Source organism: Nyctibius grandis, chromosome 4, assembly GCF_013368605.1.
Source record: "Nyctibius grandis isolate bNycGra1 chromosome 4, bNycGra1.pri, whole genome shotgun sequence".
In the NCBI taxonomy this organism is placed as follows: Eukaryota; Metazoa; Chordata; class Aves; order Nyctibiiformes; family Nyctibiidae; genus Nyctibius; species Nyctibius grandis.
Window position 1 is genome coordinate 97,152,274 of NC_090661.1, and position 127,098 is coordinate 97,279,371.

Genomic DNA, 127,098 nt, shown 5'->3' on the forward strand with positions numbered 1-127,098 from the left:
TGTAGCATTTTTTTTCCTCATTTGTAAAGAACATAGAGCATCGCTTCTGTCCTTTTCTTTTGGCAGGGGCACTTTCAAACCAGGCAACACGTACTTGAACTATATTGATACAGAAATCTCTGGGAACATTTCAAAAGTCGAGTTTCTCTGGGAAAAGCATCTAGGTCATGTACACAGAGGCTGCATGGGAGCTGAAGAAGTCACAATAATATCTGGGGAAGATGGGAATGTGTGAGTACACAATCTAATGGTCTTCCATTCTATGAGTCTGAGAAAAACAAACAAACAAACAAAAAACAGAAAAGGGGGAAAAAAACAAAACACCTTTGCATGGTATCATGCCGCTTAAAGCAAGTGGGTTTAAGTATTGAAAATAAGAGCCCAATACAAATTTCATGGCAGTACCTGGGTGTTTGGCTCTCTACAGTTACTCCCACCAGCTCAGCACTGCAGCTGGACTTCCCCAAACAACAGAGATATCAAATCTGAAATTCTGGGGGAGTGTAGCCCTGCACTTGTAAGAAAGGTACAAGTTTTTCTCCTAAACTGAAGCACATCAGAAACAGCTCTGCACGGTGCAACAGTAAGTTTTTCTCCTAAACTGGAGCACATCAGAAACAGGTCTGCACGGTGCAACAGTATACTTGCCTTGGCAGGGTACTGTAGGCTGACTTTAACCTCGTTCTATGGACCAGTATCTGCAGTACATCAGGTATGCTTCTGGAGCGCGCCTCTCGGTTTAGTTTTAATCAAAATGAATCCAGCTGATCTGTGCAGAGACCACTCTGTTGTGTAAAGCAAAGTGTGGTAAGTGGGGAAAAGGGAGTGAGAGATTCACTTCAAAAGCACACTCCTGCTCCAAATTAAAATGATAATGGAGTCTGAGCATAAAGCCAAATATGTCTCAGAATTTAATAATTATACACTAACTAGTAATTCTTTAAAAATCATTTTATAACACACACACTTCATGTTCTCAGCCTACTAGAACCCCTGCTTTGACCTAACATAAAATAAAAATTGGGTTTCTATTGATTATCTTTGTCTGCTTCTAAGAAAATGTCCCATTGTGCTGAAAAATCTTTCCTTCAACTCTTCCTCCCTCACCAGGTCTGTGTTCTGCGGCTGTGGAACCGTGCAGCCGAGCACGTGGCAAGCCCTGGCACTTTGCTGAGGCTCGGAGAGGAATGCTGTTGTTGTCCACCATGGCAACCCCCACCATGTGGAAGAGCACACTTCTTCAGTCAGCGGCAAACTATTAATAAGGCTCCTTCAACAGACAGGAAAAATTTGCCCAGCCCTCTACAAAAGCTCTGTTTCCAAATTAGCATTATCAGCTTTTATCCATACAGAGGATTTACACTGCTGTGGATTCCAGTTACAATGACAGCTAACAGGTATTTTACTAGGAGCACACTCATGCAGCGTGATTGTATTTCAGAGTCAAGGGGGAAAATAATAAAATAGTACAAAAAAGTTTCAGCCAATTCTCCTTTGAAATAGATTTAATTACCTTAGGAGGAGCATCCAAAAAGAAACAACCAAAAAAAAATAAAAGAAAAACAAAAGAAGATCAAAGAAAAAAGAAATAAGAAAGAAAAAAGATAAAAGAAGGAGGGGGGGAGGAATAAAAATGAGCATAGACAACCACTTCTTTAATAGTGCCTGCTTGTTAGGAAAAGGACACACTCATTTTTTCAGGAGCATCTGATTCTATGTCAGGAGTCCGACGAATAATTTTAAATATAAAAATACTCAGAGTTTGAATGGCATTGCCTGATGTGTTATTCCTTCCTGAAGATCATATTTAAAGAACATTTTAGCAGCACATCCAAAAGACTGCTTAGGAGCTGGGACTGTGTACTGAGTTTTACAGTATACTTTGAAAAATTCTGCCATCAAAGTTCACCATGTGTCAAGCTGGACAGTTTAATGCACAGCAAAATATTTGATTGCTTTTTTCCTGGGGAAGAACTCATTGACATGCTCTCTTCAGCTCTGCTGAACACTGGTGAGCTGAGACTCTTTCTCTGCACTGGAAACAGGCATCTTCTTTATCAAAACTATGTTGCACTATTGAGGATGTTCAATTTTATGTCAGCCCTCAAAGTAACTACTTTCTCTTTACCAGTGAAGCTGAATTTTCCATCTCTACCTTGCCTTTCTGAAGCCACTGAAGTCAGGCCTGAGCTGAATTATTTGCATTGCTATATAGCATTGCCCCCCCCCAAATTTGGTATCATTTTTATTATACTGGTGAACAAAAACAGACTACTAAGAGTTATCAGCATCAGCCAAAATAAGCTAAGAATGTTTCTGTTTCAGTACAAGCTACCCACAAAAATCCTTTTAGTTTTTAGTTGCCCACTGTTGTCTAAGACATACAGCTAATTTTTAAATCTAACGTGAAGTTTATTATTTGGGCATAGAAATCCTGTGTGCAAATCATGTTGGGCAACTCTCTTCTGTCCCATCCTAACTGGCTATTCCGGAATACTTCCAGTGAGGTTCACCAGAAGGTGTTAATGAGATGCATTACACAAGGCTAAATGTGAGTGACGAACAGGTGTGTTTCAAATTATGCAGCAATAACTTTGAGATGTCAGAATCGTCACATATGAAGTTTACCAGAGAAGCTTGTGTAGGAAGTTTGCAGCAAGGATGACAAATCAGCTGTCTGCCTTCTCAGGCTCACTGCTTCAGTCCCCTTACCTTCTCTACCCCTGTGGAGTTGGATCCAGAAACCATCCCGAGCAGGGAATTCGTCCTCCTCTACCCCTTAGGGAAACTCCTTATGTAAGTAGGGACTCCCCTCTTCTGCGCTCCCCTGGAGAAGTACAAAACAACCCCCCAGGTACTTCTACACAGTTGGGAAATATCTGTAGCTAGTAATTACACGATCTTTAACATCCTTCATAAATCAGGCATGGCTCTCTGCCCAAGTTGCACAAATAAAGGAGACCCAGGGAGAGAAAAAGGAAGACTTATTTCCCCTTTCTTACAGTCAGGAACTGAAGCGAAAGAAATGTCAATATTTTTCTTGGGGTCACAAAAAAGTGTGTGGTGGGGCCAGGCACTGGACTGGGTCATAGGATGTAATGCCACGAGACAGGGGCGTGAGCAGTGCGATGTAGGCCATGGCTTCCAGCAAGAAGGAAGCAATGTCCTATTGAACTCCAGATTTCTATGAAGCCCTTCCCCTCCCGCCTCCACACTTGGCTAGCTGTGCCACTTTGCAATTCTAAAAATTAATTTGATGTTCTTATGAATAATAAATCATGTTCTTACTTTCAAAAATACAAGCTGTCATTTTGTTTAATTTTAAGCTGTTGTTTTCAACAGCATTCTGACAAAATATAACAACAGCTCATATGAGCTGATGACTTCTGCTACAAATGTGGTCCAGCTGATTAGACCACTTAAAAATATGTATTTTCTCACCTGATCAGTTCAGCCAAAAATAAAATATTGCATTAATTTCTTGCCCTTGTTGTTGTCATATTTTGCATTTTTGTCATATACTGTTTCTTTACTTAATTTTCATTCTTTGGTAAACATCAACACTGCACGTCTTTGCTAATACATCTACAGACAGAGCAAGAGAGATTTATTTTTACAAGCTAACCATAAAAAAAACCATTGACAGCAGCTCTGTGTTGCCAGTAGCAAAGTCTTCCTCCTGTTTCTTTCTGTATTTGAAAATTAAAATTGTTACTTGTATGAAACCTTTGGATACTATCACTTTGTATTAACGGAGCCAGCCCAAAAAATGCAAGAGTTTGATACTACACAAGACAATCTGCCTTTGACAGAGACTGGAACAGGTAATTCTTTCATAACTTCACAACAAGGTAAGTCAGCTTTTTAGAACAATTTAAATTGCATCTTAAAAATGTCAAGTGAGATGCACCATTTGATATGTTTGGCTGTGATGTTGAAGGGTAGCGCTTTTTTTAATCAAATGTGCTTCATTTTTCTAGGGTTTTTAAGGACATATTAAGATTTGCATTCACTCTTTTACGTTATTTAAATGTTCTGTGATACTATGGGTGCTTCAGAATTACAATACAAATTTCATTTAATACTCCTTAAGCATTTGTTCACTGCAAAAATTATGCCAAAGGTGAATTACTAACAAAGCCATTATAAAGCATTCAGCCTCAGTCCCTTTTCTCTCTCATGACACTCTTTTGGCAATGGGGTAAGGTAAAACAAACACACATACAAACCAACCTCTTAAGTCTTTTACAGAAGAAGTGAACAGCCATAATAAGTAACCCAAAATACTAACTCTCTGCTCCACTTACATTGTCTGTATTTACTTTATGTGTAACGTCAGAAAATTAATTTTAGGAGAAACAATATGTTTGTCGTAAAGTGATATATGTTAATGAGAAAACAAAGACCATTTTTATCAGTCCTCCATTAACAGGAATAAAATACTCTATTGCCTAGCACAGCAGACTGTCTTCTTTCCAAAAAAGCACAGTCTATCAAAAAGTCCTTCATAAATATTTGTGAGCCCAGAAGCAAAAGCATAAGAATAATAAAAATGAAATAGAGACCTCAATGTTCTGTTTAGGCAGTCATCTCTCTTCCCCCTTTTGATCCTAACTATTTTTTTCTGTGACTATTCAGATTTTTTTCATGCTATTCTAATATCCTAGAATATATTGATAAAATCCTGAATAAACCACAAATTTGCAGGAAACAAACCTACTGCATCTGTTCATTCAAGAAATCCTTTTGGTCTTTCAGCCTCGTTAGAGATGAAGCTTGATAAGGCTCTTGTACAGAAAGCCTTCCCAGTGCCTTCATTCTGCCTTTAAGATTATCTCCTTTCTGATTATATCATTTTATAGCCCAGTCACTTGCCAGCATCTTTCCTTATAGAAACTCCATGGGAAACTCCATAATTTTCTCCAGGGAAAAATACATCAGGGTTTTATTTTTCCTTCTCTAGATAATCCGTAGGATCTCTATTTTACGTGTTCCCACATGATTTTTAATAAGTTTTTGTTTCTCTCTTCAGGCTTCTGTTGTCCCAACAAAAGCTAATTCTTTTCTACGTAGTTGCATTTAGATAAGTTTTTCTGACTTCTCCCTTTACATTCAGTCTAGGTTAGTCTTTATCTCTGGCATACCAGAAGTGAGCGAATGATTACAGCAGCTCAGTGCCTGAAAATATGCATCCTGAAGGTACTTCTGGTAGATCTGAGATCTGGTTTTAATTTTTTCAGCCCACAGTTGTGTCATACCAGTTACCAACCCACCTGTAAGATCACATTGCCTGGGAGCACGTCTACTTTGGAAGAATAACTCAAATAAATGTTGGAGTTGCCACTGGGAGGGTAAACAATTGCTCACTGACCTATCAGCAAATCTATCTACACAGGCTCTCTACAAAACCTGTGGTTCTCTTATTCTTCTTTTGTAGTAATACGGTATCAGGGACTTTGTAATTTAAAATAATCTTCAAGCTGCTTTAAGTTATTCTGTTTCCCATAATTAGGAAGCAGAAGTTGATAGCATGTCCAAATTTATTTTTATGGCATATTTCCAAGAAAAAACAGAGCCAAGAACCTGTTCTTTATCTTTAACTATCAAAGGATCTAAACAATTCCGGAAAGAACATGCATCATCACCAACCTTCACACAAACAGAGCACGCCTACATTGCTGTGCTGCAGAAAAACATACCTCTCCTCCCAGCTACCACAAGATTGGATGGGGCAAGTGTCTTGCAACACTGGACGCGTAAGCAATACATGAAAATACAGGCTGGTGTTGGTGTCAGTCCCCTTTTCATCCTGTAATTTTTCCTTTTTTTTGACACGAGGAAAGCTTGGGATCTAAATTGGGAGATGTCCAGAGCCCTAGATAGCTTTGTTCTGAGCCACTGATCAGTACCCAAGCTGTTCAGAACCATTCTTTTATCAAGCTAAACACTCAAAAAGATTTGCATTTGCCTCTCAATCTCCAAGGCAAAATCTACAGTTATTCCCTTTTATTTCAGCTGCTTCTTTCAAGTAAGTTTAATACTCTAGCATTAATAGGAGATCAAGCATACAGAATAATGGACTTAACCCTATTCACTTTAAATCTGCACATTACTTGTAAGGAAAGACTGGTTGTCCCTACTGACTCCTCTCTGTCTTTGGTTACTTTCATCATCTGCTCTAAAATTCTGCCCTAGTGTTATTTCCTTAAAATGATACTATACTCCCCAAGTCTCCAGCTCACAAAACCAGCAGTTAACTTTATATTTGTTTGGTTTGACTGATTTAATTAGCATAAGCATGTATTATAGAAGGTCATAAAAATTTCTCATTTCTAAAATAAACCTTTTATTGCTGTTGTGCAATACTGGAAAGGATACACTAAGGCAAATTGGTTTTGCCTTCATTCAATATAAGATTTGTTCACTTGACCAGAATGAACACATTGGAGTTAGACAATGGAAATATCAAGAAAGTCTTTTATTCATGGCTCTGCCACTCAGAGGCTAAAGGTAAGATTCTCCAGGAAGGTGAGTGGTCTTTGTCTATATGTATTAGCAGTTCTCTAGGGGATGGAATACACAAAGCTACTTCCAGATGGCCTCCATCCAAGCTAAGAAATTCATTAACCATCTTCAATCTAAAACTGAAATGAGAGAGAAAAATGTTGCTTTTACAATTTTATTCACTTATCTTTCTATGAAAGCCTTGGTAATTTATATATTGCTGCACTTGAAACGCAGTTGCTGAGATTCCTTTGGAGAACGTGATTCTCAGTGAGTGTTTTGATCTTCTTTTTCCTACTTATGTGAAGGCCACTACTATCAGAACCCATTTATGTCCTTGATAATTCTCAAGCTGACATTTATAAAACTACCTGGATGTGTTCACTTGCATATTGTCAGAGACAACTGCAAAAGCCAGCCTTTTCTTACCGTCCCCGTAAAAACCTACTGTTCTTCTTAAGACATAAAAACAGACCCAGATAAATTGACCATTCCTAAAAGAAGCTAGACCTCAAAACCCTACAACTTGGGCTAGAAATTCTTTTTAGTATTAATTCTGACTTGTCATACTGGCCTACATTAATTTAATCTGCACCACTGTGTATTCCCTCCAAAATACACCTACAGTGAAACTCTCTATTGAAAATGCATATGGTCCTCCTGTATTGACCAGGTTGCCACTTACCAACATACAGAGCAGATCAAAAAATGAACTAAAGAAGTCAGTAAACTTACATTCTTGCCAAATGCAGTTTTCAGCTATTTGTGTACATTTGTCCCTGGAGATATTCTTGCAAGAGTGTACATCTGTTTCAATTTGTAACTGGGGGGGTGGGGGCCTCGGTGGCGTTGTTTTAACACTCACACACAAAGAACTAACCCCACGGAAACTACAGAAAAATATTTGAGCATATCCAGCAATCCTGGTCTCCTAAAAAAAACGTTTCAAAGGGGTCTGATTTTCACACAAAGATGTTCAGCTATTTGTGAAGACATTTCATCATTAAAATGAAGGCACCAGTTTCACTGGATGCTTTCCATTTAACTTACACACCAATGTTTTGACAAGTTGGGCACATGACATTCCTTATCTCTTCTCCATGGCTCCCCAACCTCATTCCTCCCCAGACTTATCTAATGAGCTACATCATCTGAGGAGATACAGGTCCCATAACTGCTGCCAAATTTCCATCTTCCAGTCAATGAACACAAACTAGACTGTAGATAATTTCTTCTTAGCTAGATCTGTTCTGTCTTAACTGAAATTACATGTGTGTCTTGAGTGTAAACAGTAATTAAATATGAGGTCCAGTCACTGACTACTGCTTTCTCCAGATTCCTCTGAGACTTCTTTCTAATGATTATCATCACATATGGCACTGGCTTGCACCCCTTTACCAACAAGAACCAGACCCACATCCAAACATTCATGTAGGTGCCATATGCTACAAGGAATGACAGACACTATTGACTTGGTTTTTACAATGGCTAGTAGGCTGTGTTATGTACAGCTCAGCATATGGAAAAACATATTTTTGGTGTTATTTCTGAAATAGTATCTTCTCTCAGGCAATGTACATATCTCAAGACCACAAACTGGCTTCTTCTATGAACCGTAGATTCAACCCAAGTTACTTCCTGACCTTAGGCACTTGAGTCACTCCTTGTGTAAGGATGACAGTCTTTCTTCTACAGTTGCCTGAACAGGTGATTATGGCAGCACCCATCCTGTAGACAACAGTGTAGTGACTTGACGTCTTGCCCAGGAACTGAAAGACCTGGGTTGTGACATAGTTGTGACCCACAACCTTCAGAGCACAGAAGAGAACCTGGGACTCACATGATGGACAAGTCACAAAGCCATTACAGAGAAAAAGATGAATGACGTGATTATCATCATCCTATCCTTCTCCTCTTAACACAATTTTGAATTAAAGCAGCTGTGGTTTCTCTGCTCTAAGTGGATCACAATATTGTCAGTAGATGCCAGTTATATTCAGAGCATGCCAACCGATGAGAGAGCTTGGTACAGAGTTACTTAATCTGTGAATCCCACATGGCCTAGGAGGACACAGAGTAGTCAAAATGGTAGTGGGTAGACAGAGCTTGAGTAACTTCACTAGAAAAAGCTAATAAATGCCTAGGCACCTGTATTCTCCCTAAGTTGTAACACAATTTTTTCTTACTCCCCTTTTTTAAAAGGAGCCAGCCCACTCTCCGTAAAAAATATAAACAGACTTGATTATATGAAAATGTACAAAGGTTTGATTCACAGGGCATGTACGTCAGACAGATAACAAACAGATAGCTGGTGACTGCCAGCAGGTGACACAGAGCAGAGAAATTAAGGTCCTGTTCTGAACTTCCTCACAGAGGAGGCTCAGCCCACCACCTGTAACAGGAGCTTACGATAACTGGCTAACTCAGGTAGGTATTTCATGTTGACTGTTATGAATGTTACATACAATAACCCCTCTGAGGGCTAAAACGGCCTTCTCTTGCTTTTCTTCAAACCCATAACAAAACTTTAAAAGGTGAAAACGTTGATGAATTAGATATGATAAGAGACAAGAAAAGGCAACATCTATTATATCCAGTAATACGGGTATCATTCTTACACAGGTTTTCACTCACCCACATGAAGCCTATAATTAGACACCATGTGGGCAGGTCCACACCCACTGTCGTGGGACTGATTCCAAGTGAAAAGAGCCAGTAGCAACCAGGATTTGACAGGCAGCTGGCTGAACGGAGCTTGCAAAGAAGCAACCCTTTCTGCATTCAGAGTGGTAAGTGGCTGAAAACTTGGTAGGGTTTTGGGGCAAGTGTCCTTACTAACTGCTGGCTGAGGCTGGAGGACTGTAAAGACTCCTGCTTAAAAAAAGACAGGCTGAATGGTATGGTCTGAGACAACAGGCAAAAAGCAAATGGGAACACTCAGAGTGATCCTGAGGAGACCCTGGCAGCAGCTACAAGGCTTGAAACTTTTCAAGTCCAGGAAATCCCAGTAGGAGATGAGAATTTCTGGGCTGTGATAATGTAATGCAGCTAGGAAAACAGGGTGGATTCAGTGGGGGTAAGGTAATTTAAGACTGAATACACATCCCTATGTTTTTAAAGGAAGAACAAACTGATGGTATTTGCACATGGAATCCGGACTTTTTTTTTTTTAAAGGGAAGATGCACGAGAACAAAAATAACAGCTGAAATGAAAAAAAAAAAAAGGATAAATTAGGCCACATAATTAAGCATTATTAGGAGCACTGCAAATTTAAAGAGAGAATGGAAGCGGGGAATAATTACAGAGCTGTTGTGTGGACAGATGTGGCGAACGAGACAGTTTGGTAGACTACCGTATACAGAGAAACTTGAACTAGTCATCAGCAAGGGTTATTCTGCACTTCAGAAATGGCAAAAGGCAAATAGTGTTGGTCTTTCAGTTGACTAAATTTAACAGCAGCCTAATCATGAAGGGGACAGTGAAGGTCCTCCTGGAAGTACAGATAAGTAGCCCGATGGTGGCTACAAGTCAGCTGAAGGCTTCCTAGTTGGCACAGCTTTGTCACAGCCACTTCCCAAAAGTGAATCATGTTTGTTGGGCTTTTTTATGACGCTTGTAGTCAGATTAAATTATCATAATTGTCTCTGTAAACTTAAATGTATAAATACCAGTGCAGGGTCAAGGTGAGGTCCCTATTATTTAGGAAATCAGAGAAGATACTGCACAAAGACCTTCAGTGGGAAGCCAAGGATTTGATATTTAATAGGTTTTCTTTACTATTATCCTGAAATTTCTTTAGATTGTTCATCATTTCTAAGCAACCGACCTAAACACCTTAAAAACCCATATCTTACTGCATCCTCCAATGATGAACAAATACGTGTACAACTTTGCATACTTACTCACCTTGTATTGGAAGGCTTCCCACATTAAACGCCTCAAGAAAAGAATTTGCATTAGTATTCCGAGTCATTATTTTGGGTTAATGCCCTAGTCCACTGTCTCAGATTCAGTTTTAAGAGGTTAGCAGATACTCAGAAAACTGTTACCCAGACAAAATATGTGAGCCCTGCCTTGCCTTGGTTATTACTTCGTACTGGGTGGTTTGGAGAAGGAAATCTACAAAAGGAAATACAGGATGTATGGTTGGAGGGGTAAGGCAGGAAAACATGGAAGAAAATCATAAATGGTGAAAAATAAAAAGACTTGAAAGAAGGTAAAGAACTTAAACTTCAGTAGAGAAGGGGGAAAAGCAGACCTGAACATTGGAAAGATCATATAAGGCTGAAGGGACAGAAGATGCCATGCTTAGCTCTGTCGACAGATGAAAACGAGCTCGCATTGCAGACTGTTACTGCAGAATGAGCTGTTCCTGCTCTCCTGCTGCTTGTTTTGAACGTAACAATATTAACAAAGGCTGTTCCCCACATCAGCACAGGCTGCTAAGGTGACCCTTTAACTTCCCATTTGGCCTCTTTGAAACACAGGATGAAGAAGTGGAAGGCACCGTCCGGGTCATCGACCCTTGTCCACGCCACTTCTCACCGTCACTTTAAAATGTGATAAAACTCCATCTTAAAACTAGCTGTGTTTTTTGCCCTGGGATTCCAGCTGTATGGCTATTTCAGGATAACACACTAGACAACTTTTTTCATTGCTAGTTCTTGTTCTACCACTACTGTTTTGTTTAAGTACCACTACTTCTCTTCTGGTCTGAGGTTGTATCTTCAGGGAACAATCATTTACATTTCATGCTCCTAGGCTAAAAAGTCCTCTCTTCATTGCTTTCTCTGCATTCGCTCTTCTCCATCCTCATGATTATCCAAGAACCATCTTTTCCGTTTTCTCAATATCCCTCTTGAACTGTGCATGCAGCACCAATAAAACCTCTCTACTACCTAAATAATACAATATATATACTGAAAATATTATTCTCCCATCTTTATATTTGGAAACAGAGACTAACAAGTTCCTTGGCACTTCAAAAGTCACTAGTAATACATTAGCAAGAGTTCAAAGGCCCTTTCAGTTATTGCTTCCTCAGATATTCACCTCCATTCTGTATGATATGCAGTGTGACAGCACTTACTTTCCCAAACAATAAAAAATAATTCAACATTCACAACCTTTACTTTTTGTTTACTAATCCCTTAGTTTAGATGTCAGTGTTTTTTCAGTATGAGCTCATGCCCAGCAATACCAGTGTTGAAAGTTGGCATGCAGTGTAATGCCAGGAACCGATTCCTCTAAAACCCTAATCAATGATGATCTGTCATGAGCAGTGAGTAAATGTAGGGTCAAAAAACACAGCTAAAAAAACACAATCACAGCTTGATCATGATGTGATGTGATGGTGCACAGTAGTAAGAACTGTATTTGTAAATCCAGGAGTTGCCTTCTAGTTCTGTGCCATCATAGTCTGAGATGCAATAATTACTCATTTTTAATCTACTTAATCCATGCATTTAATTTTTAATCTACTTAACTGTTGTAATAATACATGTATATCATTTTAATTTCTTAATCAAAATATCAAGTAGCAGAGCAGATCTTATTAAAATCCAAGTATCATGAGACTCACAATGTTGACCTTATAAGAGTGTCACATTAGTATGTCATGTAACTGAATTCAATTACACAACTAATCTTTTAACAGTTTTTCACAATTTTTTCTTTCATGACTGAGTATCCAGTGGAGAGTTTCATTATTCTGCCTCAGGCTGATATCAGACTGAAACTCCACAGGTCTGCAATTCCTCAGGAGATTCAATCCTATTTTTTTTTTTACCTTTTAGCATATCAGTTTTCTTCAAACTACATCTCTGGAATTTTCTTACTAATCAATAACAAAAAAACTGTCAATAGTTTTTTTTGATAGCTTTTTATTTTTTTAAGGATCTCAGCTATGAGCTACCGAAGTCCAATGATTTTAAAATATGTAGTTCCAGCAGCTATTCTACAGCAGATCTAGAATTATTGTCTGAACAGAGTATACGACTTCTAGCTAAATATTCCCCTTTTTCATCTTCTTGTGTTCTTCCAGTTTCTTTCAATTTACCAAGTTGGCCTGTAGGTTTTTAATCTCTTTTCTATTACCTTTTTTTCAGCATAAAGCTACCCAATCTTCATTACAGAAAACAGTGGCTGTTTTGTATCCTGTTATTGCTCACCAGGGAAAGAGATAAGAAGGGTGATAAAAGAATGGTGAGTAAAATTCTTAGCAATTATATAGAATAACATTTCTTGTTTTAAATTTAAAAAAAAAAAAATCTAATTACTGCAGTGGGATTATTAGGTTAAAAATGCTGATAATTAAAAACCCTGAGATTTGGGCTTGCTTCTCATGGATAGACCGTGTGTGCTTGTTTAAGTGCATGTCCTGAGGAAGGTGTGTGGGTACATGTGTGGGACTTAAAAATACACTGTTGACAGTCATTATGCAGACTTTCTCATAACTCACAAACCATTCACTAGTGCCCATGAATCACAGGTTGAGCAACAGTGTCCAGAAGGTGACTTGACAGCCTATTGTGAAGGACAACTACTGCTCCAGTGGAGGTTTTATATATTAGTATGTCAGTCTATGAATATTTGCGTGGGTTTTTTTTCCAAGCTGAACAGCAATTTGGAAATATTTTTTGCTGGTTTTGCTTCAGAAGCGCACGTCCTCTGTTCATTGAGCTCAGTGTTCAACAGCCAGCAATACTGACTGGGCTGAGATCACGTTCACAAACAAGTCATTCCAGTTCCTCTTGTTCAACACTAAGCCTCTTAAATGCCCAGTGAAAGAATTCTCCCCCATCAAATCGTATGCTGACTCAATTCTTTCTAAAAAGACATAATTTCTTAACCTCTTTGCAATCTTTTCATCATTAGGTTAAGATAGTTTTTTAGTGGGTAGGTTTTCTATACTGCTCTGTCTCCTACCCAAACTACACCTCAATAACAGAATGAAACAACATTCCACAAAAAAAAAAAATAAAAAATCTGCCTCTTCCATTGCTTACCTAGCTACATGTTCATTTCTATTTTCTACCTTCAAAGGAAGAACCTCTGAAAGGAAACTACTAATCACTTTTATTTGGCAACAACCTCCCACATTTTCTAAACTCATTAGCCGCCTTTCAGATTTTGGGTCTGAAAAGAAATTATACTATCCTTCCTGCTGTATTGCTCCCGACACGGACTATACCTCTCCTGAGTATGAGAGTTCTCATTAAATATCAACAAATCCCACCGAACTCTCCAATACATTTGATGAGCCACATCTGCTGTGATTTTCCTGCACTGTCACCAGGTTCTCATCACGATGATGGGTACTTCTTGACAGATATTCCAGCTGAACAGAGGTGCTCCTTTTGGCTAACAGTTAGGACCTCTCTGTTCTTGTCTATCACCAGCTGCTTAGAATAACTCCTGATCCTTTTCCCTTTTAATCTTACCGACTGCCAGACTTCCTCTTCACTTTCCACTCTCCCTGAGCAGCTAGTTTTCTTCCCTATTGAGTTCTTCAGTGGGTATATTAGAACTGGAAACAGAATTGTATTTCCAAGGAAATTCCATTATTCCTCTCAGCTCTGCACTTTGCAACTCCAGCTCACTGCTTAGATATTCAGCCTTGCCCCTTTGCCGTACCACATAAACAACAAGCTATTACCACACAGGGACTTCAGAGCTGATTAGAGAGTGCTCAGAGACACATTCTCTGCTCTCTGACCTATCCCACTTGGCTTGGTTAGGAAACCACATCATCACAGCCAAGTAATCCAACTTTCACCAAAAGAAGCACATAGGTGGATCACGTATACTTCTCCTGTTTGACATTTGACACGAGCTTCAAGGACAAACTCTGTGAAATTCCCAATCATTTCTTTTTAGTTTCTGAGGGCATTTGGTAGTGTCAATGACCTTTGGAGCACTGGTTTTCTAGGTTCCTGACATTGACCAATCTCTAAAAAATATCCCTCAGAGACAGTTTCCCACATAGCAAGATTATAGCTACTAAATTTACTGTTTTCTCTCAATTCTAATGAGCTATCTCAGTGGCCAGGGGTGACAGCTCAAAATTTTTGCTTTACAAGAAGAGCAGTACGTGGAAAAGGGGAGGCGGGTGCCATAGGAAACACCCAGAAGAAGAGGAAATTGAGAACAGTGAATGAGACAAACGAGAGGGGAGGAGAATAGTGAAATACATGGAACTCTTGCCATGGGAAAGCCAAGTGAGAAAAGTGTACAGGAAAGTAATCTGAATAAAGTCAAGGATATGAAGGTGCAGAAAGGCAAAGAGCCCTGGGTAAAAGAAGCACAAGCAGCCTGAAGATGCTGCCAAGCATGCAGACTTTACCAAGTTACAGGTGTTCTACCACACCTCCCACCTATCTCCTCATGGCTGGCAAAACTCAGGACCTCATGATCCGATTCACTCCATCAGCAACCTGCACGCAGCATTGGCTGTGCAAGAAATGCAATGAACAGCAAAACTGAGTGGAGGGGAGGGATCACCTCCCTCGTCCCACAAGCAACCCTCCTCCTAATGCAGCCCAGCATGCTAACGGCTGCCTTTGCTGCAAGGGCATGTTGCTGGCTTATGGTCAATTGGTGTCTCTTTGTATTACACTCTTTTTAAAAGGACAAATTACTCTAAATAAAATGCTTAACCTGTATATTCAATTTGCTTTAGGTGGTTGGAATGTGGATTATGGCATTTTATCTTCTTGGCACAGTAGCAGGTGAGACACTCCATAAAAACTACCACTAGAAGGTGAATTCATATGAAATCATATATAGGAGATGATGACTGTTTTTTTCCTTTACACTGAAGTTGTTGTATGATTTCTGTGTCATTGCATGACAATGTCTACTACTGTGCATAGATCTAATGCTAAAAGGCTCTGCTCTGTTTAAATTTTATTATTGAGAATAGAAGATACAACTCTGTGCTGAAAATTCACAGAGAAATTCAGTCATGTGCCCTACTTCTATCAAGACAGTGCACAAGCCCTCTTTACATGACTGCTCTATACAGAGAACTGCTCAGCAACAGGGTGCTTAGCACAACAGACAGTGCTAAAACATAAAAGTTGAGTGTAAGTGAGCAAGAGACCCGTTTGATCTAGAAAAAGCTACTATATTGAAATAAATGATCATTTCATTCACAGTACAAGGTTACTGTGTAGATATCCTTCATTCCTACGAGCAGAGACACAATGCTTTGGAGTAAGAAGGATGCAGGAGCAATTCTAACAAGCACTTCTTAAAAGACCTTTTTAAAAGAAATTGAATTAATCCTTTACAAGCCTAGAAAATGGTGTCAAAACAGTGTCTGGGTCTTTATTCGGTTTATCCACAAGTTATTTAGCTCCCCTTGTATTACCTGCTTCAGGCAATACCCATAAATAAAATAAGAATGAATCTCAGTTTCAAAATTAATCATAAAATGAAATCCTTAGTTTTAAGCTCTTCAGACTGCTGTAGTCTCAAATCCATCACCAAGTATCAGAGAGTCAAAAACATAAACAAGTTGTTTCTTCTATTCTAGGTAAAGAAGTTTGCTACCCCAGGCTTGGCTGTTTTACAGATGACCCACCCTGGTCTGGGGTACCAGGGAGACTTCTGACAGGTTTGCCCGACTCTCCAGAACATGTGAACACCAGCTTCTCTCTCTACACCAGAGAAACAGGAAATAACTCACAGGTGACATTTATTTTTAACATCAATAACTGATTAAACCTATAAATGTTTGTTAACTTGTTAAAAAGTCGATGTCACTCATCACAGGCAAACAAGTCAGCATAAGAAGGTAGTTTGAAGGTACTGTAATGAATGAACATTGAAGCTATTTGGGGTAAAACATGAAAAAAAAAATGTTGTGAAGAAACTCTAAGACACAACAGCTTACCTGGCATTTTCCCACACAAGGATATGGGTTAAGGCAGACTACCTTTGGCATGCATGTAGGTCTCTGAGGAAAGCTGAAGACTCATTCAAATAAGCAGCCTTCTGAGTATTCAGATAGGAGAGCAAATACTGCTGTTGGACAAGGAAGCTGAGCTAGGAAGATATCGTGACTTTTAAAAAGAAAAGTCTGAAGAAGACTGGTTTTATGCAATTTCCAAACTCACTTTCCACCTTGAAATCTGAGTGATTTTACGTTCTTACCTGCCCCTCTGCACTCTGAAAATAAGACAGAACTACTCAAGTTGCTTGTGACCTGAAACACTGAGCAGAGCAATGTGGAAGAACCTGTAAGATCAGGGGCTGAGACCACATCACTTCAGCAAATGCTTATGAAGCTGCTAAATCCCTTTCAGGCTCCCAGACCTAGCCTCTCCTGACCTGTACAGGAGTGTTTAGGATTCCTCTGGCATGAGCTATGATGCCATCGCTGCTGTTGCAGACATCATTGCTTACAGCAATCCTGGTTGCTGCGCTGAGAATCCAACTCAGGCTCCCTAAGGATGAGAAGTTACACCTGTGATAATCTTTTACAATCTGCAGAGCAGGGACACGTGAGCACACACGAAAAGAGTCAGCAGCAGGTTATTTGGCACTTTTGTTGTTGATAAAATATGTCAAAATACACCTTGAACTACTTCCCAACCACTAAACTTAAATGTATCTATGATCTAGGGCACAGCCCTTCCACACCCAAACTCCCTGAGCTCACATTGCAGACCCTGTATTTGTCTGAAAACAATACAGATGGTCAGAGACCGTTCTGAGAGTAAAAGAAAAATATATAATTAAGCAGCTTGCAGCATTGTGTGAAGATCAGCTTCACCCCTATCGAACGCAGTCCTTGCATGAAATTCTTTCAGCCTTTCTGGAGCAGCTGATGACAAAAAAAGGCATAGAAACATCACCTATCCAGGAAGAAAAAAAAAAAAAAAGCAGCTGTTGCTTAGATGCAGAGCAGCACATTGAAGCCACAGGTCAGGTCAATAAGAGGGCAAGGTGAACCAGGAGATGTGGAGCTGGTGGGCTGCTCTCTGGAGGAGCTCGTTCAACTCAGGCCAACAGGCATCGCGTGATACTGTGGCCCTTTTAGGCGGCTTTATATTCTACCTAAGGAGGTTCTTTCTGCCTTAAGCAAAATAGATAGGAGCAGCAGAAAACACATGGACACAACATCTTTGGAAACCATAGTGGAACTGAGAAAGGCAAGATACAGGGGTCCCTGGGTTCCAACAATCACAGATGCTGTCTGTTCAAGGTAGTCCCTTGAGTCCTACAGAGGGGATGACCTAGCTGACTTTTTTTTAAAAGTTCAAAAGTATGAATAGATAAAATATATATATTTTTTTTATTTTTTTTTTTTTTTACTCACAGGTGATCTCAGCGATAAACTCCTCAACCATCCAAAACTCACATTTTTCCTCACATAGGAAAACCTCCTTCATCACTCATGGATTTGGCAGCACTGCAAAAAAAGGCTGGGTGGTAGAAATGTGCTTGGTATGACAGAGTATCCTGTGGTTTCCATCAGCAGTTGTAACTACAATCTGTCAGTATCCTTCAGGCACTAGTGTTCACCTTTCATTTTGCAATTCATTAGGTAGTAGCAGATACCAGCCAAGAAGTAAATTTCACAAAAGCCAAAATGTTCCCACTCTGGAAGATGCAGCATAGTCGAAGCTTCTTGGTCATCTCTAACATTGCACCTTTCTAGAGAATTTTCGTCCCCAAACCCTACAGATCAGATCAAAGCAACAAACTGAACACAGATGTCCCCAGTCTCTACACCAGTGTCAGAATATCAGATTAGACACGTCAATTCGCTGTTTCTCCCATTAGGGGCAATTGAACTGTCCTTCAGCCAAAAGGCCTTTCTCAGTTGTAAAGCTCAAGCTGCAGTCTACAAATACTATTCTGGTTCACCACTATTCAGTTCTTAAAAAAAAAAAAATACAACAACCAAAAAACCCCCTTTCTGTTTGATTAGAGTGTAATGAAAAAAGATTTCAAAGATGAAATGTGGAAGCTACCACAAAACTGAGCTGGTGCACCCGGCCAGTGGAGCATACTGTGTTGGTGACAGCCTTGGCTCTGACAGATAAGCAAAACCTACTCTAGTTTCTGCTTCTTCCATGCTGGCAAGGAAAAGAACAAGCTAGAAAAAGACCCCCACTGAATACTAAGTCACAGATCTGCAGCATTATTTTTGTTCATAGATTTATGCCAACTTTTAACCTAGAATATTAAATTTCTAATTTTTTCAGTCAAAAAGAAAAAGCAATTCTATCTGCCTCTCCACCATGCAAACTTATGGAGAGGAGGGAGTCCAGGATTCAATGCAATCACTTCAAGCTTCTGGTTTCCTTGTCATTCACCTTCCACTGTTCATCACGGATTAATTTTTGTTTCCACTCTTTGTTCTTTCTCAAACTTTAAGTGAACCTTAGTCACAAAAAGCTACAACTGTAGACTTTAATACATGATTCTTCCAGGGGAAAAATCACTGATCTCTGCAAGACTGTGACCAATACTGATGATCAACACATTGGCTTTCTTTGTTAAAACAGAAACTTTCCACTCTACTGCAAACCTTTCCAGCCTGACATGACTTTATAAGTTTTAAATGCACTTGGTAAATAAGTCTGTTTCCTATGCTATTCAGTTTAACTACCAACATCCCTCAAAGAAAGTCATATACTGTACATAGGAACTACTGTGCTGTTGTGTGGCTTTTCCAAATTATTTCAAATGGCTTATGAATTAAAATATTTTTATTAAGGTTTTTCATAATTTATACTTCTTGGATGAATGGCTTCTTATATTCTGCTTTGTAAAGAGATGTGTGTTTCAGTGCAATACGGGCTACAGTGAAGAGCCCTGCTTAGTAAAGAATGAGAAATTCCATGATTATATTACCTTTTAATGTTTATTCTGATTTAAGTTGAACCTCTGTTCATTATTTTGTTTCCTTAAATTCTTTTCTTTATGTGTTCCCACATCAGCTGTTATTGGAAGTGGAAAATATCAACTGCATTGCTGTCGATTGGACAGAAGGTGCAAAAGGCACCTACGTCAGGGCAGTGAACAACGTCCGCGTGATTGGGGCTGAGATTGCTTATTTCATAAAAACTTTACAGGTAAGAGACACAGCTTTACCACCTACAGTCCTTAAGCGGATGTAGTGGGGTTATGATGCTGCCGCTTTGATTTTGAACCTTGTCCAGTATGGTCAGCCAGTGCTTCGAGAAGAGCTGTGCAATGCGCAGTTGAGATCCAGCTAATTATACTAATTACCAACTCTGTAAGGACTTCTCACGGCCACAGAAGACGCAATTTAATTTATGTGGCTGAAAAGAGGTGCCAATTAATTAAAGACCAGTAGGTGGCAACATTTCCATAGGATGATACAGGCAAGAAGGCATGAGATGGAAATGAGGCAAGGCCTGTGAGTTCAGTGCTTGCAAGAGTTTTGCCAGCATTATATACATGTGCTAGAAGTAAGTTATCTCAGCTTAGCACCACCCAAATGAACAGGAGCTGGTTCACTCGATAATGCCTTATTTGCTGTCTCCAGGCACAATAAACTGTCCTGTTGCCTTCTAGTTGTGAGCTTCGTGTTCCTGTAGGCAAGCGTTCACGTTTACACATACAGCAAAGAGCTGCTCAGTTGCAAAGTTTAAGAGTATGATCATTTCCCACTGACTGCAGAAAGACTTGTGAGAACTTAGAACTGCTGAAAAATCAGAACCCTGCCTGGCTACGGACTTGATCCTGGTCAGTAGGTGTTCATCTTAAAGTGCTGCAAGAGAGTACAGAGCCCACAAGGCAAAGTGCCAACTTTGCGAGCACCTGAGTATCAAAGACCACTTCCCCAGAATCTGCTGGGGTACAATCTACTGCTTCTACCTAGGAAACTTGTATCTAGCCTCATGCATTATTTCTGTACTTTCTTCTTTGTGTACAAATCCCAGGTCACTTGAAGACGGGTTCAGTTTCTCATTTAATATCTCTGTTACTGCATTTGCAGTCTAGGCGTCTCTATCTTCCATTACAAAAATGCATAAATGATCCTTAGACTTTCTTTTCTTTTCCCCAATTTACAAACTTCTGGAGTCTGACTTTAGGAAAAGTTAAGCTGCATCGTAAACAGAAGTACTGCAGTAGGATGTATTCAGAGGAATCTGCCATCTAACAATAAAGGTAGACAGGCCAATACTACAGGTCTGCTTTTATTTTGGTACACACATTACAAAACAAGACTTAGTGTAAAAACCTCAAGCAATTAGCAACCAATCCTTGTTGGTTTTGGTTGTTACAAAAAATAGCAAACCCCTGGATGAAATGTGTCCCCTGTGTGCAGCCTACACACTGAATAATCTCCATTTCCACCTTCAATGGATGTGTAATATCTCAGCAGTGCAGGTCTTGTACAGGTGACACTCAGCAAAGAGGAGAATGAATGTCACCCCACTTAAGCTTATCAGTGAAAATATTATTGAGTGATATGATCACATATTCTAAGCAGACACACAGTGAACAGAGATGTGATAAAAAGGGGCTCCATAATAGAGTAAATAAAGAAAAATAAGATCATTTGGATGGAAGATGAAATTAGGCATTGATCTAAATAAGAAAGCAGGTTCATATTTTGTCACCAAGAATAACTGAATATGGTAACTGTAAGCCAACACTACAACAGTGCATCCATGATCATGAGGTATTTAAAATTCTAGACCGGATCATTTTTATCAAGTCTTAGTGTAAATTAAACAATAATTAACTCAAGGAACTCACACCGTTTGCTACGCAGGAAGTTGGTCTAGATGTTCTCAAAGGCCCATAATGTAAAACACCCTCCTTGCTTGCTCTTTAAAGCCTGTGTTCTTGTCTCCCACCACCACCTTAATGATCAGAAAATCTTCAGATATTCTCCTCACGAAATCCATTTAATTGGCCACAGTCTGGGAGCACATACTGCAGGAGAGGCAGGAAGAAGGATGAGAGGCATCAGACGGATAACAGGTAGGCTCTTCACTGAGGTACAGAGCTAACATAGCGCATTTCTAAAGGAAAGAAACTTGCAACACACTAGTCTGTGGACTGGAATTAAATTATTGGCAGCACCAGATACACCTTGCATAAAAGCATGTGAACTTTATGCTTCTGAGAAATGAGGGTAATTATTACATCCTCCTTCTCTACTTAGGTTAAAAACTCTTCAGTGGAAGGACAAACACAGTTAATAAGTTTGTAACATTACTGTTATTCACTGGCTTACATCAAGCCCTACACAAAGACAAAGCAACATACTAAGAATCCTTAGTTTTTCCTATTTGTAAAGCTTTACAGGCCAGTAATAAGCTCACAGGTAATCAAATACCTCCTTCATTGTAATACGATGCTATTATATAGTCTATTGGCAAATATTTTACTTCTGTTGGAATAAGTTTGCAGAAAGGTTCACAAAACCATATTATTGAACAGTTTTTTTCAGTTTAGCTTAGAATTCACATTATTATTATTCAACATGCCTCATGCAATACTGAATATCTGATGTTGTAAGTTGGCAAAAGACATGTTAACACATGCAACACTTCTCTCCCTCCCTCAACCAATGAATGTGGGGGTTTTTTAGGCTTAGACCCTGCTGGGCCCTATTTTGAAGGCACTCCTCCTGAGGTGAGACTGGATCCTTCAGATGCAAACTTTGTCGATATTATTCACACTAATGCTGCTCGCTTTCCTGCCTTAGGTAAGTGTTCATGTGCAAGTAAGTGTCTGCAGGTATGGGCATGTCACCGAGACACTGACGTCATTACACGTGTATCTCAGGGTTTGGGATGTATAACACCACCGGTCACCTGGACTTCTACCCAAATGGAGGAACTGCGATGCCTGGATGCACTGATTTAACTCCAGAGATGAAACAAAGCGATTTTGAAGATGTCATTGCAGGTAGCCATACATTCCCAACATGCATAGTACTTTATTTTTGTTCAATCCCGAAACGTGAACTGTGAAAATAACTGTGGGTTTGGGAGAAAACAGCAAAACAAAATTGCTTTTTTCCTATTTACTAATAAGTAAGAAAAGGAAATAAAAAACAATAAGGCTGGATCAGAACAGTTCTCTCCAGGGAACACTGTAGGGAAAGAAGGCATAATAAAGGCTTAAGCTTTGCTTCCGTAATTTGAAATCAGACCTGCAGAACACAAAAAGGCAGGGAACAGGGAGTCTGCAAGTCTAATAACCCCAGCAGGAGTTTTTCCAGGCTGAGACAGGCCGGTGTCATGACCAAACCATCAGCATGACACCACCACCTTTGGTTTCTTGCAGATGCTGCAAAGAGCATCCGACACCTATAAGGCATGGATTAGGCAAAAGCACTCAGTGTTTCCAGGGACTGTACACACCTCACGTCTCTGCCTGAGACTTCTCTCTCTCTGCAGGCTTTGGAGAGGTTGGCAGAAGGCTGATGGATTCTCTTTGCTCTATTATGCCTTTTAAAACTGTAATTGACGTGTGTGTGTATCTCTCTCTCTCTTTCTTCTTAAAAGGAACTATTATGCCATAGCAGACCACTGCATCTCACTTGAAATCTTGGGGTAACTGGCACACAGTTCTCTGAATAAAACACAGACAAAACTGTAACTTATACTGTAACTAGAAATGTGTGATAATTTTTCATCTGAATTTACAAGCTCACGCTGCTGTTCTATTCCATGCCTCAGCTATTTGCATGGGGAAGCAAGTGCAACTCTCATACAGGAGAACGGGAGGTTATTTCATGGATGCTCATAAACGTTGTTCCAACAGACGCTACAGCCATTGGTGGGTGCCATCACTCACGCAGCCATGAGTTTTATTTTGAAAGTATCCTCTATCCCACCGGATACCTCGGATATCCCTGTGAATCGTACGAATCCTTTAAGTCAGTAAGTATATCAGCCCGGGAATAGGTGAGCTGTAAAGAAAATAATCCAGGTCTCTGCACTCACAATAGGTCCCGCTACATGCGCGGAGCACTTGGGTGCTGGTGGCTGTGCTCTCATGGTGCAGTTTGGTAGGAGGAAGCGTGCAGTGAGGCACGGCACTCAGTGGCTCCACCAACTATTGTGGTCTGGAAAAAGAATCCTGAACCACAGATGATATCACCAAATATGAAAAAAAATTAAACCCTGTACAATTCTCACCCTAAACCTTTATGCAAGGAGCATATACGTTAGATGTATCTACCCTACTAATTCCTGGCTGGAAGAAGAGACATTTGAAGCCTCCAAAATCATTGACTCTTCTCTAATTTACACTGGGCACTGATTAGAGCACCTAAATAAATGCACTTATGAATGATGCTCCTTTTTTTCCCCACATGTGGCGTTTCAATGTGAATGCAGGCAAGTTCCCTTCAACTGGGAGGGTAAAATTGGCTTATATTTTGTCCTAGACTCTATCTGAAACATATTAGAACTAGGGAGTTTCAGACCACCATCCACACAGGTATTCAACCTGCTCACTCCACACCTGCTTTGTATGCATGGGTGCAGAAGCCATTACCTGAAACAAGTTTATCAGGTTTTGGTGGTAAGATATGACAACGAACAGCACTGCCACAGCTTTGTAAGATCAGAACAACATCTCGAGCCTCAACTTTGTCAGAGCTAGGATGAAAAAAAAATACTCCTCATTAACTGATGCTCTTATTTTCCCTAGGGAGACTGCTTCCCATGTTCCAAGGAGAAATGTCCAATGATGGGGCACTATGCTGACAGATTTCCAGATAAAATGAAGAGGGTAAACCAAAAGTATTTTTTAAATACAGCAGCAGACCCACCTTTCACTAGTAAGTGCAGGAGGTTTGTTACAGTTGATCATATGTTTGAAAAGTGATTGCCCTGACGCGATTTACAGTGCATTTACAGTCATGCACTTCTGTTGCTTCTATAAACAGGTGCTAACATCTTTGACAAAAAATGCTCTATTAATTATCAATATCTATTAGTTATTGATTAGTTATCAAAATTCAAGCTCACAAATGAATTCCAGTTAGGAAAAAAAGAACTTTCCAGTATACTAGCTTTTTTAGATCTCTCATGTATCAATGACAATCTAGTTTTATTTTGCTTTTCTTTATACAGCTTGGAGACAAAAAGTATTTATCAAACTGTCTGGTGTAAAGAAAACGAGAGGAGACATAAACCTAGTTTTCCATGACATGAAGGGGAACACAAAAGAATACGAAATTGCCAGGTAAGATAAATTAATATTTCCCTATAGCATTTAATGCTAACATTAATCTACACATTTCCACATATTTAAGCAGTGCAAACACATACTCTGTGTTGCAGATATTCTACTTAACATCAGATATGAAAAAAATTATCACATAGATAAGGCCATTTAGGCCAGATGGATGGTTGCAAAAAGGAAACAGAAAACTCCTTTTCATGAGTTCTGTGGTTCTCAGAGTTGCTCTTAAAAAAATAAACGTACACCTCTGGAACGCACGTAATTCATACAGTGCTCACCCATCCCATACACACTTTAGCACAACAGCTCCCATGCTAGCGTGGCAACACACGTCAGCACTCACTCCACATTCTGACAAGACCCTCTGCTCTGCCAGTAATTTGCTGTGTGACCTCATACAAGGCAATCCTATGCCTGAACTTCCCAAATTTGCAAAGTGGATACCTCTGTTCTCCCTAGGATATGTTAAAAGCCATCACTACTATGTAAATGGCACTTGTATATAGTCTGGTCAGTGAGTTTCATTCACAGCTCATATCATCTCCCACTGACTACCAAAACAGCAGCTCCCACTGCCTTCTGTACCTGCTCTGAAACAAGTGCTTCCACGCATTTTCCCACCATCCTCTGTGCACATGCAGACCAAAGCCTCACAGAACTTCCCAGATCATCTATAAAATCCTCCCTGTAAACCTCGCCTAGAGCTCTCCCTGCAGTGATACCCACAAAACTCAGCACACTTGGGCACTGGAGGCAGACCCAGCCCCACCCTTGTCATCTCCCGGTGGTCTCCTGCCACATACACATTTAAAGTTTTCAGTATTGTTTTTCATCCTCTCCCTGTTCAGGGCATAATACCCCTGTGTCCTGGTCCGGTGTTCTGTGCAAAGAACAGCAAAAGAGCAAATTTCTGTTGTAACGAAGGAAAAAACAAATCTTGTGGAGAATGTGATTTAGTTCGGTAATCTCTAAACTGTTAAACTTAGCATTGCTGTCTTCATTCTATTTGCAGTGGAGCCCTCTCTCAAGATCAAGTTCATACAAAATACCTTGATGTTGAAATTAACCCAAAAGAAACTAAAAAAATTGAATTTCTCTGGAATAAAACCGTATTTACTCTGCTCTGGGCAAGACTGGGAGCAGAAATAGTCTATATAATTCATGGAGAAGATGGACACAGGTAAGTATATCCCTTTTACAGGTCAGAAGGAATGGGAAAGGAGTGCAAAAACTCTGGGAGACAGGACTGAAAAATGGTCTTAATAAATTGGACACATGGTTTGCAATCAACAATGTGAAGTTCAGTAACGACAAGGACAAGATATTACACTTTGGACAGAAAAATCAAATGTTCGAGTACAAACAAGAGAATAACTGTCTGGAAAGGAATACAGCAGACTACAGAATAATTTAGAATGTATACTGTTTTGCCACAGCAAAACAATTACAAACCAAGATAAAGCAAGTCTCATTCCCAGGTGCATTCCCAGGAGTATTGCATAGAAGATCCAGGGAGTAATTATTCCAGTTTGAATAACTGGGGTAAGACTGTAACCAGAAGCTGGGTCATTTTCAAGTTTGGAGAGTATACTTTAGGAACAATGCACACAGACTGAAGTCTGGAAAAATACCAAAACAGATTTAGAAAACTTGATCTGTGTACAGCAGCTGAAGGAAATGTGTGTCTCAATAAAGAAAAGCCTGGAGAGGAGCATAAAAACATATGCATAAACTGTCTGAGAAGGGTAACAGTCAACCATGCCACATACCCACTGGGTTTAGGTCAAGGTTTAATTGATGTATTTTACAACAGAAGAAATACTGGTTAGATATTAGGGAAAAAAACTTCCTTATAGTTTGGCATTGGCATGGATTATTTAGAGAAGCTGATGCAATCCCTTTCAGTGTGAACTCCTAAAAAAAGCGGCAAAGCTTTGATTGGGGCAATCTAGTTAAACACCTAGCCTAAGTAAAGGAAGCCTAACAAGACCCCTTTCTGATTTTTTTATCTAGAGCTTTATATTTGTGAATTTAGAAATTAATTTTATTGATGTATTAAAACTCAAATTTTACAGCTGGTCCCCAAAAGAAGGAAATTCACCTCATTACTGTTAATATGCAGATGCTCATATTCTGTGCAGCAGGCTTTTAGGAAGGCCTAAGTGGGATTATGGATTGAACTAACACCCTCAAGGTGACAGCTGACAGCCTTTCATTTTTCTTTTGGGGGAAAATAGATAAGTAAATCTTGATTCAAGTATTTTTTTCTTCCCAGGTCAACTTTTTGTGGCCGTGGAACTGTGACATATGGAGTTCCCCAGTTACTTACACCTTGTTAGAGGTCACCAAGAACAGCTGTTCTGTACACAGCAGCTGAGCAAACCGTCAGTCCTGTGCAGGGGAATGTTGGTACACAAGGCTATTAAAGCAAAACTTAAACTGCCTGTTGCTTCCTTTATTTTTTCAGTTCTTTGCAAACACATTTGTCAATGTTTTTCACATTTGAACCCAGTTTATTGTGCTTATAACTATGGAAGCAATTGGAAATCATATATGCTAAAATCAATTTATAATACTGCACAGTCTTACTCTACTAGTGCCTCAAAAAAAGCAGGTAAGAACTGTTTCCCACATCGATTATTTGCCAGATTTTCTATCGATCAGACACTGTCAAGACAGCACATTACCTCAGTACATTTCTGGGGCTGGGAATGGCCCCAAACACCTCCTTTCCACAGCCTCTGCTATTGCACAAACCTTTCCAACCCCACACAAGAACACTGGCCTCAGAAGATGCTGCGGGATGAGGCAGGAACAGATCAAGACCAGGATATTTCTTCAGCAGATTAGAACAGCCCTTTGGACACTGCACCTTCAGGGAAGCAACAGGCAAAGCCAAACCTCAGGTGTTCCCCACTTCCGAAGAAACTAAACAGGTAAATCACAGCACCTGGCTACTGTTTAATTTCAAACACATACCTTTGCTGTGGCCACTGACAACCCCAGAGAGAAACTCTAACTCTGAGTAACTCCAGGCTTTGCAAAACCTGGGACTGACTATTTCACATTAAAATGAACACTACTGCTCTGCAAAGCATGGCATGAGTGAGCCACCTGAAGCTTTAAGAGACCAAGGCAGCAGATATTTTTCTAAGTATAAAATCCAAACTCTGAGTTAATGAATAGGAAGAAAGAGTTAATCTTTTATTCACTCCCATTTCCCCATGTTTGATAAATGATGTACAAGCAGTTGAGCAGATAAACTTTTAAGAAACAGGAACAGAAATACAATATTAAGAACGTATTTATAATGAGTATAAATACCTGAATGAAATATTTATTTTAAAAAAGAACAACAGTCAGTATTGTATCCTTGACTCAACACTAACCAAGCCTGTATGAAATTAGAAGCATAATTAAACACAAGTCTGAGGTTCAACCAAGAGAGATCTGCAGTCCCAAGTACTGCAAGTACCCTGGGGACTGGACAGGTGGCATGGGACGCGTGAGCAATGCTGGGAAGCCCTGCGCTGTGTCCCGGGAGAGAGCCACGGCGTCCTGCAGCACGGGAAATCCAGTCTGCTCCTCTGCCTGCTTTCTATTCCACACTACAGCTTCCTCAGGACTGCAGAAACATAGCGAGGCTCTTATTTGTTACTTGCTATCTTGAAAGCCATCTTATTCCAACAGCCCCTGACTGCGAGGCTGCAAGGACCAGAATGGCTCCTCCAGGCATAGGAAGCATCTGCATCATACTGAAGGACACCCATCCCAGCTCTACCCCTTCTTCCCAAAGGGGAAGCAAGCAGCTGAAACCCATCTGACCACAGCCTAAGGAACTGTTAGTTATTCAGTTTGCCCAGTTATTACTGTGTTGAATAAGAGCAGCAGACTAAAGACAATAAAATCCTAATTCAAATCTTTCCACCAGCTCTTAAATTAAATGGGACAAACTGTTCCCCCCTCATTCTAAACAAGTGTTAAAACTTATCAGTGTACTAGGGCATGTACCGATTCTCCTGTATCACTGATACGAACATATTTACAAACTAAAATGCTACTTCAATTAAGGATGGGAGCATTGAGCTCTAAATTAGTATAAAAGGTGATATTTAGAAAAAACTTTCAAATTTCCCTACTATTTAAAGAAATAAACCCTACTGGCATGGATGATAGCAGTGTGATACCAATGCACACAGCTGGTATCCATTTGGTCATTCCCAGAGGTGGAGATTAGGGAATATTAGCTCTGCAAAGATATGCGGCCACAACCAAAAAGCATAGCCAGCCTGACAAAGCTTTCTAAGCGAAGAGTTATCTGAGCTCTCATTTCTTCTTGAGTTCACTTACAGCCTTCTCCTAGAGGCGAACAGGATCAAGGGGTTCCCAGACCTCATCCTGTTCGTTTGCATGGGGTTTTTCACCTTTTAGTTGATGTCTCTAGTAGAACAACCTACTAAGTTCTGTAACATTGCTACACCAAGTGGCCACGTCACCATTTCTGGGGGAATTTTGTATGTTATTGATGTATATTTCCAGCATGTTTGCTCTCAGTTCATCACTTAGAGGAGAAGGGCTTTCTCAAAACTTGGGTTACATGGGTAGTATAGACAGGATCCAAAGAGGTAGACAACTGTCCTTCTGCATCTACTTATTTCAACAAGGAAATGAAAGGGACACCAGGAGAAGGTCAGACTCCTTCACTATGAAAAGGCCTACCAGGCCCACTAAGAAGTTTTCCTGAAGGGATAAGGCCTCACCAAACTGAGCTGATGTCAGGAAATGGGCACAAAGGACCCAGCAGCACAGGAGCATTCCACATCCAAAGTCACTTAATGCAGGGCAAGGGAGGGGACTTAAAGACAATGTTGTTCCCTACTAACTCCCCCAGTAGAACCCCTACCTCCCAGCTACACCACACTAAAAACAAAAGCCTTCCCAGCCTCTAAATGCACTGCCACACAGACCCACATAATTCTCTTTAATGTCCCACTCCTGATGTACTGCTGCCTGGGTATTACCCTGCCTCTGGAGCTCCAATCCTATTCTGGGCTCCATCACACCAATTCAAGAAATCTATGTCCATGGATTTTGGAGTTTTCAGAGAAAGTAACCATTGAAGTTATTTTCCATCTTAGCTATAAACTATAATCCAAAATAAATGTTCCTATCTTTCTGGGACCATTCCCAAGGATAAAGCAGACTATAAAAGTACATGCAAAATTTGCACATTATCGCATGGAGCTTCAAGGCTGCATCGTAAGTAGTTCAGGTTTTCGGGTTTTTCTTTTACCTCGTCAGGTATATCCCTTCCCAAGACAGAGCAGCATAAAGGGGAACGGCAGCTCACATAGACACCCTTATGCTAGTTGTAAAGTAGCTACTATACATCTGATTAGAAGAGTAGCCTCAATAGGACAAAAATCACTCTGGACTTAAGCTATGCTTTCGTAGATTTAGGAGCCCCACAATCTCTAGTGGAGTGAGCAAACATAAAACTGACTCATACACATCTCAGATATGCAGCAGTCATAGATATATGTTGCTGAGAAGACAGACACACCACCCTTTTCACCTTGAGAAAATTCACCACCAGAAAGCTAAGTGCACTTCCCGAGTTAGCAAATCCTAGCTGCTTCTTTTTCTACTGTTCTAGATGCTTGGAATTTGGATACTTGCACTATTTCTGCTCAACGCAGCAGAAGGTAAGTATATGGGGTTAGTGTTTATATAGGCTTTCTCTGCTGCTCTATTTTCTGAGATACTGTTCTATGCTATGGTGCCTTAAAACTTACTGATTGAGGTTACATGGTTCACTTTCCTATACAAGAATGGTGAGATGAGCGCGTGTGCATGTTCTTTCCTCTTCTCTGTTCTTGAAATCCCACCTTAGGGGCTTGCAAGAAATGCTGGTGCTTTCTGTCTCAGAGGAAAACTATCGCTCTACCAAACCTAGGAAATTATTTGTTGTACTCTTCCTTAGTGATGGAAATGGGGAATAATTAAGGTGGGGACAGTCAAATGGCAGTATAGCTTTATATTCAGCAGAAGCCACTGGCTGTATTGTATAAGATTTCTTGTGTGCAGTGTAGTCAGCTGTTGAGCACAATCTCAAGTTATCGCTGTATTATTTGCAATATCTTGGCTTGGTATTAGGAGAAACTCATCAGCTGTCTTTGCCTTAAGCAAAACATAACTGGGGAAAAATACCCAAGTTTGGTACAGGATACCTGCGGAGGAACTCCACCGCATACTTTGTTGATGAGCAATAGGGTATCTTCTTTCCTTGGGGTAAACTGTAGCCTTTGAAGGCCTGAGAGAGGGCAACTGTTGGTCTTTGCTTTCTGTAAACTGTAGGATTTTCAACAGATCAAGACATCTCCAGAGAAGAGATGCTATGAGTTAGCTCATAACTAGCCTGCTCCACTTTTTACTCATTCACATATTATTGATCTGATCTGTGTGCTACAGGCAAAGAAGTTTGCTATGAAAGGCTTGGATGTTTCTCAGATGATATACCATGGTCTGGGACTACGGAAAGACCAATCCATAAGTTACCCTGGGATCCAAAAAAGATAGACATTCACTTCCTCCTGTATACAAGACAAAATCCTAATAACTTTCAAGTAAGAACTATTGTGGTTTAAACATTACTAAATTACATGCAAAAACAGTAAGTAATCACAGACTCCAGCTGTGGTCCTGGAAAGTGTTAGAAATGGCCAAACCTCCACTTTATTCAAGAGACAACCTCTTCCAGCTCCTTGGCAGGGTCTCTGGGGCAGAATTCTCATCCTCCTCCAGCCTTCACAAAGCAGCAATCCCCCATGTTTTCTGTATGGCCACCGAGACATACTGGGAAACTGTATTTTTAAAGCTATTGGGTAATTTTTTTCCACAGATAAGAGGAAAACACATTAAAAGTAAAGTCTTGGCTGCTCTAAGATATGTGTCAAAGCTTGCTTTGAATGGAGATACAGACTTTAACCCACAGTCATGTGAACACTTGCAGATGAGTTTAACATTGCCTAACTTTTAAATGCCTGGACAGATGAGCATAGTTCAGGTCTTTACAATTTTGATGAACTCTTTACAGAAAGCAGATTTAAATGTTTATTAATTTAATATCTACAACAGGAGATCTCTGCAGTTGATGCCTCAACAATTGCGTACTCAAATTTTAATGCGAGTAGGATGACCAGATTTATCGTACACGGATTTGTAGATAATGGAGAAGAAAACTGGCTGTCAGACATGTGCAAGGTATGTACCACAGGAAAGTCCTGTCCCTGTGAAGTTCCTTAGTTTGCATTTATTAACACATTCCTATAAATTGTCTGTTTTCTCTAATCAATTTCTCTCATGGTACTTGTAGTGATAAGAAGTGGAAAAAAGGCCATTTTTAAATTGTTAGCAACTTAAATATGTAGCTCTGCACTTTGAGGAAAAGCATGAGGTAAAATGCATCAAATTCTTCTCTTTAGTGAATTGAGTGACAACAGGATTTGGCTCAATTAGCGTCTTTTTCTTGGTAAAAACAACACAAATGCTGGAGCAAGATACTGTGTAGGAATGAGGGCACTTCCAGAAATAACTGCAGACTCGTAACTATTGCATCGTATTTCTCCAGACAAGAGACAGGTTTCTAGATGTGGAAAGTCCATCACAAAGGTATGGGCTGCCACGTGGGCATTGGAGGCTGGGGACATGGGCTGACCATTAAGAGAAGCAATAAAGCTGTAGAAATGTACAGCCAGAAGGGACCTCAAGGGGATCATTTTGAACAAAGCTTTCAATCTAGGACTTGCTACGAACAGTGAATGAAATAAAGCACTCTGCTTTATTGTTTTTTGTACTAATTCCCCAAGTTATTTCTTAACCCTGTCCCCATACAAAGTTGTGATTCCAGCTTGTGGTCTATCTCAAATCCTAGAAACATGCTTTCTATTGCAGCTACAACTAACGAAAGCTACTAGTCGTACAGCATGTAGAGCAAAATAGCAGTTGCTCACATATTACACTTTTGGGATAAGGTTTTTCAACCAACTATTTGCACAACTACAATTTTGTTTAAATTCTATATTCCTATTTTACTTATGAGAACACTACAAAAAACAATGTGAAAGTCCACTAAAATCAAGATATTTCACATTTATTGCATCCCCATTACCTGCTTCTCTTTAATACTATGTCAAAAAAAAAAAGAAATTAGAATTGACAGTTTCTTGTTGAAAAAAAAAAATCTATGTTGATTATCACTTTATGAGCGTCTAGGAATGATTGTTGGATTTGTTAGTTAATAATTTGTTCAACATATCAGAAGCAGATTGATGTTTTTATAATTCTCAGTCTCCCATTTTCCACTCTTAGAATAGAGATTTTTTTCTAGAACCTCACAATCAACAGGACAGCTCACATTTTGCTTCAGCTAGTCCCTTACATCATTTTGATCAATTTTCACAAGATGCAGAGATATGAGATAAATCTTTAAATTCTTTCTCTATTACTGTGGCCAATGTTTTTTCACAATACTCCAATTTACTTAAAAAAAAAAATTGGTCTCAGTGAATCTTTTCAGTAAAGAGCAGAGCAAATGGGTTTGTGCACACATCAGCCCTCCTATGTGTATCTGTTATTTACTTTCCTTCCCATTAAGTAATAATCCTATCTGCCCATTTATTTTGACCACTCCTAAACACAGTCACAGATGTGTCTATTGCCTTTTCTGTCCTTTGCCAGTTGTAACTTGCTTTGGATGCTTTATGATGTCTGAATATAAGGCAAAGAATAAATATAACAAAGCTGCTAAAGCAAAATACACTTAGCCAAACAACCCCACTCAGAGGAGGAAAACAAAGCTTCAGATTCTGTGGCAGACAATAAAGTATCTGCCTGTATATACATATTCCCAAATAAAACCATAAATAGGAAATGAATATTCAGTGACACCAGAAATTTATGCACCCTCTCATAAAAACAGACACTCTCTTTCTTACAAATCTGTATCAGAAAAACACTCTTGATTTTTATCATCCAAAATGTCAGTTCTAATTGAATTTGAATTAAAGAAGTACTTTGAAATCACTTAAGTGCATCAGTATATGAGTAGAGCTCTTATTTAGCGTTGCACACAAAGTTTGACTGAAATTAAAAATTAGAAGTATCAGTATTTGTACTGGTTTTCTTTCTGCAAAACATACAGCTATGGGTATTTGCAACGATGGTGTGGCCATTCCTACAGCACACCACCCTATTTCAGTACCGTGTGAGCACTCACACACCTGTGTGCGGGCATGACCACAAATATACGCTAAGATTTTGCTTCTTAAAATGTTCTCATACAAATTCATGGAACATTTATGAGTTAGGCTGTAATGAGCAACATGAATCAATTCCAGATTGTACTTACTGTGGGAGTCTTTGGTTTTTACTTTTGTTTTACAAAACAGAGGATGCTTACTGTGGAAGATGTGAACTGCATCTGCATAAACTGGAAAAGAGGCGCAAGGTGTCAGTACACCCAGGCATCCAACAACGTCCGTGTTGTAGGTGCTGAAATAGCTTATTTTATAGATGTTCTTAAGGTAAGAATCTTGTGGTTATAAAGCTACAGTTATAATGCTGATTTGAAAGAAATATGATTCAAGAACTTTCATGAATGTGAATGTAACCAGCAGAAAACATTTTCTTCTATTGAGTGATTATTTTAGAAGTTATGCTGATAGCAGACTTTTTTTTAAAGTTAGAGAACTATGTCACAACAGCAGGGTTAGCCATCTTACGAATATAAAGTCCTAAGAGACATCCCCATAGTACAGCCAAAGAGTTATTCCATAGATGTTAACAGATGTAAAGTGTTGTGTAGTTTTAAACATGCAGAGGTAACGGACACAGCAAACTGCCTTTTCACAGAGACAAAACCTACCAAACTGCTCTTAAGAATGCCAGAAAAGCAGCTGGCAGCCAGCAGCTGCTGAAGGACCACTGCTCTGGGTGAGCAACAACACATGGGGACAAATAGAACCCCCCCCACCTGCCTGGGGGGAAAGCTGTTGTGTACAGTGCCTGAATCTATGGAAGGTGCCACATGCCTCCTTTCTTAGCCAGCTTCATCTGGGGAGTGATGCTTGGTTTGAAGCCTTCTTTTAATTGAAGTGCCTTCAACACATATTTCCCGTAAGACAACTGTACATTACTTAAATGGATATGGCCCCGAACATAAGAAGGACATGGAGCTGTTGGAACGAGTCCAGAGGAGGCCACAAAGATGGTCAGAGGGCTGGAGCACCTCTCCTATGGAGACAGGCTGAGAGAGTTGGGGCTGTTCAGCCTGGAGAAGAGAAGGCTCTGGGGAGACCTTATAGTACCTGAAGGGGGCCTACAGGAAAGCTGGAGAGGACTTTTTGCAACGGCAGGTAGTGACAGGATGAGGGGGAATGGTTTTAAACTGAAAGAGGGGAGATTTAGATTAGATATTAATAAGAAATTCTTGACTGCGAGGGTAGTGAGACACTGGAACAGGTTGCCCAGAGAAGCTGTGGATGCCCCCTCCCTGGCAGTGTTTAAGGCCAGGTTGGATGGGGCTCTAAGCCACCTGGTCTGGCAGAAGGTGTCCCTGCCCATGGCAGGGGAGTTGGAACTAGATGATCTTTAAGGACCCTTCCAACACAAATCATTCTGTGATTCTACGATACACTGGGGCTAGGAGTGATCTGACCCATGTCTCACTCTCTACATCTGCATTGCAGCCACTGAATTACTGTCCAAAAAGGCTGAAGTCATCCCTCCTTTTGTGTCTTCCTCCAGCTGCATGTGGTGCCTGACCTGCTGAGTGTAACTAAGAGTTCCTGCTTGGCTGAATCTTGCAAGCCAGAGAAGCATCCTGTGAATCTCAATGGGTCTAGGAAGTAAAAAGCATGCAGAGCCTCTCAGGACTCCATTGACAGAGCTGCCTAGAGTTTTAACAACCTCCAAATGAGGCAGCAGCTGAATAAGGAGTTTTGAAAAAAGTATGATTTGGACATAAGAACCTAAACTGGCAAAGAAATGCTGAAACCGCATAGGAGTTTCTGAGTCCGTAGTCAAATTAAAAGTAGTTTTTCAGCCCCCTTTTACTCTTCCCCGTTGCTGATGAAAACAGATGTAGTAATTTTTTACATTGCTGTTTTCTCAGGAACAATTTGAATACTCTCTAGCTGATGTTCACATAATTGGCCACAGCCTTGGAGCACACGCGGCAGGCGAGGCTGGCAGGAGGCAGCCCGGGATTGGAAGAATAACCGGTAAGTCAGTGACTTGAGTCACAGCTCATACTAAAGACACTATTGCTTAACAAAATGCTGCTGTTCATTTTCTTTTACAATTGTATCTGACTGTGGGCTGTAGTTTAGTCAAGGGTAACTCGGGCAATATGGAACTTAGCTTCTTCTCACAGTACATGGAGGAGGTGGTAAGTGTAGGAAAACAGCCAGTGTGATGAGTATTTTACTTGCATATGCTTACACAGCAAGGGAAAGGCTCCATACAGCTAACAGAGCCAGAAGGACCCCTGGGATACACCAGTTGACTTGCTGATACACATTAATGGTTGTGGCAATCTCTACAGATCTTGCTTTCTGGTGCTTCAGCCTAGCAGTGTCACTGCCCAGACCCGTGCTAGTTTGGAGCAGGATGGGAGCGATGCTGTAACATAACGATATTCCACTGTCGCTGCTAAAAATAAACTCACAATAACTGACGCACAACCAGAACCAGTGTTAGCTGCCATGATTGTTTTTCATAGTGATTTACCCAATGCTAACATCATAAAACAGGCCAGGAGAGTAATCCCTACCTTCCTTGTCCTAGCAGCTTTTCTCCTGCCATTTTCATCTTTCATTAATCTGACCTGTTAATTAATTAATCTGCAGCACATCTGATGCACATCATCTACTGCTTGCAGGTCCCTCCAAAGCATGCTAGAAGCAGCACAACAATAAGCAGTTAGCTATCTTGTACTGAAGTTTTGCTAACAAATATAATTTTCCAGAAAAGCATGGATTAAACCAGACATTTCAGAAGCAGTAGGCTAACCTTCGTGATATATCACCCATTGTCACCTTGCTTGCTATGTCAATATAAACTTTTCACCTAGTGGAGTACATTAACAGCAGTTAAATTATCTGCTTTTTATTTCCAGCAAACTTTCTAAAGTTTAATTTCTTCACTTAACTGTTGATACACTAAATCTCTGTATTTCCTTGACAGCAAAAATTGAATCACATAGGATTATGTCGTCTGTCCAGATTCAAGTAGACTTACTAAGAAACTGCACTCATACTTAAAGAAACAGATTTCAAATGAATCCCCGTTTTCTTTGAGGGTGATCACAGGCATTATGTTTATACAATCTGTCTTAGTTTGAGCAACATGAGCTCACTCTTACTTTCCAGATAATGTCGGAGCTGACTGATCAGACAGCCCCAACCCCCTGACATTTTTCGCTATATTCTTAATAGTCTGTCCTTTTTAAGTGCTCCCACATTTGTGGGTTTAGGCATTTTTAAGGAACACGATGTTGTTCTCTTAATTTTCGGTCAGCTGTACTGATTCAGTTTTCACCTCCCTGGCACTGAATTGCTTTGCTGTCTTTCCCTGTTGTGAGTTACACACACTATGCTCTGAGAAAGCCTCTCGCTACTGCTGAGCTGGGTTTTCCTGTTCAGTTCTTTCAGAGCAGGCATTTTTGGTTCTGGTTTGGTTTATATCTGTCCACACGTTGCCCTGAATATACAGACTCTGCTGGTCCCATAAATAGTGTCTGTGTCTCACAAGATACAATGGATCAAGCCTCTGTGACTATTGGCCAGAAGCGTTTTCATCTTCCCTTTGATCCAACAGGAAGTTTTCATTTTTTAGCATCCAAGTTTTCATTTTTTGGCTTCTAAACTGCTCTCTACCCACACTAGGTAAGAGCAGGTGACTCTTGCAGGAACCATATCCCAACACTGCAAGACTTAAAATGATCAAAATGCATATGGCTGAGAGGCAAAGCAAAGCTCTGTGGAGGCGCAGGCTGTCTCAGCCCTCTGCCTGCAGCAGGAGCATCAGTGCAGTATAGCCACTGCATAACCCTTCGCCATATCCCTGCACTGTTCTTCAAGAAATAGCCCTCATCTTTTTTAAATTGTTTAACTGACTCTTAAAAAAAAACACCCAAAAGGCAATTAAATAGGCATTTTTATTACAATACGTATTCATTTCTAAAAAAAAGATATTCCAGAGACCTCACAAAGCAGAGATTCCCTTTCAAGTACTTTAAAACATCCATGACTCTCCCAGAAAACAAAACTGAAAAGAAGTATTGTCAGCTAAACTTGTGATCAAACCCCTCCTTTCTCAAAATACAGCTAATTCACCCTGCAGTCTGCATTATTTAGCTATTTTTTTAACATGTTCAGCGCTTCCAGAGTCTAAAGCTATGGGCTTAATCTCCTTAGTCATCATGCAGGCAGTGCCAAGGGCAGTGTGCATTAAGCAGAGTGACCTTTCCTACACAAAAGACAATTTTTGATATTATTAACAGAGCTCTTTTCAATTGTTACTTTCCCTGAGGGATTTCAGGCTTGGTGAACCTTGGACTAATAGCCTACAAAATTCAGTCTAAAAACAAAACCAAATCTGGTGCCCTGGGACAACAAGAGATGCAAGTATAAAACAGCAAAAAATGTGCAATTTGCAAGACATTACAAGTTCCTGAAATTGCTGCAGCAATTTGGGAAGCAAATAAATTCCATTTTCTGCTAGGAGCAAAAGTAAAGATTGTCACTTGAGAACTAGATGTTTTTCTGAAATCTGACTGGAGCCAGAAGTAGGCAGGTTGGTTTCAACACCTCCAAGCATATGGGGTGCTATCAGCATCAATTCCTGTTTCAGTACTCCAAAACAAGGTACTCTAAAAACATACATGTGTATCAGTTATATGGAATACAGACACAGCAACCTCAATTTCAGCAACATTATGAAAGGGAAGTTCAATTAAAAAAAAAATAAAACCACAAAGTAATATCCAAGTGTTGGGATTTGATATTGATGCAAACCAGTAAACTTCAACAGGCTTCACAGAGGTAACCTTTTCTCCTGCCTGGCAGAACAGCCATTCAGTAAGGGAGAGCACACATCATCATTTTATTACTGCCTATACTACTTCGATATAAGGTTCCACAGGCAACTATATATGTGGCATTCATTATATACAATCATAGTGTTATGTAAAATGATACATCTATATCTCTTTATCTATACATAACACCAGTCTCTTTCTTTCAGGACTGGACCCTGCTCAACCTTATTTTCAAGGCACTCCAATTGAAGTCAGACTGGATAAATCTGATGCAGAGTTTGTTGATATTATCCACACAGATTCAGCTCCTACAATCCCCTACTTAGGTGAGTGTTCAGCTCTACTGTATTAATACCAAATTATTTATGCCCTGCAGCACATGAGTCTCCTAATCATTCGTCAAGACTCAGTTGTGCTGGGTGACGCACAGACAGAGAACAGATACACCATACTGGTCACTCATGTCCTAGAACACCAAGCACAGACAACCTTCAAGCCAGCAGCTACAGGTATGAGAAAATATTAGTTTAAAACATCCTTACCTCTTCTTTAAATGCTTCAGGTTTCGGCATGAGCCCAGCTATAGGACATCTTGACTTTTATCCAAATGGAGGAAAGCAAATGCCAGGGTGTGAGAAGAACGCTGTTTCACAGATCGTAGATCTCGATGGCATCTGGGAAGGTAAGGATGTTGATTACATTACAAATTCAGAGGAAGGTCACTCTCAAATTGTAACCACTTAACTTCTCTTAATTCAGGTGTTTTGTTTTAGCTTTTGGTGTGTCCACCAGCAGGGCAGCTGCAGAGCTCAGTGAAACTGTTAAAATGCTCAAACACACCATTTTCCAGAGGTTATTCGAAAAATAAACAAGACAAAGGGTTTGCCTCTGGAAAATATGCCTTCTCTAAAGCATCTAACAGCAGAAACAAAAGTTACTTAAACTGTGCCAAAAATTTTGAAGGGTCTGTAACAACACATTTCACTTTGTTTCTGTTTAGTTGCCCAGCAGCAGTACTGGGTGGAGTGGGGCAATGATGCTCACAGCTGCTTCTGGTAGGGGATCTTCAGCTGCAATTCTTCTGAGACAGAGCAATTAATTTAATATGTTTTTTTTTAAAAAATTACCTATTACAAATCTGGGTTGCATTAAAGCAATGTCATTGTGTCTATTTTTAGCCAGCTAAAAAAAGATTGGCACGTAGCTGCTCAAATACACTGTTCTTTGTTGTTTTACATGGTTCTAATAAAAGCTCTAAGTATTAGAAAATTTCTGTGTCTTTATAAAGTTAAATTGCACATAACATTAAAAAAAAACAAACCAAGCTTTCTGCTGTAGAGATTTTTCAGCATAATATCCAAGCTCTTTCTTACATTACTGCAAACACCTTAAACTCTGTGAATCCATGAACTTATTTGTGATAACTGGCCTTCTTCTCCAGGCTTTATTCAGTGCATCTGGAGGCATTACTTTTTCTTTCTTTTCTTTTTTTTAATAGAGTAAACTTGCTATCAATAATGGGGAATTAGAGCACAAAGAAATAACTGTGTTGTATATGATCTTCTTTTTAACCTAAAGTCAGAACAATAAAGGCAACACAAAGGAAAATAACATATTCATTATTTTAATTTTAAGAGTCTCCCTTTCTTAAGCACCCCCCAAATAATAATAATGATTTTGTTTTGAAGTCCTCAGCTGGAGCAAATCAGCATTGCCCTAGGAAGTTCACTGTTAAATACTTTTCGTTTGGTTTTCTTTTGTTATGGTAATGCAACTGTTGCCTACAAAAGACCCGCTTCATGCAGTTCTTATTTCTATTGTGAAACTCGGTCAGATTACTTGAGTAAGTGTTTGTGAGGGGAGAGGAGGGCAGGGGTTGAGCTGAGCTGCACAGTTGGTCTCCACAAAGCATTTAAAGTTTGCATTTTATGCTTGTTGAGTCAATGATGTTCCTTAGAGCATCAATTCATGGCAAAAGCAAGCTTCAATCCTTACGTTTGATACTCCAAGAATTGCGATGAGGCTTTTGAGGAGGACTGATACAGCCCAACGACATGGCAAGGGCTGCGCCAGTATCTTTCCTCGCATGGTAACAGAAAGGATGAACTAACCTGGGAGCTTCTTTTCACAGGAACTCGGGACTTTGTGGCTTGCAATCATTTGCGGAGTTACAAGTATTACTCTGACAGTATTATCTACCCTGATGGATTTCTAGGCTATTCTTGTGCTTCATACGATGTTTTTGAAACAGTAAGTATTTCTCAGAGCCTTAGGATGGACCATATCAAAAATAGTGGCTCTTATCTGTACATCAGAAATTCAATTTATTTATGCTAGCTTGCACCCAACAAGTGCATCTGGAAGAGAATTGAGTGTCAGACATCCTAAAGTATTATAGCTTATGCAGTTGACATGAGTCAAAGTAGGAAAAGGCAACAACAAAACAGGGACAACCCTGGTTCTGTGCTGATGTGACAGCCCTGAGGTACTACTGGGGCTACTGTGGCTTCCCCAGGCCTGCTCTGCTGCACCAAACTGGGGAAGAGGTAAAGAGGAGACTCTGCCCCTATAACCACCAACCGTATTTATCAAACAGCAATGAGTGGAATCCCATGCTGTTGCAGGGGAGCTTTCAAACATAGCTTAAATATCTTCTTTTCAAAACAACAGGTAAAATAATGCGTGATGGCCTGTTGGGGTCAGTCCATGGTCAAAGTACTTCAGTGACTTAAGATGGTCTCCGGGACAAAGCACAATGGTTTATGGACTAGGTCAGGAAGCCCTTCCCTGTTCCAGACTGGGAGATAGGGAACTACACCGTAAGAGTAGCAGGGAGGCAACAGGCTCCTCATATCCTACAGGCAGCACAGACAGAGGTATAAACTTACCTAGTGCTTAGATTGACCATTATACATTCTGAGCAGGTGATAGAGATCACACTTCTCAGATCACTGTGGGAGAAGGTGACTACCTGCTTCTGTCACTGTAGTAGAAAGCTGCTTTCATGACAAAAATGAGCTTTGTTTTCAAGACAAAGCCTGTCTTGACCCAACCTGAAGGTGGGAGGAGACACCATTCTTTCTTATCAGCTGCTGGGAAGGACACTTCCTCCTCCCTGCTCCAGTTCAAGACCACTCAAGGATGTGGCTGGATTGAGCTAAATGACACAAGAAAAAACAGAAAGCCCTGAAAAATCAGAGCCTTTGAGAAAGTTGGCTAGCTTATATGATGTTTTTCAAGTCACAGAAAGGGTTACTTGAAATTTGATGTTGCTGTCATGAAGGGCCAGTTAGGTGGGTATGATAAAAATAAGTTTTATGACTAATTTTTTTTTTTTTTCCTTGGCTGGCTGGATAATTTTATTAATAGATATATTTGTTTTCGCCAGGGAAGCTGTTTCCCGTGCCCGCAAGGGGGATGCCCAAATATGGGTCACTTTGCAGATAAATTCAAAGGGAAAACTAAATATGATTTCCAGAAATTCTACCTGAATACTGGAGAGGAGAAGGATTTTCCTCGTGAGTTTTGATTGCTTCCATTGCTACCTACTCCTTGTAAACAAATCTTTTTATGTTCCTGTTTTACAATTAGTTTTAATAGATGAACAGACCTTATAGCAGTGCAATGGCTTTTCAGTCCTTCATGCCTTTTCCTCTTTTGCTCCAATACTAGTGCACAGTTTTGGGCCCTCCAGTACAAGAAAGATGTTGACAAACTATAGAGTCTAGTGGAGGTTTTAGTGGGCTGCACTACAAGGTGCAAGGAGAAAGGAGGGTAGGCAATGCACAGAAGTTGCAACAAGGGAATTTCTTTTTAAATAGTACGAAAATTGCTGTTACAATGACAGCGCTTAAATGCAGGAAAAGGTGCCCAGAGAAGCTGGGCAATCTCCATCTTTGGAGATGTTCAAAACTCTGTTTGAGAAAGGCCAAGACCAAGCCGATCACAGCTGGCTCTGCTTTGAGAAGTGCATGGACCAAATGACCTCCTTTACAGCCTAGGTTATCCTAAATGTCAGCTCTCACCAGGTGGTTCTTCCTTTGCCTTTGTAAATAAGAATCAGAGGGAGCAGAGCTGCTTTTGCAAATTGTATGCTAAAAGAAAGTTCCCACCCACAAAAATGATTTTCCTTTGAGCTTCAGAATTTTTTTACACTCCTTTTACACTGCTTATATTCTGATATGTATCAGTATTGATTCCTAATACCTCCTTCTTTCCAGCTTCACTGTATATGAAAAACTTTGTGGTTCAAATGCTGAGATCTATACTGTGTTTACCATGTTATGGACTATCTATCTTTCCCCCCCCTCCCCCTCCCAGAAAGTATCACAAATGTCTAACCGTTTCCGAGGTTGATCTCATTAGGACACAATGACAGATCTGACTCACTGGTGTTTTTGTATTTGTTTTGCATGACTATAACCCAGGGAAGAGCAGGGAGCACCAGGGGTCAGGTGTGAGAGAGCATTGTGTTAAACCCTTTCAGTCCAGACAGTCTGTAAAGTAGCCTTGAGCTGAAAGGCAGTGATAATTTTCTTTTGCTTTCAAATACACTGTACAGATCAATAAACCAATGCTTGATATTTTGGAGACTGTTTCTCCCTGGGTACAATCTAATTTACTGTATTTCTTCTATGTAGTTTGGAGGTACAAAGTAACTGTGACACTCTCTGGAAAGAGTAAAGTTAGAGGATATGTAAATATTGCCCTGTACGGAAGTGGTGGGAACACAAGGCAGCATCAGATCATCAAGTAAGTTCAAAATTCAATAGAAAAGAAACTTCAGTTCTAGAATGTTTAATTAATATTTTCAATTAATGTTTCTGTTTAAATTGGTCCTATTTTACAGACCACATTCTACCCCCAGATACAGGTCCCCGATGTAAATGCAGTGACAATTCACTCACTCTGGATTTGAAGGCAGAAGTTTAGAATGCAGGATTTTAAAATGTTAGAATTTGGTGTCACTTGTTTGCTGTATCACCAAGGTCTTGCTGGACCATTACTAGCAGAGTTCTGATTTCTTTGTCTGTCACAGGCTTGTAAAATGTTGCTGCTGAAACTACCTCATGATTTACTACTGCGTTTTGTGGCTCATACCTTCACCTGCTTATGCTGAAGCTGCTTGCTTGCCTCATGTGGTTTTGTTGACTTGCATTTTTCTTGTTTCAACTAAAATATCTGAAATGATGAAAAACAGGGAGAAGGCATTTTGATGTGGGTTTTATTTTTTGCTTTTGGTTTTTGTTTATTGACAACTATGTCACTTGGACTTTTGAAAGAAGGACTTCACATCTTCCCACTTGGCAGCAGGTATTTGCTATGAATTGATCCCTGATTGCAGGCATCCATGCATTCACCTGAGATCAGCCTGCCAGTACTGAACGCACTCCAGCACACTCTGGCTGATATTTGCAAGCTCTACCTTCTCCACAGGGTTTGTCCTGTAACTGGGTCTTCAATGTGAGGTGTGACTGCAGCACGTCAGGCCTACCTGCCTTTGCTGCTTCTGACAAACACTGTTTTGGGATGTATTACGTTGGAAAATCGGCAATAATGTTGTTACTGTACTATAAGCTAAATATTGTCTCTCTGCTAGCTTTCTACTCACTTGCTACCACAGCCAATCAGTTGACAGGACTGCTAATTAATATCAAATGCCAGCATGCCTCAAATCCACAAAATGTTATTTTTCACAGGGGAGCCCTCCGACCAGACAACACTTACACAAGTTTCATTGATGCAGAAGTTAACATTGGAGCAGTTACAAAGGTTAAATTTCTTTGGAACAACAACTTGATAAATCCAACTCTTCCTAAACTAGGAGCTGCGACTATCACAGTACAATCTGGAGAAAATGGAAAAGAGTAAGTATATCCATTGTGAAAACCTTGAAAGTTACTTGGGAAGATAGGTGACAAAATTATATGTGGGGTGAAAGCATTTTTACAAGAAAAGCTATTTAAAGCATTCAAAGACTTTCAAGAAAACCTTTTATTTCCTTCCTTTCAAGACAATGTTCATCCGTAGTTCAGTTCACTACTACTTTGACCCTTTGCCTTAAATAGCTTCAAAGAAAAAATAATTCCAGGCTTCAGAAGAGCAAACTTCTTGTATAACCCTTTGGGTGAGAAAAATTAGCGCTGGCTTGGCTTATCAGCATAATTCCTGCCAAGTTCCTACTCACCGTCCACAAGAACTGGGTATCTGTGTCTGAGCTTACTTTAGGACATCTGATTCATTGTCAGCTTGAACCAGTGGAAGTTTTTCATTGATATTGATGGTCCCTGAGATCATGACTGACAAGAGAGAACAGTGATAATAAGCCCTTCCAATGAGCAAGGCTAATACTTGGAAGCTGCGCTTAAAAGGCTAAATCTAAAGTTGAGGGAAACAGGCTAAACCTGACTTCTGTAGACTTCATGGAAAATGGCTTGGATGCTCAGATTGTAGAAACATGATTTACTGATCCAGTTTTACTCATTTTCTTGGACTTTTTAACCTCCTCATTTGCTTGATCAATTTTGTTATTTCATCCACCCCACGATCAGGTATCTAGAAAAGGAGGTACAGGACATGTTGTGGACCCATAAATTCACAGTTAAAATGCCATCACTTAAAGGACAACACTGGAGATGGAAAGAGTTTCAAGCAAAATGATTACAGCCCAGCAGCATTACCTTTAAGCAGAGCTCCTAAGTCCAGTTGTAGTTCCTATTCACCAAAGCACATTGTTGATGACGCGTATTTCTGTAGATACGCACTCACTCTTCTATCGACTCATGCCCTTTGCACAAGTAGTTGTGGCCATCTACATAGTGATGGTAGTACTAAATCTGGAAAAAAAAGAAACTGTAAAACAAAAGGCAGGCAGGCAGTGACCCAGAATGAATACAGTCCATCAATACTTTCTCTAGCAGTAATATTTCAAACTTAGGAGCTCAAAGTATGTTGTGTTCACTTGTGTCAAATGACAAATCAGATTGACTTATATTAAAAAAAAAATAACTTGTATAATCTCAACAAATGTTGATAACTCAAGGTGCTTGTATTTTTTTTTCTTCAGATTCCGTTTCTGTGGTTCCGAGACGGTGAGGGAGGATGTTCTGCAAACTCTTACTGCTTGCTAACAGCACATACAGATGCCCAAAACCTTGCTACCAATAAAAGCTAGTCATGCATGAACCACTGGAGTCTGCAGTCACTGCTGTTATAACACTGGTGATGTGTGTTGGGGTTTTTTTTACTGGGCTGGGGAGGTGTTAAGTTTGTGGATACCTCTCCATAGACAGAAATTTTAGGAGTGAATAAGCTAATTGAAAAATTCCCCTTATTTCAGCCTGTTTCAAAATAATTTCAGAGAAGAGGAGGAAAGGGGGCAGGTAACAGAATCTGGATAGTGGCTCCTGGGCAGTACCAAGAGAAAGCAGACCTGCTTGTGAGGAGGAGAGGATGAAGGAAGATGATGTTCTTAACTAAACTGAAGGCTAAACCCAGAATTAGTGTGAGATAAAGATGAAAGAGAGATAGGAGGGGGAGTGGCTACAAAATGAGGACAGAAGTTTAATTTTAATTACCTGCGAGAGATGGAACAGTGAACGTGATGGAGAACTGCTAATGTGTTTTGGTGTGTTAATGCTGAACTAAGCTTGTACCATACAATCTGGACAGAATTAATCTGAGAAAGCTGCATAGCAAATTTCAAATGTTAGTGAAGTCTCACTGAAATGATCATAATCAGAACAATCATCCAAGTGTCCTGAAAACCCATATGCTGGCCCTCAGCCTTGAACAAAACTGCCAGATGATGTGGTCGAAACAGGTAAAGCAATGAGGGACTCGCTTCTTTCCCTGCTTTTTGATAAACACATTCAGTTGAAGTGTGGGTAGTTCACAAATTCATTTCTGTCCCTACATAATCCAGTCTCAGCTCCCTCAGCCTGCTGCTGGAGAAGCAGGCTGCTTCTCCTCTGCTGCCAGAGGAGCCCACTCCTCACTGGAAAACCCACAGAACTACTGGGGCCGGGAGATCTACCATTCCTTGGGACCTTTTCTCTTCTGCAGTTTCTCTTGAGGTTCCCCAGACCAGGGCACTCTGCTCTTTCTGCCTCTGTGTGACCCTTCCTCCTCCAGAATGTCTTGTCCTGAAGGACATCGACTCCCTAGCAAAGCTTCAGATTCCCCTTGCAGTGGTGAGGTTGAAACCAATTTATTCTGTGTTGGAGCACTACTCTTCTAATACAGAAGAAAAAGCAGTTTAATTAATTCAGTGCATTTTGCTAGGTCTCACAGGGTGACAGGAGGGAGACGGGGCTGTAAAGAGTAGAAAAAGAACCACCAGCACCTGTGGGAAAGCTCAGAGCTGGAATAAGCTCCTTATGTGAAAACTAAACTGTTTCTTGGTTTAACTCAACTGAAGAGAATATCCCCCAGCATTTTCAGTTTTAGTCAGAGATGTGCAGGCTTGCTTTTATGTTTAAAAACCTTCTAAAGTGCCCTTGTGCTTCTTGTCTGGATTAAAAGGCACTACCCAATTGTGCTGCCCCAGGAGCACTGTATGAACCAAATTCTGATCTGGAGAATCATCACTGTTTTCTGAGTCCCTGAAACCTTGCCCTAGGGAAGGTAATAGGGAATAAATACGTGAACTAGTAAAGGGGACACCTCTTTCTATGCTATAATAGATGTGTGGAGTATTGAAATGCTAAGCCAATTTCTTGTCCACCTTCTCTCAAGAGGGAAAACCAGATGTTTTTCATGCTGATGATATTGCTTGTGTCTTCCCCTCACTACTTTGCTGCTCTCCCTGTGCAGCTCCTCATGGCAGCAGCAAGTACAGCAAGCACACAGTGAAGTTTGTTTTCTTCCCAGCCTATGCTGCCCATGAAGGGTATAAGCTAACGCTTATTTTGGCTCCAGTTTTTCCCATCTGTGTTCAGCTTTATAGCAGTAGAATAAGAAAGTAAGGCTTAATAAGTTCAAGGATATTAATTGTTTGACCTGCATCAGGTGGTGGCAAGTCCAGTTTTGGGTTGCTCCTGCAAAGCCTTTCTCGGCTCTCCACAGGTGCACGGCCACAGCTGTGCAGGAGGCAGAGGATGCAGCCACAGGCCTCGACACGCTTTCACACTTCATTCGTGTCATCCAGTCCAAGGAGGAACACACATCTCCTCTCCGGGGAGATAAATAGTGACGGGTTTACTCAGAGGACACACAGCCACAGACATGGGAGCTGGCAGCTGACATTGAGTTTCCATGTACCCGCATCCCTTTGACATCACCTGCTTCCTTCTGCCTTGACTATTTGTCTCTCCTAGAATTCGGCTTCCCGATCTCAGTACCTCCTGCTGAGGAAACCTCAACAGGGTTATTAACTTCCTAACACTGCAGGAGAGTTTCTCCTTTGTCTTTTGTTCCTTTACCTTAGTATAAGCAGATTCTTGCCTACACAATTGTTTTGACAGTCATGATATTCTCTACATTATCCTTTGCCATAGTCACTTCAGCAGCCCATGTAATTTTAACAAACACCTAACAGAATCAAGACGTTAAAGTTGACAATAGCATAATAAAAAATCTTCATTTAATAATGAACTGGAGCTGCCGTCATCTTGTTTTAGCACACTAAAATCTCTCCCCCCTTCCCGAACACTTTACAAAGCTATTACATAAAATGCAATGTTAAATGAACAACAAATTACTTTCCCTTTAGCTAGCTTTTAATGCTAATGGTGCTATTTATTCCTGACCTTTTGAAATATTAGATTTTTTAAATGACAACATAAAAAGAATTCTTGTTTGAAAACGCAAGCGACTTTAAACCACATGTTATTACTTGTAAGTATAGCATGCACATGCATCATTCATTTCAGTGTCCCATTTACGGCTAATTGGTATATATTTCAGTTGACATATATTGTTCTCCTGCAAACGTGTCAAATTCCTTAACGATGTCGGTGACAAAAGCATAGTGCTTGAGATATATAAATTATGCTCTTTACCATATAATCATTCTTATCTATTGGGAATGCTATTTGTGACAAATCATGTTCAAAAATACACGCTAAATTGATTATTTTTTTAAACTTTAATATCACACCATTCATGGCAAGTCTTTGATTGAACCTTCAAATGTAGAAATGTTTTGATTTTTATCTGCATCATTTTGCAGCTTTTGAAAAGCTCACTTTATTTATTAAAGGAAGAGTAGCACAGCGCCGATCTTAAAATGTGTCTTTTGTTATCAGCGTAAGAAAACAAATGGGCTGTAATTGTGGATATGGAATGAGTGATTTGGTGAACAACGCTTTGTGCTGTAGTTTAGGTTTTATAATTCCTGCCAGAAATTACTATTATTTTGTTGGTGGGCAGCATTGCAATCAGAATTTTAAATATGGGAGCAACTTGGGCCACGTATTTTCATTACATTTTAGATTTCCATTTATTTCTCTCCTATATTACAAATCATCTGAGAACAATAAAAAAAAAATGAAGATTTCATGTGACTCTAATTATGATGGAGATATAGCAGCGCTCATTGTTGTCTTTAGACAATGCTGTCTATAGTCATTACTTTGCTCCACAAATCAGTAGGATAATGAGGTTCTATCTTTCAAGAAATATTTGAGCATATCTTAATTTGGCATTGATGAATTCTCCTTCCCGAACCTCTGGAGGTTTTTTTTAATCTATTTTGTCATATTACAGCTTTCATCACCTACCCACAGCTGACAATGTTTATATACGCATATTTATTTCCATACCTTTCTGTGATGTGTCCTCAGAGGTTGCAAATAGGAATGTTATGATGTTATGCCTGAAGGCCATTTTGTTCTTAATTTGAATGTAAATCACAAGCTATTTTGCCACACCCTCATACTTCAGAAATATATAGTCTGTACGGTTGTATTTAATTGTGAAAAAACAAGGCTAAAGTTGTTAAAATCTTGTTTAAAATACTTTTAAAAATTGGAAAGAGTTTCTTTGGCAAAAGAGATATTGAAGAAAATACTGTCTTTTGCAAAAAAAAAATATAAGCTCAGATACCCATTTTTCCTCTGCAAACCCTCTCAAATTTGGAGACAATGAAAGGGTAAAATGTATCAGCATTTTTAATCGGTCAAAACAGAAGGCTTCAGTGGGGGCAGAGGAAGAAAGAAGGTCGATGTGATGCTCCCACAGCCCTAAATGACAAAATACTAATAGCGGCCTACATGCCTCTCACTTCTAAATTGTGCCTGTATACAAACCCAAACAAGAAGCAAAGTACTCTTTAAACTAGTCTAAATGTTGTGTTCAATTACACAGTAACAACGGAGTGGCTACTACACTTGCTAGCGTATTGAACACATATATTATGTGAGACCCGAAGACAAAAGTTGCATTCAAGTCCCTCCGTGCTACGGCCCATGTAATTATTGTGGCGGTACATATCCTATGAAAAATCTTACCTTTAATTGCATTAAGTGGATAATTGCTTCACATCAAACTAATTAGGGAGGTGAAGGGGAAAAAAAAAGGGGGATCTAAAACTCCAAAGCAAGGCACTTTTTTGCATAATAATTTGCATTATTATAATTTTGCATACAATTTAGATAAACATAAGTCTCACTTGATCTCATTAAAAATAACAACAATGAACAATACTGGCTCAGTTTGGGGTGTGCAGTTCCAGAGTTTGGATTCCCCTGGGAGTGCTGATTGGAAAGTAAGTACTCCCATGAAAGCAGCACCATTTCTCACTCAGAAGAGGTTCCTCATGGAAGAGGAATACAGTCATCACCTTAATTACGTGGGATGCAAAACACACAGTGAGCATGTGTATGTCTTGCCAGAGATGATGGAAGAGCAGAAGCCATCCCCTCCTCTGAACACTGAGCACTGTGTTTGCTGACCACAGCCTGAGTCGGGCTACAGAACACTTCCAAAGGAGCTGCTTAAAAATAAACCCAAGCTCTTGTTTTAGACTGACAACCCTTTCCTTACTGTCCTTAATTCCTTACTCAAATACCAACCATCTCTCATTTGATGAGGGAATAAAAATCAACAGGAGAGAAGCGTGAAAGAGGTTCTCCACCACTTTCAGCTCTCACCAAGGCTGCTGTCAGTCCCTTAGGAGGGTCTGTGGCGTGACCTCACCTCTCTCTCCAACCTTTCTCATCTCCCCTTTGCTTGCAGTTTGGAAACTGGTGCCATCTGACGGTTTTACACCGCTGCTGAGGCACAGTAAATTCAGCGGGGAGTCAAAGAGGAGGATGTGTTTGCTCCCCTTCAAACTCAGTCTGCAACCATCCATCTCCAAACCCGTGTCTCCCAGAGAATGCGGGGAGGGAGAGTTTGGGAAAGGAGGCTTCTCCACTTCATTAAAGAGAGACTTAAGCCTTTGCTTTAATTCAAAAAGGAGCCAAAATGTCTTCGCTAGGTCATGAAAATCAGTTCCTCCCACTGAACCTGAATTACAAACCCTCTCCCAGCAGCTGTGACAGAAAGGACATTGAAAGGCAGTTCATAGCAGCGATGTGCCATTCCTTGCTGGGTCTGAAGGGACAGCAACACAGCAGCAGAAAAGGGCACATTTTTGTTGCAAAGGAAGATTGTAGGGGATTAGCGACTTCTTTTTAACTGAGGAAAATGTTAGAAGTGAAGAGAAAAGTGACTGCACTAAAGAATAATTCTCCTTTTGACCCACAGAGAAAGAGATGCCTAATGAAAATATACGATCACGGACAGTGTGAAGATAACTGTCTGATCAGATAATGGAATTGTTTTCAGTGATAAGAATGAATCCATTACTAATGCAAATAACGATAATAATTATAATTTGCAATACAGTAAAAATCACCTAGTCTACCTCCTCCTCTGACAGGAGACTGTATAATAAATTATAGGCTGAGAAAAAAAAAATTCAAAGGGATAAAGGTTAAAAGATTAAAAAAAATTCTGAAACTTAAATGCTTAACAGGGAAGTCAAGACCTGAAAGCAGAAATTGGTGCTATTAAATAAAGCAATTGTGAGAATGAGATATTATGGAATTGATTAACAAACCAGAAACCAAACGTTACCTCGTACCACCACCTCTTGTCACAGATTTCAATAATTTTGAAAGAACAAAAAATTAAGAGTTGGCGTATAACGAGAAAATTAATTATTTAAATGTAGGTGAATATGCTAATAGTACTCTGGGAAGATGAATATAATTTAACATGCAAAAAGCCCCCAGAAGGGTTCAATAAATTTGGGGAGTTTCACCAGCTGTTTTTGTTCTGCTTTGGTGTCTGAAAGAGGTCCAGCTACTCTGTCACTCCCCACCAGGCAATCTGCAGACCATGCATACCTATAGGGCAGATCTTTTGGGGTTCTCTGGGCACACAGAGACTCTCATACCAATCCCATCCACTTCCTTGTTCATGTGAGGGCTTTTGGGGATGGAAACTGTGAAAAATGCTTCATTTCACCTTTGTGGAGGAGTAGAATAGGGCAGATGAAACAAATAAATCTCGTATTACAAACTTTGTACTACAGTGACCTGTTCTACTGTTTACAGCAATTCTGCTTTCTCCATTGGTTAAGCAGAGCAGAAAGTAGTGCTGCACAGGGCTTACCATACATTGTTGGTTTCATAACAGTCATATAGGTTTAGGTGATGAAGCATTGGGAATCTACCAAGAGATCATGTGATGCTTCCACACCCATCACCCATTGATTCTGAGTAAAACAGCAATTAAGTGACCAAGTTTAAAGCACTGAAGGAGAATGCTGTAATGTTTGTGGAAAAAAACAGCTCAACACAGGAACCCTTGCAGATGTCATGCACGACCAGCATCTCTTCTGCTGGATTCAGTTCTTCTCACAGTTAACTTCAGCTCCACTCATTTTGAGGAGTCAATAGTCATCTAGATAAAGTGTGTGTATGTCAGGGTGGGGAATGAGCTGAGAAAATAGATCCATTATGACTGTCACTAGATGAAAAGTAAAAGCTCTGTGAACAATACATAACACTGCAGTGCTTTAACTGCAACCTTGGTACGTGTTAGCAAATATGCAGTGACGGCACGTGTACGGCACGCAGTGTGCTTGTGTGGGGGAAGCATCAGGCCAGCATCGAGGTTGCTCTTTGTACTACAAAGGAACAGGATACGTTCAGTCTGTTGTCTGCTCTTATCAGCTGATGGCAGACGGAAGTTCCTACTAGAGGTGCAGAACTTATTCCTCAGAGGGAAGGAAATACTCCATGTTGTCCTTAGGAAAGGGAGAGTCACCTTTCTAACTCCTTAAGATTATTATGGTTTAGCAAACTCTGGCGTTCACAGCCGTCAGTCTCACCACTCCTTTTTACTTTGAAACCTTCCCTGATCTTCAGTTACTGCTAGAGCACACCAATGCCTCTGTCCTCCTACGTCCAAACCCATTACACACCTCTTCAGATGACTCCTTTGGTTTCCTTACACTTAATCCAGTATCATCCTCCTTTTACTTGCTGGCTCTGCTGCAGCACACGATATTACCAGAGTAAGCTTGTATTGTATTTTTCATTCCCCTATGTTTATGTAAGCTCACCTGTGGACACTGATAGAAGGATCACAGCGGTTGCAATCAAGTTCTTAAAACAATTTTTGCCATCACATGGTAGCCAGTATTATGTCCTAGTTCAATGATTTCTGCTCTGGGCACAAAGCCAGTGCTCCAGGGATGGTAGCATCCAGTAAACTTTTCCCTATTATTACAGTTCCTGAAAAATGAGAAAATAGATACTACTTCAAAGTTATAGCCAGCACCTACACAACTGATGCTAAACAAAGAAGATACAGAATTTCTTAGTTTGTAGAAAAATGTTTGAAGTTAACTAACTTAATATACTGCACTTAGTCCCTTTCTATCAGAGAGGAATGTGCTCAGCTGCTTTTGATATACCCCTTAGTGATGCTGAGATAATCTTACTTTTTTTTTAATCCAGCTAGCTCCTCAAAATCTGTTTACTTTGGAATGTGTATTTCTCTGGCTACAAAGGATTTGAGAGCTTGGCTAACAGCCAGACTCAAAGCTCCCCTGAAGTCACTATGAACCTTTCTATTGAATTTAATGAGATCCAAAACAGCCCCTAAACAGTGGAAAGGCTCCCTCGTGTAAGTGTTCGTGTCATTTCCACTGCACTGTCAAAATTCGCACATAGGAAATTGCCTCCTGGCTGCCAAACAACGGTTTCAACAGGACACAGGTGATGTCTTGTTTCAGACTGCCAGTTTGTAAGCTCTGTGCAGTTAAAATAGCTGTTGTGTTCAGACACTGGTGCTGGCTGCTGGGAAGGAGTGCATGAAGCAATCTAGGAAGAAAAGTAATAGTGACAAAATTAAGAGCTGTAATTAAGAAATGTTTTATAGCAGTGAAAGGTTATCAAGGTGAAACGGGTTTCTGGGCCATACTTTGTAAGACCAAAATACAATGAAAAATGCCAATATAAGACAACCTTTGGTTAAGAAGAAGGGAGGAAAAGGAGCCTGGATTGCAGTTCAGCTTGAGTTGATGCATTTAAGAGTCAAGGCCTGTTTGAATCTGGACATTATGTTCCGAAGAGAAGATATTCAATGGTCGGAACTTATTTCAGTCGAGGAGTCTGAGAAAATGTTTGGAAAGAATGAACTTCAAATAGGGAAACCAGGGTCTCAGCTTCTGTAGGAGTCCAAAGCACTGGCAGGAAAGCTATAGAAGAATTACAATGTAATATAAATTAAAACATGAGGGACAACATCTGTTCATCAGTAGCAAGTAATTAAGGTTGCAGTGAAATTTGTTGTAAAGGTATGAGTTAAATTGCTATGACGTAATAAAAATGGCACCATTTACTACTAATACTATCTTTACTATTAGAACAGCGATTTCACTTTCTGGACAATTAGACATGAATGTTTAGTGCAGTAAAATTCAGAAGAGATGAAAAGCATATTCGCTGGGAATTTAGACTTTAAGGTTTCCTTTGAATGATTAGTTTGTTTCCCCTAACTCAAAATTTAGATCCATGAAACTCTACAAGAAAAATCTCAAATATAGGCTCTCCTTTTCAAGGTGACTTATACATTAGAAAAACTACTGGTGCTGTCATAGATGTTTTAGAGCCTCTGTATTTAGCTTTTCCAAGATGTGAGGAATATGCTTCCTGCATTGCCTGCGTACCTCAACCCAGCAGTGCAGCAAAATTTGTGCCAGATTTCTGAGCATGCAACTAATGAAGTCAATGAAGCCATTTGTGCGTTTAAACAAGGTATATCCATAAGAACACTCACATATTAAGTCACAGGTATGAGAACAGAATTGCCATGAACTCATAATCACAAATACATCACAAATATATATACTTCCTCAGAGGCTGTGACGCATTTTCAAGATGGCACAAGACAGTTTTGGCTGCAAGAAACTGCTCTTTGAATCTGTGGAACTGCACAGTTCCTTTGTTTGAATATCCACTTTCAGATCTCTAATTTGAAGGAACAAAACCACAAAATTCTGCTCCCCCAATACTTTGTTGTCACGCTACAGCAGTCCCACCACAAAAATGTTTCTGTGTGCTAGAATACAGTAGGGGATGAATGAGAACTAATAAAACACAATTTATTCCTAAAAAAGTAAGTACAAGCTTTCCAACATCAGTACCTAATGAGATAATTGGCAAATAACAGGCCTGAATCCCAGTTACACAAAGCATCTGCAGTTCTCACCGATTTATCCAAGCTGCATCGCTTGAAAATCAGGCAGCTCTTGCACTGAGTAAGGGGACTCTGAATCCACTGTCCTTAAGACAGATGTCTGGGTGGCGTTTAATGGAGTTGCTTAGAAAACTGAAAGGGGAGAATCTCTTTTGGGGACACTGCTGTCATGGACATTGTTTTATAAGTAATTTTATTCCATGGCTATTAACATGAAAACACTGTCTGCAAATTTCAGTAATGATTTATACAAATTCCTTCCTATCAAGATGTGGCTGTAATTTGAAATATAAACACACTCATATGAGAAAAACTTAAGATTTAGAAAAGTCCAGCAAAAGAGCCAAATTCTGCCAGTGAAGGCACATACATGAAACTTCCCTGGAAACCAGAGCAATGTGCTAACACACTGAAAGCAAAATTTGGTTCTTAATGTGTCCCTGAAGACTGTAATTATATTTCCCATTGTACTAGTAACATTAATTGAATGTTTAGCTGAAATCAAGTTCATTACAAGTTAAATACAGTACCTAGCCTATTAGGATGGTGTTTATAATTATAGTCATAAAGCACTTGTAAAACATCTTCATTGCAGCAAATAGGTGGAAGTTGGGGTGTAGTGGCTGCTGTGCACCTCAGTTCATTCTCTGCATCTTTGTGGCTGAGCAGCATTGTAGATTAAGGTCACACACACCACCAAATCGCCTCCATGGCTAGTGCCAACACTGCTGAACTTTAGAGGGACATGACCTGCAACAGTCAGCAGAGAAATATAATATTGCACAAACTGCTATACAAGTTTTTTTCAGTGCAGCAAGACCTTACTAAACATTCCTAGCTCTAAAAACAGATAGTAAAGACATACACTCTCATGCAAATATACCGGGTTATTGGCCAGCGTCTTGGCCTGATAATACAATTTTAACAATAAAACAGCCTTTGACAAGGCTTAAGAGGCTCCAGTCCTCTTTGATATATCGATTGTTATATTTGATTTCCTGGCTCTCTCAGAGGATCATTACAGAAAATACCTAATCTGCTTTTGGTATCGTCCAAAGTCTTTCAGTCTTAACTCCAACAGATGCCCTACTCAGAGCTACACCAACTTTGGTGGAAGCTGAGTAATCCCCAGCAGTGGACTTCTACCTCAGGCACATATGGAGTCCCCCTAGAAAGCGCACAAGTGAACCAAAAATGCAGGAGCCTTTTGTCGAAGAGTTGGGTGTGCTGCACAGGGGCCTGCAACCCCCTGGCCAAGACTCTAGGTGTCCACACATCTAAAAGGTTGAAGATATCTGATAAGCAGCACATACAGTTGATGGAACTTTTGCTCTGTTATGCATATGAAGGAGAATCCAAAACCAAGTATAACCACTTGGCCTTCTTCACTTTCAACATAAATCAGGTTTCTTTTTATAGCCATTTTCATAAAAATAGTAACACCCAAAAAGAAATATTCATTTTACTGTATTTTATTTGACATGGTTGAAGACACACAAACACTCAAGATACAATCCAGACAAGTTGTGAACAGCTCCAAACATCAGTGAAATCTGAATTTATCTTGCACAGAGGTGAACAAGACCACAATGGTTGGTTTTATAATATAATTTAAGACTATTTCAAGCAGGTGAGTACTGTGACGTTATGCCCAACAACTTTTATACTATTCATCCGCTTAAGCCAATTCATATCATAAATATGCTGCTCATCTTGGCAATTAAATCTCTGCAATACATAATTAGCCTTCTCATAATAATGCATTAAAACTCCTGTATATAGATATTGGTATATTCATACCAAAGTAACTGTCCTAACCATCACGGCACATTTATCATATTCTAGCACAATTCATCATTCTATCACAATTAGCTGCTAACTTTCAGCCTAAAGTAACTTGGACTCAAACTTGCAAGTTGCTGCTTAGAGCAAAACTTCTGCCAAGGCCATCTGCTTTCCCTAAGGACAGCAGGCCTTGTCTTTTCAATGTTAAGTTGCACAATGTCATCTGAAACCCCTACCAAAAAATGCTCTGCAGGGAATCTCCTGCAAAAGTAATCAGAACTACTATTCTAATAATGACTCATTTCCTAATAATTCATATTAATTTTACAGCCTAACATCCTTTATCAAAATGGGCATCCACATGCCACTTACAACGTAAAGTTGTTTAACTGGGTTATAGACTACAGACCACAGCATAATACTCTACTCACAATTCTAATTCCTTAGAGGGACAAGCTAATTTTCCGTTCTTAGATTTGAAGAGGGCAACGAGGACAGCTGGGAGTTTGTTCAGTAGTTCAGTGCTCTGCAAAGATAAGCTTAATAGTGCTCTCATCAGACTGAATGAGGAAGTGCAAAAATATGCAAACATATTTTACAGTTACAGTAGGGTCATTTCAGCAACAAACCCCTGCCTGGATCCAGATGGAATCTTACAAAAGGTGAATAAGAAAGGGCAGAGAATCGCTACTGTGCAGGGAGCTATGCTTCAAAAGAGCTGCAGAAACTACCCTTAGCATTCCCTGCAGACAGGCTGAAAACAGCACAAAAATCATGGGCCACTTGATCTTGCAGTTCGTCTCCTCTTCGGGGGGCAGAGGAGGAGGTTGTAGCCATTTATTAGACCAAATTCTGTGTTAACTTAAGGCCACCGGAAACAAATCTGTGCAGAATTGGACCAATTCAGTTTAACACAGGATGTAAAGACACCGACAGCTACTTTTCTTTGAAAATTTTGTCTTTTGGTAAGTGGCAGTGGTAGACGGAGACTGGGTCTTACCCGCAGCTACAATAAATCAGTGTTGCCTGCCTTTGGAAGGTAGTTTTGTGTTTGTTGTTTTTTTTTTAAACTAGAGAAGATCCTTAATAAAACCCCAAAACCTAGTGAAGAAGCTGTATTTCCAGATCATACAATCTAATTTTTAACTTGGTTTTACAGGAGGATTCATCCATTATTATGATGAACTGTGGGAGATGGGAATGGTCACCATCTGAAACAAAGAAATGAAAATCCCAGCAACATACTGGTGCATCTGCGTAATATGCTTAACTGGTATGACTTGCGTTGCAGGAAGAATGTTGTATTCTCTGACACACCAACATTTCTTTCCTATTATTATAAGATCAGCCTTTTACATTTCATATCTTACCATCTTTAAAAGCCTATAATTACAGAAGCTGATTGAGAAACTATGTTATTTAAAATTAACGGCTGAATTAAACCAACAGAGGCAAAGAGCATTTTTATACAAGAAAATAGCACTGTAGAAAGAAAGAGTCTGTACAATATTTAAATATTGTATATACATAAAATTATATTGTTCATAACTCATCTTAAAGGTTCTCTTGTTTGTAAACCATGGAAAGCAACACACAAAAAATCCCAGTATTTAGCTTTTAAAGCGTTTAGCAGGCAGCAGGAAACAGAATGCTAGCAAGCACACTTTGTAATTATAGAAAGTATCCAGCCGGATACTGTGACTAGCATTCTCCATAGTCCTTTTTTTTTTTAAAGCTGAATGCAGAACAGATTTCACATTCAACTAGGGAATTCTGCAGGAGAGGCAGAAACTCAATGGCAAAATGCAGTAGACCAGTTCTGCAGCTCTTTACTGTGGCAAAACTCCAGGCTAAACACAGAGAGCTTAAGTGCAGGATTGGATCGTAAATTAGTGAAATAATTGATAAAGCTTTCATTTCCCAAAAGTGTCAGTAATGGATTTAACTCATGCTCAACTTATCAGAAATGAAGGTTTAGTTTAACAATTAATATTGTGAAGTTTCAATGTAATGAATTCCAGCAGGTAATCAGGCAGCTCTATTTAAATGCTCTGAAAATGGCAGCATTTTAGGATGATTCTAGAGGTTAGTATCAGTCTGCCAATTTGCAGTAGGATTTGGATTTGAATCCGAAGCTATCAGTTCATGGCAGATACAGATTGTAGGTTTTAGAAGTCATCTACCTGTAGCATTTTGCAAAATAAAAACTCTTCCAGTTGCAGAAGAAGTTTTCCAGGTGAACATGCTTAAGAAAATATTTCTAGAAAGTTATTACTTAGAAAACAAGATGCTACCATGACCATCATTTTATTTCACCTGCATTAGAGTTGTGTGGTCATAGCCATGTAAGGAATGCTTTATTTAATGCTATATGTAGTTTCATTCTCTTGGCTTCTGCCTTCCACTTTACTGGCCATTCAACTCAACCCAGAAACATATTTTACTCAATTAAAATGTCTGCTACTCAAAATATATTATGGTACTTTTGATCTGGACATTTTCTCTCTTTTAAGTTATTTAAATCTTCCTGGACAGCCATCATCTAAATGTACTTCCAAATCTTAACACAGGGATTAACAAGAAAAGAAATATAATCACTTGGAGAAGTGCTTGACAAACCAGATGGGTCAGAGGGACCTCGGCAGGCTGGAGAAATGTGCAGACAGGTACCTCATAAAGTTCAGTGAAGGGAAGTACAAAGTCCTGAACCTGGGGAGGAACAGCCCCATGCACCAGCTTGGCAGAAAAAGACCTTGGGGTCTTGGTAGACACAAAGTTGAGCATGAGCCAGCAATGTGCCCTTGCAACAAAGAATGCCAATGGCCTCCTGGGGCGCATTAGGAAGAGCATTGCCATTAGGTCAAGGAAAGTGATTATTCCCCTTTATTCAGCCCTGGTGAGACTACATCTGGAGTGCCAGGTCCAGTGCTGTGCTTCTCCGTACAAGAGAGACATGGACATACTGGACTGAGTCCAGCAAAGGGTCATGAAGATGATTAAGGGATTGGAGTATCTGTCGTGTGAGGAGAGGCTGAGAGAGCTGAGACTGTTTAGACTTGAGAAGGCTCAGGGGATGGTAGGAATGTGTATAAATGCCTGATAGAAGACAGTAAAGAAGATGAAGCTAGACTTCTCAGAGGTATCCAGTGAAGGAACAAGAGGCAATGGGCACAAATTGAAACTCAGGAAATTCCTTTCAAACCTAAGAACAAACTCTTTTGCTGTGAGGGCTGTCAAATACTGGAACAGGTTGCCCTGAGTAGTTTAGGCATCTCCATCTTTGGAGATATTCAAAACTGGACAAAGTGTCCTGCTCTAGCTGACATTGCTTAGAGCTGAGAGGTTGGGCCAGATAGTCAATGGATGTCCCCTCCAATCTCAACTATTCTGTGATTCTATGATTTCAGATGGAGACTAATAAAAACAAGTTCAGAAGACCCAAAAGGGAACCAGTTTTGTTCTTAATAATTTTCCAAAGTATAATGAGGGTAATGCTAGCCATTTAACCCAACAGCTAGTTCTGAAAGCTTTGACAATAAAGGCCTTGTTTTCAAACTGGAGCAATCATATTAGGCTCTTGAAAAATATATATATTTAGGAAATATATATTTCCTAAATCTAATTTTAAGGATTTTCTTTTCAGTGGGATCTCAGAATTTAAGAAACTCAGTTCCCATTTCTTTAAGTCATTGATTTTCAGCATGTAAAATTTTGAAAGCACAGGGCAAAATCAAAAGAACACTGTAGACTACTAATTCGTTCCCATTGCCAGAGGATGGTGCTGTTTAAACAGATACCCCACACAGACATGCCCCCTATAACAATGGGTTAGAGAGTTTTTCTTGGGAGGAAGAGGAAGAAGAACAACAAAGCACAGAGATTATGATTTTATAACTTTTTAACTAATCTTCAGGACCCAACAATAATCAGTATTTACTTAATAAAAGAAGATCTTTAAGCATGCTCGAGTTACTTGGGAACTTTTACTACCTCTGGGACTTTTGCTCCCAAAACTTAAGGGTCTTTCAAAATCCAGTCTTTGGTCATTAAAGGGCACAAATATGACATACCCCACCTTACTAGCTGTTCTCATATAGCCTGCTGAAATTCAAGTTGATTACGTGATACATGAAAGTCAAAAAATGGAATAGTGGAAGGTCAGTCTCACAAACAGGCCATGGTGGGGAAAATGGGCTGTTAGTAGTTTAAGAAATCAATACCGACTTTGACACTTTTAGAGGTGGCAACATCAATGGCCATGGCTTTGATTTCAGTGTCCCCAAACTGCATAAGTGTTTTGATCTCCCGCCGGTTTGGCACTGAAGCATCAGTTCCCGTGAGATCCAAGCGAAGGGTGCCACACTTTTTCACTCCAGATTCAGTGATGAAGCTGACATTATCTTGTTCTGAGCTATAGATATTGATCACTATTACTAACTGAGAAGGTTTGGCAGGTGTGTAACTGCGTGTCACAGTTTCTCCAAGGGCTACAGATTGGTCAGCTGAGATAAATTTGTCAAAGACATCAGTGCACCAGCGTGTGCCATCTTTGACTAGAAGCTTCTCTGGTGGATGCTTCCCTTCCACAAACCGATTGAGCACACCCACACCGTAGGTGAGAGGTGAACGCCGTACTTTGATGACAGCAGGGTCTAGACCAAAGAGAACAGCTCCTTTGAGGATAGTGAGCCCCACATCCTGAGGAATGATGACTCGACATCTTGAACCAAAAGCGCTCTGGACAGCTTGTTGGAGTAAGGGGGATTCAGCGAAGCCACCCACCAGGAACAGAAACTTGACATTGGTCACTTCTGGCTTATCAAACACATCACCTAAACAGAAACAGAGCCCATTCAATAGGGAAAAATTCACCATGACAAGGCAATGCAGGTGAAACTCCTAATGTCTGAGTGCACTGAATGTCCCATGCACATGCACAAGATCTGAAACTGTCACATCTATGCCCACACTGCCACTCTCAGCATGCACTAGTTCCACTTCTGTAGTCTCTTCCATACTCTATTTCACTGTGAATGGAAACTTACCTCAAAGCATACAATATTTCTGAACTGGCACTGAAAACAGAATCTTTATTTAGCTTCTACCAGTAAAGGGAGATATAGATTTCTTGAAAAGAAATCCTGCGAGTCACATTATGAGTAGTAGGGACACAGACATCATCTTGCCATTTCAAGTATCAGTGAGATATTCCCAAACCTAACCAATCCACATACCCTTCATTGCATTCCATATAAGTCACCCCATTTTAAATTCACTTATTATCTCTGACCCTAACATCTTAACCATAATAACTACCATCTGCAAAATAATATCTTCTTACATTTTACAGATATTCCTTCTTAGCTTAAGGCCACATCCCCTACTTTCAAGAAAATCAAACAGTTCAGTTGTAGGCTCACCCTTAGCTCAAATAACTGAGGCGGCATGACTGAGTTATCTGATACAACTATTGTAATTCTAGGTCTCTCCCTCCCTGCTCACATATAAGCTGTTCTGTACTAGTTTTCTTACTAAGTTGTGACCTCTGAAATTTACCTAGTAATTCCTCACATACAGTGAGCAAAGCTGGATATTCCATTCCAAGTAAGATTTGATTAGTGCTTTGTAATGTGTAGAACAGCAATATTTGCTCAGTACATATATTATACTCTACTTGATACAAATCCAATCTTCCATCAGGAAGACTTTAAATAATAAATTTCCCAATAAGCCTATGTCACTTTCCATTACTGGATAAATAAATTCAGTGCTGCTTAAGCCATGCCTGGAAGTACTTTTACCATGATGCATCATTTATTATTTGTGTTTTAGAGATGTCAGTGATTTGGATGCTCATGAACAAATGTGACCTTCCACTGAGGAAAAACGAACTAGAGGTTTTAATAGCAGGAATAATCAGACTCTAGCTACATCTCTGACATTATTTAGTTGTTGCCTGAAACAGGGGGGGGGAAAAAAAAAAAAGGCAGGATCTGGATTAGTCAGTGCATTTCAGCCTTCTGAATGCTTGCAGCCCTGGAAGTACAGAATAATTGAAGCTTAGGCAGTAACAGGACTGAATCACACTCAATAACTAGTACTAGAACTAGACAGGAATACATGTTAAGGTGATGTCCCTTACTTTTATTATTTTCCTAACTACTTTGTAGAGAACAACAGTTTCAGAACTAAATTCTTTGCCCACATTTGGTGTGCACTAAGGGGGTTGTTTGACTTCAATTCCAGTTACTGGTTTGAAACAGGTAAGCAAAACTTCAGTTTCAGCTCAGCCAGAAAGTGGAATTACATGCAGATACGTACTAAGGTGCTGAATGATCTGGTCAATTGTAGGTTTGAAAAGAGCATTCATTGCATCTGGGCTCATCCTCAGCATTCCCTGGGAGGACCACTTCACAAAGTCCACACTGGAAAAGAACAGTTAGAAAGGACATTAAAACATTACAGCTGAGCTGTAAGAAACAGCCAAGCACTCATAAGACACACTAAATAAATAGACACAATAAATAAAAGACACAATAGATAAATTAATGAGTTTACAGATTCTGCATGACTTTTGTTCGGAAGAAAGTGCCTCACCTCACCCTAGGCTCATACCAACTGCAGCAATGTAAAATTTCAAGGGAGAATTGTTATTTTTGCTTGTCTAATTGTTGTTTTCTTTGCCTGATTGCCTTCTGCAGCATTACCAATGCTCAGCTGCTTCCTGAAACAGCTGGCAGTCAATCCAGTGCTCACTCATCTGAAACACCACTGATTCATCCCCAGAAGGGCAACACTTAGATTATAGTAGCAGCAGGCCAAAGCCACTGGAAACACACAAGGAAAACAAGCAAGTATGGGAAGCCTCAGGAGGCAGAAGGGAGCACAGCATTTTTAATGAGGCATAACATTTGCTAAGTGAATACAGGCATTATGTTATTCCATCACTGATGCACATCCATATAGCTCAGTAATCTCCTTTTCATTCATGCACATTATATGTCACCTTTCTACTCTTTCTATCCCATTATCCAATTAATTTCATCTTATTTGAAGGGAAAATTTAGCATTCCCTCTAAGATTCACCATTAAGACTATTTATAAATAGGAGATGGTCTGGTGAGGGGGAATATTTCCAGAAATTTTTAATGATTTCAGAACATCAGTCTCGTTTAGGAAGTGACTCTGAGCTGGATTCCAAGTCATTTAGGCTTAAAGTACATTTACCAATAACTTTAGGAAAAGATGCAGGAGTTTCAGCCTGCATGGTACGTTCAGCATTCACTGGATTAAAAAACAGAAAGAAGCCAAGGTACAGGTACTAAATATCACATCTTCTGCTCTCAGGTCCCAAGCATTCTGCCCCAGATTCACAGGCTCTCTTGTTCATTCTCTTTGATGCCATTAATCTCCAGGTCTCCTGTAGTACAGAACTTCAAAAGATGCACAATGCCCACTTCTACTTTCTCCTCACTACTTCCTTTTGGGTAGCAGCCCGTGATCTTGTCATTTACGGTGCTTTCTTGATACTTACAATCAGTAACTAAAATCTCCGCAGGGAATTATGTCTCCCCATCTACTGAACAAATGATCTAACTGTAAAATACTAGGAGTAAAGAAAGCCTGCCATCACTTCCGAAGAAGAATGCTTTCCTCTTGCAGAGCTCTATGCAGCAGTATATGTTTTCACCAGTGATCTTGTATTGTTCATAACTTTCCTCAATACATGAATATACTTACACATCTCACTCAAGATCTTGGATTTGTTCCAGGGCCCAGACCCCTAAAAATTAAGGTTCTAGGTAACTAACTTCTAGACATCACATTCTGTATTTGATCAGATCTTCCTAATTAACACATAAGAGACTCAAAATATATAGTCAAATTCAGGAAAGCGAGGCAGTGGTGGCCTAACAAAAGTCATAGAAAGCAACACCAGGACAGTGCAAGTTTTGTATAGAAAAGCTTTTGCAAGAGATTGAACAGAACTTTTCATTCTGGAAACCGCACTTCAGCAATTCCATTTTCTCATGTTTATATTACATTTTTAGATTATTATCTTTCAGTCTACATGTAATTAGGGTATTTTAATTATTTGTCTTTGCTACCAGTAGTTAATTCTGCATCCATTTGGGTTCAATCGTCTACTCACTTGCTTTTCCTCAAGGCATGTTCTACACTGTGACCTCGAAACTTCTTGTAATAGTCAATGAAGGAGAAAGGCAGAGTGATGTTTAGTGGGTTGGTCCTGTCTGGAGCTGCTGCCCGTTTACGGGACTCAAATGCTATCATCAGATCTACCCAGGCAGCAGGACGTTTGATTTTAAATTGCTCAATAAAATCTTCTCCAAATATTTTACACAGGAGCTTTTCAAATTCAAAGTCCACACCTAGAGAACCATATGGCCCACCTGTATTACAAACAAAACACAGCTTTAATGTTCTGAACTGCTTATTAGATTACAAGTTGAGCAAATACACATCAGATCAACACTACCAGGACTGTGATCGGAGAAGATCTACAGAAAGAGGTATCTTTCCAAAATGTAACAGCTGGTCTAATACAGAACATAATCTTACCTTTGCCTCACTTTTACTCCTATACCCTCATAGCCACTGTAACACTACCACTATAAAACAGAAACATTTTTGTTAGAAGCAAAGGAAACTGCCTCCTTATCCACACATGAGAAGGTGTGGGTTGGACTCTTATTTATGAGTAAACAGACTTGATGTACACTGTTCCATTTGCTCTTACTAGGTCATTTTCCGGGGTAGTCTTACAGCCACCAAGACTGAGGAGGCTCAGCGATGAACCATACAGATGAAGATTAACTTGATATAGAGACAGAGCAACAAATAGGCTGACTCATGTGCTTAACAGCTTAGTCACAGTACAAAGTCAAAGGGGATCTGGAGTTCAGGATGGGAATACTATTCAAGGAATTGCACATTTTATCTTTGTTGGGGACCAATCATTGTGCATTTTTCCCAAGGGATGGTAGACCCTCCTTGTTACACTGCCTGTGAAATTACTGGAATATATAAGGTTCCCCTTAAACCTAGGGAAACTTCTGTTCTGACAACAGTAACTTTACACGGATCTTGTTGTGACACTCAGCTACTCATATCTCCACAGTACATCCCTGAATACCTGGACAGAGCAGCATACACAGATGACCTCTCAAAGAACAGGAAGATGGCAACTCTACTAGAAGAAGTCAGATCAGGACCATGGCAGGAGGTCATGGCCTGAATGGGAATGAATAACACAGGGGACGGCGGTTTCTTACTCTCCCAATGTGAGGTTTACCATCCAAAACCATCAGAAGCATTAAGTGATTTACCCATGTCTGCTGCCCAGAAGTTAGGTTATACTAATTTTGAATGCAGGTCTTATTTCAGGAAGAACTGTTGGTGAAATGTAGTGAATAATAAAGGCATACATGTCCTTCACTGACAAGTCAAAATATTACATAAATAAAGCAAGCAGTGGAAGTAACATTACCTGTTGCCTTGTATAGCTCCTTAAGATGTCCTTCAGGGAGTCTGATCTGATGGACAGTTATATCCACTGTGCCTCCTCCACTGTCAACAACGATGTAACGGTCACCTAATTTGCCAAAGGAACAGGCAAACGGTATTTACATAAGCGTTATCACAACAGCACATCGCAGTGAAAGCTTCTCAGGGGCATTATCACTGTGAGATATAATGACTTACAGAAAGTCATTAACGTCTACGCTGAAGACTTGATCTTTATTAGTAATTATAATGCAATGATTGATAACTAATATGAAATTCAGGTGTCAAAAGCTATTGATTTAGCACAGATGAAAAGTAGGTTAGTGGAATTGCTCATGCTGCTGGTGTATATTCTAGTGGGCTATCAAATTAATACTATGGCATATTTACAAGGCCTACTCTGAGGAAAATATTCTGGTTGCATTTTAAAACCCAGATTCCTTTCTATCATCTCCTTAATAAATCATATTTTGCTAGAGCATACAGAGTTGCAGCTCAGCCTTAGTAGCTAAGAGCAGCACATGAACTTGTATTTTTTCTTTTCCTATTTATAGGAAAAGAATATAGGAATCCTGTTTATAGGATTATTTATAACCACTGTAGGAACAATGCAGTGCACAGCCCTTTTGTGAGAAACACGTTTGCCTGCAAAATAAAACCAGTGAGAGCAAAGTTTATTCAAGAAAGGACACTACCTTCCTCCAGTTCAGACCAGATCTCTCCTATGACGTTTTCCACCAAAAAGGTACGACTCTGTCGATTACGACGGACGTGTTCCTTAGCTAATCATTGACAGAGAAAAAATTACTGAGCATAAGAAAGCATGAAGAAGTTGATATCATAAGCTGCAGAAAACAAGTGCAAGCAGGCTGACAGATCTGTATGTATCACTTCTTAACAAAACAAACGAACAAAAATTACTGCATTAGAATCGGGAACAATATAATGTTGTTCCTAGAAAGAAGGAGAAATGTTTTTCAGCCACGCTGATCTTCCTTGATACTAACTGGATGAAAACCGATGACCTCATAGGAAAGCTATAAGCAGGTCTGATTTATTTCTTTTTATATTCTGCTTTTCAAAGCTCCGCCTGGAAGCAGGCAGGCTCCCAGCCAGCTGTGCTGGGCGCAGCCCGTGCCGCCAGGCGGCAGCCCCAGCCAGCTGCCAGACCGACCTGTGCCGCCCGGGGACAGGGGGACAAGCCCCACGTTTCCAAAAGCCGCTGCTGATTTTGGGTGCTCAGGCAAAGACGCCTCCCAAGCCTTTCAGAACATCGGTCTGTCGCAAAACAAGCAGCCAAAAGCACTGCTTCTCAGGTTTATAACTTCTTAAGGCCACAGTGATCACCAAGTCTGACCCTCATAATGTTTTAAATATACACCAATTAAAAATTAAGCATAATGTAGCAATACTATTATAACAATAAGTTAACTTACAATATTTAATTGCTACTTAGACATTTAAAAGATGCAGAACAGTCTGTGAAGAGAAAGCAGAGAAGTGAGAGGCTTTGCTACTATGCTTCTTAATCAACCCCTACAACTGAATGACCAAAAAATGATTCCCTGTGTAACCTTTATTCACCTTCAAAGGCACTTCTATGAAACACTACAAAAGAAGAAAGGCACCCTGTCATGCATGAAAACATCATTTTTTCTGAAAACATCAGCATGCAGATCACTGACAGCCTTTTCCTTCTTGTTTCTATAGTGCCTATCATCTGAAAAAGACCAGCAGCTCCGCTTGCCCCGACACCCTCCCCATAAAGACCCTACGATGCAGCATCAGCCTCACTGTGCTGATTTAGGAGCACACAGTGAGAGCTTAAACGATGAAGCATTCAATGACAGAACAAGCACTAGGTCCAAGCAAGGACCTGACACAGAGCCCACAGAAGTCAACAGGAGCCCTTTCATTCACTCCTGTGGGCTAGAAGTGAACACAGGAACTAGTGTTTAACCATGACTGAGGTAAGGTTATCCTGGCAACTATGTAGAGTAAAATTTTTGTTTTGACTTCACAGCAATAACATGGTCCTCGGAGTGCTGCTTCTCTCTGTTTATATTTGAAAGGTTTTTCTCCTTAATCTGTTCTCAGCTTGTCTTGGGTGCCTGCCATGCCTTTATGAAATTTTAATTCTAACCCCAAATTAATTCACTCCAAACTTGTTTTCCTTAATTTCGACATGAAATCTTTCTCATCCCCAATAGCTTTCACCATACAAAGTAAAGGAGGAGAATGGTACTCCCACGTCCAAGTAGAAGCCTGTTAGCAGAAATCCATGATCTGCCAGATTCTGCCCAGCTGCAAAACCTTAACCAGAGAAACTCTTTTCTTTGATTAGTTTCCCAGAGGCAAATCCCTGTGTAGCCTGAAAGTGAGTTCATGTAAAATCGCATGGAACTGGAATGGTTCAGGACACAAATAAGGGGGACAAAAGACAAAGGGTCCCTGAAGGGACTGTGTCCTGTGCTCTGTGTAGGCCTCCATAACACTGAACACATCTGACAAGTGCTGGCTAGAAGAGGCATGGCTTAGAGAATGATGTAGTGACTCTGCCTAACTAAAAAAAAATACCCTCCAGTAAGTACAAGAATAGCTTTACTAGCTTAATCTTCCACTTGCCTGTAAATGTGATAAAATACAAATTCTTCTGAAAAATTCCTCCTGGGATAGATTAGCACACTACCACCAATATCAGTGCAACTGTTACAATTCACACAGATGGGAAATCTGTCCATTATGCAGCAATGACATCTTACTGCTGCTTCATTTTCCTTTTTTTGTCCCTCTCCTATTTTCCTCCAGTCTCAGGTAGGATACTAAGCTCAAAAATCTTTGGTGATGAAGGATCTTTTGGAAAGTGACTCACGCTGTGGTTCAATCTCTGTCCCTCATTGTACATCAGTCTTCAAACACTGATATTAGCAACAGATCCCAGGTCAATAAAACAGAAGTGCCGTACCTAGTTGCCCTTCTACAAGTAGATAAATTCATTGCTATATTCCAATACCATGTGTTCCCCCGAGTGTTGAAAGTAATTAATGATATTTCATAAAGATAACACCAAAAAGGATTTGCTAAAACTCTGGAACACCTCAGATGAAAAGTCTCATTGCAGATTCAGTTACTTAACACCGCTTCAATAATGCAGCTAATCGAACACATAATTGTTTCCAACAAATTAAATGTAAAAAATGATCCAACATGAAGTATTGAGTTTAATTAAGGCAGAAAAATACCCTTGTGAAAATACTAAAAAGACCCCCACAGCATCCCAATAAAGGCAAGGCAATGAAGCTACCTGTATGCTAAAATTCAAGTGCGTGCAAACATGTCTGCTGGATCAAAGCCTTCACTAGTCTCATTACAGTAAACAGCAAAACAGTTTATAAAAGCAAACCAATGCTAGCCTGAAACATTTCGAGAGAGCAAAGACAACAAGAAATGGTAAGAAAACAGCCCCCATAGACAAAGCAAACTTAGGCATAAGAATCTAAAGAAGCGAGTTAATAGAAGAAGTACCCTGTGTAAATCCAGTTCCAATAGTGTCACTTGGGCTATAACCATTGACAGGCGCCCTACTACTCAGGTCTATCATCTGGTGCAGGCGGAGCTTTCGGCAGTAGATAGAGGCAGCCTCGGGTTCCAGGGCAATGATCAACTGCTCGGGATTTTCAGGAGACGCCATTCCTGCCTGTGAGAGAGAATCGATCAGAGAAGTGGAGTGGGAAATACCGCAATGTACCAGACCCTTTTCAGCAAGTGAACAAGCCCTTCCCCAGCTTGCAGTTTCAGTTAGGTCAGCCCTCCACGTTCAACGCACAAAGGAGCTGCTGCCGTTTGCTAAAGGTCTTGATCTGGGAATCATCCTGCCCACGATGTATAGCACAACTTCACAGGCTGTAACAGGGAAGTATGCATGCACTTACCATGCTAAGTGCCTAATGGAGCAGCTATGTGCATGACAGGTGGAGAAAGGAAGAAAGTCGCTTTGAAACCTGTAATGAATCGCCTAAAACCTGAACTCCTAACTAACCCGTGAATCTGCCTGCTAAAAGGGGTTTCATGCTCCTTTAAGGAGTGAAGGAATACCTTTGGCCTTTCCTCCCCACAACAATATTTTAAGTATGGCTTTCTTTATATCCCAGATATATATAGTCCTTGCCAAAATGGGCTCCCCACACTGTCTAGCTTACTAGGAATATACAATACACTTTGCCAGTAATGCATCTTCTGACTTAAAACCAACATTTTCTGTTTCAAAATCCATTGCTTTCAAGGACATTCACTTTTATAACATCTTTAAAGTGCTCAGTATATTCAAAGACTCAAAATACAATAGGGCAGCTTCCCTAAAACGTAATGAGAACAAGTCTAAAAATAATCCCACATTATAAAAATCAACTTTTGCCATTCTTTCTATTTTCTTTCTGGATTTTCAGCCTCCAGACACACAGATTTTCAAGAAGCCACAAGTTCTCATGTAACCACATCACTCTCAGAGCTGGGCTTAGAGAAAAATATCAAAGAGCAGTTGACAGAACTGTGTTTTCATTCCTTTTCTCCTGTACTTCTCCCTACTGTACAATTTTCTGTTAAAATAGATAAAAATATCTTTCAACTCTTTCTGCCCTATTTTTGGTTTACCCGCTGTTGTTTTTCAGTTAAGTGCCTAAGTACTAAAGCATGCTAACAAATAAATAAACATATGAACATTTCACTTCAACTCATACACACGCACTGTGGTGGCTCCAAAGCATCCCTGAAAGAAGGCGGACTCACATGGAAAGACTGCGGACCTGGACTGGAATTTGGCTTCCTTCATACAGCCACACTGTGGGCTGTGGGAATTGCTGGCTAGTTTACACCTGCAGCTAGAAACTCAAAGTAAAGGTTGTTCAAAAAGCAATACCAGGGTAAGACTTGGAGATATAAAATTGTCCTTCACATTTACTGACTCATTTTACCTTCTCCTTCTTAATAAATAAGATAAATAGATTTTTATAGAAAGCATCTTCCTCATTGTTGAAAACATAAAAGGAAAAACAACAACAAATTAATTCCAAAATAAGAAAATAAGGGTTAAACTAATCATGGTTGCTCGTGGTTGGTCATTATTTTAAAAGCACACCTCATTATTGGGATTACGATCACTTTACATCCTTTATTGCTGCTGAGCAAAACTTTGTGCTTTGGTTACATTCACTGGACTCAACAGCATGATCTGCAATTAGTGGAACTGTCTGGGAAGGAGAATGCTGTGCAAATACCACCGAATATCAAACCTTGCCAGCTATGTGGCAACACATGTTGAAAAAGTATTATATTGAAAAGAATGCTTGCAACCAAACTTTCAAAATTTGGAAAATGCAGATTTACAGCAGCCAGAGTAACTCTAAAAGATACAAAAAGACTATCAAAAAAGCACAGGTCCAAGTCCTGCCATCATACCACTTGCACGTAAGCATGTCAGCAGGTACAGGTTTAGATAAAGCTCTGGAGTGGTACCGGGGATCAGATGAAGTTCTTGCATTGTGCCTTATGTAAACCTAATCTTTCCTCCCACCAGTCTGGATGTACTAGGCACAAGCAGGGCTGGTTTCATACCAGCTTGCTTCAACATCACGTATCTCCAGTTGAGCTCTTCTACACATAAAGCTTTAATTTGTTGCTTTGGAAAGGGCAACATTCAAGATACGAATCGATACTTGGTCCCTGACAGATATTCATCTTATCTGCTAAAGAATTCAAAAAATGTGTCGTCTCTGCACACAAACCATCTCAGCCCTTTACTGTCTTTGGCTTTGGAAAGTTTTGCTAAAAGCCTAATCTGAATCTTTCTTGCTGCAATTTTAAGGCCAGCACTTCTTGCCCTATCCAATAAGGGCACGGAGAACAAATAGCTCCCTACTACCCTACTACAGTTTTCACATATATTAAATCCATTATCATGTCCTGTGAGAGCTCTGAATCTGAGCAGCAAGTGCATTTTTTTAATATCCAAATTTAGCATGCTCTGTCTGCTCCATGTACTGGGCAGATGTTACTAGTACAGACAAAGCAATTCTTAGTCTCACGTCTAACCTACGCACTAAAAGAAAAAATTATATTTTAGGGAAAAAAGTGTGTTGCTAAGGATATTAAAATCCAAAGGCTACCTCATACAAAGTATTGGCAGAGGTGACCAGAACTGAGTTGCACACACAGGGAATGCACTAGTATTTCCTAACTTGAAGGGGTAGGGGGAAGATTGTATTAATTGCAGAGTCATCTGTTCTGGGGGGGATTTTGATACAGATTTCCAAGGCTTGTTCAGCTAAAAGAAAACAGTAAACCATTAACAACAACACTTGCTTCCTCCCCTCCTCCAGCAGTACCATGAACTTCTCACATTGCAGCCTGCATGTCAGGAGAGGAAGGCAGTGACCTGCAGCAGATGGACTCAGATCCATGTTCTCAGACCCTCCAAGTACAGCAGATGCTATTCTTGCTATTTTTTCTCTCTAGATATTATTTTAACATACTCAAAATATCTCCTGAGGAAAACATTCAACAGAAATGGCAGTTTTTAACAGTTCAAAGCACAGCTGATCCTAACAGAATTTCATGAAGAAAATGTTGAGGTTTTTTGTTAAAAAACTTTCCTTACAGTGTTTGAAGGGCCAGTTACAATGAAGAATGTGTTATTTCACACCATAAAAAGACCATGCAAATAATCTTGTACATTGAAAGGTACTAGGTATCCAACATATATATATATATTTATATGTACATATACATATATATGTAGATATATATGCATGGACCAATATTGACTCTATTTCATACCTTGTGTACATAGTATTTCTACTTTGATTACCAGAGACAGCACATTACTGCACATAAGACAGCACAGAGAGAGTGGGGGAAGAGGAGATGAGAAAGAAACATGAACACATACACACTGCTAGGGAGAAATGGAGCAATGAGGTTGCTTTAATACAAGCTCTGAGAAGATGAAGACTTAGGAGACAGTACCTCTGCCCCATCACAACAGCCAAGGAGAAAGGGATAGATGGGAGAAAAATATTGAGCGTGCAGAGAAAGAGGAGTGAAAACAGGAGGTGGTCAACACAAAGAAATGGTTATGCATTCACTAAAAATATTAACTGTAGAAGTTTGGGAATTTGCTATATTTTACATTTGTTCCTTTCTGTCTCCCTCTCTCCATGCCCTCACCCACTGCTGCCCAAGTACTACTGTAACTAAGAACAGAGATTCACAAGTTAACAGGCTTGAACGGGACAGATCTAAACAATGTCTCGGTATTCAACTTTATACAGATCATTCTGGCAGTGGGACAGATGCATCATGTTGCTTTTGCCTACGGCAGCTTATAGCACACATCATAACAGAGCCATGTCTTGACTCTAGTCTGCTAAGATTTTCTTTCTCCCATCATACTCACTAGCAGTACAAACCCAGTCATCACTTTTGAAACATGAAGGAAGCAGACAGCAGTTTTCCCAAAAAAGTAAACATGGAAAACCCATCATGAAATTACAAGAATCCTTTGAGCACCAGAAAGCTCTTAAAAATTAATTTATTTGCAGAACATTGCTGTATTTATATACCTGGAAGAAGCCAAGAACACTATGAGAAGAACTACTTTAAAAGACTGCCCCAAAACTCACTTTGCTCATATGCCTGAGGACTAGGATTTCATGCTTTGACAAGAGAACTCCCAGATTTTCACTCACTACAGTAAAACAGGTCTGTGAGCTGGTGCCAGTGCATTGCTGTTCATTCGCCAAGACGCATCACTGACAGCAAACCTCAAAGTGCTTCAAAGCCTCATGTACTGGAGCACAAATAACTACCATACAGATGCAGGTGAATTCTTAACCTGGCACACCAGCTCTGCTTTTATAGCCAGAGATGTGTCACCAAAGAGCCACAGCTGACCACAAATACATTCTTGATTCCCTGAACAGCACCAGCTGTCAAGTGTTAGACTAATTCATCATTAGCAAATATTGAGGTCTGGACTGAAGCTCAGTATAGCAGTCTGCCACTTGCAGACCAGATGAGCATAATGATCCGTTCTTCTGGGTGGCAGGAAGAACCTTTTAAACCTGTTTTACCACTAAAGCCGCATTTGTAAGCACCAGAGACAAAATTTAAAAGTTGGATTCCATGAAATAGCGCTGTAAAGATAATGTGGTTCATTAGGAAATGAAGCTCTGCAGGACAACATCATTCAGCCAAAAAGAACAGCAGCTGTGAATTAACATCAACATTTTTCTATTTTTCAAGATATTTATTATAATTAGTAACAATAGGAAAGCCATGATTACAAGTTAAGCACCGCACAGCCCGCATGAAGGAAGTATTGTGTGATTGAATCAAGGCAACACAAAACAGCAGTTGGAAATTAAGTGCTTTGTGAAATTTACACTGTTTAAACTAATCAGTTCATTGTGTTAACGGATTCATGACAACACCATCCACTTAGTGCCTTGGTAAGTGAGCTCTTCTCTAATCCTCCTCCTTTTTCACTAGCTAGCACTTTCTCCAGTTCTGTGGCATCAAACTGGGATCTTGCAAATAAACAACTGAGATCTAATTACAGAGGCAGAGCATGCCAGGAAAGAAGATGAGCAACACAGGAAAAGGCTCTCAGCATTATCACAAAGAGGCACATAAGGGGTAGCTGGGCTGGCAGGGAGCGGGGCTAGTGGATATCGCAAAGCTGCATAAAAAGCACTGCCACATGCAGTTTTGCCAGATCTTTAGCCTCGAGACTTAAGAAGCCTTCACAAAAAATGTTTGAAAATCACTACGCCGTCATGTACTCCAATGCTTTGCTGTTAGTCTTCAGAGTGATGAACAGTACCACAGTACAATAAGTATCGTGAACAAATACAACGGAGCGAGGTCAGACAGCCCGTTTAGCTCAGTCCACTTATCAGTTCAAAGACAGATTCTTAAAATTGCTCAACAGCCACAAAACGAACCAGATTTTCAAAGGCACCCAGATTCCTCTTAGAGACCGCAGTGAAGAGAATGGGTTTGCCAAAGGCAGGAGGAAGAACTGCTGGGTGCTCCCCTCCTTTGGAAAATTCATCTTCAGGATTTAAGAGCCTAGATGAAAACTGAGAATTAACTTCTTTCTTTCTCTTTTTTTTCTAAATCTAGTCAACGCAGTGCTTGAGTGGTAGTTGATCCTGCAAACATCTGACATCTACAACATGGAAGAGACACTTTCTGCTTTACAGAACCAAGAGCTTTTAGCTTTCTTTTAAACAACATTTCCTATACATACTTGTGTACACATAATAGACACACATAAGTGCATACATTCTCACACTACTGTTGCCTGTTGAGCTAAAATTAGGTTTGTGGCACAGGCTGTCCTTTGTCCTATTCTGATCAGGTGCCACTGATAATATTTTGCATTTCACAAGTGAGAACAGAGTGGATAATTATCACAGCTGCAGAATTCCCTCAGTGTCAGCTTCCTCATCTGAACAGTTAAGTGACACGACAAAAATACTCATCACTGAGAAATCTGCTTAAGAGAGCATAAATGAAATCTCAGGCTATGGTAAAATACTAATAACTTCATTTTGCAGACAAGGGAAACCTACATTATGAAAGATGACAAGTGGAAAAGCCATTGGTTTTAATGGAAGGGGCACAAAACTGGAAGTTAAGAGACCCCTGTAATAGTTCTCATTTATTCACTTTGCACTAGCATAAGTGATTAAGTAACAGGAAAAACACAGAAGGATGAACCCCAATGTCAAAATCATCCTTTAAATTGTCCTTAGGATTTTGGGATTATCCTGAGACCTCTCTTTGAGACCCCAGGTATCTTCCCTTCTGTCATGATGAAGTAGATACTGCTACTATGTATTTATACAATTTTTCCTTGCTTTTAAAATACCAGAGCGTAGGCTCTGCAGGGCTTTTTGAATTCCCAGGGCTTGCCTATACCAGAAGCTCATACAAAGTAACTAACCCACAGAAAATTCACAGCCTTCCCACAGCCTTCATGTAGGCTGAAGGTAGTGCTGCTCGCATTTCAAAGGTAGAATTCACAAGCTATGAACTACTGTAATGAGGTTTAGGTGAAATTCTTCATCCTGCAGGAAGTTAGGATAGATGATAACAAGGTACCTCGCACCTACATAGCTGGTTTGGTGAACTTCACCAGACAAGATATAAATTAATTCTTGTTAATAGTGACACTACTCCCCAACACTTAAGAGTTTGTGCATGAACCTTTGTGTTGAAGGGGTAAGAGGTTTAGATTAGCATTTTATTTAGAATTAGACTTAGTTTTATGGTGGAACAAACTCTTGGATACCAACTTCAAAAAGCTGAGACGAAAATACATAATCATTGTGTAAACTATTATTATTATTAATTCCAAATAAACCACTAGAATCACTTACAGCCCTCTGCTACAGCACTTACACTGAGAAATAACAAGGAAGTAAGTATTCATGACTGCTAATTTCCATGAGTAATGGCTACAGAATGAGAGGGTTCAAGGAGGGCTGCTAGAGAACACGTCCTGTAAGGAGAGACTGAGGGAGCTGTGTTTGTTTAGTCTGGTAAAGAGGTGGCCAAGGAGCAATCTAATAGCTGCCGGCAGCTATCTGGAGGGCAGTTACAAATACAGCAGAACACAACTTTTCTCAGACTTGCCAGGAGATACAACAAGGGGCAACAGCCACATACTGCAGCTTGTAGAGTTCAGATTAGATATTAGAAAAACCCTGTTTCACTAGGAAGGTGAGGCAGCACTGGAACGGCTGCCCAACGAGTCATCTGTGTCCTTGGAGATTTTTAAAACTTGGCTAAACAAAGCCACTACTGACCTGGTGTTGGCAATAACCCTGCTTCAAATGGGAGGTCAGACTAGATGATCTCCAACAAACTCTTCCAATGTATGTTTCCATGATTCTAAAATGGTGCAGGTATTATACACTGAGAAAGACCAGAACTGCTGGTAGGAATCTTTCCCAAATGCCAAAAACGTAAACACTTTCTCATTCCTTGTCTTTGTGAATGCTGTGTCAAATCCTGTCTGTATCAGCAAGAGGGAGCCTATCACGTCTGACAGTTCAACAGCAGTACCAGACCAGCTGTAACAAGCCTGCAGTTACTCAGGGCCTCACAGGTTTCCATATGGAGTTCAGTCATCTTTGCAGTTAGAACTTCTATTTAAGTGTCTTGGGATCAAAAGGAAACATTTGTCACAGTACGCTTCTTTTTTAACCTGAAAGCCACACTTTTAAAATCTGAAAATATAAAGAACACAACAGTCCTAAGCAGACCTTTAGCCTTACACATCAGCCATCAGTCACATTAAAAAGTGATTCAATATAGGGAAAGCAATTAGCTTAATGCATCAAGGATGCACAAGTTGAGTTTACAACACTAATACAATCGGCACCAAAAAAAAAAATCTGCCTCAGTCCAGTGTCTTGTCACAGAAGGAAATTCAATTCCTAATTAATCCATTTTCCTGTATTTGGTTGTAGAGAAAAAATGGTCTTGTGCTTCGAAGCATGAAAATACAAACAGCAGACCTGGACTTGAAGCTCAATTGTTTTGCTTTCAGCTCTGATACAAGCTTCCCATGTAACATTTTGCAAGTCACTTAGACCAAACTTTGTGAAACAATCCACTAAAGCAAAAGCATCAATTTCTGAGTATCCAACTCAATACCAAGGTTTACAGCAGAGGTATTGCTAAGTTTGTTGGAATGGAGGGTGCTTGGACTGAATAATCAAGCTGGCTATCCTTCACACACATACCTGATCATGCTACTTAGCAAGCTGTTTTGGACCAAAGCAGAATCCATTTGGTATTTCATTTCTGTTTACTAACCTATCAGTAAAGCTACTACGACGATAAGAAATAAAGTACAGCCTGTAACATCGCTCCCTACTAATGGCCGTTTAGAAACTATGGCATTATCCCATTCTGAAAAGCAAGAAGATAAATGTGGCACCTGGAACTGTAATGAAGCGTGACTTTTACTTCCAGCACACTCTGAATAATGAATTTTGTGGAGTTGCATTGGCTACAGTCAGAACTGCTGCATTTGTGTGGTCACTGATTAGATAAAGCAATTTGTTATAGATGGCTAGGCTGTCTTATTGAGATGAATGTCTTTGCTAAGGATAGTCAGACTGCCTCAATTTATTTTTCCTGGGGTTGCTGTTACCCGGCTAAGAGTACGCATTGCTCTACCTGTGCATTTCTATACTTTATATTTTACACATTATTTTTATAATCTCTTATTTGTATTTTCAACCTGAACTTGGAATTCTTTGGGACTGTAAGCACTACTTGATTCTACTATTAAACCCTGTACTCATCAGGTCTTCTGGATTTTGTGTTATAATTTCCCTTTTTAATTTATAAAACAATAAAATTTACTTAACATAGGATATAATACAAACCTTTGAAACTCCTAAAATGCATAATGGAATCCAGAGAAGGAAGAGAAGCAGATAATCTCAAGGGTTCTTGAGCTCTATGAAGTATTACTTGGGAAAACATGAAGCTCTCCTGGGCAGTAGGAGCAATGGGAGGACAAAGAACAGGAAATATTGTCGAATCCCCATATGTGACACTAAGAGAATTGCAGAATACTGGAAGAATACAGTATTCATTATATAAATATCAGAAGGATTAAGATTATACTTCTAGTACAAATGCTAAGGTAAATACAGCTTCTTGCTGAAAACAATGCTGACAAAAAGGGCTCCTCTCTGTCAAGCCTTCCAAAATGTCACCCTTCTCTCGCAGTCAGAGGAAGTCCTTTAGCCGGTTTCTCTTAGTTCAAAAACCTGAGGAAATTTATAATTTAAAACTCCTGTGACAGCTCTGACAGGGGAACATCACCCTACCCCGAAACTAGCAGACATGTTCTACTACTCAAAGCAAAAGGCCCTTGGGACAATCTTGAACTATTTTAAAACTGTCAGACTGCCCATGCAGAAGATAAGCAAATCACCCAGAAATGGGTACGAACTGTTTATTCTAAAGTTATGCTTTCATTGAAAAAATATATCTTTAATATTTGAAGGACTGTTGGTCATTTGTTTACTTCTCAAAGGAAAACACTATTCATGCTGAACTTCCCACAGAGGTGATTTCAGGGTTTTACAGGGTGGACCTGAGGCCTAATGCAGAAGGAAAGAATCAGTGTTCTGTCTTGGCAAAGGTGAGAGATGGAAATCAAAGAGATAAAGTGTAGGAAATAGTGTGTATTGCACCTGTGGGAGGGTCTGGGAAGAGGGTCACGAGGCACTGCCATGTACCACTGCCTGTTCTTGAGTCAAAGACCTCAAGTCTTTGACTGCCCTCTTCATGCACATACTTCAGATCTGCACCAGCCACAGGAGCTGTGTTGGCTCACTGAGAGTTCACATCTGTTTTCAACAGACTGTGCAGAGATGGGCAAGGGCTGCCACAACTCCCAGCTGTACAAGACAGCACCCAAAACTCCACGCACACTGCTCTCTGAATGCGCCCTGATGCAGTCACAGAGACTATATCCCTGTCATAAGCCTCCTGCTTTCTCTCTTCTTCCCTGTACTGGAACCTGAATCACCAGGGGGTGCATTCATTCCACTTTTAGTGGAAACAAGAAGTATTTCAGCTGCCTTTTGCCAACTAGTGGGAAGAGCGGTGTTGCCATTTTGCACTGTATGGCAGTCTGCCCTGCATCTCTCCCAACGGAAAAGATTCTGCTGTCCTTATTAAGACAGAAAATGAGGGCTTACATACCCTCAGTAGGGGTGTCTGTTCTCTACTGCCTTTAGAGGATGCCCACTGGAACTGAATTTCTAGAAGTGGCTGCTTTTCAGACAGAACCAGAGATATAGAAGTACTACTTTCTCTTTGGGGCATGACGAGAGGATTATTCCTGTTGCTATCTTAAATCCAAAAGAGTCCTCTTCCAATTATACTTCATTCTTCTATGGGAAAGCTCTGTAGTTTGCAGAGAAGTGACACTCACAGGTTGTAACAGCGAGATGGATGAATCCAAGAGCAGATGCCTGAGCAGAGTGGTTTGGAAATTATTTTTTTAGCATGTGCTGGTGAGCAGGCCTTGAGGAGGAAAGTGGAACATAAGGAAGGAAATACCTGAATTACGACCACTGGCTGCCAATTATGAAGCAGTATTAAAACCAATTCTGTTTACAATGCATGGAGAAGATTCTGCAGTCTACCTGTGCCTATTCCTCAAAGGGCTTTTGTGAACCGCTGATAAGAAAGAAAGATAATTTCTTCCTACTCACAGGCAAGGCACAAGCTTTCTGGGTCATCATGAGAAAGAAAAGGATTTCTTGTATTTGTGAGACAGAAAAGGCTACCCACAATTGCAGCAGACCTTACTTAGGACATCACATCTAGTCTATCACATTTTTGTCTCAGAAGTAATCCCAGATATATAGACACAGATTTCTAAGGAGAATAATCTTGAATCCCTTACAAGGTAAGGAAGAACCACAAGACTCCGAAATCAACAACTTTTTTCTCTGCACAACAGGCTATGCAAAATCTCCAAATGGCTTGTTTTGTTGTGCCCCTGCCCTTTCATTCATCAAAAATTTTCACAGGTATTGGGACCACAAATAAATCCAAATTAGCATTACTAAAGCTGGCTCACATATTGCTGAATGATGACATGCTAAGGGAGAGGTTATGTTTGTTGACAGGTTGATGGTAAATGGCTGCACAGTGGCATTGAGTCCGTATTTTCACCAAAGTGATGTTGCTGCAGCTCACTCCCAAGAGGCTGTTGCCACAGATCACATTTGTGCAGTACATGAAAGCTTAGCTCCAAGTGGCATTACCAAGAATTTTTTGCTGCATTATATTATATCCCCCAAGGTGCAGGAGGACATTAGTTGCAAGTTCTACGACTAGCGTGCATTAGACAAATGAAGCCATTAAATTCTCACAAGCTTTTCAATTTTTCATGTTATATTATTCTAGAAATGCTTTTTGCACTATCGGCATGCACCAGCTACCACAACAGCAAAGCCTGACTCTCCTCCTATTTAAGTACCCTCCTAGTGTCTCAGGCTCTCCCCTTCCCTTTGTTTCAAAACATCCTCATTGTAGGTCCTTATGGCTCAGGCTGACTATTAAAGAGACACAAGTGGCCCTGACTGAGAGCAGTTTCACTGGGAAAACTATATGCTTGCTATTTTCTATTATGTATCTTATTTGTACCTTGGGCTTTCTGGTTTTGCCTTAATAGTTTTCACTATAGTTCCACTTTCAGCTTGGATTTCTTTTCTCTGTCTTTGTAACTGAATACTGGCACCTAAGATGTCTTTTAGACCAATCTGTTATCCTCCTGCATTGTCCTTTCTATGAACTTATTACAAACAATCCTACTCACTAGTTTTAGACCTTGTCCACACTGATTTATATTTTTTTGTGGACTTCTGTCACTCCCTCCACTCCTCCTGACTGTAATTTAGACAGTTTTCTTCTTAGTTTTCTTCGTTCGTCTGGAAAAACCCCATCTAGTATAGTCTTTCCACCAGGCAGAGGGAAAATTCTAATTTTTGGCTACTTCTGTCAGTTCCAGTGTCCTTTCAGGCGATTCCTAAGATTCTGAGAAACATGTTCCACAGCTTTATAAGACAGGCAGAGATCCATCTACCTACTCTTACCTAGAATGCTATGAAAACCTCTTATTTTACTTGCTTAGCAAAATAAAAAGAAAACCTCCAAATACTCCAACTTGTGCCACAGAAGTCGACGAACAGAAATGTACAGAACCGGATTAGCAGATGGCTTTGTCAACGGCCTCTGCTTTCGTGTCAACCTGGCTGGGTAATTAAAATGTGTGAACCGAGATCAATTAGTACACATTTCCCACTGTGCTGAGTTCCCACTCTGTAATTTTCACTCCTCAATTAGTTATCCTTTCCTAATTAAACATAGCTACAAGATGCAGAATCACCCCTAACATATCACTTAATAAACATTTTAATCCTTATGATTAAAAAGATCTTAATATCACAAAAGTGAAAGCATGGACTCAAGAGAACCCCAGAAGCTACAAATAATCAGGATGGTTGATGCATTAACACACTCCTACCTCATCTGCCTCCACTAACAAGTACTGTTTCAAAGAAATCACCAGCTTCCCAGTGCTGCTTATGCCTGAACGTCATTGCCTTTTTATGTAGTTTATAGCAGCAGTCCGTTACACTGTGCTTGGACAAATAAATTTCAGTTGTGTGTGTTTTACATACCAAAGAAAATACTTACAAAGGAATAAGTGTATCTCAGCTTCAGCGATATCAATCTGGTTAAGTCTCTCTAGTCATCTTTTTAAAAATCAAACATACTTCACATCACATTTTTATTAGCCAGGAATTTTATGTGCCATCACATTACTCTCTCACCAAATTTATTTACTTTTCTCTGAAGGTTTCTCCAGAGCAGGCTAGTACTGATCAATGTAATGTAACGTAACCCCAGAACACAATGTGTTAAATAATAATTCTCATCATGTGTGTTCCATGACGAAACCGATGTGAAAACATTAATAAATATTCAGCATAAAAGCTGGTTAAAGAAAGCTTCTGGAATTCCAGGCTCGCATGCTTAATCCTATAACCTAGACTGCCTCTCTGTTTATTTATGTGAGTTTACCATTCAAATGATTCTATTTGCTATTTCTAATTGAAAGATAAATCTACTTCAGAGCTCTAGAACTCCATTTCAAAATCAACAGTTCATATTAAAAGAAAAGAACCTTCAATATCTCTAAGCAGACCAGCTGACTGATGTTTGTAAGCCTACAGAATATTTCAGGCAAGCTCACGAAAATGCACTATCCTTCCCTTTCCTTTGCTCTGCTCTGAGTGCATTTAGTATGCCATGTTTTACTTTCTTATTTTACAGCTTCTGCATTCACATACTCCTCTCACACTCCAAACTCTTCCTTAAAACCTTATTCCTATCGGCATGTTCAAGAATTCCAGCCTGCAGATTCTGCTCTGCACTTACTATGCCCAAAGAATGTGTATTGAAAGATGAGCTGGAAGAATGCCTTTACTAAAACGAAACACTCTGCCAAGAATATTGGATCCTGTGTTCTTCTCATAAACAATCTCCAGTGTCTGAATTTCATTTGGATAAGGGATTAAAAGTGCTGCTCATAGTAATGTATTAAGTCAGCAAAGTGCCGTTAAGACTGAAGCCACTATTCACGCCTACCTAGATTCAATGGATTTCTACACAGACAGTCTTGAACAGTTTTAGTTTCACCTTTCCATTAGTGGACACACGCTTTACTATTTTTTTTTTTTGTCATCAATAATACAAGACTAACAAAACGCTGAATTTTCTTGTGTGGTACAAACTCAGATGACACAGACGTGGGATTCTGGTTTTGCGTCCGTGTTCATACGCCATTCTGAGGAGGCTGTAAGTGCCTGGCCGTGTTCACGAGCAGGAAGTCACCTGCCTCCACACCTAAGCCATCTTTTCATGTTGGGATCTAAAGCTCAGGCCCAGTGCAGGTTGCATTTGGCTGCTTCTGCAAGGACAAGAATAAGTGCATGTCCCACCCACATAAGCGGGATGGTGTCCTCCCACATGCTATCCAACTGCACCACTCTGCCAAGGTCTCCAAAATAAGAAAACATATCAGCAATTTGAATTTATTACTCATGGTAAGAGTTCTTCATGAGAATGGGATTCCTTCTAAGACCCATAAATACAGCACTTCTGACAGAACTACACCAAAGCAAAGAATTTGAAATGGAACAACTAGGACACAGAAAAAAGTTAACATTATTTGTGATATTTTATACTTCACTAGGGAGGGAAATGAGAAATCTGACGGATGCATCCTAAGAGTCACTATTCAGGATGTAATGAACACAGATGCAATACACACTAATCCCAGCAGACACGCTTTGGGAAAGGAAACTTAAGTCAATGTGAGTCCTACAGAGATAACACTTTACTCTTGCCACAGAGCTCTCTCCAAATGTGACCAGACCTTAACAAGGGTCACACAGCTTTAGAACTATCTCTGGACACATAGGAATTAAGCATGAGGGACAGGAAGAAGCATCTGTGAACTGTTATTCAGGAAGAAAGCAACTTTGATTCAGGGAAGTGAAGCTGTAAAGACATGCAACTCTCTACAGCCTATGAGACTTAGTCCCTCAGGAGGCCAATGAGACAAATGAGGATAAACAAATACTTGCTTCAAAGAGGTAACAACTCAAGTACAAAAAGAGTTAAGGATACAAAAAACACAATAGATGAATACACATGGGGCAGGCAGGGTAACAGCAAGAAGCAATGAGGAGCAGTTTTCACATATCAGTAGGTTAATCACAGTCAAGTTTTTGTAGGCATGAAAAAAACCTGCATTTTAGAGAGGGTTTCAGAGGAGGAAAATGAGTTAACATTACAGATGTTCACATCCAGGACATGCAGCTTACGTCTGAGATAACACAGATGAAGGAGTCAAATGTAGGTTGGTTCCCTGTCAGATGCGAGGTTACAAAACCCTTTAGTAGTAATATTCTGAAGAGATACAAACCAGGCCAGATTATAGCTGCCAAAACCAAAGAAATGATGTTGCAGTAACTGAGATGCAAAATCCATGACAGCTTTGATGAAAGCTCAGCAGTATGTACGCACAGGAAAAGCTGTCATGCAGACAGAATTAGCAGCATTTTGATAGGCTGGACAGAAAGAGAGAGGAAGAACTGGGAGCTGAAGGGAACACCCAGATTACTCATTCAAATGAGAAAGCAGCACAGCAGCTGGAAGGGAGTGTCGTGGGAGCCCTTGGGCAGATGAAGAGTTCCAGGTTAGCAATGTTTTGTTTAAGGCAAGACAGAGATGAGGGGATGTCAGTGTTGCGCTGAGGTTGTAGGCTGTACAAAAGCTGATGGATGTTGAGCGCAGAAGTAGATCTACAACACTTCTTACTTGACTTTATTAATTCCATGCAATATTAAGCTTTGCGTAGACAACTATTTAACCATTCCAGAAAGGCTGGGCTTTACGTTGTGATCCAGTGACTGAAGCCGTTAGTATTTTTGTTCTCTTAGAGCTACATCACTTGCCACAGATTACCCAAGCAGATTTCCACAGCTCATTAATATTTCCCACTAGTTAACACTCAGCTCAGACTAGTGGTTGTACCTCAGTGTGTTTCCAGTAACAAAGGTTCTACCGCTACCTTTTCACACTTTATTCCATCCCCTGATTGCTCTTATGACAAGCTCTCATTTTCATGATGCTTGCATGTTCCAATAGCTAGCAACTTCTGATCAGTCTGTACATACTGGTTTGAGGGACAAGTTGGATCCAGCAATAGGAATCTGAAAGACTGAATGGCAACACAAAACTCCCAGTTTTCTGCACTTCTTTCTTCATCCCCATTACTTTAAAAAAACAACCACGTGTCAAGTAAACATCAATTATTTCCCTAAACTCTTATGTTTTCCTGCAACTGATCACACACCCCAAGTTAAAAGCCTTGTCAGTCCTTGCTATTTATCAAGCTTGCTGATAAAAGTACACAATCACAGACACAACCACGGACACAGACACTAATTAACAACATTCCATTGCGCCACAGACGAGAAATGCCAAGAGATATACCTTACCCTGCCCTGCTCCTTACACAGCTCCCGGTTCACGAGCACACATGCACACAGACAGCAGGCAGACAACAATATACAAAGAGAATGAATGAGTCTCTAGTGTTTCAGATTTACCTACAACCGTGTCCTTCCATCAGAACTTTAAGTGTGTTTTGCTTCTGGCACTAGCATTAGCAATCCCACAACAAAGACTGTTAAGAAAAATGTTGCTCAACATTAGAGATAGTTAGAAACAGAGTTAGAAATATCTGGGTGCTTCCCAGGAGCACTCTCCAAGTTACTCATGACTACTAGAGATATTTTACAAACTGTGTATCGCATAGCTGCTGCCAATGGGTTACACAAGTCTCTGACCAAAAATAAATAGAACAAAATGGAAAATGAATATCCTGATGAAGAGTGTGTACATCTCGTGTATCAAAGACGCAAACTGAATTTGAAATAAAGGACATGCATACGGAGAGTGAACATATTTGGGGGGGCTGGGGAGAAAGGGTTAAATGCAGATAAACCTCTTACTGGTGAAAATAACGTTTGAATTTGATTTTATGACCAGACTCTCTGGTTCACAGTCCTTTCATTCCTACTGTGGGAAAATGGGAACTGGAAAAAAGTCCCACTGAGGAGGCTCTTTGCTTTCCCTCCTCTTCCTTTTTTTTTTTTTTTTTTTTCTTATTTTAAAAGTCTGTGATGACCTAAAGAAAACAACAAAACAAAACTGTGTCCACTACTTTAAAATCAGCTTTCCCTTGGGTCTTAAAACTGCATCTGTTCCATGTGCACTGAATTCAGGAGGAATACAGTGTACAAGATGACTAAAACATCAGAGTCTGCAGTGAGGGACAGCAATATATAAAAGGAAATAGAAAGAAAAAGGCATTTAACAGGTGAAGACGTATGACTTAAAGCTACTCCTTGGTAGAGTTAACTTCTCTTTCAATGTTTCTAGTCTGACTCTCTTCTAGACCATTTTTATACAGTTTATACTAGAGCTAATTGCCCCAATGCAGTTTACCATTTAGCCTATCAACTAGGGCTTTAAAGGAGCATTTCTACGTTCAGCCTGTAATCTTACCTTGTAGGCAGCTTGTCTCATAAACTGCTTTGCAGGCTGCTTCCAAATAGCAGGCACTGTAATGACCCATCTTACTTCAGTGTTTTCAAAATCCGAGCCTCCTTGGTCACTGAGCTCCTAAATAAAAGGAAAATAGAGGTGTATGCAAAATGATGGGTTCCAACTTTATAAAAAAAACATTTTCTGCTAGCTCCAATAACAGTAACTTTCTCTTTTCAGTTTTTTTTCTGTTACATCTATGCTACAAATCAGAATTATTGCCAACCTGTCAAGAATGCTTTAATGTGCCAAAAGCCGGGACTAGGGTTGATGCCTTCTCAAGGAGGCCTATAGAAAAGTTTACTGCTTAAAATGAAGTAGAGAAGTTAGTTCTTCCAAAAGCACCTCATGCACTGCTGAATATTACAGAACGTTTATGTGCATTCTTAGTCACAGCGTGGGATTTGCTGTTAGCTTGAAGAATTCACACTTGCATCTTGATTAATATGTAGAAAAATATTTGAGGTATCACTGGTCAGCATTATGTTTTACAATCTGTATTTTTCAATGACTTCTTTATACATCACTTACCATTAAATCAAATTTTTACAACTCAGTTAACAAGGGGAAGTTACAGTTAAACCCTTTAAAAAAGTGACTGATTGCTCCTTGAAAATTTTGCTTCAAGCAAACATTCAAGACTAGTTTAGTTCTTTTATTGTTGTAGTTTTTTCCCCTTAAAAAGAGGAAAGTCTGTACTGCATTTGCAAACTAGGTGATATACTGACATGTTTTGGGAAAGATTCCAAGTAAAATGTCACTACCATATGTCCTATCTAAATTTCCATCCAAACAGGGAAAGGTTCAGAAAGGTGAACAACGGGCCTTTAGAATATAAAAAAATGTTTCTGCATGTGCTGTGCCAAGGTGTTGTGTTTGTTTAGCAATGCTGCAGTTCAAAAATCCATGCTAGAAAAGTAGTACCTTTATACTGCTCAGCGCACTAGGAATGGACAGATTATAGTCCAAAGTAACAGTTCATTTACACTACTTGTCTAATTAGTTTCAGCATGAACGTACAAATCACAGGGATTTATTTATTAACATCACGAAAGGATGTAGCCCTGAACAGGCAGCACAGCAAATACATGGGACTGTATCCTGCAGCATTCATATTCACTAAGGATTTCCCCAGACTATACACAGGTCCAAGTCTGTGACTCCACAATCAACCCCAAAATCTAGTTAAACACAGTCTTTGACAAGATGAGGATTTTGAGTTCCAATGATAGCATTATTTCTCTGTAGCCATAACGAATAGACTGAAATCTCACAGAGAACAAATTAAATCCATTCAAAAAAGTAGGTTAGTTTTTTAAACACAAGGCTATTTTAAACAATGCTTGCTTGAATGAAGATTCTGATCTGACTCAGCAACTACTACGTTTACGTTGACATTACAGTGGTGCACTTGAAGCCAATGTGTACTTAACTCACATTTAACTGTTTACATGAGATTTTATATCTCAAAAACTGTTTACTGGGGACATGTATTTCACAGGAGAATACAGAAAAGAAACTTGTGACCCAAGAAGAATATTACAAGAAGTGAGTATTGTAACATTTCAAATGGGAAACGGAAAATAAAACGCATTTTCTGTACTAACACAGATGGAGGCAGTCCATCAGAACACAGTATGAATTTACAAATTAAACCCCAACAGATGTCTGTCTTACTTTTTGGTTCTCCCTAATGCTTGTTAGATTTTCTGCACAAACATGCATTCAGGATCAGGCCAACCAAGCAACATCTCACAGCACAACAACATGAAATTCACCCCTGCAAAGGGTCAGCACAGGGCCAAAATACCATAGCCTAATCACGGCTCTTTGGCACACGTGCTACGGTTTAACTGTGTAAAACAGAATAAAGGACTGTTGTGCAAAGGTAGCTAAATTGGTTTGGATAATGGAGGCTATAGATCTGTGCTAGTGCAGAATTCCACATAGGCAAATATACTGAACTTCTCAGTGCAAACAAGTGGCCTGTTCAGATCATTGCACTGGTGTAATTACGCTATTTCCACTAGGTTAGCTGGCTTGTACACCTCAGCAGCTCATTTTTGTACAGACTTAGAGAGAGATTCAAGCCACCAAATTGTAAATGAGCTTTTAATAATCTTTCTATTGCAAAATAAATCCAGCTCATCTGACTTCCCTTTGCTTAATCAGTGAAGACATAGTCAGGCTGGGGCAGGAGACACCAGTAGGTGAGCATCCTATTGTGTTTCACAGTGCCAGCTCTTTAACGTGAGAGAGAACCTTGCAGGAACACAGAACAATCCATCGTCCCAGCAGCAGGGGACGAGGACAGGACCCAGTCTCAAATTTAATTCCTGAGCTTCAGCTCCTGCACTTCTAAATTTTCTTTTCAAATCAACATTTTTTCATGAAAAAAGCAGTAGAAAATATTTACATCAGTAAGAAGATATTCAGAACTCTGCATCACAGTGATACACTTACTATTATTGAATCAAGCTTACCCTGTGCAAGGGGAAATCACTTCAGGCTATTGTGAGCTCTCTAGAGTCCACAGCCTGCCTAGAGTTTCTACAGCTGCCTTGCTTTGTTTACATCAAATACCACTGAGGTCAAAGCTTGGCAAGGTTAGAAGTGTTAAGCTCACATTTATACCCGTTATAAATACAGAAAATCTAGATAAGGAAGCATTACCCTACCTTTAATGCCTGTTCCTTAAAGAATTGCAGAGCATAAGCAAATATCTCAAGTGCTTTGACTTTTTTGCCATTTGCAGCTGTCAGGTCTGTCTCCATGGTAAGATTCTACATGAAAGAAAATAACTGGAAGTTATTAAAAGGAATAGGTAAACATGAAATGAATTCCCACTGCTTGAGAAAAGGGAATTCTTCATTATCCACCTGGTCAGGAAAAAGTGACACAATGGTTCTGAAGAGGATCTAACTCATCACTTGAATTTCCTGGAGCATGACATTTGCTGCTTATTTTAGACTGTTTTTAAACATCTACCATGTCTACAGATAACTGCAGGTAGAGAGAGAAATATGGAATAAATATTAAATAATTACAATAATTGTATCAGTAATTAATTGCAACAAAGCTGCATATGTAAGATATTTAATCCAAGGTAAGAGCCAAAAGCATAGATTTTTGGCTTGCCACCAACACACAAAACCAGAAAACATCTCAATACAGAAAGTACTGGTCATGTCTCAAAACTTCAGAATGGCTTAAAGGCAAAAATATAATCAGTAGGAATAATGTCAAATGAACAGCATGATTTGCACTTGCCGTTCTGATAATAAACTCTGTGTAAATTTGCTCCTCTGCACTAGAGTTCAGTGTGGCTCTTATATTCCATTTCTGCTTTCTGAATAAATTTATAGAACAAACCAACCTCATGCAGACTCCCTAGATAGCTATGGATTTCACCCAGGAAAATTAGGACATGAAGATCTAAGTAAAGCAGCTACTGAACTTCTAAGATCTAGAAAGAAGGCTGGCACAATACACTTGCCAAATGCAGTGAGAAGCAAAATGAATCATAACGTTAACTACACAGTTTAATTTGTTTATCCTCTAAACTTAGAAATAGAGCTGCTTCACATCTAGTTGGCAATCTTTAGGCAAAAATCTAGTACACAGGAAGATAATTTGAGTAGCAAATGCACAATTATCCAAGAGAATTGGTTATTACTTACACCAGTGGTATGTAGCTTCATCTTAAACTTTTCAAAATACAACCAGTGCTTTGATTCAGTGGGATCCAAGTCATGGTAGAAATCTCTTGCTGCGTACCCAAAGCTATGAAACTTTCTCTCTGGTGTTAAGAGGATAGTAGTTGGTGTCTTCTGATTGGATACACCGGGATCTCCACCTTCCCATCGTCTATCCAACAAGTGAAACAGCTTCAGTAAGTGATACTCATGTTCAGAGCAGCAGAAAAAATAGTATATCATGAGAAAACAACCTGGTGACAGATTGCACACACTGTTTTCCCCTCCAAAGATACTAATTTCAATCCTTACAATACCAAAAATAAGTGGTGTTATTGACATCCAAGAAAAGAGGACTGTAATTTTAATTTCAGACAATTCAATAAATTTTGCAGTTAGTTGTATAACTTTTAAGGACATAATCATACTCTGTCTTTGATAACAATACACGTTTCCTGAAGTAAGCCACACATAATTAACAAGGAAACAGTACCACACTTATATTTTCAAACTAAACATACATATGTAATAAATATCGTATGGAAAAAAAAAAAATCAAATAATTATCCAAGAACACGATGAATGAAAACCCAAATCCTCAAAATGGACTACATAATTGTCAATTGGACTCCATGAATGCTTACTTGTACAGGATATTTTTCCCCATTTTGAATTAGGGACCTGTTTAAGTCAACTGAACACCACTGCAGAGAAGTCAGTTAAATCCCTGCTTCTGTCACAGAATGCTCTCTGAAGCAAGGCAAGCCAGTTCAACCAACACCTCTTCACATGCCTAATTTCCTGGACACCTGAAACTCTGAAGACACGTCTGCAGATGTTGAGCTCTCTTTGCTGCTCTTTCTACTCACCTGAAGTTGATGTATCTTGTGTTTTAAATGCCCAAAATGCTGTAAAAATTTTAGTCTGTCAAAACCAAAGCAGACTCCCCCAACCTCCAAGCATCTTATAGGCACCAAAACATTAAAACGGTTAATAAAACTATCCTATCTTATCAAGATTCTAAAGGTATCTTCAGAAAGACCCAAGAAGCACAAAGGTATTAAGGCAAAAGCAACACAAGGCTTCTTTCACAGAACGGATAAGGAAATAAGTAAGAACATCAAATACAGGAACAACCATAAAATGGAGTAGGAATTTGACCGGGGGCAGGACGGGACAACAAGGTCAGACAGTAGAAAGTTGTACCAGAGAGACAGCTGTGAGCATTCTTGTCTTCTCCTCACATCACCACAAAAAAAAAAAGCAGAATGGAAGATCAAGAAACTCCCGTTACTGTTCCTCCTCGCCTCATATAAATGTACTTTCAGCATGGGAAACAAACACTTTTTCTTAAAAAGGCATCAGTGGAAAATCTGTTTTATGCTATCAGACATAATCATAATTCAGCTCCAACAGGAGCCAAGCTAAGATCACACAGGCAACTTCATTCATTATTAAACCACATGTTGATGGCTTTTTTCTAAAGATAGCAAAACACAGTTTCATAATATACTCCTGCCAAAGTCCTTGTTCTGAAGCACAAAAAGATCGCCTTGTTCTGTGGCATTTGTTTATATGACAAAGGAAGATTATGTAGAAAAAAATCTTCTTTTCCCTTTCACTCTCAGAAACAGTTGAACCAACTGCAAATTAACTGACCTCCAGACCAAGGCAGACAACTGACATGGAAAACTGCAATCTAAGGGGTTAATACTTGGCAAAGTAACACGGAATAGGATCTTCTAAAGTGCTGGGAACCCTTCAGATCATTTAACTAGATCAAACAGAGCAAAATCTGTGCTTCTTTGCACCAGCAGCAGCGACGGCAGGGAATCACATGTCTATGAATTTACTCCAGTGTAGAGGGCAATTCCACTGCTCTGAAAGCAGAAAGAGCATGATGAGAAGTGGAATGTTTCTCACCTTCATCCACTTGGAAAAACTCTCCTAAACCTCTCTAGTCCTGCTGCTCAGCCCCTGAGTTACTAGATAGCAAGGGCTCTGCTCCAGGTAATTTCTTATAACCTGCTGCTAGAGATGTACTTGGTCAACTTTAAAATCTTTGAGTAGGTGTTACAACAAACGTATGGTTCCAAAGTGAAGAAGCTGGGATCCCACAGCCCATGAACAGAAAACACTGCCTATTTGACCAGAACGTTAAATCCCACAAATCCATTGCAAGCAGAGAGGAGACAGACTGGTATCGTTTTCACTTGAAATCATTAATGATTCATTCTGAGTCACCAGTGGGAAAGCCCATAAATAGGACATGGCTATTAACAATACTTCTTTATTTTTCTTTATGGCTAAGCACATTTTCTCTTTCTGGAATAAGTACACTTAAGGTGCAGTTTAAATGGAGACAAATTGATGCTCAGTGGTATGGGCTGAAATTTTCAAAGCCACCTAAAGAACTGGATGTTCACTTCCTGACGAGTTTCTGACAGAAACTAGATACAGTAATTGCTCAGCAACTTCTAAAGTTCTCAGCCTGTAGTACTGTTCAGTCACAGAAAGAGCAATAAGGAAACAGAAGGGGAAGTCCGACTTTACCGTTTGCAGTCAGAGCTTTCAAAATATTCCCGTGTGACATCTTTTCTAGAGAGAAGCAGCTGCAGTCAAAGGCATGTGCGTGGTAACTAACTCCTGACTGTGACATTCTTCTCAGGTGGAGCCCTAGCCTTACTCCAGTTAGTGGAGGCTTCTACTTAGCAGGGCTAGGATTTCAACACTTTCGCTTGCAGTTTTCTTTCATGGTCCCAATATTACAAATGATGGTAATAATGCTCTTAAGGAAAAAAAAAAAAGGAATGCTATTAAGAGCATGGCCTAATATAAGCCAACAGCACTCTAAATGCATGTGGGGGATATTTTCTCAAAGCAGGATCAGAGCTAAAAATCTATTCAAGGAGAACCCAAGGTAGTTTTCTGCCTAAATTCAGACATATGAGACTAGTTCCTAGGCTGATATAAAGTAGAGTAGCTCAACAGAGGAGCATAGACCTGTTTATAGCCACAGAGGATCTGACCGTATATTAAAACTGAAAACAGAGATGAGGTAAGTTAGTGTGGAAAGGAGCACAAGGTTATACTAAGGTTAGAGAAATGCCCTTCCTTACACATGAATCTGGCTAACAGACACAGCAGAGAGAGTGATCCGTGCAGAGTGATGAGAATTTGATCCAGAGCTGCAGCGTAACAGTCAAGGAAACGAAGCAGTCGGGTCATCAAAACGTAGCCGAATGCCGCCAGGAGTGTGTATTGCAGAAGAAAGGCAAGCATGTGTCTGCCAAGAATTACAATCAAACAGGGAAGAGAAGGAGAAGGAAACATCTGAAGGTTGAAGTAAAGTTACACTGAAAAAAGACCACCTTCTCCCTCCTTCCAAAGACAGGCTGCAATTTGTTTCATAATCACATGCGTTTTTCCATTTATTTTTCTCCATTTGTGAAACTCACATTCAGTTTGTTGCTATTTAACCAGCAGCCAAAACATTTACAACTGCACCTAAGTGCACGTAAATCAATAGGAGTTTTTCAAAACTGTGTAAGACGTCGTGTATTCCCTTCAAAGGAGACGTTAACTCGTTCTACAGCACCGAACTGCCTTTCCTTATGGCTCTGGCGCTGCCCTAGATGCTGAAGTGCTTGCTGAACTCATGGCCAGGCTGTTCACAAGCATTTACTTCACAGTCTCAAGGTATGCAGAAAATAGCACTCATTGTAACATATACTTCTACTCTGCAACAAGAGCCTGAAGGTAACCACAGCTATCTTTACAAAACCCGTGGGGAACTACTAAGAGTTGACAGGTGTGAAGTATTACCTAAAATGCATACAACAGTAACTACCATCATGCAATCAAGGTAGAGTCATTCATCGATCATCTAGAAATACACACCCAAGTTCAAACACATGCTTTAGTCTACTGAAGTGACTGAGGCTACTCATACATTTAAAGCCAAGTAGATGCTTAAAGAACTTTGTTAGGTCAATACCTATAAATTAATCTTTTTTAAGTACTGGGCATCACAGCAAATAAACACACACAGTCAAAAACACAACTTTATTTGCCTACTAATTACACAACTAGAATCACAACTTTGCTGACATTACAGTCAAACTTGGTACTAAAGCCCTGTGTGTTCACTCTTTTCCAAAGTAGGACCTGCTAACTAAACCCATCTTACCCTTCATTGAGACATTTACAGAAAAGCAGCTTTGTTAAAAGGCAGTCAGAAATCTAAATGTCTGTAAAGGATCAACACTAAGGAGGGAAGGTGGAAAAAATGTTAGGAAGCAAAGAGGACCATGCAACATTGGTATGCTTTATTTTAGTGTAAACATTCTCGAGTGCGGGCGGGAAGTTACATTTACTCTGCTGAAATATCTGTAAATTATCCTACATGTAAGCCTCATTATATACAGAGTTTGAACCTCTTAATAGCTTCTGAACTACTGAAGCCTTATTTTGACACATATACCATTCTTTTCATTGTATTTAATGATTTCATGAGTATTTATATATTAATATATATAAAGGTATTACATACATTATTTCCTAAGTCAGTTTCAGCTTATCTTCCCCAAAATTCTTCCCTGCCAGCAATATTAAAAATAAAAAATCATTGCTGGTATTAAAATATTTTCCATTGTTTGAAATACCTGTTGGAAATCTGAATACATTTCCCTCAGAAAAATATGTTCCTCCCTTCTGGTTGGAAATATATGAATTAATTTATTTCATTTCTTTTTATACCAGTATCTCATATAATATCTACACAGGTCTGAAATCACAATCACGATACCACTATTGCATAAGGAACAAAATACGTTGTTTCAAACGATCAGTAGTAAAATGTCAATTAAGATTTGGAATATCTCAGCTGGCTACACAGCACCTAGATTTCAATGTGATCGACAGCAGGAAGCCTGGTACCCTGCAAGGAGAATCTAGTCTGTAATTTACTGTAGTATAGCATGAACCCAATGGCAAAATCAGGTTGCAAGGTAAAATTTTTAGTCCAAAGGACATCCCTAGAAACAATAGTGATTTCACATAGTAAAATCTCCACAGATATTATAGGAACAACACAGTATATAGGATTGAGGCTTGCTCAGGTACAGCTTCAGAGATGTCGTCTCTTATTTCATCCAACTTCTTTAAGATATTTGCTTAATTATTTGCTGTCAAAAGAGAATATGAATTGATAAACATGGGTTCTGACTTGACAAGCTTGTAACCTGGCTGAGGCAGCGACACATGGCCTGCATCACTTGTCTGTAGTGAAAATGGTGGGTATCTTTGCAAGTGGATGGCATAATACCATTCCAAAATTTACTGCCCTTTAGGCAGTATTTCAAATCACTCAGCTGCATTAGATCTCTGAAATACTTTGCAACCATATACAAACCAACTATGCAGGCTGACTGCACAATCAATACTGTCTGCTGAGATTTAGAGAGCTGCATTCAGCTAGCATGTCTGCTTAGGAAAACTGCAGTATATCACAGTGGACTACAGCAAGTTAGCCTTTTTGCCCTTTTGTTCTCTGTATTACAGTGCTAAAATAGTATACAATATAGTCATTTTAAAGATACTTTAATAAGAATTGTATAGGGTTTTAGTCATTAAAAAAAACTTTAAAAAAATACTATAAAACACTATAAAAATGGTTTTTAGGGCAATCCTTTCGGGTACCTGCCATAATAGTTATTGCATTTGTGATTGCATTAGATTTCTATGCATAGATTTATATTGTGTTGATTTAATCAAGAAATAAAAAAATAAAAACTCTACATAACAGCATCTGAAGTCTGTCCCTTACAGACATGTAATACAGAACAGCTTTCACATCAAACCTTAACTTTCACATTCATGCCTTTTGATTGCTTATTTCCCAGTATCACTGGTTCATTATCAGGGATTTGATTCAAATTTAATGCTAAAAATCTTAAATCAGTCAAATGAACTACCAGTTTCTGGGTGCAAGTAACTAAGCGTTGTACACACAACTGCACACAAGCACGATTCTAGGGGATGGGCAGCTCCTGGGAAATGCCATGACCCTTAATAAATATGTAGTTTCTCTCAATCTCTGAGATAAGGGCATCCTGATTTAATAATTATCACTGCTCTTGAACAACTCTAAATACTCACTGATGCCTCCTTTTATTCATGTCATCTTGTAAACTCAGCAAAATAACAGAGAGAGGATATGTTCACATTGATTATTAAAGCAAATTAAAATACAGTAAGATGCAAAAAAAACTGTAACCGTGAGAAATGTGTACACTGTGGCAACACTAGACAAATCTAGACACTTCAGGCTCCTGTAGAAAATATCTATAGCTACTGCAGACAATCCATGTTATCAGGATTGAAAACTAAATGCTGCATTGCAGCCCTTACCTCATTACATGAATACATTCTGGTTCCTTGGTGAAGCTGTAGGCATAGCCACTGGATGTTGTGCCAAAATCAATAGCCACAACAACAAGAAATAGCTGTTCTACAGCATCATCTGCATCAGAGTCCTTCTGTTGAATAGCAGAAACAAAATAGACACTGAGTCACTAACTGGAATAACTGTAACCTTTCTTATCCTTCAGTATTTCTGTTCTCCGAGACATGCATATCTCTTCGGAGGAAATAAGGACTTCCCTAAAGCTGCATTTGTGACCAAAGTCGATACCAGAAAGCTCCAGATTCCAATGGAAGTGGAAATTCAATATACAACTCAAGCAATATATTTGCTGGAGCCTTTTATACGTAACCTTCTGAATCAAGAGTTTCCTTCATACTCATTTCTTGGAACAGTTATACTGTATCATTAGAACTTCTGGCTAAACACTAGGTTATTGGTTTGGGGACTGTTTTGTTGTTTGGTTTTTTTTTCTTAAATTGATCAACTGAAGAATATGTTTATTTCCATCAACGTGGTATATTTGGGATTTATTTGGTGGTTTTAGGAGTTACCTATGTCATAACCTTGAACATGACATACTACTACTATTCAAAACTAGCTGAGACAGAACAACCCAAAATATAGCAATAAGCTTTATATCCCACAGTAATTATTTATTTAAGAAGAATTTACATAACACTTATTTCGCAAGCACTACATGCATTCTTTCCTCCTGCCTGTGCTAGAATGTGGAAAGCTGTTCAGCTGCTGATAGTGAATTTGAATCCTTCTCCCTGCCTTTTACCTGTAATCCTGCAATCTCTGAAAAGCACAATCAAGGGCAATGTGGGAATGTTAACTAGAAGAGGTGGAAGGGCCCAAATCATAATGACGTGATACAAAGCATGATGTGAATAAAGAAACTTAAAATGGAGAAACAAGAGTAATAAGGTTTGGTCTCAAATAATGGAAGATTTGTTTGGATTCTCCTAGTAAAGCTTTTCAACTAGGGCAATATGTTATTCACATGTCTTCCTCAAAGGGTTTAAGGAGCAAATCTAACTGAAAGAGGACATAAATTCATCAGTACGACAGAAGTAAAAGGGGGAAGTCCTAGAGTATATGGAGAAAGAAGGAAATAAAAGCAAAAATTTACGAGAGAACACTCTGGAAATCCTGAAGAAAGATGTTGCACAACTCTGAACTTGATTCGGAAAGGTAAGGAAGAAATCCGACAAGGGTATCAATGTGTTCTGAACACGATCCCTTGCAATGTCAAGAACTACACTGTGCATAGACTGTGTTACAGAGATGCAGATGATGTTAAAAACAGATGGGACGTAGTTTTAATGGGAGTTTATCAAAAAAATGAGCATGATGCACAAGAAATTAAAACACACTATCTTTATAGGATGCTTGCTTGCTTCTAAAAGCTTACAGAAGTGGCTGTTTTCCTTAAGAAACTAAAACAGTTCTATTTTGAGCTTCTCTCTCTCTATGTTGGAGGAGATTCTTTTCTCTGGGAATTTGGATTTTACCACTGAATATCATATATGTCCTTCTTTTTTTTCTGAACAGAGTGAGACTTTTCAGGGGCTGCCTAAACAAATCAGTGATAAAGGCAGGGATAGAACTTGGAAACCCTGAGGATCAAGAAGCCCCTGCGTTTGATATTAAAACATGTAGGAGCAAATCTATCAGCTCAGCAAGTAGACAAAAAAAAAGCAAAACCAGGACTCCAATGAAATGCCTGAGAGCTCTGTCACCAACATTTCACTTAAGACTATGGATAGCATAAAAGGGATCACTATGTGAGGAAATGACAACTTTCTAAAGAAATTACGTCCCACTAAACAGGCAGGAGAGAATAATGTCAACATACAGTACATGTCAAGAGTGCATTTCTTACCACAATATGTGACGGAGAGAGTGGAGTTATTCCAGGGTCTCCCAAACTTTTGGCTGGTGATGAGTAAGCAGATGTGGAAACTGCATCTAAAAGGAAACAAAAATTCTTCAGTGTCAGTAAGCTGAATGAGTGAGATAGGACAGTTGCTTTGCATACTGCTACACTGTTTTCCTGTAGTAACCAATCTGCTAAAAAAGAAAGCAAATTCCACAGCCCCTTGTAAAATATATTTTTTGCCCTTACAACACGCTAAGACACAACAACTGCAGTTTTGGTTTTAAAATGTTTGTCTGACCTTCATAACTTCCATTCTTTTGGCTATTACATTACCATGTATAATTTTAAAAGTCTTCCTAAATATATTCAGAAGTCATAGTTGATACAAACAGCTTGAACACTATACACTCACATTAATGGCCTAAGATTTAAACGTACGAATGCAGAAACTGAACACGCGTTGTGAGATCCAAAAAGACGGACTCATTTCAAGAGAAAAGAGGAATTTATATCAATTTGACAACACAGTAAGAATAAGTTGCAATTATTCCATCATGATCCTTTATTCTGAAATTTTCCCAATACTGTCTCTGTTTTTATTCTTCAATAAATATTCTCTGCACTGAAACATCTTGCAGCTGTTAATACTACTGCGGGACAGAATCCAGCTGGGAAAAAGGAAAGTATTATTAACAAATCATCAAAGAAATATTTCTACTCTGCATACAATACTGAAATTTCATTTAAAGGAACATACCAAATGAGTGACAAATACTATAATGCACTATTTGTATTTTTCCTTCTTGTATTTACCCCATTGATGATAGAAAAGGAAATGGCTTATTAAAATAATTAAGCACTGATGACTCAGATGGATTTATATATAATATATTCTCTTATGAAGACTGCAATAGCTTATCAAAATGGAATGTAGAAAAGGTACCATGCACCCTGTCCATGCTCATACACCTCTGCCCCCAAATTTAAGCCTTGAGTTTACTAAATTCTCTTCTGCAGAATACATGCCAATTAGATGTAAACCAGAACTATTTCATCAGTCTCTAAAGATTAATAAACATAATAAATATTAAATAATACATTTCAACATACTTTTATCACCTACTTGGATGCATCACACAATAAAATGCATATTTACGCAAAGCATGTAACTCCTAGACATGATTGACAAGTCAGGGCATTATTCTAAGATGACACAGGAGCTGCTCTCCAAGAAAAGACCTTAGAACTACTTAGTGAAGAATCCTGTTGTTCCTGATAATCAAATATGTGTTGTTTCCCAGGCAAGATGAAAAAATTCTGCAGTAGGCAGCTATGGGATAATCTGCCCACAGGAAAAAAAATCTTCCCCCAAATCTTAATACTGCTCTTGTAACAACATTTATTTCTGTTCAAGCTATAATACGCGTGTTGAACCTGATCTTCAGAAGCATTTGCAGAAGGAAAATATTCACATTTCCTACACAAGTTCTTCAAGAATATATTACGTTACTCCTTCTGTGGTAAAGTACAAAAAGCCACAGGCCAAATGTGACAAGCACAGAATCTGCTCGGTTCGTTAGGATATATTTGGATCAGATGCTGTTATCGGCCTCAGATGCTGTTATCAGCCTCCTTTGTGCAATTTCTTCCTCTTGTCAAAACAGATTAATTTTTGTACCATCAACATGGCATTTTTCATAGAATTGAGGAACAGTATTTCAGCACAGGAAATAAAAGGAATTAGTAACAAAACAGGTTCCTTGCATCCTGCTGTCGTTCCTCACTGGACCTGAACCAATACTTCCTGAGCAGACCAGGACATTGCAAGACTGACTCAACATCTTTGGAAACTGGCACATTTCCCCCATCCCACACTGGGATGCTGGCTTTGGAGCACAAGAATGTAGACATCACATCACTATCCATGCGTTTGCAGTGTTTCTCTTCATTACTAATTCTTTTCATTACCTGTTTCAGTACTCATGTTTCAGCGATCTGTTTTCCAGCCTGTCTTCAGTTATCGGCCTGGGTGTACCTCGAGAAGTTATTTATAGCTCTATATGCAACTCAGAAAATCCTGTGTGACAGTATACACACTTTTTTGTCTCTCAGAGAGCAGCAATTAAATAACCAGTGCGATATTCTTCTTCATCCAATGAAACTGTGCTAACTTGAGTGGTGTTCTATCAAGAATTTATTTGACCCAATGAACTTGTGATTATCCAGAGGTATACATGTGAATATCCAGAGATGTGCATATATATACAGAGTCTCCTTGGTATATATTCAAGGACACCCACTGTATCCACAAGTATAAAAATATTTGCTAACAAATAAAAAGTGTTAAGTAGAGATCAGAGGTCTGTCTTAGCTACCCATAGAAAATACTGCTTAAAACAGAAAACACTTAGATATTGTCATTGAAAAAATCTTTAAATTAAATTGTCCATTTCAGTTTCAGAATGCTCTCGAAAACTTATGCATAAAGACTGGATTTGTGGAAGGGCTAACTTTTTCTAATTCTCATCAACTGCTCAGCTCTGCTGGAAGGTTAAGCTCTTGGTGATTTATCAGTATTTTTTGACCAGAGGAAAAAAAAAATCCTTCCAAACCAATTCCGCACTGTATTTGCTGCTGCTCCTGCAAATACCCACCTAAACCAAATAATTCTACAATGAGACCCACATGCCACCAGCCTAGAGTTCTGTTGTATAAAGAGAGGAGTATCATGGAAGGTAATGCTACAAGCTCGAAAGAAGCGAACTACAATTTTAACCAAAACGTACTGTTACAGTGATGCTGTAGAGTTGCTACCATGTTGGCACAAGCAGCAGTTGCATTATCCTGCAACTCATTTCGTGAGACTACGAACTAACCATCTGCAATAACTGGGGCAGCAATAATTGTTATATTGTAACTCAGCTGTTAAAAGGGGCCCTGATACTACCAGAAAGTTTGCAGAACTAATAAACGACTGAGTGCAGTTCAGAATACCGGGAAGTTAAAAAGTCATTTATCAGCGCGACTGGCATTTACACAAAATGGCTTGCAAGCCAGTCACCCTGGATTTAATGCCAAGAGTTCTTCTAACAAGTAATGAAATATTTGTTAAAAGCAAATTAAATTAGGAAATTTGTAACATTATACTATCTACCCTATCTAAACTGAAAGGTGTGAAAACATACTTGTGCACGTGGGAGCTTTTATGTTTTGGTGAGTTAGCATTTGCTTGGGGAAAAAACGTGTATGTGTCACAACTTTTACAACTCTGTTCTGAAAAGCTGTAAATGCATGGATATTCCAGGAAGAGCTGGATATATAAAATTCTCTTATTTCTAAAGGACTGTGATTGGCTGATCTGAAAGAAAAAAAGCATCTGTTCCAAGCCAAAGAATGGGAGAAGGGTTGCAAGGAACCTGATCTGCAATCACGCAAGAGAAGGATGTCTAGCCTTCATGAGTAAATTCTTCTTCTTAACAATTTAAAAAGACATCCTGCATAGTATCATGGTATTTGGAACCGCTCTTAAACGCAGGATGACTTATTAAGGCTTCTGTAATGAAAAAACACAATCACATAGCTCAAGTTCCAGCTTTATCTCCCACGTTTACCAAGGATCTCTATCTGTGTCAAAGTACACACTATGAAAAAAACATATCCCTAAACAGTATGCGTTAAACAAACATTTGATTCTTGACAATTTGTGTGCCAAAACAAAAGGAGGAATCTGATTTAGAATCCAAATTATAGTAAGTCTTCAAATACTTACACCAATATTTAAAATAATCATCTTCTATGTATGATGCAAACTTCCTGATGAGCACTTTGATGCTTACAATCATTAACCTGAAATATAACTGTCTATATCAGGGGTTTTCATAACTTAACTAAATATGTATAGAATTAATTTGACCACATCATTACAATTTCTGACTTTAATGATAACGTAAGCAATTGCCAAAGAACACCTAGTGCATTTTCAAGGTGACCAAAAGAAAAAGGGAAAATAGAGAAGACTCTTTTCTTCAACAATTTTTTTTTTACATTCAAAGGGTATTTGCAAATTCCCAGACAATTACAGAACTGGTGAAATTCTGAGATCAGCAAATACTGTATTAATTATGAATCATGTCCATTACCATATTACCTGCAATTGGTGGATTAGCAGATTTAATTTAAATTATGTCTTCTTTCCATCTAAACACATGCAAGAGTTTATCTTCCGTAGTTTCCTGCAATAGCTAATCAGTTTAGCTCTTTCTGTTTTTCAGTAAATGATCAGCCACATTCTAGATTTCCAACTTCACTGATGACAAAACGCAACGAAGGATTAACCTTTAAGTGTCACAGAATACAGAGGAAAAGCCAAGTCCACAGCGCTTATAAAAACTCAGCTGATGTAGTATGAACATCTCACCAATAGCATGTTGAGCTGAATCTGATTTTCTAAGAGATCTAGAGAGCAGGACCAAGCTCATTATTTAATTAGAAAGATCATTGAATGGAAGCTGATATCCTCTGGAAGACTATCAGTCTGTTCTGAATATTTAGGAGCCCCTGCCACGCATTCCTATTCAGGACGAGATAAATGAGTTTTAGTGAACCATTGAAAGTATGGGCCACTACAGTCCCAGATAATCATTTTTAAGACAGCAGGCTTAAACGTTCTTCAAGAAAGATGACTGCTATACCTCGCAGTCACAAGTCACTACGGTGTACTAAAACAAAAATTTTTTCCCGCAGCTACACAAGATCTTCTCTCTTCTATTAAATTCAGCTTTTACTAAATATTTAGCCTTATATAATTCAGCTACACCAGGCATCAGCAAAATTTTCTGCTCCACATATTAGGGAAATTGTTCATTTCAGCAGTGAAGCAGCATGCCACAGCAGTGGATTCTCTGCTAACAGAAGGTTCCCTGCAAACCAAGTAACACAGACAACAGATAAGCTGAAGTTTTTGCAAGTGTGCGTTGTCTCCAAGTAAGAATATAACAAGACAAGTAAAAGCAGGAATTCAAGAAGCAGGATATGCTGCCCAACAGAATAAAGAACAGAAATGCAGTCAGGTCAGGGAAGGGGAGAAATTTCTAAGTATGTCTCATGTCACCAGTTTATCATATGGAAAAGAAACAACTTAAAACAACAGAAAAAAAAAAGGAGTAAGGTATCAAGCCCCAAGTCTGCCATCAGAAACCCCAATGTAGACCTTTTCAGACACATTCCGCAGTACTTTAGAGTCATGCCTACAAAAGAGAAGGCTTGGCCAGGAGAGAAGTGTACTTTCCGAACCTTTGCAGACCTCACTTCCAAGTGATGGTGAAAGGGACTCATCACGGTCTGTATCTCCTGCAGCTGTTTTGCAAACCAGAAAATAGGCAGCATCACTATGAAATCATGTCTGTGTAGGAACATGCCTGAACACTAGTGTGTATGTTACATCTCAATCAATGTATCTTAAGTTCATTTCTATTTCTATCCTGCCGGAGTGGCCACAAACCCAACACTTGCTAATTAAACTCTTCTCATGATTTTCTGAATCAACAATAGGATCAATACTATTCCCTATTTCAGATCATAATTCTAGCATTTTAAGAAGTGCTTTCACAATAAGAAGTCATTTTTTTTCAATCCATAATACACAGTGCAATGAATTCCATTCATTGTGTAGATCTGAGCCTCTGGCTGAGCTTTAGGACTCACTGGGAAGACCTAGACACCGCACCCTTTTCCAGGCTCTCCCAAACTCCCAACGGAGTGTGCCTGCAGTACAACACCCTCCCTCAAAAGGAAAGCTGCAATAACTCTTTTTGATTTGTATAATGCATAACCACTGTCCCATATGCCAAATCTGTTCAGTCTCGCTGTTACTTGTAGGCTGATAAACCAGATGCACCGGATAAGTCAGGATGCATTAGACCTACTAAAAATGACACTATTGCAGCTGATCTTTATGGGCCCAATAAATCCAAGTTAACTGCATTTACTGTGCATACACTGATCATTTCCACAGATCAAACACTTGCACATATCTGATGGCCATTTTGCTGGAATTTCCAGCCATCCAGCAGCTGGTGAGAGTGATTGCTGTATGCAGCTACGATCTCAGTCAGGTTGCTGGTCATACAAAAATCTTGGCCAAATTCTTCATTTTCCATTCTGGCAATATCTCTGGATTTTTTTTTTAAAAAAAAAAAAAAAAGGATGCACCAAGTGAAATATGGGTATAGGGTAGCCATCAGGCAATAAAAGAATGGAATTAAAAACATCATTTTTCATTCAAAACATTCTATATCATTTTGAGCATCAATAATAATTTTGCTGCAAGCAAAGCTGGCTAATGATGTTTGCACAACAGGAAAGGAAGGGTTTACCATATTGCTATTAGCTGGCAAATGCTGCATTGATGAAGAAAACCTTATTCAGCTTTTCCTATTGCTGAGATTTTGCTTTGCATTAAGAACAAAATGTCACAGCTTCCAAATGTAATATGACAACCTAGAGCATTTTACTGCAAATACAATGACGGCCTTTGAAAATAATTATAAAACAAAAAAAAAAAAGAGAGAGAGAGAAGCAAATACAAAAAAACACTTAAAATATTCTTACGCTTAATAAAAAGATCTCACATTTCATATCAGAAGTAAGAACCTTCTGTTTCTACCGAAACCAATGACACCACTGCTATTACCATCAATGGAGTCAGAGTTCTTTGTTTTAAAATGCCAGTAGGCATCCAGCTGGTTGGTTGAAGACTGCAATACACTTCCCTTCTATGAATACAGCCATAGCTAATCTCTGATACAAATCCAAGTTTCCTGATACCCTTTCATAACAATTGGTCACCCAAAGAGCTGGTATTCATCGCATTGATACCAATTAGAGCACAGCAATTTCCTAAGTAAAAAATCTCCCAGTTCTTTGGATAAAATTCTAAAAATAAGACATGTTCCTCACTACAACTTTGACCTTTTTCATTTCTGTTTTTACATTGGCCCCCATAATGATTACAGTTTCACTGAAGAAATTACTTTTCCACTATGCTATCAAGCTTTATAAGATAATTTAAGTTCTTAACGTTATTGTTAAGAGTCCCAAAAAACAACCCCAAGTTCATCCCATCACTCGCTTTGTATAATATTCATTCTCCTGCGCCTCACCAGCAAAGGGAAACCATGACACCACTTATTTTCTGTGAACTTAATTTAAGATGAAAGAAACACACAAGAACTTGCAATAACCTTCTGAAAATTCCACATGGGTTACGTTCACTTCTCTTTTTGACAAAATGTAGGCTAAACTATTTTACCTCGATCTCATCTGACCTCACTAATGCTTGGTAAGCTGGACTAAAACAGACCTCTTATGCTCCTGTGCATACTTCACAACTGGGTCTTCAAAGTCTCAGCCAGGTCCTTACCAGTAGCTAAGTCTGACCTTAAAGCTACCTTAAACTCAAACCCATTCACCATCTACACTGTAAGGTCTTAAATCCAGTTCCACCTTGAATGATCTTTCCAGCTTTTGCAATCAGTCAGCTCCCTCTTCCCACCAGACATGGTTCCCAGTTGCTCAGAACCTGCTCACATCCCAGAGCCTGGGGTTTGGGAAACTCGACAGAGGTCCCTCGCAGTGATCACACTCTTCCTAGATTCCAGCTCTTCCACACACACGCACTACTGCCAGGAGAGACACAATAGACTAGATGACCTTTAAAGGTCCCTTCCAACCGAAACTATTCTATGATTTTATGATCCCTGTTTACACGTTGGAGAGGGCAAGCTGCATGTTGTGATAAAGGTGGGTTAACAACAGATTTTGCGGCTCAAAGTGGTAGAAGAGAACTCCCCAGGATCTTTCTAAATATTCCACGGATATAATTCTGTAATAGACACCTTTAATACGCACTAACTAACCTTCTCATCCTTCAACAAGCTCTTCTATGAACTTGCTTCCTTCAGGCTGCCTTGCACTATTTGCCTCTGTGCAAGCACTGTTTTCTTATATCTCTCATCTCCTCCCTCCTCGCTTCCAAACAGAAAGACATCAGGAACAGAAAACAAAACACAGCTTTACAGAACCTAGGTGCTGTGAAAAGATACCTTCCTAGAAAAGGTTTCCTGCTGCTTCTCCTTCACCATCACATCTGTCATCACCTACCTCATCTACTTGGTTCACTACAAGGTTGTCAGGAATGGCCCTAATAAGATTATAATCTAATTCCCAGGACCACACTGATAAACCAGAACATTTCTGAGGATAATCACTTTCTTTGGGAAAAACACCATTTAGCAGCTGAAGGTGGGCTGGTTGGTTGGTTTTTTTTCTTTAAAAAAAGCAAGATCAAAATATTACAGTTATAAAAATCCCTATTTTACTGCAAGATCCTATTTAAGAACCATCTCAAAATGCAATTGTATCCTGAAAACAACGCAATCCTAAATTTACCTTTCTAGATCAAGATATTCAAAGGAATGTTATCCAAAGAGTGAAAAAAAATTACTGTTCAGCTTTTCCAGATCACGTGTCCAGCACACATGACAAGAACAATTTGGGTGTACTTGTTTACTTAGAAGGCAATAAGCTAATTTAACTATCAAGCATTGCTAGATTCTCAAAGTATCTTGCAACGCATCAAGCTGGATGAATGCAGTGACTCCTTTTTCTTGAAACAGGAATTGGGAAGAATACTTGAAAATGTTTGTCTTCTTCATTTTGACAATCTTCAGGAATCCCGAATATGACTCAAACATTTGAGTTTTGACAAATGGAGAAAACAAATCTCTCCCCCCCCCCAAAAAAAAAAGAAGAAAGAGGGAGACTGGATAAAAAGAATAGCCAAACTAGAATAACTATTGCTTCTCATAGTAGTCAGTATGAGTGATGCTACACATAAATCTCTTTATATTCTTCAAGGCTATTAAATTCGGTTTTGCTCAAAAATGGGAAATAAAAGAATATTACTTGCTACAAAACTGAAAAAAATGGTGTCAAATTTGACAATTCAGTAGCAGTCTCTGTGAGTCCATAGTCTATGGCTACTGATTTTGCTTCTGAGTGACACTTCACAGCTAAATCAAAAAATAACTTTGTGTTTCTTTTTTCTTTTTATTTTATGATCTAGAAAACAGATCAGCTATCAGGCTTAAAGGGAAATACCTTATGAGGAGAGAAGCTATGGAGAGAAGAAAGTAGATATTTAGGATTTGAAGAGTGGATAATAAAATCACCCAGTCACTGACCAAAATCCATTTCCAGAGGTTTTTATACTAGCACCCATCCAGCTTACATTTAAATACCATGACTATGCATACAATCACACAGAGACCAACACTGACCAGCCAGATAACCAACTGAGAAGTTACAGTGCCCCGGTGACAGGCAGATGGTACAGCCTGCAAAGGAGTTCCTATGGCTAAAATCATAACAGCAGCATAGCTGAGTAAGTAAGAGAGCTACTACAAAAGGTTGATTTTTGAATGCAGCAGTTCCATAACGACAATACGGAAAGCTTTTGTAAATGGCATGCCTTGCCACTCTGATTACAGCGTGTGCTCTACTAAGGTATCCATGGAAACTTGAGAAAGAGATGTTAAATTTGTTGGATCTGTTTGGCACCAGGGAATGGGGCTAGTTTCCAGCCAGCCTAGTATAACCACAGGTATTTTGATCTTTAAGTGTGGAGAAAGCATTGAGTCCTCAAACCATGATGAAATCCACAAGACCAGATTGTCACAGGGATACATTTCCCAAGCACTGACTAGGAGGTGGCAAGGATGTACTACAGAAACTGTGATTTTAATGATGTTATTGTCTCTTAATAGAGAAAAACAGCCCAATTGCTGTAATGAGGAGAGAGACACCCAAATACTCACTCTTCAGACCTCACAGGGAAGAGGAAAAAAGCAAGGGTGAATACAAACGCACAGAGCCTCACGAGGAAAGGCTGGGTGGGACAGGTGGACATGGAGCGCTTGGGACTGCAAAACCCTTCGAGAGACACAGCTTCAACCCTAGAGAGTGGTCCTGAACAGCACTAAGAACATCCGATGTATCCAGAAATGGACAAATCGAAGCCGTGTTCCCAGACTACTCCCTGTGGGAGAAAGAAGTAGCATAAGGAGAATAATTTATCTCTGCCTCCTTCCCCAAGGAAACCAGTGCAGGTTGGGTAGGCTCCTGCAATAGAGTTTTTCTTCAGAAAGCATAAGTGAATAAACTCCCCCAGATGACATGAAATTGCTACTGTGAAAATCCATTCGCATAGGCACTTCTTTCCAGACTCCAAATGATAAGAATTACTAGAAATATTTCTCAATATTCCTCGGAAACTGCATCTGCAGAGCACAGCCTGAGAGTGTTGACTCAGGCACTGAGGAATTACTGACAGAAGAAAAAACAGCTATAAGAAAAACCCTCTCCAGGTATCCTGTTCTTGTAAATTAAGATGCCTTTAGAACTGATTCGTGTGCCCAGAGCCCTGCAAATCAATCACGACAGAGCTACTGATTTGGGCCAGCGATCACCAAATGACTCTCGCAGACAACCAGATCACAGCAGCATGCTGATGACGGGGCACGTCAGTGCAGTTCCTAAAGCTGCTCTCTGATGTCCTTGACACACCCTGATGCAGTCCTGAGTAAGGACTTTTAGTCAAGTCCTCAGTAAAGAACAAAGGCTTTCTAGCCTGAGTGCTGGCCTCCATATTCCGAGTAATTTAGTTTATTTATTTGCTTACCTTATTAGAACTGACTGAATTTTCCTTTTCGTTTACATGAAAACCTTTCTCAAATCCCTCCGAGACAGACTTTGAAGGAATTTCCTGTTTTAATACCCATTACTTACACAGTTCACCACTGCCATCCTAATTTTAAAGCACTGCAAAGTCACTCCTTTAGCAGCAGTTAGGGCAAAATTTAAAACTCTTATTTATTTATTTTAAAAGCACAGCACTATGTTTCTTAACAGCACAGCACACAGGCCATGGCTGACATATTTTGAGTAATGAGAGCTGTGGAATGTTCTTTTTAAGACCAAAAATGTGCCTGGTCACTGAGAGGAGGTAGTGTCAACTTAAGGACCCAGGAGCAAGAACAGTTGTCACAGTGAAGAAGGTGGAGTCTGCAGGTATGTTACAGGCATTTCAGATCACTGAAGTTCACACTTGGCAGAAGCATCCCCTCAGCACAACACCAACATCTGTGACCTTACGTCACCAAACAGCTGCACACTCCAGTAAAACATCTGCGAGCGTACCAATCACAACCGATGGACTTCAGTGCTCATTCCTTCCTGAAATAGATTCCAAGTCCTCCTGGTCTCTCCCTCCTTCATCATTGGTGAAATACAGCTGAACAAGCGTGCGCGATAGTGATGCTACCTGGAGTTTCACCCATTTCTGTTTTCAACTAGCAAGGCTGTTTAATAGAAAACTGACAAGTGCCGTATAGAAGCTGAATAAATAAGCAACTGAGGTCATTTATGGATAGACAAAATACTCTAAAGATTTCACTAAGCTGCACATGGAAAATGTCAACATCTACTTTACTTCAAAAAATAAATAAAAGGAATATATCCAAACTCCCCAAAAGGTCATGTTGCCTCATACCTAATTAAGGTCATGACTGTTCTTGTTCTCCCTACTTGGAAGTAGCATCATTTGAATCATTGGGGTTTATTCCTTTCACATTTTCCCTTATCGTTTACTGAGAGCCAGCGCAGCTTTTTAAATACCCCAAAAGCCAAGCTGCTTCTTCACAATACCTACAGACTAAAACAGCCACAGGGAGAAGTTTCTAAAACCATAAATGGTGTGCTCTTTGAAGTCAAGCACTTGTGAAATCCCATCTGACACATTGTCAAAAGGCAGAACCAATTCAGCTATAGAAAATGGAGGTGATGGGATCCTTTGGATGCTATTGCTTTAAAATAAAATCTTTTTTTAAAGATTTTTTTTTTAAGAAAGGGATGTTTGTTTGGTGCAATTGTAGGTAGAATAAGAGAAATCATAGTAGAGGACAGTAAAAAGGGAACTAAGCACCCAGAACAGCTTAGAAGAATAAGGAGCTGGAAATTTTAAAATATTTGACCAGACCTATAGCTTTAAAAGAAAAAAAAAAAAAAGAAAAAAAATCCAGACTTAATTGCAACAGCAGATATGGCATCCAGAAGGGGACTCAAATATTTCAACAGCATTGCCATGAAAGTGGGAGAAGTTGGCCACAGCAGCCCACATCAACTCAATGAAACAAAAAGCATTTGGCAGAAAAGAGCACAAGATGAGACATCAGTCAACTCGCATATAACCCCAGCCACCAGTGACATGGTCAGAAGGCGAAATAGATCCTAAATCTTGACATTTACTTGCAGGGATTAGGTCTGCTGTAGCTGAGGCAGCATTCTGGTCTCCCTGCAGAGAACTGGCCTCCCAAAGGCTGCTCTAACTTCAGCCGACATCCGAGGCTGCAGCAGCCTGTTCTGGCTCCTGGTGCATTCGTGTTTGAGAGACATCCTGGTCACACCCTCCAGACTAGGACAAAGCCCCCTTTACACCACACGTACATCAACTACATCAGCCTCTGGACAGAATAGACCTCTTGGGGCCTCACTACAGCTGACTGCAGCTTTGGGGAAACTTTGCAGGTACAGAGCAGGGCAGCTCTGTTGAGCACCAACTGCTGCCCCAGTGGGAACGAACAAAATATTCATATTGAAAGCTTATAGGGTGACACTAACATAAAGGAAAACTTGTCGGCTGAATCAGCGTCACCCAATTATGAGCCAATGGCTTTAAAAATGCCAAGAGTCAATGTAATTAGAAGTTCTATATGCAACAGCTCCTGGGTATGAACCCATTTCATCCAGGCTCATACTAACCAAGCTGCAGATACCGCAATGCTGCGCTAACCGAAGCTACAAAAATGACTGGCAGGCACTGCATACAACACTTGGCTATTTTACATACAGACATTTCTTTTACACATTGTACTATGCTGCAACACGCAACTGCAGCTTCAACACTGTCAATACAACAACACTCACTAAATCACATTTTATCCCTGAAACCTTATTTTCTCTGGCAGCTTCAGCATTCCAGTGTGTGGAAAGAACATAAAGATTTCTGGCATAACAAATCATAGCTTTACTACACGGTCTCCTGCCTTCTAACAAAATCCCTCCTGCATAGATTCTCCCTATGTCACAAGTTAGTTAATTTCAGCGTTGCATCGCACTAACCTTGCAACTTTGCAGAAAACTAAACACATGATACCCTGTCATCTAGCAGACAAATAAACCTGTCAGTCTGTTCTTCCCTTTGTCAGCCACATGCTAGAAAATTGTTACAGGTTACTTTAAACCAAACAGACATTAGAGACCTCATTTAGGAAGCACTGAGAGAACATTGAGATTGCGGGGGGGGGAATCCAGTAGAGCAGGTCATCTTGAAGATTCAACTAGTTTCTAAGTATTGTTTTCTGAGTTTTTTTAAATGGATACTTTATGACTCTCATACTCCACTTGCACTGCAATTAAGCAATTTTATTCAAAATATTCCCCAAATCCCATTATGATCTCTATAAACTCAACCCCTTAAATTTCCCCATACATTACTGCCAGCACCTTAGGCTCAACACTGCAGTTTCCACAAGTCTTTGCAGCATACAGTGAGGAAGAAGGGATGGAGAGATCAAATGAAATCTGGCTGAGCCTGCATTTCCCTTAGGGTTATTCACCCATATCATTTGTATCCTAGGAACCCTCTTCCCTCCCCCAGTTTCCTTCCCACACAAGGAGAGACCACCCCTGTCCTGCAAAGGCTGTGTTATTTTTATCAGGCGCAGTGTAATCACAAATGGATTAAAACCACAGAACCCTTGTTTCAGGCAAAACAAGATTCAGATCGTCTCAGCTCAAATGTCAAGTTCGCAAGCCAGGGACCAGCGGACCCGTGAACGGGGTAAAACAGGACCACTCGAGTTTTACCCCCTCGCTACGCCTCGCTGGGAGCTCTCTGGTCCCCGAGGCTGCGCCAGGACGCTGAGGCTCTCGTCCCAGGCAGCGCTGTGTCTCCCACCGAGCTGCCAGGTCTTTCTCTTTCAGCGCATCAGGCTACTCGCTGCACAGAGTGCCTTCCTTTATTCCACCATCAGCCCCCGATTTCCAGCCCAAGCCCTCCCCCTTCTCTCCCGGGCCGTTGCTGGGAAGGGGAGACCCCAACTCGCGGGGAGGACGGAGCCACAAAGGATCCCCGCCGGGAGGGATGCCGCGCCCGCCGCACAGCCCCGGCGCCCGGGCACGACGCCCGCCCCGGCCCGGCCATGCCGCCGCATTGTTTTTCACCTGGGTCCCCTCCCGCTCTGCTGCATCGGCTCCCCCGGGGACGGCACGTCATGAGCCGCGGCGGCTCTGCAGCGGGCGGGGGGCTCCGCGGGGCTGAGCTCCGCAGCGAGCCGCCCCCCCCCGCCGCTGCCCGCGGGGACACCCCCCGCGCCGCGCCCGCACCCCGCCGGGGACGCGAGGGGGCTGGCGGCCCTGCCCCACGCCGCGCCGCGGCCGCCCTGCCTCCGCGGACACCGCCGGGGCGGCGGGGCCGCCACAGCCGCCGGGACATTGTCTGCCGCCTCCCCGCCTTCCCCTCCTCCGGACGGGGCTCCGGCTCCAGATCATTTCCCCCGATAAGCCGGGGCCGCTCCGTCGGGCCGGGCCGGGCCGGGCCGTGCCGGAGGAGCGCCCGGGCTGTGCCGCGCCCGCCGCCGGCAGCGCTCCTGCATTGCGGCGGGGGCCCGGCGGAGCGGGGCCGCGCTGGGCCGCGCAGCACCGCCGCTCCCCCTTACCTGCAGCACCGCTCTCCGTCTCCGACATGGCCCGGCCGCCCGCGGCTCTCTGCCCGCCGCGCCGCGCTCACTGCACACGCCGAGGCATGGGCCGGCGGCGGAGCTGCGCTGCCCACCCCGCGGGAGGCTCCGCTCCTTCCTCTCGTCCCCACCCCGCTGCGCCTTCCTGCAGAGGGTGCAGACAGCCAAAGGGAAGCCTCCGCGCTTGACCCGGCGCTGACAGGCTTCCCGCGCAGGCTGCGGGGCTGCGCAGCCCCTCCCCGCCCGCTCCCCGCAGCCGCACAAGGGATCCGGGGCTGCGGCTCCAGCTCGGAGGCGGTGGGCGAGCTTGGAAGGGAAGGGAAGGGAAGGGAAGGGCAGGGCAGGGCAGCGCAGCGCAGCCCAGCCCAGCCCAGCCCAGCCCATCCCAGCCCAGCCCCAGATGCGGATTTCACGGCTGCTGAAGCAGAAAAACCCTCACGGTGACAGCTAGAAAAAGAGCACCCCCTCCACGGCCGAACGTGACACCCTGCCTCATCCGTGTGCGGCAGAAAAAGGGTTCTGGAGTCCTACCGGAGACACAGCGATGGGGTTGTTTCCAAAGGTTGTGGTGGTGGTTTGCCTCAAGTTGTCAGGGGTGTGTAGGTGCAGCTGACCTGCACAGTCAGAAATCATTAACAGGTCCCCCGAAATCATGAATTACAGGGTTACTTGGCATGGGATTATTTTTATTTGCCTTTGGAATGAACTCTCCCATGTGGTTCTGCAGTGTCATCAGGGCCAGAATTTCTTGTTTCCACCTGATTTTTAGCTAATTTACTTGTCTCCAGGACCTGGGAGAGAGACACCCCTATTGTCACTTGATCCATGATGAAGTTTTAAGTGTTTTCCAGACTAAGTAAGAAGCCATTACAAATTTGAGAATAAAAATAAGGCTGGTACCCTCCCATGAATAATCCTGGAGCCAGAGAAAATGTTTTCCTATTTTCCTCCCATGCTTCATGGTCTAATTCTCCTTTACTTTCCAGCCTCAGCAGCCATTTACATTTTGAAAGCACTGCCAGCAGTTCACGTGGAATAAATAAGGGCATTAACTCCAAGCCCAGCCTCAGTTCCTTGCTAACTCCCAGGCTCAGGAGGTCACTCCGACATTCACCACAATGTAAAATCCACCCAGAGTTTCTCCTGAGTCCTCCCACCAAAGCTGTCGCTCACACAAGCCAGGATCCCTGTGAAACGTCCAAGGACGAGAGAATTTGGAAGCAAACCCCTAGCCACTGCAGGTTCTTACTCAGCACCTCCCTCTATTTGTTCCCTGATTTCCTCCTCTCATGGCATTAGCTGTGTTCCCTGTAAGTTTTATTCCCTCTGAGGACAGAAGGTGTGGCACAAAAGGTAAAATTAAAGCAGTAAACTGCATCACGTCTACACACCTGACTCATCTCCAAGGCCTGCACCAATCCTGAAGACAACCTCTTCCTGAAATCCACTGTCTTGCCCAGGGGAAACGCTGAACTCCTCAGTCCACCTCCTACAAGGAGCAACACAAAAGGATTTTCTAAACTGTTAAGGAGAAGAGAGGGAAGGAGCACTCAGGGACAGCGGAGCAGCAGCTCACTCCACCGCTCACGCCGGCTGTAAGCTTATATTCTTGCGGACACTCAGTAACACAGGGATCACTCGCATGATGTGCCAAAACCCGAGGGCAGCATGCGTTGGGACAGCGTGCACTGGGATCGCTGCTTCCTGCTCTTCCCACTGCTCTGCACCAGGCAACAAAGGGGCACATCTGGCCAAGAGTCGGCTTTAATTACGTATTTAGAGTCAGGCTGAGTATTTATGCTGTCATTAAACAGCCTCGGAAATAAGAAACCAAACAACTCTAATACTTGGTTTCCTGACAAGAGACTTAAATAGCAGAAAGTTTTGCTTCAGATTAAATGCACTTCAACAGCAATTAATCAAAGGCTTTAAAAATGTATTGAGATAACTAACAAAGGCAGAGGGAAAAGAAAAGAAACAACCAAGGGAAACATAAATACACATCCAAATTGTATACTTTCAGGAACAAAATACTGTATGCAGGCTAATTTCCCCTGATCCCTCAAGCAACAAGACAACACACATAAAAATAGCATTTGCTGGGTACAGACATCTTTCCGAATGTCAAGGCAGTGACTACATTACTCAATCTCAAGCCAGGTTGCCTGAGTTACGCACTCAGCTGTAGGTGTTTTGAATAATGCAGAAGGAGAATATTTGAACGCATGTGACTGCTAGTCTCAGAAATAAGACCCTTTCCCAGAGAGCTCAGTATCTCCTTTAAAAGCTAATGAGAGGAACCAAATTAAAAAATGCATTTGAAGTAAAATTAGATTATCAATCTGAAACATAAAACGAAGGACTAAGGCACCTTACATTTTGTTTTGTTTCATATAGATACAAATTAATTATAGAAAAATAAAATAATGCATTATTTTTCCCTTGTCACCTCTCTCCCTTGGAAACAAATAAAAAAGTACATTTCATATGAAAGAAAAAAAAAACCTTTAGAAAAGGTCACCATATCAAATGAGCCCGCTCTAGGGTTGAAGAGACGTTATTTTTGCTACTTATTCCTTAGGAAGTTTGTCATTTTTATGGTCATTTTGATAGGTTGTTGGAATCTGTGGTTTCAATCATTGAGATTTTATAAGCAAAACAGGAAATGAGTCTAAATATAATGATTAAAATGTAAAAATACTGCAGATGGATTTTGAAAAGGATGGCACAAGTAAAGTCATCTACATTCTCTGAACACATGTTCTTATGAACAGCTAGGTGAGCTAATTAGCGTGTCCCCTACAGAAGATTCAATTTTAGTCCAGATCTGCAAAGGATTTTTTTCCCTCTCACTGAACTAACATCAGCTGGCTTAGCACATTGCAGGGGAGTGGTAGCAGAAAGGAATAACCTTTTTGTTGACTCTGAAACATCAACGTGTTATTCCTTCAGACAACCAATGCACCCACCAGTGTTAAATTCAAGCACCGAACCCAGTACTTGTTATGGCATTACTCTGACTATGGGGAGAAGCGTGGTTTCTGCAGTAGCTTGGGCCAGACAGCTGCTCTAAGTTCCCTCTCAAGCATCTACCTGGGACTGAACACCTCTCAAGCACAATCAAGAACAGTGATTTAATAGACTGCATTTTGCATGTGCAGAGCACTTCTTATCCTAGGTGATCTCCAGAAAGCTGCAGGCTCAAACCATTCATCACCCAAAGGGTTCAGTTACACGGGCATAAACTGACAGCACAAGAATAATAGCTGTCTAACCTAGCCCTGATCTTAGCAGAGCTACCACATGTATGTTATCCATTAGCATCAATCAAAATTTCTTGAGAAATTCACCACAGTGCTCTTTCGGGGCCACACTCACATGTTGTGAGAGCTACACAAAACTGTGGCTACTCAGTGAAAAGAGCTGTGTGCTTCTCACACATGATTACGAGGGTCTAAGTGAGGCACTGATGGGGTAGTACTGAGAATCAGTGAGCTGTAAACACTAGGCACAGAGATCTGGAAGGAATACAGGCATCTGAACATCGCTTTCAATGCGCCTGACAGCAAGATGTACAGACATTGTGACAGACACAGAGATCAGTGTGCCACTGAAGCCCTGCACCTAGCCCAATACCGGTACTAGGGAGAGCTGTATCTTTATAAACCACACCACATTTAAAACAAAAGAAGAGAAAGCAGGTAGGCATGCCTTGTATCTTGGCAGCTCAGGAATCCCTCAGTAAGCACTATGTCCATCTGCTCAATTAAAATTCCTAGGGTAATGGTTTTATACTTCAAATTTTCCTTTTATGTACTTCTGGAGCATCATTAAACATACAATACATGATTTTTGTTTATCACCTGCATAATTGTTATTGCAGTCTCCTCCTTCATTCCAGCTGCATAGTTCCCGGCTCACAGCACTTGAACCTCTCCAGTTCTGCTTATTGGTTCATGTACTAAAAACTTAGTATTATTTTTATTGCAGAGTCAACTGGCAATCTGTTTCCCTAGAAGCAGTTGCTATCTTCCCCTTTCCTAAAAACAGCCTTTTATATTAATACTCAAGAAATCTCTGTAAAGACCAGAAGAATGAAAAACTATTCATCACTGTCCCAGCCTTTCAATAAAGCAGCTTATTGAGCACATAAGAATATAAAGGGTTTCTTCAAAAGGAACAGATTATACAGTTTTCACCTGTCTTTTATACATTTCTCATTCCCGGTATTCCGGCATCTGTTGGAAGTGCATCACAGAGCTTGCACAGAATTCTCCAGCAGTTCACAGCAGATGTTTTTTCAGCAGATCTGCTAGGCTGTGGGCACTGGAAGAATGGTTCTGGTGCTCCCAAACGTCTGGCGACACACTTACTCATTTGGAGTGTAATTTCAAATGCAGAAATGGCAACCCAATGCCCACCACTGCTTAGACCATTTGTTTATTTTCAATTCTTTACAAACTATACTATATAGGTATGTTGAACACTGAACAGCGTGTCCAACGGCCCCATCATAGTAATTTTGAAGAGTCTTCTCGTGGATCCCAATGGGCTGTGCTAGGTGCTGTGTGCACAAAACCAAAAGATGGGTTCAGTCCCAAAAAGTTTCTACTCATACTGCGTGTTATGAACTCCTTTTTTTTCTTAAATTCACTGCCCTTCCTCTACCCTGGGTGTATTAAAAACAAAACAAAACAAAAAACAAAACAAGCCAAAAAAAAAACAACAGAAGAAACAGATTTATTATATAACTTAATGTGATTACACCATCATTTGAATATTACTCTCCAAAAATGCACCCATCTATATAGAGTAAAAAATGCTATTCTGTCAAGGCATTTTTAAAATATCAACCAGATTGTGCATCCATAGCGGCTTGCTTTATCACACATTTCTTATCGCTCCAAAAGAAACAAAGCTGCATATGCATCAAACAATAAGCTTTGTTACAAGGTTCCTGTGAACATATACACTGCCCAAGTAAGAGATGAGCATGTTGGCTCCCCCTGAAGCCAATACAAGTGGCAGAAGGCTCAGCCATCTCTGAAACCAAGGAACTACAGTTGGGCGGGACAAAATTCTGCCCACCTTATTTCTTATGGCCTGTGCTCCAGAGAATACATTGTACCTCCCAGGTGGTATGTTTAGGTATTATTGTTCATACCCTTGCTTTGCAGATTGCTTCACTGAATTAAATAGCATTACCAAAATTGCAATGTTATTTGCAGTGCAAGTAATAATTCTGTTCCTTAAAAATATCCTGTACCAGCCTGAGTATTCTCAATTTGACAATGTAAAGGGGAAAGGACTCAGAAAATTATCAGCCTCAACAAGTGACATAGGACTACATTCTCTCATTGTGCACCTGTGATACATAAAAATGTCATCACAGAAATACATAGCACATATGACAGTTACCAGGCTCCTACCTAACTGCTTTCTGAAGCTTCCTGTGGTCCAATTAAATACTAGAAAGAAAAGGCAGCATGCTGAAAGATAAGCCGCACACGACTGACGTGACACTCAAAACAAATTGAATCCAAGGGGAAAATCTGAAACTAGAATTATATGCAGTTTCCACAGATGGATTACTCATAGGAGACAAACATTTAGGTTTCATGTAGGCACATGTCAGCTTAAAGGGTTTTCTTTCCCTACAAAGTTTGAGAAACTGTGTGGACAATATACAAATATAATAAAAATGTCAACCCAGATCCTCCAGATTAGTACAGAATGAATTGGAAGAGTGGGCACTATAATGCACATTAGATTTCATCCACCTCACCCTGTATCTAGGAGGTAGAAGAGGTCACACTGCGACACGCACATGCACAGAGGAATAAAAGAAGCTTAAAGCCCAACTGAAGAAATACAGGCAAAGTCATAGAGTAAACAAGGGAAACAGCATGATCAGTTCTACAAGAAACTACTCGCAGTATACAGAGGAATCTATACCTCCACCTAGGGCTGAACAAACTCATTACTTACTGGAGTAAATCTTAATGACTCCCACTGACCTCCAACTTCCATCTGACATTTAACAATGCAGCAGGACTGGGACATTTTAGATTTTGAAGGGAAATGAAAAATAACCAAAACCCTCTGACACTCTTAAGAAGTGCCTGGTAAATATTGAAAATGTTTTTAACATTCTAAGCATATTTTGATAGGTTTTACAACCTTTAACATTTCTCATATATTAATGTTATATGACTTGATTTTTACTTCTAAGAACGTTATCCAAAAAGAAATGGCTAAACTGTTGTAAATTACAAAGATATGCCTTAGAAATGCTCTTGAAACATAATCTGCAAATATAAGTGATGTTGGACTTTTTTTCAGAGCATAACTTTTTTTAAAAAGAATATTTGATAGAAAATTATATTTATAACATCAGATGGTACCATTTATTCAATCATGCATAGATATAACATAGTTAATCACACAGATGAAGAAAAATATAGAAATACTTCTAGACATAGTGGAAGTAGATATTTTAGCATGAATCCACTGGTTGAAATATGCTCTTAACAAAACACTGAAGAAAATTCCAATAACTAACATATTTGTAAAAATTAAAAGGCTAAATCATCAGTCAATCACTAGGAGTCATTTATTTACTTTTAGTTAAAATGTCTGAAATGGATGGTGTCTTGAGTATCACCAGCATTTTCTCCAATTCTTGATATGCCATTCCTCTCTGTACGTTCTTTGTTAACTACCACATACTTCTATTTTTGGCATCTTTAATGAGGGCACACACATATAAATGAAAGTACATAATATCCCAAATGAACAGAGTGAAGTTTTCTGCTCAATATCTAATTTATCTCACCCCAGGTTACATGAGATCTCTGATCATTTTTTTTCTCCCTAATCACTAAAGGGATGCCAATTCCAAAAGATTATACCACTCTGTCACTTGCTGTAAAATCTTTCTGAAGAAAGACATCAATACCAGTTTTTGAAGTTTTCTAGACATGGAGTCTAGTATGCTAAAATAAAGACTATGAATCAGTAAGTCATATTATTCCTGCAAAGGTGAGGAATTACCATGACCGGTAACAAGTAATTAAAAAGTCAAATTGTATAATAAGTAACAATCCAACAGTCATCTAACAAAGACATGACTCGTTTTACACAAATGTAAAGAGAATATAGTTTGTCCCTGACTTCAGAATTCAATAATAGATAAAAGAAAAAAAAATAAAAATAAGATGGCAGAGCTCTACTGACTTAAAATGTAACTGAAATCAGAAACCATGATTCAAATCTTTCTTTGATGAAGCATAAAGCTGTGAATTAGAGAAGTCTGTTTTTTGTCCATTCTAATTTAAATACAACAAACTGCACCAAAATCTTTAAACTGGCACATACAAAGCAAGAAACATCTTTCCTGTTATTAAATCTGTTGGATTTGCCTGTGGTATTTTCAATAATGATTTATTATTTTAGTCTTCTCTGCCAGCAGAAAAGAATGTTGTTGACAATCCTTTAAGTGTTTAGCCTAAATTATTACTAAACTGCTAAAGTCTGGTAATTCAATAAACTAAGAATTTGTTCAGGAGAAAAACTAATACTCCTTTAAATGTTGCCACTTTCTTAAACTTAACTACCATAAAGATGATGCTTTAATCCCTTGAAGAAACATAATGAAGTCATATTAATTTGCTTTTCCATTGACAAAAGAAGAATCACATAACATTGACCCCATTAGTTGCCATAAAAGATCTGGTTTTTATTTCTTGGTGAAGATTACCATTTAGAAAAAGACACAGCTGATTATTTCAGTATAGTATGTATGCATGTGTATCTTATAAAACCAGGACTTTCATTGACCACAAAAATATTCCACGTCTCTTTGTACTTAAGACATGATGGCAAACTCTGGTTGCAGCTTCTTTCAGCTGGATTCAAAATCTATCCAGATCAATGGAAAACCTCCCATTGCTTTCAATGATTTTAAATCAGGCTGTGAACCGCTGAGGTTAGGTGATAGCTGCCTTGGTGTCTGGGGATGGTATAATAGAGGGTGTAACATATGCCAATGTTGCTGATACAGATATTCTGTAGCTAGCACTTCATTAATCTGTGCTGTTACACAGCAACTGGGATTGTCTCCATCACCAGAATGACTGTCAGAATTTTGATTCAGATGTTTCAAGATGTCTGATGCACAATAGGAGGTTGGGGTTGTTTTCTTTTTTTAATAAGGAGGACAGAACATGCTGAAAAGGAGACTAGATTGCTTTCAGGATCTTGCAACACCAGCAGGTCTCAACAAGGACATCTGGAAACCCAAATAGAGCAAATGCACTGAGATTAATGTGTCCACACCTCAGATGATCTTTGTTCATCCAAGGTCTCCTGGCTTTGAAACACAGGGCAGTGAAAGTAAACGTAGGTGCTTCTTTAAAATCAGTTCTGCAGAAAATGTGTGTCATACGAGCAGGGTGCAAGCGCAATAAAAAAAGCCATCACCACAGGAAACTGCATTTGGTTTGTTTAGAATGGCAGCATAACATTTCACACAAAAAGAAGTGCTTGACACTGTTTATAAACAGGAAAATGTGTGTAAAAATACTGTTCAAATCCATTTGGCATCTCTCTTCCAAAGGACTATTTTTGACCGAGTCCGTATTTTCAATCCTTTGCCTTAAGCTTGCAAATGACTGCTCTGTTATTTAGAAAGTAGTGACCTTCTTTTACTAATATAAAGAATGGGCAATTTTAAATTTGAAAGTACAAAACTACCGCCATTAAAGTATAATTTAATGCAGTGCTCAGTGCAGGAGCAGTCCTCCTCCTGGAAGAGCCTTCTTCCAATGAAATGGAAAAGAAACAGTCAGAGACGACAAGGCTATATCAAATCAAATGGTTCACTAACATAATTCTGGTACTAGCATAAAGTAGGTCTTCAGATTGCATGACTTAAATAAAAATAGGTAGTAAATAAAAAATAAATATGAAGGTACTGCTCAAGAAACAGAAGGAGCACATGGTGAGGAATGTACAGTGAGGAGTGACTGCCGAGAGAAGAATAAGCATGAAGAGATAAGAATAGTATTTTCTAAAACAAGGTCATTGCAGAAGAGGTTTCAGATTCCAGTCTATGTTTATAGCCTTTGGTGTCAAGCTGTCCAAGAACAGATCCAGAAAGACTGACTTTGTAAAAGTAAATTTTCTCTGTCATCCTTTTTCTCACCCGAGGTGCTATCTGTCAAGGCCTATAAACTTCACTGTAGATAGATTATGTTAATAAGACATGAAATACTGTATATAGCTCCAGGGAAAATAGGGTGCTTGTATCAAATACATCTTCCTGTTCACTGATGCAAGATCTGAGAGGCACTTTCTACAGATAAATGGGTTTGGAATGACATTAATTTAAAATTGTGTTCTCAGTCATAAACAGACCATGAAGACAATGGACATGTAAGCAATCCAAACGTCACCGTTCCTTCTTCAAACTTTTCAGTGCTGGATAGTTCATCAATACAAAAGCAGCACACTTAACCCTCATCATCTCGATTTTGCACTTGAGGTAACTCAAACAGGAGGTTTTAAAGTCAGTTTTTCACAGGCATCCATAACTCATTTTCCATAGCACTGCATGGGTATTGTGAGGACTCGGTATCTCTCGACTTAAGGCGGGCAAAAGAATAGTTCAGAAGCACTCACTAATTCTGAATGGTTAATTTTAGATTTTCAAAGAGTTTAGCTTACCGCTGCTTTCTCTGAGATGCAGCTGCTCAACATTAAAAAGAGCAAATGTTCAGCATGTAGAGCACTCAGAGACAGCTAGATGCCTATCTTGATTTTCAAATTCACAAGGGCACCTAAGCCTCAGTGAAAATCACAGGAGATAATTGTAAAATTGCTTTTCAAAGCCAGCTGGAAAGCTGGCTTCATTTCTAGGTCCTTTGACAACCCTGCTGGCACAAGTGTTTTCCCCTATATGAGATGTTTCTGTGTATCCATGTGTTTGCAATTACGAGGATTTTTGCTGGAAAGAAAATTAAGTTTGCCTTGAGGTAGTTCTCTTAAAACTGTCTCCCTACAGGTATTTGACATTTCAAGGACTTTTAATAACTGGATACATACAGTTATCACAGACAAAGATGGGAAGAAATTGTACTTAGATGTGAAATCTTGTGTGCTATGTATGAACAAGTTTTACGTAGATACATTCCATAATTACAGTTATATACAGTTTATGTACAGATTATAGACAAAAATACAATTTTACATGAATAATTACAATCATAATTCCTTTCAATTCACTGCTAAATCTCCTCATTATAGGCTCTTCTGTTTGCAGTGCTTCTGTATTTGGCTGGCCCTTCTCAACTGGTACAGCTGAGCAGGGGCACTAGATAGGAGTTATGGACTGGTCTCTTTCTAGGCCCCTGTTCACCAGTTAGGGACCACTGCTTTCTCAAATCCTACTGTAGCATATTTCTAAGCCTGCAGGTACGCAAGTTACTGCCAACTGGCAGAAGCTGATATTCTTTCGCAGCTAAGAAGCTGCAGCTTCAGCTCCAGCTGACACCTTGGGATCTGAAGCAGGATTTTTAACGTAAGGCTCCTCATGTTTTCACTGTTAGTGCTTTCTTATCCTTTCAGATGCTTTGAGCATACCTAAGCCAAAAGGTGACTAGCTGTCCAGATGCATATAGTGGCAGAGAGAGGTGACTCTCTTTCCCTGCTTTCAAACAAACACGTATTTTGGTGTTCTAACAAAGGAGACTTGAACTTTCTCTTGCAATCAAGATAGGAGGTTTAGGATCTTTCCAAATCATACTCGGGAGATACCAGCGTTCTGCAGGCATATCTACCACTTTCTTCCTGTCTCTTGTTCACACACTCGTGGTGATGATTTAGACATGCCTCTAACTCCAGAAGAAATTTCATCTTTAGGAATCCCAAAGGAAGTGCCTGCTTGCTTAAAGACCATCGTAGTCCCATCACAGTTCTTGATGTTCATGTCTTGGCTAGTACGATTTTCTTTCTACACACCTGACATCTGTGGGGCCACTCTGGGTTACCCAGCTCTTCCCTATAAATTGCTTGAGGGAATCCTGGAGCTGAGGACTCCATTTAGCTACAAGGCTCATTGGACACAGGCTGTGCCAGGCACTGAAGTGTTCAAATACCTTTAAAGGTCTAGGCCTGAGCCAGCTGGATTTCTTTTTATCACAGCAAGAGGTCTTCTAAATACCTTCATGTGAGTAATGTCATTTGTCACAAAAGAGCAAAACAATAAGCCTGGAAAGTATTTAAAATTTTAAATCTTTAAGGGAAAGACCTCCTAAACTCTAAAATACAAAGTCTATTGAGAATTCAGAAGAGTTTGTTAGTGGCCATGTGAGACACCCACCTTGAATCTGGAAAGAGGGGGATGCAATAGTATGAACCCATTGAGGGATGCATATCTGCCTAGTATCTTCATTTTCAGGTAAACTGCTATCTGGGCTGTCTCCACTGCTCGGTTCTGCAGTGTAACATAATCTGAAATATACACCACAGTACTGCAGAGATGCCAGATGTCATGTATATGCCTAAATTAAATAGACTTATGATTCAAAGCTGAAGCCAAATGTGGATTTATGTTGAAAAGTAACCAAGGGGAACATAAGGCATGTACTTTTGCAGCACAAGACAAAAAGGTTGACCACAACTTCATACTTGTTTGCCTGACAGCCATCCCCACAAACCAGCAGGCATGCTGCTCCCACAAACCTAGAAACCTACAAAGCCCTGCTAAAAAGGCCCAAACTAAATTCTTTGCAGAATTTCCGCAGTAGAGATTCCTCACTCCTTCCTACTGAAATCAATCATTTCTGCAGGGAAATCTATGAGAACAGAAAAATATTATACTCTCATCGAAAGCTCAAAAGGTGAAAAAGATGCAAGTTAAGCACATGTCCATTGGGTCAAGGTTCCCTAACTCCTTGTATCCAATTCCCTCAAGGTTTAAGGTAGGGAAGAGAGTGAGGCTATAAGCCTGTACTCCTGCCGTTACATAAGCTTCTGCACTTAGAAGTCATCCAGACAGATGATTTCAAAATCATGCTGGATTCAAACTGTTGAGGACTTTGAACACTTGAATCATTCTCTTTAAATAAGGCAGCAACCACTTTCCACAGCAGCCAAAGTTTCCAATGATTGCAGTATATTACTCAAGATACCATGTACTACACTAATCTATTCAAGAGGTGACGGAGGCACAGAAAACTGGAAGGCCAGCATGTGAAAGGAAAGGTTGCAGACTGTTGGGCAAACACAGATGATAAAAGCATTCCTGGCGGTTGTTGCTATCTAAGCTTTCTGGAACAGCCAAGGACATCTTCAGAATGGCACAATATCATCTTCAGAAACTCCGCTCTCATTATCTATTTTGTTTGGGAAGTGTTTGTTTTGTCCCTCAACAACCTTGCAGACCCTCTTTAAAGCCAATGGAAGTTAAACACACTCAGGCAAGAACAAAATGGAAATCAACTCCTTACAAAACAACCATACACAGGCTTCGAGTTGACAGACGAACCTGAACCCAGTAACATTTTTGGATAAATATCACTTTGATTTGCCCCTTCAGGCCCAAAGACATACCATAGATCCAATTAGGAAC

General features: G+C 40.0%; 4 protein-coding genes across 5 annotated transcripts in view; 3 read left to right on the top strand and 1 right to left on the bottom strand.

Moving 5' to 3' along the window:
• The window catches only part of LOC137661827 (pancreatic lipase-related protein 2-like), a 19,765-nt gene extending 14,707 nt beyond the window's left edge, over nt 1-5,058 (top strand). The window contains exons 12-15 of the mRNA XM_068397457.1: nt 67-229; nt 1,111-1,377; nt 1,801-2,011; nt 5,033-5,058. Coding sequence (XP_068253558.1) covers nt 67-229; nt 1,111-1,377; nt 1,801-2,011; nt 5,033-5,058 — 667 coding nt within the window. The remainder of the gene's footprint in view (nt 1-66; nt 230-1,110; nt 1,378-1,800; nt 2,012-5,032) is intronic.
• A 7,572-nt stretch (nt 5,059-12,630) lies between these two features.
• LOC137662709 (pancreatic lipase-related protein 2-like) lies at nt 12,631-27,045 on the top strand. The gene is made up of 13 exons (XM_068399375.1): nt 12,631-12,709; nt 15,186-15,234; nt 16,044-16,198; nt 17,834-17,959; nt 19,462-19,596; nt 21,373-21,481; nt 22,095-22,211; nt 22,292-22,414; nt 23,276-23,394; nt 24,170-24,299; nt 24,595-24,706; nt 25,719-25,886; nt 26,982-27,045. The coding sequence occupies exons 1-13, from the start codon at nt 12,707-12,709 to the stop codon at nt 27,043-27,045; spliced, it is 1,410 nt and encodes a 469-aa protein (XP_068255476.1). The 5' UTR covers nt 12,631-12,706.
• A 516-nt stretch (nt 27,046-27,561) lies between these two features.
• LOC137662216 (pancreatic triacylglycerol lipase-like) lies at nt 27,562-45,937 on the top strand. Its single transcript, XM_068398373.1, has 13 exons — nt 27,562-27,642; nt 30,363-30,411; nt 31,178-31,332; nt 31,844-31,969; nt 34,156-34,290; nt 35,880-35,988; nt 39,014-39,133; nt 39,370-39,489; nt 40,939-41,057; nt 42,196-42,325; nt 43,448-43,559; nt 44,507-44,674; nt 45,874-45,937. The coding sequence occupies exons 2-13, from the start codon at nt 30,363-30,365 to the stop codon at nt 45,935-45,937; spliced, it is 1,407 nt and encodes a 468-aa protein (XP_068254474.1). The 5' UTR covers nt 27,562-27,642.
• Nucleotides 45,938-56,961: 11,024 nt separating this feature from the next.
• Nucleotides 56,962-114,679, bottom strand: HSPA12A (heat shock protein family A (Hsp70) member 12A). 2 transcript variants are annotated; one of them, XM_068399658.1, is made up of 12 exons: nt 114,447-114,679; nt 99,616-99,701; nt 97,712-97,839; nt 91,286-91,472; nt 90,284-90,388; nt 87,567-87,683; nt 70,341-70,512; nt 67,511-67,597; nt 66,799-66,903; nt 65,443-65,701; nt 63,612-63,715; nt 56,962-62,122 (listed from the first exon to the last, which is right to left on the bottom strand). In XM_068399658.1, the coding sequence occupies exons 1-12, from the start codon at nt 114,472-114,474 to the stop codon at nt 61,488-61,490; spliced, it is 2,013 nt and encodes a 670-aa protein (XP_068255759.1). In that variant the 5' UTR covers nt 114,475-114,679; the 3' UTR covers nt 56,962-61,487. The 2 variants fall into 2 exon arrangements, with proteins under 2 accessions (XP_068255759.1, XP_068255758.1); XM_068399657.1 differs by lacking the exon at nt 114,447-114,679 and adding an exon at nt 113,953-114,031.
• Between the last annotated feature and the right edge of the window lie 12,419 nt (nt 114,680-127,098).

Excerpts from the sequence above, each read along its gene's own strand:
- LOC137662709 (XM_068399375.1), top strand. Across the intron at positions 17,960-19,461 it reads GGGTGGTAGAAATGTGCTTG|CTGTTATTGGAAGTGGAAAA; the intron begins GTATGACAGAGT and ends TTCCCACATCAG. Across the intron at positions 25,887-26,981 it reads CATGGAGAAGATGGACACAG|GTCAACTTTTTGTGGCCGTG; the intron begins GTAAGTATATCC and ends TTTTCTTCCCAG.
- HSPA12A (XM_068399657.1), bottom strand. The coding sequence starts at position 114,004 with ATGACGTGCCGTCCCCGGGGGAGCCGATGCAGCAGAGCGGGAGGGGAC. Across the intron at positions 99,702-113,952 it reads CAGAGCGGGAGGGGACCCAG|ATGCAGTTTCCACATCTGCT; the intron begins GTGAAAAACAAT and ends GTTTCCTTTTAG. Across the intron at positions 97,840-99,615 it reads TCTCTCCGTCACATATTGTG|AAGGACTCTGATGCAGATGA; the intron begins GTAAGAAATGCA and ends GCTATTCAACAG.
- LOC137662216 (XM_068398373.1), top strand. The coding sequence starts at position 30,363 with ATGCTTGGAATTTGGATACTTGCACTATTTCTGCTCAACGCAGCAGAA. Across the intron at positions 35,989-39,013 it reads CGGGATTGGAAGAATAACCG|GACTGGACCCTGCTCAACCT; the intron begins GTAAGTCAGTGA and ends TCTTTCTTTCAG. Across the intron at positions 43,560-44,506 it reads AGGCAGCATCAGATCATCAA|GGGAGCCCTCCGACCAGACA; the intron begins GTAAGTTCAAAA and ends TATTTTTCACAG.